Here is a 144,179-nt window from a genome sequence, read left to right on the forward strand (position 1 = left end):
ACTGTACGGTCTTCCTCAACGGCATGTTTAGGTCTATTATTCTTAATTATATATATATATATATATATATATATATATATATATATATATATATATATATATTATATATATATATATATATATATATATATATATATACATCGAAGTATACGCTTCATTTAAGAAAACATTTTATTTTTATTTGACTCGACGTTTCGATCGGAGGACCGATCCTTTTCAAGAGTGGCAATACAGTGCATGGGCGCGTGTTCTTATAGCATGGGACTTGACACACAGAAGGCTTAAAAAGAAAAGAAATAAGGAAAAGTAAAGAAAAAAGGGGGAGGGGGCGGCCGGGAGAACGGAACACAACTGACACCGATGGCATATTAGGGAAGCAAAGGGGGCGCGTCGCGTACCCGTGAACTCACTGCACACACACACACACACGCACACACGAAGCGAAAGAGGGAGGCCGGGCTGGGTGCGCACGCGGCTACTGCGACAAGAAAAAAGGAAAAAAAGAAAAGAGAGAGAGAGAGAGAAGCAAAAGCAGAGAAAAAGGGGAAAGCAAAGAAGAAACGTGGTGGGGCTTAACAAAAGAAGGGATGGGTCCGCCAATTGTGGGTTTCGGTATGCCTCTGTCCGCGTATGTGCGGCCCCGAGCGGCTCCGAAAGATGGCCCGGACGAGGCGGAACAGGTTGAGACCGCCCAAAGTGGCTCCACATGGTGACACGCGAGCCGCTAAAACCAGATGAGCTTCCCATAGGAGGACCAGATGGAAAGGCTTGTTGATAGGAATGCAAAAAAAACAACAAGAGATATAGCACAGAGAAATTTTAAAAAAATATATATATATAAAAATATATAATGACCAGAAAAGAAGAAAGAGATGTGGAGATATGGCCCTCGCGGGACCAAAGAATGAGTTGAACGGCAGATGGAAACAAGCCGAAACTGACATGCAACAGGGGTATGACCTCAGACGACTCAGTCAGTGGTGGTACTTTGTCTATTAGGGTTGAAATTTTCTTTGGTTTCTGCCATCGAAAGAGACGATAGGGTGCCATGGTTTTCGTTGATGCCCTTTTGCACTGTGTTAAATTTGAAAATAAAGTATGATTCGCGTTGTTCGCGCTCCCGGGTGTTTTTAAAGCTACTCTGCAATATCGTTACTTTAAGTTTGTCAAACTCGTGGCCTTTTTCGCGGAGGTGTCTCGATAGTGGGAGGCCAGGGAGAGATTGAGTATATGAGCGGTGGTTATTGAATCTTAATCGGAAGGAATTGTCTGTTTGGCCAATGTACTGCGTCTGACATTCGCCACACTCGAGCATGTAAACAACATTACTGGAATCGCAGTTTAAGTCCTCTCGGATAACATGTTTGAAATGTGAATGCGTACCTTTAGTCAGTGCTGTGGTTTGCATGTGTTTGCAAACTTGGAATCTGCTCTTTCCGCAAGGTGTGCAACCCACCGGCCTCGGTTTATTAACCATTGAGTGCACAAGGTGATTTTGTAAACTTTTTGGCCTTCTGTATGTTACCCGGGGGACCAATGGAAAATGTTTTGAGAGCCGCTCACTTTGTCCTATGATATTGAAGTGTTTTTGAAGGATTTTGTTAATATTCGGTAGGTTGTCTGTGAATGTCAGCACTAGATTAGAGCGATGCGGTGTTGGCGGGGATTCCGCAGGGATGTGATTAAGGTTAGGAACTTTCACCCTTTTAATGGCATCGTCGATGATTGAAGGCGGGTAGCGCTGTTTCTTTAGAATTTCGCCCATGTGTTTAGCATTTTTTTGAAAATCTTCTGCTCGAGAGCAAATGCGTTTGAATCGGATAGCCTGTGAGTACGGAATTGAAGTTTTGCAATGGCGTGGGGGGCAACTGTTGAAATGAAGATACTGTTGTCTGTCTGCGGGTTTTTTATAAACGCTAGCGATTAATGCAACCCTGTCAACACGAACAAGCACATCAAGGAAGTTAATGCTATTAGTTGAGTACGTGTGTGTGAAAGAGATATTTGGATGTATGTTGCTGAATGAGGTGATAAACTGAATTAGTTTTTCCTCTGTCTCTGCCCAAATTATGAATATGTCATCAAGAAAACGCTTGTAAAAAGCCGGTTTGGTTGGATAGAAGGAAAGGAAGTCTGATTCAATTTTGTTCATAAATATGTTGGCGTAATTTGGTGCCATTTTTGTGCCCATAGCCGTACCACTCGTTTGAAGATAATATGAGTTAATGAATTCGAAAGTGTTAAGTTTAAGGACCAAATTTACAAGCGTTTTGATGGCACTTGGACTGGGAGAGTCTAGGATTCTGTGTTCTTTATAGGTTCCCACCATGGCCTGTATTCCGTCGTCATGGGGTATATTAGTGTAAAGTGACACCACGTCCATGGTAACTAGGAAAGCGCCATGAGGGAAGGTGACATCGGATAATTCTCTCAGGAAGGGGCTAGTATCTCGTATGTAAGATGGATGTTTCGGAGGTATATGTTTGATGAGGGAATCGATGTAATCGATACTAAACACATGGGCGAAATTCTAAAGAAACAGCGCTACCCGCCTTCAATCATCGACGATGCCATTAAAAGGGCGGAAGTTACTAACCGTGATCACATCCCTGCGGAATCCCCACCAACACCGCATCGCTCTAATCTACTACTGTCATTCACAGACAACCTACCGAATATTAACAAAATCCTTCAAAAACACTTCAGTATCATAGAACAAAGTGAGTGGCTCTCAAAAACTTTCCATTGGTCCCCCAGGTAACATACAGAAGGCCAAAAAATTTACAAAACCACCTTGTACACTCAACGGTTAATAAACCGAGGCCGGTGGGTTGCACACCTTCCAGAAAGAGCAGATGCCAAGTTTGCAAACACATGCAAACCACAGCACTGACTAAAAGTACCCACTCAGATTGCAAACATATTATCCGAGAGGACTTAAACTCTAATTCCAGTAATGTTGTTTACATGCTCGAGAGTGGCGAATGTCAGATGCAGTACATTCGCCAAACAGACAATTCCTTCCGATTAAGATTTAATAACCACCGCTCACATATTCAATCTCTCCCTGGCCTCCCGCTATCGAGACACTTCCGCGAAAAAGGCCACGAGTTTGACAAACTTAAAGTAACGATATTGCAGAGTAGCTTTAAAAACACCCGGGAGCGCGAACAACGCGAATCATACTTTATTTTCAAATTTAACACAGTGCAAAAGGGCATCAACGAAAACCATGGCACCCTATCGTCTCTTTCGATGGCAGAAACCAAAGAAAATTTCAACCCTAATAGACAAAGTACCACCACTGACTGAGTCGTCTGAGGTCATACCCCTGTTGCATGTCAGTTTCGGCTTGTTTCCATCTGCCGTTCAACTCATTCTTTGGTCCCGCGAGGGCCATATCTCCACATCTCTTTCTTCTTTTCTGGTCATTATATATTTTTATATATATATATATTTTTTTAAAATTTCTCTGTGCTATATCTCTTGTTGTTTTTTTTGCATTCCTATCAACAAGCCTTTCCATCTGGTCCTCCTATGGGAAGCTCATCTGGTTTTAGCGGCTCGCGTGTCACCATGTGGAGCCACTTTGGGCGGTCTCAACCTGTTCCGCCTCGTCCGGGCCATCTTTCGGAGCCGCTCGGGGCCGCACATACGCGGACAGAGGCATACCGAAACCCACAATTGGCGGACCCATCCCTTCTTTTGTTAAGCCCCACCACGTTTCTTCTTTGCTTTCCCCTTTTTCTCTGCTTTTGCTTCTCTCTCTCTCTCTCTTTTCTTTTTTTCCTTTTTTCTTGTCGCAGTAGCCGCGTGCGCACCCAGCCCGGCCTCCCTCTTTCGCTTCGTGTGTGCGTGTGTGTGTGTGTGCAGTGAGTTCACGGGTACGCGACGCGCCCCCTTTGCTTCCCTAATATGCCATCGGTGTCAGTTGTGTTCCGTTCTCCCGGCCGCCCCCTCCCCCTTTTTTCTTTACTTTTCCTTATTTCTTTTCTTTTTAAGCCTTCTGTGTGTCAAGTCCCATGCTATAAGAACACGCGCCCATGCACTGTATTGCCACTCTTGAAAAGGATCGGTCCTCCGATCGAAACGTCGAGTCAAATAAAAATGTTTCCTTAAATGAAGCGTATACTTCGATGTATATTATTTTAAGCAGTCAAGTACCTCATGTTTTCACAGCTATATATATATATATATATATATATATATATATATATATTATTGACATATCAGCCATTCCAAGAACTCCTACACTAATTTTGTGCGCAGATGATACCAGTGTGTTTTTTTCGGTCTGCATCTTAATGATATGAGTACTGACACTATCCCTTGGCTACAACAGTTATCATTATGGTATAGTGTAAATAATCTAGAATGAAACGTCAGTAAAATAAAGGTTAGTGTATTTAAAGCACGCAACAAGCCTGATGATTCTGAAATTCAACTTGCCTTTGAAAGCAGACCCGCCGCGGTGGCTCACTGGTTAGGGCGCTCGGCTACTGATCCAGAGTTCCCGGGTTCGAAGCCGACCGCGGCGGCTGCGTTTCGATGGAGGCGAAACGCTAAGGCGCCCGTGTGCTGGTGCGATGTCAGTGCACGTTAAAGATCCCCAGGTGGTCGAAATTATTCCGGAGCCCTCCACTACGGCACCTCTTTCTTCCTTCCTTCTTTCACTCCCTCCTTTATCTCTTCCCTTACGGCGCAGTTCAGGTGTCCAATGATATATGAGACAGATACTGCGCAATTTCCTTTCCCCAAAGAACCAATTTCATTTCAAATTCTTTGAAAGCACAATAATTTAAAGTGTTTTACTCTAGAAATTTCAGGTGTCCTCTTTGAAAAACAATTGATTTGGTCCCTGCATATCAATAAGATTCATGCGAACATGTTACTGTGTGTGGTATCAAATTAGAAATCTTGTTCCCAAACGGCTGAAGTGGCAGTTATATTACACCCTAATTCATTCACATCTTCTTTATTGCTTTCTGATCTGGGCTCTACAACAAAAACTAATCTGGTGACTGTGATAAAGTTAGAGTAAAATGCGACACGTTATGTTCAAAATTTATCATACAATGCTTCCTCAAGTTTGCATTTTAATGCGATAGTCTTAAAGGCTCCGTTTGCAAGGTCGGCGTTCTGGGCATCGGCGTTTTGAGCGAAAAATCACGAGCATGGCTCTGGCAGGTAATGCCCAGAGAGCAACCTAGGAGACAGATGGGCCACCTAGGTCACGTAACTTTGCGGAGTCATGAGAAGCGGCCCACTGGATAGTGAGCAAACTGCCCGCCATGGCAAGTGTCAGTTGAATTAATGATTGGTCGCTCGGGAAGAGCAACCTGGGCCGCATAAGGCCCACCGCTGGGAGCACCTGGCATCGCAGGAGAGTGGCGCACCTCTTAATCGCTGCACCACTGCGCCAGGAGCAGTATGAGGACTTACAGGGATCTATGAATACAAAGGGAATAATGACCTTCTGCATGTATGGGAATTAACCCATTACGATTTCGTGTCATAGCTTCAAGGTGGACCTTAAGTGCCGTCTGCAAATTCTTTTTAGAGCACTACGTCCTAAAAGTGAATCAGGTATTTAAGTTGAAACTGCTTTTTATGCCTTTAACGAATTCAAAGTTAATCCTTTTAGATATCTTCAATTGCACTCAAGCAGGAATATAGTTTATAAATTAAGGCACGACTACTACAGAGTTCCATTCGTGCCTACCAGCTAAAGAATCCAAATGCTTTCATACTTAATCGCCCACCTTCTCAACAAACGTACGTAGGCCATAGAAATTAAGAAATATGTGTCCCAGAACTGTTTTAAAAATAGCCTAAAGCTTGCATCCTTACTTGTCCTAATAGTTATTTCATTGCGTGTACAGAAGTTGCTTAAGCTCCTGAAATTTTCATGTATGTGAATTTTCCTGTATTGCTCATTCTTTGTGTACCATGTAATTATTACGTGTATTAATGTGTCAAGGCAAAAGTGGGCACTTCGCTCATTTGTTTACGGCGTATAACAATGAGTTCTGTATGTGACAATATGTGCGATGTTCTGGTTTGCTTTGCTGCATGCTAGCAATGCATCGGTTGCTGGGGCCCGTCTTGCAGAGCACATCTGTCTTTGGCCCAGTATCAAAGACCTTGCTGTCTGAATAAAAGGATATCTGTCTGTCTGTATGTGTGCCCCGTCCGTCCGTCCGTCCGTCCGTCCGTCCGTCCGTCCGTCCATCCATTCATCCATCCATTCATTCATACATCCATCCATCCATCCATCCATCTATCCATCCATCCATCCATCCATCCATCCAACCGTCCGTCCATCCGTCCGTCCGTCCATCCGTCCGTCCGTCCATGCATCCATCCATCCATCCATCCATCCATCCATCCATCCATCCATCCATCCATCCATCCATCCGTCCGTCCGTCCGTCCGTCCGTCCGTCCGTCCGTCCATCCATCCATCCATCCATCCATCCATCCATCCATCCATCCATCCATCCATCCATCCATACATCTATCCATCCATCCATCCATCCAACCGTCCGTCCGTCCGTCCGTCCGTCCGTCCGTCCGTCCGTCCATCCATCCATCCATCCATCCATCCATCCATCCATCCATCCATCTATCCATCCAACCGTCCGTCCGTCCGTCCGTCCGTCCATGCATCCATCCATCCATCCATCCATCCATCCATCCATCCATCCATCCATCCATCCATCCATCCATCCATCCATCCATCCATCCATCCATCCGTCCGTCCGTCCGTCCGTCCGTCCGTCCGTCCGTCCATCCATCCATCCATCCATCCATCCATCCATCCATCCATCCATCCATCCATCCATCCATCCATCCAAAGTCTGTTTAACAATATTTCACGACTGTCTAATGAAATCCAGTGTTCAAAAGCGCTGTTACTTCTTTTCCGTCAACATTTGCCAACCAGCCCGTATTATCCCTCTTTTGCCATTCATCCGTGCGTCCGTCCGTTCGTCCATCCATCAGTCCATCTGTTCATCTATCCGTCCGTCTATCTATCGATCCGTCCGTCCGTCTGTCTGTCCGTCTAATCTGTCCGTCCGTTCGTCCGTCCGTCCGTCCTTCTGCCTGTCTGTCTGTCGGTCGGTCGGTCAGTCGGTCTCTGTCTAATGAAGGTTTTCGCAGGGCAATGACGCTGCCTGTTTCGGAGCCGTACACACGCTCTTTCACTGTGCTCCGCACATTGCAGAAAATGACCGCGAGGAGCAACTCACCTGAGGAGCCATTAACGTCGGACGACCAGCCCCTGCATTCAGAAGTATACCTTGTTATTGAGGACAACGTGGTGAAGACCTGCGTCAAGAACGCAATCGTGCCCGACGTCAATTTCGTAACGTTCTTCACAAACATGTGGCAAAAGCATGAAGATAAAGTGGCGCTGGTGAGTGAGACGCACGTTTTCCAGGAATCATAAAACTCGTATCCTGTGAACTTGTGGATATAGTTTTGTGAATGATTTCGGTGCTTATCATTCAGCCACCATAACGCTAATCACAAATTCATTTATTGTGGAAGTATTTGGGAAGGGCACTAGAAGGGAATACTAAGTAAGCTTATACTTAAGGGCTACCGTTACGTGATAGCCAATATATATGAAGATAGCCAACAATCATCGGAACTACAGACAGCATAAGGGAACTGATAGTTTATGTTTATCTGACAAATCATGGTAATAATCTCATGGGAGATTATTGCACGAAGGACACACAAAGGAGCAAAAAATCGGGGTTACAGCACTTCAAAAAAAAAGAAAGTCGATAAACATGAACAAATCTTAGCAAATCTGTGCCAAAACACCAGCAATATAAGATATGAACAGTAAAATACCCGCTAGGAACTTTCAGATTACAAGGCATTTCAAAATGGCAATAAAGATTTCAAACAATAAAAGATGCAAGACTGCATCTACAAACAAGGAAAGTGGGAGGCGATCAGCAGTGAATATTAGACACTCAGTAATATTAACCCTTGAGGTACTGTAAACAAATTCCATGGACAAAATTCAACTCAATGTAATAATTAAGAAGCTCAGTAAACTACAGGCAGTCAGTCGTATCACTTTCTCGGCACAATATTGTCACGTAGTGGTGACGGCAGTCGAAGCAGCGATGAAGACGGACGAAAGGGTCTTCTAAAAGAACTGTTTATTGGGCTGACTTGCACCCAAAATGGACTGAATCACTCGGCGGCGGCGAAGCGACAAGCGTGCTCGGCGGTCGTCGAACAGAATGCCCGCCGCTGTCGGCCGTGCTCAATTTAAAGCTGATAGCGAACATTCGAAATAAAGGGCGCAAAGTTACTAGAACATTCCGGAACAACGTAGAATCAGCTTTGCCTGGCTGCGATCAATCGAGATAAATCTAGTCGCGTCTTGCGTCGCAAACAAAGTGATAAGGTGGTGTCGCGGCAGATTTGAAAAACGAATAAACACTGCAAATATTCGCGGCATTACTCCCCTCTCAAAGAAGCATCGACCCGATGCATTAAAACAAATAATGCGAGTAGTAAGGGAAAAAAAACGGATCTTGCGAAAATAGAGCATGGAAATGCAGCGGCCTTTAGCGCGCATAATACGGCTTCAGACGGACTACATGGACAACTTCTGGTCGTACGCGGCGTCGCTGGGATGCAGTCATTGCGTCAGGGATGACTTCATAATCCAGTTCACCCAGCCGACGAAGAACCTTGTACGGGCCGAAATAGCGGCGCAAAAGCTTTTCACTCAATCCACGGCGGCGAATGGGCGTCCACACCCAGACTTGGTCTCCTGGCTTGTATTCCGCGTTGCGTCTTCGTAGGTTGTAGCGTCTGGCGTCGGACCGCTGCTGATCTTTGATCCGTAATCGGGCAAGCCTTCGAGCTTCTTCTGCGCGTTGAAGGTAGGCGGCAACGTCGACGTTCTCTTCTTCTGTAACGTTGGGCAGCATGGCGTCTAGCGTGGTCGTGGCATCCCTGCCATGGACGAGCCTAAAAGGCGTCATCTGTGTGGTCTCCTGCACTGCGGTGTTGTAGGCGAAGACGACGTAAGGCAGGATGACATCCCAGGTTTTATGTTCGGCATCGACATACATAGCGAGCATATCGGCGATGGTTTTGTTCAGGCGCTCGGTCAGTCCGTTGGTCTGCGGGTGGTATGCAGTTGTCCTCCGGTGGCTGGTTTGGCTGTAGCGCAGGATGGCTTGCGTGAGTTCCGCCGTAAATGCTGTTCCTCTGTCCGTGATGAGCACATCGGGGGCGCCGTGTCGAAGAAGAATGCACTCCACGAAAAATTTGGCCACTTCTGCTGCTGTTCCGTTCGGTAGGGCTTTCGCCTCGGCGTAGCGGGTCAGGTAGTCGGTCGCTATGATGATCCACTTATTTCCAGATGTTGACGTTGGAAAAGGGCCAAGCAAGTCCATGCCAATCTGCTGAAAGGGTCTTGAGGGAGGTTCAATGGGGTTCAGAAATCCTGCTGGTCGTGTGGGAGGAGTCTTTCGTCGCTGACAATCTCGGCATGTTTTCACATAGTGTGCGACATCGGCAGACAGTCGGGGCCAGTAATACTTGTCTTGAATGCGGCGGAGGGTGCGAGTAAACCCGAGATGTCCAGCTGTCGGCTCGTCGTGTGAAGCCTGTAGAACTTCTTCGCGGAGACAAGTAGGTACAACAAGGAGGTAGGCTGTTTTGTTCGCTGTAAAGTTCTTCTTCACAAGGACCTCATTCTGCACACAGAAAGAAGACAGTCCTCGCTTGAATGAAGCGGGAGGTGAAGAAACCTTGCCTTCCAGGTACTCGATGAGGCCTCTTAGGTTGGGGTCCGAGCGTTGCTGCTGAGCAAAAGAGCTTGCGCTGATGGGTCCCAGGAAGGCGTCCTCATCGTCGTCCAGCGGCGGTGCATCTACAGGGGCTCGTGAGAGGCAATCGGCGTCAGTGTGCTTGCGTCCGGACTTGTAAACGACGGTGACGTCAAACTCCTGGAGACGCAGACTCCATCGAGCGAGTCGGCCAGAGGGATCCTTCAAATTGGCAAGCCAGCAGAGCGCGTGGTGGTCGCTGACCACCTTGAACGGCCGTCCGTAGAGGTAGGGGCGGAATTTCGACGTAGCCCAGATGATGGCAAGGCACTCCTTCTCAGTGGTCGAATAGTTAGCCTCGGCCTTGGAAAGGGAACGGCTAGCGTATGCGATGGCCTTCTCCAGCCCGTCACTTTTTTGAACGAGAACGGCGCCTAGTCCCACGCTGCTTGCGTCGGTATGAACTTCAGTATCGGCGTTTTCATCAAAATGCGCAAGGATCGGTGGGGACTGTAAACGACGCTGAAGTTCCTTGAAGGCTTCTGCTTGCGGCGCTTCCCATTTAAACGGCACGTCTGCCTTCGTCAGTTGGGTCAGGGGCTCGGCGATGCGCGAAAAGTTTTTCACAAATCGTCGGTAATATGCGCATAGTCCGAGAAATCTGCGCACTGCTTTCTTATCGGCCGGCGGTTGAAACTGTTCAATAGCGGCTGTTTTCTGCGGGTCTGGGCGTACTCCTTCCTTGCTAACGATGTGGCCTAGAAACAGCAGCTCTTCGTAGGCAAAGTGGCATTTCTCTGCTTTCAAGGTTAGGCCAGACGACTTGATTGCGTCTAGTACTGTTCGAAGTCTTTTGAGGTGCTCTTCAAAGTTCGAGGCGAAGACAACGACGTCATCTAAATATACCAGACAAATCTGCCACTTCAGGCCTGCCAGCACTGTATCCATTACTCGCTGAAACGTCGCTGGTGCGGAACAGAGACCAAATGGCATCACCTTGAACTCAAACAGCCCATCCGGAGTTATGAATGCTGTCTTCTCGCGATCTCTTTCGTCGACCTCAATTTGCCAGTAGCCGCTCTTGAGGTCCATCGATGAGAAATATTTGGCGTTGCAGAGGCGGTCCAGTGTGTCGTCGATGCGGGGGAGGGGGTAGACGTCCTTCTTTGTTATGTTGTTCAAGCGGCGGTAATCCACGCAGAATCGAAGTGCGCCGTCTTTCTTTCTCACTAGAACAACCGGTGCCGCCCATGGGCTGTTTGAAGGCTGGATGACGTCGTCGCGAAGCATTTCTTCGACTTGGTCCCGGATGGCTTGTCGTTCTCGCGGAGACACACGGTAGGGGCTTTGACGGAGAGGTCGGACGTGTTGATCCGTTATAATGCGATGCTTGGCAATTGGCGTCTGTCGCACCTTCGGCGATGTCGAAAAGCACTCACTGTAGTTTTGAAGCAGATTGCGGATCTGGTCTTGTCTGTTCCGGTGCAGGGCTGGGTTGATGTCGAAAGTGGGCGAGTTCTCTTGGTCAGGCGGATCTTCTGCGGAGGGGTCGGAGAGGGCGAAGGAATCTCGTACGTCAGATATTTCGTCGTAGAAAGCAATCGTCGTTCCTCTGTTAATATGCCGGTATTCTTCGCTGAAGTTAGTCAGCAGTACTTCGGCCTGGCCATTACGGAAATGTGCGATGCCTCTTGCGATGCTGATTCCTCGGTCTAGTAGCAACTGCATGTTCCCCTCGATGATGGCTTCAGTGTTTATGGCTTTCGTGGCGCCTACGGTCACGATAACGCTTGAACGGGGTGGGACGCTCACTTCTTCCTCCAGGATACTTAGGACAACGTGATTTTCCCGAGTTTTCATCGAAGTGATGGCTTCGTCCGTCGAAAGCGTGATCAGCTTGGATCGCAGGTCGATGATCGCCTGATGCTCATTAAGGAAATCCATACCCAAGATCACTTCGCGGGAGCATTGCGGTAGCACAACAAAGGTCGCAGGATAGGTATGTCCTTTGACAGTCACTCGTGCTGTGCATCGTCCTGATGGCGTAATGAGGTGGCCCCCAGCGGTGCGAATTTGTGGGCCGTCCCAAGCCGTTGTGACTTTTCTGAGCTGCGCAGCGAATGTTCCATTCATCACCGAGTAATCGGCTCCTGTGTCGACTAGAGCGGTAACTTTCCGGCCGTCGATAGTCACTTCTAGGTCGGAGGTCCTGGCTCTTGCATTGCATGTCGCTCTCGGCGTCGGGTCACGGCTTCGTCGCGTATGCGAGTCACGGGTTGGGCGTGTGGTCGAAGCTCCTCTGGGTGGCGGCGTCGATTTCAAGGTAGCTTGCGTCGTGGTCGAGGTTCTCATTGTGTGCGGCGTCGGTGCAGCGAGTGTCGGTTCTTCATGCTGCGTCGCGGGTGCAGCGTCTTCATGGGGCGTGGTCGGTGGAGGATCTTCGGCGTTTAGCTCGTGAGCAATCTCACCTCCAGAGGTTGCTGCCTTTAGTTTCCCCTACGGGGGCTGGGCGACCTTCCTCGTACCGCGGCTGCGTAGCTGCGGCGTGGCGACGCAAAGCGCGAGGTTGACGGCGATGGTGAGCGCGAAAAGCGGTTCGGCGTGTACTCTTCTCGACGCAGGTACTCGTCGATTTCGTGCGGACGTTGTCCGAAGCATGGTCGTGGGGCGTTAACGGCAAATCCTCGAAGACCGATACGTCGGTACGGGCAGTGACGGAGAATATGGCCGGCCTCACCGCAATGGAAGCACAACGGCCGGTTGTCGGAAGTCCTCCAGGCGTCGCATTTCCTGGGGCTTGAGCGTCGGTCATAGGCTGGGCGGGTGGGGGCTGGGAGGCGGCGTTGTGGAACGATTGGCTCATCTCGGGGAGGACGTGGGGGTTGTCGCTGGGGCAGAGCAGTACTTCCTGCAGCGGCGTAGGTCATGGCCTGGGGTTCTGTGGCCGTCGGGGTGCCAAGTGCCTGTTGCACTTCTTCCCGTACCACATCCATCAGAGTCGCTGCTTGTGGCTGTGAGGAAGATGGCAGTAATCGGCGTAGCTCCTCTCGGACGATTTCGCGGATAACTTCCCGCAAGCTGTCGCTGGTGGTGGCCGGCGTGTCCGAACGGATTGCACAGGCAGAGGAAGGGCGATTGTACTGCCGAGCTCGAACGTCGAGGGTATTCTCAATCGTGCAGGCTTCTTGCATAAACTCCTCGACTGTTTTTGGCGGCTGGCGGACGAGGCTTGCAAAGAGTTGTTCTTTTACGCCGCGCATTAAAAACTGAACTTTCTTTTCCTCGGTCATCCCGTGATCGGCGCGGCGAAATAGGCGCTTCATCTCCTCGACGTAACTGCGGACGGGCTCATTCGGAAGCTGGATCCTGGACTCGAGGAGTCGTTCGGCTCTTTCTTTCCTCACGACACTGGTGAATACCTTCAATAGTTCTCTCTTGAATAGCTCCCATGTCGTAAGGGACGACTCGTAGTTTTCGTACCACGTGCGTGCGGAGCCATCCAATGAGAAAAAAACGTGTCCAATCTTTGCCGCATCATCCCACTTGTTGAATGACGCCACGCGCTCAAATTGTTCCAACCATTCTTCAGGGTCTTCGCCTAGGGATCCACTGAAAGTTGGCGGCACCCGAGGTTGGCGAGGTTGCAGTGCTGGTAGCAGCGTCTTTTCGCTGTCTGGTGCGGTCCGGCAGTTTCCCGAACTCAGGCTCCTCCCCCTGGAGACGTCGGCTGGCTCGCTGAGCTGCTTGTTCGTCCTCGGGTGTGAAGCGCTTAGGGCTGGGTTCACGACTTGAAGGGGGCGTCCGGAACATGGAAGTTACCCAGCACCTCCACCAGATGTCACGTAGTGGTGACGGCAGTCGAAGCAGCGATGAAGACGGACGAAAGGGTCTTCTAAAAGAACTGTTTATTGGGCTGACTTGCACCCAAAATGGACTGAATCACTCGGCGGCGGCGAAGCGACAAGCGTGCTCGGCGGTCGTCGAACAGAATGCCCGCCGCTGTCGGCCGTGCTCAATTTAAAGCTGATAGCGAACATTCGAGATAAAGGGCGCAAAGTTACTAGAACATTCCGGAACAACGTAGAATCAGCTTTGCCTGGCTGCGATCAATCGAGATAAATCTAGTCGCGTCTTGCGTCGCAAACAAAGTGATAAGGTGGTGTCGCGGCAGATTTGAAAAACGAATAAACACTGCAAATATTCGCGGCAATATCAGCTTAGTTAATAATCGTAAGAACTGTGATGTGAGTCATTCGTTTACTTCTAGTGCGACAAAATTGCTTAGTGATGTAATGTTAGTGATTGAAGGACCATGTTTATTTCCAGCCTCTATTTATTAGTGAAAAGTGAGAATACTTCACACAATTTGTGCTGTGAGTACTCAAAGAGTGTGTGCAGGTGTTTATGGCGCCTGGGTGTAGCGCTTGGTAATGAGATGTAGTTTGTTTACTTCATCGTTGATTAGCTGTAACTAAAATTTTAAGCGCGTTACCTACATCGGTTTTGTAGAGTTAGCATCCCGAGATCGTTAAGCAATTTTCTAGGCGAGTCAGTCATTTGGTAAAGACGAACCCTACTGCCTTATGCAGTGTAGCTTCTACCTTTGTTCAGTTGTTTGCTATGAGGAAATCATGTAGTAAAATCATGCATGTGGTCATTATCTTATTTGTGGTTGGTCGGCCAGTAGTTTTGTTGCAAGAGGTGCGACACGCAACTCTCCTGTTAGCAAAAATAGTCTTTTCAGTGTGTTTGAAATAATACCCTTAATATAAACTTTCTAACAGAGGTCATTAACTATTGTTAAGCAGAATTATTTATGCTGAGAACTATGTCGGATTATGTTAGGCATGTAACCTATGCCAGGGGCCTTTTTTGTGTATATAGTTAACGGAAGGTTAGATATGCCGGTTTCGGGTATATTATTTGATTCTATAGGCCTGCAAGTGCACGCGTCAATGTCAAGAAGGTTTCCATTATCAAGAACAGTTCAGTATACTCAGAGTTAGTGAGCTATATAGGTTTAGGTTATCACGAGAATATTATATTAGTGAAAAGCGCGGAAGCAGTAGCCCTACCGAGATTACCAGACTATGCTTAGCCGATTCAGTATACACCACCAGGTCTGCTCCATTTTGGAAAATGTCTACCTGCCGGACTAATTACGGTCGACAAATGCTGCATTATCTGTTACCACGTATGTTAAATGACTATATAAATCAAGATATCGACATTTCTAAACTGCAACTTTCTGACCTCATCGCCATGTTCATCCGCTGATACTTTATTTTGTGTAGCATGTGATATGCGCTCAATTTGTGCCGTGTGATGTAGTTTATTTTGATAAGTTGAATATTTGTACTACTTGCTACAGTTTTATTTTTTTGCTGTATATTTTGCTTTATACTTACTGGGCTAGCTCCGTCCTTGAACATTGCTTTTTGTGCTGTTCTCGCTGCTGCCACTGCCTGTTAAGTGGGGCCAAGGGCAACTCAAGCCGTGCTTGAACGGCTTTTCCCTTGGCTCCTTTTTTTTCACTGTATAGTGATAAAAATGAATGGTTGATAGATTGATTGATTGATTGATTGATTGATTGATTGATTGATTGACATTACTAATTTCAAATTGATCAGCATAAAAATAAAAATTATTGTAAAAACACAATTCCCCATGCTTTCCTTGGTTTCCGTGTCTGCTGGCTTCCATGATAGCAATTATATATGAAAAAAGCTACAGCGAAAATTCGGCCGGCAACACGAACTGCAGCAGGAGAGTTTTATCATATTTCACTTTACTACACTCTTAATCTGGTTCTACTTCATTTCCAGTTACTAAGGGGAACTTGGTGGAACTTAAAAAAAAACTTCCGCTTATATAAGTGGTACCCATGTCTCAGATGGAAAACTAAGGAAATATGTGAATCAACGTTCCAGTTAAATAGGGAAAGTTTTAAGGGGAACACAAAATACCACACACATGTATCTGGAACACATGTTCCACATACAGACAGCTCACGAGTACCGACCTAATTGACAGCTTCACTGCTGATGTCGCTACACGATTGGGACGCCCATCTCCGCTGCTTGTTCAACGTTCTCACAGTGCGTGTTTTGGACACTATGGACACTTATCCGTGGCATGTTCAGGCATCAGTGTACTGGATCAAAAGAGCCGATTGTAGGAAGCGTGCATTTCCGTGAATGACATTGCTTGGTCATACATATTCTGAGCAATTTCAGGGGTAAAATATAATGCTATTTTATGAAACGGAGCTGCGCTGTTTACATTACCATACATTTGCTTAAATTTTCGTACAGTGTTATCTGTGATTTTCATTAGGGAAGAAATAGAATTGTACGGAATTTCACCCTGAGCTGCTGAAGCCCTAACAAAAACCACGAGGGAAAAACTGTAGGGCTTAGATTAGTTACCATATGGAATCAATTAGCATTCTATTTTTTACGAGCGTTATGGAGAATCCAGATCAGGAAAAAAATGAAGAAATATTAGAAAATAAGCATTCTTTGACTCAATTATTCTCCAGGCAACACCTGTCTAAAAATAATGGCTGAGTGTGCTAAAGTTATGGTTGTTGAAATGCAAAAAGACACAACTATCATGGCTTTTCAATTTCTTTTTTATTTTTTATTTCAAAAAATAAGTACACACGCAGCTGGTCGTGCCCATAGTTATTATGTCTAGTGAAGGGCCGAAATGCAAAACAAAAAAAGCAGATAGGGCAGACCTTATGACAATGAAAAAACCCGTATATCGTAACAGTGCCAATTCCATTCATGCTAATTACAAAATATATATCAACAACTGCAAAAAAAACAGATAGCAAAAATGTTCATGAGCCGCACGAATTGCAGAAGAGACACTCAAAGTAAACAGGCGACGTGAAGAATAAACCTCCTACACGGTTTTTTTAGCACAGAACTGTTTGTGTTAACATAATGTATAAAAAATTTGAATCCTTCATTTGTGCTATCATGGCTGCATCATGCAGTTCCCTTTATATCAAGTGCCTTTCGCGATGTCAATGTATGTGAATGTATATTGTTTATAAGGCTCAAGTACATACAATAACCGCAGCATGCTCAGTAGTGTCAATTTCTCTTAGCCAAATAAAGGCAAAAATGTTCAGCGGCATGTTCACGAACAGCTCGCTCGGACCGTCATCAAGTGTTAAAAATAGTGACCTCCACTTTCTGACCAACAAAACAAAAAAGAGCGCTAAAAATTTTCACTTGATGTCGCTTCGCAATAAGGGCACAATGAAGCCGAAGTAATTCTAAACATTCGAAATCTTTTTTGACTATCGAGTGGGGCGTTTTCTCGCCACTACAATTGTGCTCAGGCACATACCCACTGGCCAAAACCAATCGGTAAAAATGAGTACAAGCCTCCCCCCGCACGACGCCCGACTTTCATCAGGGGTGCCTGCTTGGAAGAATCTCCGTAAACCTCGATGCGGCCCCTCGCGGGCCAAGCCAAGTTTCGAACGACCTCGCAGCCTGTTAAAGGTGGTACCCCTTCGGCCAACGCGGTTCGAACGCGAGCAAAGCGTCGATGTGCTTTCACTGGGCGCGCGCACGCCCTAGCGGAACGGCCTCTTCTCCTCCGCGAGCAGAAGTTGTTTGCTGTGTACTTTTGCGTCGGACAAGGGACATGTCGAAATGGCCACTGGTTACACCGCTGCACCTCACCTTTTACAATTTATTTATTAAATATAGATACCTCAAGGGCCCTTGAGGGCTTTACATGAAGGGTGGGCTAACAACTTGGTGTTAATAGAACATAGTTTCGATGGCTTTCTTGAAATGGTCCGGGTTTGTAAGAAGGATGGTACTGGTGGGAAGACTGTTCCAGTCACGCGCTGTTTGGATGAAGAAGGAATGAAGATGGGTCACGGTGCGAGCAGGAGGTGGGTAAACGGCCTTGTGGTGACTTGTGCGGGCTGAAGAACGATGAGCAGGTTGGATAGGACAGTTGTGAGTAAAGTTATGATATATTTTGTGATACAAGCATAGCCTTGCAACAATACGGCGTTGCTTGAGGTTAGGTAGGCATGCATTATTTTTCAGGGAGGTACTTTCATTCAGGTGTGCACGACTCCAGCGCGCTATAGACGACGTTCACGGAGCCCTACTGCTAAGGCATTTTAGACTGTGTAGCAAATTTACCGTTACAAATAATAGCAATCCTCCGTGAGAACAAAGAAGCCCTTCCGCACCCGCCGAGAAGGTGGCGACCGCAGCGTCAGGGTCCAGCTGCCCTCAGCGCTATGGTGTCTCCGCGACGCCACCTCCACCTCTCGCGAGGCGCTCACACCGTCGCTTGCAGTTCTTTCGACAGAACCCACAACTCTCACCGAGCCATGAACCGCTGGCACAGAGCAGTATCAGCAGCAGTCATAAAATATGGTCAAAATGGGCTTTACAGCACAGGGTAGATTTCAGTTCCTGGCGATTAGATTTTTCATACAGGGAGGGATAAGTTGACCAAAGGCCATTTTGCAAGAATTTTACCCCAGAATATCCAAAGCAACAGACTTGCGGAAATCTTGTGTCCATTCGAAAACCAGTGGGTAACCAGCGGCACTGGAGATCGAACCCAGCACTTCCCGAATACGAGGCGGATTCTGTACGTGAATGCCACCGTTTCGGGCAATTGTAGATAGTCGCAACTGGGCACGGAAGGCTTCTAGAAGGCTTCTAGCCGCTTGGATGAAAGCTTGATTCACCGGCGCCGGCCAATGAATTTCGTCCATTGAGCTCTCAACCATTTTTACATTTTTCTTGCGCTTTCCCACAAGCACTCTCGTAGTTCTGCCTGCCCCGTTAAACGGTAGCCTGTAGCAACAGCGTGCGAATAAGAAATTTGAGCGCTGCTTTCAACTCTCGTAAATCGGACCACTTTTGGTTACAGTTGTTCTACTTTTGCCCCTTCGGCTATGCATGTCTTTTTTTCTTCACAACCCCTGTTTTGGATTGAGTGCATATGTATATACTTTCAGACACTTCCGCACGCCTTTAAATTTGTTCATAGAGCAGTTAATGCCTTATTAAGCGTTTTCTATAAAGTAGCAAATTATGCTAATTAACAAAGATTCCTCTTGTTTTCATTGCTTTTATCTAGATAGCTTCGAAGTTAATTTGTGTATTTACAGAACTAAAATGCTCTGCTGGCCTGTGCTGACTATATAAATAAGTAAATAAATAAATTTTAAATTAATGATAGCTTATGCTGAGCGCTCTTTTCCTGTGATGTTCTATTGCGCACAGCAGTAAGAAGCAGCACAACGGTGGCTCACATACCAAGATTCATGTTTTCATTACTTGAAATTCACTCACAATGGGAGCAGTACCTAACCTTTAATTCACAGGATTTGTTAATCTGAACCATTCCATGAAAATGTCAAATGATATAGGCAATTTCTCAGTATAGTAGAGAGTTCACGAGGGAAAGCAATATAGACACGGTTTTCAAAAATTGTCAAGAATTCACGAGAAAAAGAAATATATAATGCAGTGTTTCAGTACAGTAGACATTTGAGGAGAGAATGCGATGACATGCACACGCCTGCCTGAGAAGTACTCCCGCTTTTTTGTGCCGCCTAAGGTGGACGTCAAGTCCGGCGCCCAGTACACCTTCGGTGAGCTGCTCGATGCTTCCCGCCGAGTCGCCGCTGGGCTGCGGCAGCTGGGCCTGCGCACGGGCGACGTGGTCGGTTTTCACTGCGCCAACGGAACGGAACTCATAGTCGCCCTCTGCGGGACTTTTTTCGCCGGAGGCATCGCCGCCTTTGTCAAAACTAACCTGACTCAAGGTACGTGGCAGCCGTTACTGACAGCACTTTCTTAAAGAGCCCATCTGTGCGGTGTGCATGTTTAGTCGCTCTGAATAACAGACAGCACCCATAGTTAAAATAGCCTGCTTTGGTTGATTCGGTTAGCTGCAACAAAAATGTAGTGTAGTAGATGTAAAGTGAGTAGCTGGCCTATTTTGGCAAAAAGTTTAACTCCATAACTATGTAGTTTGAATAACTACACAGACATAGAGCACATGGTAAATTTTGCATACGCTGCAGGAACAATAATAGCCATTACTATGCTACACAACGCACAGATTCCTACATTATATGTAATCGTGTGGATCGTGGCAAAAATCTTACTGGCTACCGATAGCAACGAGAAATTAAAAGTACAATTCGTATCTGTTTAGCTTGATGATGTTTAGCGCACACCGCAAGCCCAGCATTGGATCTACTGAAAAAGAAAAAGGCCCACGCACTGAATTAAAGGCCCGTAATCATTCTAAATATGCCAGTGATACCACAAGCAATACGTTACTGATGGTTTCGGCACGTTTCAAGGAACTCTTCCAGGCACTGCCCCCTCACGATTTCATTCCAGCAATTATTTTACGCTAACCTCGTCAATTCAGCCCAACCTGTAAATCTGAATATAATCTGCACTAAAAACTCGGGGCAAACAAAATCGCCAAATGGAAGTCGGTTGCATCAAGTGGTAAGGCTCAGCACTGACATCATGGCACTTGCAGAAAGGCTGCCAAAAGTCCGGGTACGATGAAACGTTCGTACTGTTCGTAAATGCAAATGTGCTGACCACGTCTCCCTTCATTCACAACAAATAAACTCAATTTCAACTAATTTCTATTTCCTCACCGCGGCCAGCGCCACTGCTTCCGCTTTCACCAATGTCGTGGAACGGCCCATGCATTTGTTAAGGGCCGTTTAGAATATTTCATCAGAACAAATAACACAGACTGCTTGTGTCACGATAGTTGTGAATATTCTGCATATTACAAATGCCGAATCGACAGGTGAGTGCCAATGGATGCAATATATGTGCTCTTCATAATGTGGCATAATAAGTATCGGTCCATTTGAACTATGCTATACAACAGTGCCAGGTACTCAGATTCTTCGAACATAAAAGCTGTGCACCACAGCATTTCCCCTTGTGTATACCCAAAACTGCTGACAGCAACTATTCTGCCAAATAGGCGACAGGCTATTATCAACACGCATGACGATGGCAAGCCGAGCCCGACGTGAGACAGGAACCGACCTAGCAAGCAAGAAAACTGAGTATTGAACCCGGAAAAAACCGTATTAGCCTATACTGACGCAGCAAAGGCCATCAATGCCTGCGTCATTATATGGCCATATTTCAACACACAAAATCTCGACTCATCCCAAGAGGACCCTGACAATGCAACCAACAACGCCTAGTTACGCTCGTAACTGAATACGCTAAAATGCACAGCGTGAGCCCCCGGCTGCCCTCCTGTAAATCCATGCTTTGTGTTCCTGGCGGTAGCACTGACAATTACATTTGCCGATGCATTCGGCCTGTCTTGCCAGACACCAAATAACAATGCAGCGTCTCTCAGCAGCCAAAGGGACCGTGGAAGCGAACACCTGTCGTTGATGCCTCTGCAGCTGTCTATATGCCAACTGCCCTCTTTACACAGCCCACTCTTAGGGCTACCAAATAAAAACTTTGTGGTGCACACATTGTAAGTACCCGCAATTCTTCTCCATACCTGACGTATGCATCGAAGTTTCACGCACATCTGCGTAGGCCTGAAGCTGCGGGACAGCGAGTTCAAACTAACAAGTTACTTTATACCGCTACAGCTTCCCTCTTGGAGCTTCAGTGCATGACAAGTTACCACCATATGGACTACCAAATCAACCCAGTGCTTATTAATGTTCGCACAGCACATCAACATCGATGCGTCTTCATTGCATTTATAAACTTTCCGAGCAGCAGCCAGCCAAGCCTCAGAAAACGCATCGTGCCTTACAGCATATAGGAGTGGGTTTCTCGAGCATGCATCAAGACCGACAAGAGCATTGCGGTGTGGCCAGCGTTCTTGATCCAACTCAAATGCTACTCGCAAACAGGCCATTTCTTTGCGGGAAGGTTGGCCTCTTGACTCTTTTCTGTGCTCTATCCGGAGGACACTGCATATCTAGTGTCGGACAGAATTTCTGCTGCTGGAAGGCGCACGCCCACCCGTGAGTTGCGAGATTAAGGGGAAACAAACGAAAATTCAACAAGGCTGACAGCTTCGGCTGCTATTTTTTCCTCACATTCCTATTCTTCATTCCCTGCTATATCTCAGCAGGACTGAAGATGTTCGGATGATAGCTAGACTAGTTTAAACTTGAGCCACGTATGAATAACTCTGGCAGAGTATCTCATGTCATCTCAAGGTGTCATTTCTGGCTCAGTGCTCGAAAGCGAATATCTATTGAGATGAGGCGAATTACCCCGGTGCCCTAAAACACAACACATTTATCTCTCGCTGTGCCTAGTTATTTCTGTCCGCATGCTCCAGAGAGGCGCATGTGTTTAGTTTCTTCTGTGAAAATCACAGCTAGAATGTAGTACCAGTGTTTTGCCCCACACGCTTATCTGGCGGCCAAATGGCAACAGCGTCATATTTCATCATCTCAGACGACCTGCGCGTCCAGCCTTGCACTGAGCCAGGCCGACTGTGCCTGTCCATCTCCGGCCCACATCGGGGCTGCTGGAAGCAGATTTACCAGGAACCGCGCTCAAGCACTGCAGCCTCGCCGACTTGTATAAATGTGCTCTACGCAAGGCTGCAAAACACACCTGACTCTACGCGCATCATCGATTTAAAGTAAATGGAACTTTTCCACCTGGTCTAGATGAGCGGGGATGGAGTCGGCGAAGTACAGACAGTGGGGTCAGTTTCTGTACAGTGAATGAGGCTTTCATAGCTTCATCTTACAGCTGGTCGGTTCCACAAAATGCTACGTGGCGGCCTATCCTTTTTAGTCTTTTCCTCCATGATCCGTGAGTTACGCCATAATTTGTCCTCCTGCCGCGTACGCATCATAGGGTGGCCAGCAATGAAGATATATTGCTGGCCTTGGTGTATCTATGCGAGGAAGTCCCGCTGCGGTAAATATACAAAATCCAGCTAGCTGCGGGTCCGCGGCTTCAGGCCTGGGAACCGCAGACGGGCGTAAAGGTGTAAACTGCAACGTGCCCGGCAGCGTTGTACACTTAGTCAATTCTGACATCAATTAATTCTATTTGGCGTAGCACGGGGAAAAAGAAAATGAAAACTACTGAGGAATTTGTACAGAATCACCTTAATATTATGTCAAACCGAATGGCCCATGACCTTATTTCCTTCCATTAATTACATAACAGAAATTGCTATGCCTGCGGAGTGTACGCCTGTTGTTACCCACCCCCACCCGCCTGCGGTGCCTTTTTGGCCTTGGACCAGTTTGAAGATCAACTGGCCCTGGTGGAACAAGCTCATTCCATCCTCGACGACTAAAAGTCAAATGAAGTGCTGTCGCTGTTTCTCTCCGCCAGCAATGCGTCCCTTGTATCCAGGACACAAAAGTGTTTGTGCAAAGAGTTTTCAAAATTTTCTAACACGACGCAAATGGAGGAGAAGCGTAAATGATGTTGACTTTGCGAGAAAGTAAAAAAAAGTGATCGTATACTAGACCGACCCAAGCAGAAGTCGACAAGCTGGCATTTTAAGCGTAAGAAGAAACTGAAAGCTACCTTTTGCTTGTTTTTCGGAGGAATTCAGTATTTCATTTTCTTGAATAAGCCCGACACCAATGAACTATTGAGTGAAACTTTTATGAAAATCTCCTGCATAACCACCATTGTATCCAATGCTCATGAGTTTCTTTTAAACGAACTATTTGGAAGCCACGCCAAAGGATTAGTGGTTATGGTGCTCGGCTGCTCACACGAAAGACACGGGTTCGATACCAGCCACGGCAGTCGCGTTTCGATGGAGGCGAAATGCTAGAGGCCTGTGTACTGTGCGATGTCAGCGCACGTTACAGAAACCCCGGTGGCCGAAATTATCCGGAGCCCTCTATTACGGCATCCCTCATTACCTGAGACGCTTTGGGTCATTAAATCCTATTAACCAAACTAAACCAACCAACCCCATTTGCAAAGTACCGAAATCATTCCTCTTTGTTGGAATCAATCCTTTCATCAGACATGCAACAATTTTAGCTCGCGAAAGTGCGGCGACTGCGATTACAAAACTGCAAGCGTATGAGCGTTCGCAGTGCCATACATTCGCTTGCGAAACTGTGGGATGCCGTAACTAGTTTTGGCGGAAAATCTTCAAGCGCCGTCCAATCGTTAAAAAGGGAGATGACGTTTCGGCCCCGGCTTACGGGGGCCTTGTTCCCAATGAAAGAAAGACAGGAGTGAAGGTAAGTTATATAGGTTTCATGATATGACGCAAGCTGATATGACGCAAGCTGATATGACGCAGCTTGCGTCATATCATGAAACCTATATAACTTACCTTCACTCCTGTCTTTCTTTCATTGTGAACAAGGCCCCCGTAAGCCGGGGCCGAAACGTCATCTCCCTTTTTAACGATTGGTTGGCGCTTGAAGATTTTCTTCCATGAACATACCCGACCAGAGGGTTTTCCGTCGAACCCTGGATTTCATTTCGTAACTAGTTTTGCGTGTAGCAGCATAGAACTTTAAAAAACAACAGTTAGTAACGCTGGCCACGGTCCACGGCATTCTGTATTATTCTTCTAGCCAATTGCAACATTGACCAAAATCAGCTGTGTAGAATTTGTATCAAACAAGCCAGAGGCATCAAAATTCTTGAACTAAAAATTTCGTCTCGCCATTAGCTTCTTGTTTATGCGACAAGCAAAACTTTTACAATGCTCTACATCATGCGAATTCGCTTTGCAAACTGCCCTATGATTCAGCTGTGGTGTGTGTAAGGTGAATTGTGCATCTTGACATAACTTCTTGCTGTCTCCAAAGAAGATTATACTAACTTGGCACATGATTCTTGAATTCTGCAGCAATGAATTTATTTGTCATGTCTTTTGTCTTCATTTCCAGGAGAAGCTCGTCACCAACTCCGCGATGTCGAACCAACGTTTGTTGTGTGTGACATAGAAGACATTAAAAAAATTAAGGATGCTTGTGATGGCCTTGCATCTGTACAGGTAAGATACTGCAGTCCAGAGTGCACATGAGTAAAGAACAGAAAAGGCTGCCCAGTTCGCAGAATGAATGTAATAATTTGTTAGCCATTATGACTTGGTGTAAACATAAACGAAAGAAGCCCATTCACCCATAATCTTGATAACGCGTTTATTATAATTAACCTGCATTTGTTTCTAATCAAGGACACACACCAAACGATAACGGAGAGTTTGCTCCTTGTCCTGAACCAACTCTTGCCCATCCTACGAAAAAATGCAGCGTGTTGTTTGCTTGATCGCGTGCGCCTAATAGTGTAGGAATTATGGGGTAGTGAAATTTATGCGCTTACGACATACGTCGAGGATTATGAAGAGACCAGCTTCATTCTTTCCTTCTTCCTTCCCGTATGCGAGGTACCAGGTGGCTTCCTCGGCTACGATGTTTCTCCCCTTTTCATGAAAGCGTCTCTCAAGCGACATGGTCGGGGCTGACGGAACAAACAATGGAATTGTAGGCGAGCACTCAACCGCTGCATCTGAGGAAAGATCGCCCCCCTTTTTTTGTTCCACCTTGTAATGTCTACGCACTGCCGTCCTGAGATCAGCCGCATATGGCGCTTGCGGGCAAGAGCTACCTTATATTATATATGGTGCCGTGTATATATGATATTCATATATCTGTACCAGGACACATAGAAAGAATGTGTTGATATTAAATGTTTTCGGCAAATTCCCTTCCATGAACTTCTGACTGCGTATATACGCGGCCTTCGGAGGCCAATGAAGACCATCTATAACAGCGCAGTGGTCAGTTATGAACGCAACGAACTACCTCTATTTTAGTTACTTGGACTGTGAGTGGTATTGTTCCTCAATCTTGAATACAGCGTGAACAAATTTACCAACCCCTCTAGGGCATGACCCCTTCTCTTCTTAGCGTCGTGACTTGCTTCAGGCACAGCAAGTGTGCAGCGCTAAGTTTTATTTCATAGCAGTTGCCATATTGATTATGAATAATAGGCATCTGAGCTTTCAAACTTTTCTACACCTCTCTTTCTTTTGTCAGGCATTTGCAGTTAGGACAAACAGCGACCGTACACAGTAATGCGATTTAACCGTTATGCTGCCGTTTCGACCAACAAGGCAAATAAATATTTTCTCGAGTGGTGGTCCCTAGCAGTCAAGTTAGAATGGCGGACCAGGAGAGGAATCAAGCGGGTAGCTGACCGAACGTATTGCATTCAACCTTCTCGCAAGAATAAACTTCGTTGGAAAAATTTTAGCCTATTTCGAGTAAGCCCGAACCAATCACATTTAAACCACTCTATACTTTAGAGCTCTTACTCACAGTACTTATAATTTATCGGGGATTTTTTTCGACTATGTCAAATTTTCCCGCTCTCAGCTCACATTCGCAATTTCCGTACGTGAGCGCCCGAGAATGCGAGCCCAGCACGGCGCCTTGGTGATATCGCCTCCTTCCGTTCGATGTGTACGCGTTTCTCATATTTTATGTTCGATGTACCAGTGCCTGCGGTAGGGTGCTCAGCTTTCACAGCGATCAGAGCGAATGGCTCATCTCGCCAAATTCTGCAGTACGCTGAGGTACAAAGACGCAGTGGTCAAACGACTTACCACTTTTCAGTAGGGTTGAAATAACATGTAAACAGCACCGAAAACGGTGGTCAGACTGGGCTTCCTCGCTGTAAATCTTTACCTTCTCGAGTCGCATGCTACTGAGAATTGGCAGACACCGTTGGCTTGAATAGAATGTTATTTTAATAGTTATTTTAATATTTATATTTTAAAGGAGCAAGACGTCCAGGGTGTATAAGGACAGTACACCGTCACGCTGCAGTCAGAACTTGGGATCTGAGTAAAAATCGTCCATTGAAACACCCCCATCGGTTTCGCAGCACAAGAAAACTTCCTCCGAATGGCCGATTACAATGCGCCCTAAATGTCGGCTTTTGATGCTTCTGAAGAATACCATGTCATACTCAATCTACAATTCCATGTGGGCAGTTTTAATGTCTTAAAGTGAGCTGAATCCGATGCAAAAAGAAAAAAAATGGTGTAGTTACGACGCCGCGCATGGCATCGGAACCTCAAGACCAGAATCACTACGAAGCAGTTGTTCAGCACTTAGGACGATTGATCTGCTGGGGCCACAGACGTGCTCCAGCACTACGTCGGGGCTACTCGTTTTGCCAAAAACATTGGTTCCCTGGACCCTGTCATATATGCACGGTAAAAGAAAGGACGGGGGAAAAGGCAACGAAGACATGAACCCGATGACGAAGAAAGCAATGAACCTGGAGCATGCTGGAATGCGCGAACACAGCTGGCGGTAAGCAGCATGCGCTGATTGCAGGTGGTCACGGGCGATAGAGACTTGAGTAAGAATTGCAAACCGGGAAAGTTGGTTGGTTCGTCATTTCCTTAGTTCTTTTGTTTTTCGAGCTGTTCACCACCCAAGCGGCGGCTCCACACTGCAGTGGTGTGATCCGTTTTTATGGTTGCTGCCGCGCGATTGCGGCTTTGCCCGTTGCGACGCGCTGCTTCATCCTGCTTCTGAGGCTGGGAAAGGTCGCCTTATCGGACTCTTGGAATCAACTGTTTCACGAGCGCATGCATTTGAATTACCGGATGGTCAGATTAGAGCATCTCTATTTTAACCTCGATAGATCTCTCAGATTCTAATTCTTATTTTCACTTGTAACACGGTGGCTTACAATAGCTCTTTATCATAGGCTGTTCTATAAGGTGCTGCTATATTTTATTTGGGAATACTAGCAACAGTAATAATTACCTGAGGATCATAAATGTACAGGAAAGAGTGCTTCGGCTATATATAGCTTATACAATGAGCACCGACAAGATGTACCCCCTGGACCACTCGTTACTAAATACTCTTTAGTTGGAGCTAATTCAGTTTATTCTTTGAAACCATTGCAGTACAAGTGCGTCCACACGAAATAAACGTTTTCTCTCATGTCTATCGGAGAGTAAAGTCCTGAAGAGATGTGAGCGGAAACCAAAGCGCATCACTTTATTTCCGGCCTCTGGTTCTATACCCCCCTGCGGCGTTGAAAGTTAGCTTTGAGTAATGTAATGTACTGAAATCCGTCGATAGTTCCTACGATATCTATCGCTTCATCAAGGTCGCCAGTCGCGCATCCGCATCCTGAAAACTTTTGCTCGTGATCATGTATAAATATTTAGCTTTGCACTTGCATAGCAGTTATCTCCAATGTGTGCGTATGTGTACAATTATGCGTGTATATATATATATATATCTTAGTCTGTGCAACAGATATCCCTGTGTTTCACGACACCCGCCTTGCCCCCGATGTCTTCCTCGCGATTCATAGCAATGCTTGGCGGAACTGCGTGAGAAAAAAAAGCCATTTTCAGACTCGAAGTATCTAGTTTAAACTTCGTTTTTTTTCGCTTTCATCACAACGGACAGACATTGTAAGAAGAAACGATCTCAAATGAAGAAATTAGAATTTTCAATTCAATGGCAACTGCCCCAAGCAGAAGGACTGGTGGCCTTGAGCTTCCCGTCAACCAGATTCAATTGATTTCTAGTATCGGTTGAGCGTTGAGTCACAATGTTTAGACACTGTTAGGGCCACTAACATCATTGCTGTTACAGGTGAAGCTTCCAAAATTACTATCATCACTCTCTGAATGTTGTGTAAATTTTCCAGCTTTTAATCGTTACGACCGGAACTTGTGATGAAGCCCTCAGCCTGTCGGAGCTGAAGCGATCTCATCCCGAACAAATTGCAGCTCCTCTCAATCTGAACGCAGACAGTGTCTTGGCCATATTGTACTCGAGTGGCTCCACGGGACTGCCGAAAGGCGTGCAGCTAAATCACCGCAACCTCATTTCCCAAGTAATCTCTCATGGGTAAGGAAAGACTCAAATTTGTTTCCTTGCGTATCTCAGAGCTTTCTTGGTGCTACGGAAAAGAGCAATTGTTCAGCATTACTACCCTATTTTTTGTTAATACCTGTTCACTTAGGCTAGGATTTACGCGCCGGTCCTGCCTTTCTGTCAAGTACTATAGACATTTTCTCGAACTGCGAAGAAACTCTTTGCTTGAATGCAGTCGTTTTACTGCGATAACGGATATACAATCGCGATAAAAAAATAATGCGAACAGAGTGGCGCCTACATGCTGCGCTTTTCGAATTTCTTTTCACCTTGCTTGTACTGAATGGTAAAAAACAACGCTGGTGGCGTCCTTCATCGTATCACAAACCACTCTACCGCCTTTTTGTTATCATTCAGGTGCAAGCGCGATGAACAGAAATTCGAAAAGCGGAGGATGTAGGCGCCACTCTGTTCGCATCATTTTTCTTCCCTGTAATATTGAAGATAAAATCCGCCAGGTGCAGGTCAAGCGAATAGCGATGCAAACACATTGGGGCTTTGTCTGCCAACGATTACCTCCTTTCTGACTAACCCACTTCCCCATTTAAGACACCCTAGTATTACTTTTTCCTCCACAAGGGTGGCCTGGGATCACCGGCTAATAACACAACTATCGGCTTGGTTTGGTGCCTACACGTCCTAAAGATTTTCCCCGAGATAGTAACTGCTACGTGAGTTGCGAGATAGTAACTGCTTCGTGATTTCCATTACCGAAAACTACAAGAGGTCAGCGGTTGTAACCATGCAGTTGAAGATACGGAACCTCTCAGGTCGCAGATTCTCAATTTTTGAATAATATTTATGGCCAAAAACATGGTCTCAATGGGCCAATAGCAGACCCGGAAGACAGGAAAAATAGTAAGTGGGCCAATAACGGCGGCAGCTCAGAAGAATGGAGCTATCTTCGCAATGTACAGGGACTTTTGACAAATGGCTTCGTGTTGCAGTCTCATCAGGATACGTGAGACAACCTCCTCTTCCCGTGATCCCTTCTCATACGCATAGCTATGCCGGTTGCACGACAGTCTGCTGCCCTAGCGGACGCCGGAGGAACGGGTTCAATTTTTATACCTGCGAAGCCGTGCTATTTTCGTTTTTTTTTTGCACAGCTACTCACATCATAGGTGACGAGGTGTTGCATTTCTGCCAGATATACAAAATAGCCTTAGGGAACAAAGCAAATAACTCATCCTGTGATAAAATAAGATCAGCTCCATCCCACTGTCGCTCAGGTAGATGCGAAGGATAAACTGGCTCAAACAGCCGCGTTCTCTTCTCCTCCTCCTTCTCTTCAGTCGTCTTACGTCGAGGAATTTCGAACTAGGCGACTGAGGACAGCAAGACGCAAGCGCGACAAGTAACGCACGCGACTCATACCCAGAAACTCTGGAAAAGCGCATTTTTCAACGGCAAATAATTTATGCACAGAATTCTTGCACGTATTCTAAGATTTCACTATAGCAATCAATGTTCCCTTGGAAAGCTTGCATTTTCTGGCTATTAACGTTTTTGCTATCGTGGCAAACGATCGCCATTGATTTTCTATGGCAGACTTAACTACTCGATGTGGGTCATGGACAAACTTTGAATAAAAAGACTTTGCTATACATTGGAGGAATGGATCATTACCTCGAATATTTTCATTAGAGTACCTTACAATATTCCACAGTTGCGTGACATTTAAAATTAGTGTCCAAGAATCCCGGACTTGGTAGACAACCAGAACAGAAGGACAGAGTCGCGCTTGTACGGTCGGTGCGGATGTGACTTGTTTCGCCCATTAAAACAAAATGCTCAGAGTCATCAGACTAACCTGTGTTTTCCCCCCTGCAGATACCTCGACCCGTCGGTGTTCGAAAGCAGCGACGTTTACATCGCCGTGGCCCCAATCATGCACGTCGGTGGCTTCTGGCTAATTTTTTCCTACTTGGGCCAAGGCTGCAAAGTGATTGCGGTTCACACTACGGACTTCGACGTGGTTTTGCCCGCCATCGAAAGGCACAGGGTAAATAGAAAGAGTGCAGAACATTCAATTACCTCTGCATCAGCTGTTCAAAACACAACGTCCTTTTTGTCCTCTGCCGCATATATCCCGAGTTCATGTATATTGGACCAGGATCCGTGAGCGACATTGAGATCTGTGCAGAATGGCTAGAGATGAAATCGCGATGAAAATCTTTTTTCCGCACTTTTAAAGTGCTTTATTTTTCTAGGCTGGCTGCTTGAGAATGAAATACCATCGGGAAAAAATGGCATTATAGACAATATTTTCCTTTCCGCTGCGGTAAACAGAAAGAATATCACGAATTTATAGAGTACATTGTTTTAGCGTAGCCCCGCGCTCTACTATGATGATTCGCTTACGCGAGGACCCGACTGCACCTGCGTTGTGGCAGGTGCACTCCTGCCCCTGGGCCCTCGAAGGTATTTGCGCATGCGCGCTTGGCGCCTCTTGGAAGCGGTTAGCGGTAGCGCATCACGGATCGCAACTTGCTATAAAACTCTAATGTCAGGCCCTCAAGACACATAGCCGCCACAGAGCTCCTGTACGCCTCGGAGTTTAAAAGCAACCAAATTGGTGTTAACTTACAGCGCGCAGGAACGCGTACGGAACGACGACAATACTTATGGGACAGCTAGAGAATAACTCAACCATAAAAACAGTAAAACAGCTAAAAATGACTTAATAAAAAAAGCAGGCTTCGAGTTTCACTTATTACCTTTCGTGAAAACTGCCACAGAGTGACCTAAAATAGAAAGGAGCTAATTTTCTTTCCAAACAGTATCTAGCTGATATGTGCATCATAATTCAACTTTAATGGCAGTGTTTTCTTAGAAAATGCCAATGCATGCTTGAACAACTAGCATGCACCCGTGATGGAAGAAAACTGCACTGTGCTTCGGCTTAATACACCTCTACAAAAACTGGCGGCCTTCCACGTGGTATACGTAAGGTGCTCTACAGCCGCAGCTCCGAAAACGGGACATGCGCCCGTTCTTCGGCTGGCGTTTCTAGCACCATATTCGAGGCCACGTCGTGGGTGCTGCCAGCCGCAGTCTTTCACTCAAAGTAAGATGTTAGAACGGCGTTCGCCTTAATTTCTCGCTCCAGCCAGGATGCGTAAAGCTCGATGTGTAAAAAAAAATCGAAAATTCGCGCCAAAATCACTTCAACTAACGAAAATTCGAACTACCTGCTATATGCCCGGTTTGCCCGTGGAGGCATTCGCTTTCCCAGAATAGCGGTAAATGGCGCGAAAGAAGACTTCCGTTCAATGTCTTGACTTCGGGTGACCTCCAGAGCGCGAATAACGCCAGAATCCGAATTTCGTGCCATTTGCTGTTCGGTTTGCCGCTTACCAGTCTATATAACCAGCGTGCTTGAGGCGGGCCGCACATGACTGTCGCAGGCGTGGAAGCTGCCCTGAGTTTCCGTCGTCGATCTCCAATTGTCTCTATTTCTCGCCTTCCTGCTGCATTCTTACGTGTCGACTGCTTTTAAGTGCGCTCGTCGCGGTGACAGCGCAGAATTGTCAAGAAAGCAGGAGCAACGCGGAAGTGGATCAACGTCCCTACAGGCTGCTGCTGAAATTGTGTTTTGCGATTTAGCCTTCGTGAAAATGGGTTGCATGTTAGAATTGGGGGGGGGGGGGGGCGTGTTAAAATATCAAAATTACGTCGCCTAAAATTCATAGTAACAAATGAACATGTTCCGTGTGCATCACGAAGCAATTACTGATAATAATAATAATAAGCCCTAAATTTTATGAAGCGAACTTAAGGCATATTATATGTAATTTATCATCAAAAAGGGGTTCGTCTACAATTAAGCTGGGCCAGCCTGAAGCAGCGCCAGATGCCGGTAGAGCGAATGCATCGGTGCACAGTATTCTAGAAGCTGTCCATTTGAACATGGCCATTTCGCGTCCGTCTGGTCCTCTGTCACTGGTCGTTCAGATACACCCGCGGCTTTCAAGCGTCTGCGCAAAGCGACCCGGCCATTGCGTGACTGGTAACCAAACTCATAACTGGTTGGCATTGATTACGATATGCAGCCACTGGCGAAGTGCATCGCAGCGCTCGATCAACATCCGGTGACCGGACCTGCCCGCTGGCGGCCATTTGCTGCGATATGCAGCCAACGGTGTGTTCCGGTCGCCTTCTAACTAATGTCTGGGTCGCTATCCACGGAGGCTTGAAAGCCGCGTGTATATTTGAGTAACCAATGCACAGAAGACCAGACGGACGCGAAATGCCAAATTTAAAACGAACAGCTCGTGTAATACGGCCCCTGGATATGCGTTATCATTGGCGCTATCTTCATTAATGTTAACTATGTACCAGATGCTTTGCCTTTGACCTGTGGCCCACTGCTAAGACTTACGCCGAGGAAAAAAGAGTAAAGCAACTTTCACCCAAAGTGAAGATGAACACGAGACACCGATCACCGTAGATTGTTGATGACGTTTCGGTTCCCACCCGAGGGCCTTGTTCGCCTTGTCTAAATGTATAAACGGGGCTCCCGAGTGTTCTTCACGTCAACAACAATCTTCAGTGGTAGGTGTTTCACCTTCATCTTCATGTCCATCCCCCCAACCGATGGGTTTCCGGCAAGCCCTCGAGTTCACTCAAAGTGATACGCGTTTTAGCATCACGTGGTACTATTCAATGTTATACCAAGGTAGGGTTATGCATGTGCGACCATTGAAACTTGTATAATTTTATTCACTTTTGCTGTAAGTTTCACTTTCTCACTTAGGATGCACACATACTGACAATCATGCTTCTAGTTTTTTTGTTTTTTGTTATTGGTTCGTAGCAGGCGTAGCCATGTATTGTCATTAAGAAAACTAAGCCCATACAGGTGCTCCTGACGATTATGGGGCTGTGCATATCGGTACTGAAAATGAAGCTTAGTCAATGGCATGCTTTGAAAGGCTGGGACAAGCTAAGCTTGTCAAGGTAGATAAACGCACTACGGTTCCTTTTACAACCTTTCCACGCTTCTTTGTCCCACTGCACGCCCTCTGGCGTGCAACCATCGGTCTAGAAAGGTGTCAACGGGGAGAAGAGGATCGCGCCGATGCAAGAGGAAATGCATAGAAGCTTGCTGCTTCTTCTGCCAGCTGCACCGCCCAGGCGATCAAGGCAGCTAAGAGAGAAGGCGGTGGGGTTCCAATGCTTGAACCGTCGTCATCGTCCTTACTGGTCTCCTGAAATGTCGCACGTTTTTCATGACAGCTTTTGCGGCACAACGCAATTGACGGCGATCGTCCCTATAGCAACCGATGCAGCAAAGTGCGACAAGCCTCACTACAACCTCCAGCACTGTTCACCGAGCTGAGCCTTCGCCGCCTTCACTTTCGAGCATAATGACTCGCGGAGCTAACTAGTCCTGAGAAACAGACATCTTGTAGTGTTGAGTGTAGTGTACAGGCAAGATAAGTCCTTTAGATTGAGCAGATTTCTTGATCCCGTCCTCTGTCATCGGCCTGGGTACGACCAAGCGGGGTCATACCGAATAAGTGCATACCCGATTCAAACCACCCTGAATTTGTCGAGAAGGCTATGAAGGTTTTTGCGCCTTTCTGTCGAGGAGGCGAAGGGAGTTCACGGCGTAGCCACATGCCAGCCACGAATGGTTTCGAATCATGACGCCAGAGGGCTGTGGGTCTGTGGGTCACCTGGAGGTATGACAGTGACAATCGAGAATACAGCAAATATCGTCAAGTCGCCCTGCGCTCATTTTGACTGAATGGCCTTAGCAGCGAAGTCTTCTACGGTTGGTATAGCAGTTTCTTTGCGCAGCCCACAGCACTGTTGAATGCTTGCTGTATTTTCTGCTGATTCGTAAGAATCGTGACACATCTGGGAAAACAGACGTCACATTCATAGACTTCTCCAGTGATGTAACTTTGCTCCCACACGACAACCTGCACTCACGGACGAACGAAGCATCATTCTCAAGTCTATGGCCACTTGACTGAACCTGCATTACCGTCGTTACTCTATCGGAGCTCTCAGAAAAAGTTCTTAGTTTTAGAAGTGCACCATTTTATGCGTGTTCACAAAGCGTGGTCAACATGCTCCCATGGCGAAAACGATGGCCTTCATCTGAGTGTTGTCTACGGAACATTATTTCGGCCTTCCTGACGTAAAATACATTCTAAAATCAGTTCTTTTGCTGCTTCGCTAAACTTTCCGCACCCTAATATATTTAACCGAACGAATGCAAATTCTCTCGAATAAAAACAAATAATTCCTAGGTAAACAATTAGAATTTAACAAACAAACGATCGATTTTATATTTACCAATGCAGCCATCGTCTGTTGGTAATGAGATTTTTTTTCTTCCGCATTTCACATAACAAACTCGTGGCTCAAGATACGCACAGGAATCTCCGTCTCAGACTTGCCGTAATCACCCACCGTGGGTGCCAAGTATGCGGCACTGCCCGGATTTCGTTTATGTCGACAGGGAAATGCGAATAATGTTTCGTCTTGGCTCGTCGTAATTGTGTCCCATAAAATTTGTGCTATGACAAGGAATGCACCCCTGCGGCATCATAATGTAAACTTCACCTCATGCGCTTGCGTTGGTGGCGTAGCATTCTCTTCAACAGTGCCGTTAAACGTAGGGGTAATCGCATGATAACTATGCCGCTTATAGTGCTTTCTAAGCATCAGCATAACGGAAAACCAAAATTCTCCGCCTCAAATTGTCGAACGCGTCTCGTGCACCCGTTGCTTTGACACTGTACATAACGCAGATCATGAGCACAGGCGTTATTGCGTGAAACTACTCCAGAGGTAACCGTATTCCTCAGCGCTCTTACGGAGTATTGCGGGCATCTCTCTTTGTTTACTCAACAGCCGACAATGACAGCCCTGTTTCCTACATTATTGCTCAAACTGGATCAACATCCGCTTCTCGGTAAAGTGGACACAAGCAGCATGAAAAAACTGTTCGTTGGCGGCACCACAGTGAGTTCTTCCCTGCTACAAAGCGTGGTCAGGAAGCTCGGCCTGAAGGGAGTCACGCAAGGTAAGCAGTAAGATGGCAGGTTGGGCTAGTAGGGTGAAGTTCGTTATTTGTGTACTTCTTATTCTTCTTCCTGCGTCCTTATACGCGTTGTTTTTTTTTCATCTAAGGCAAGCAGGCACATTTTGCAAACAGCGCAGTGAACAGCGCTATGAAAATGAAATGAGGGTGCGGAGAAAGGCAAGGTCCTAAACACGACACCTTTCTCAGGAGTAAAACACAGAAGGGGGAGTAGAGTTAAGATGGCAGCTTATTTATTAACTAGCATGAGCGAGTGCGCAGTTAACTGCGTCCTAAGCAAGCTCATAACGATGCGTAAGAAGGAAAAAATTTTTTCGTCAGTCGTAACTTTAGTGATGCTGCCTTTTGCCTGTATAGTTGTGAACCAGACCCATATGCAGACTAAGAACTAAAGCTTAGTATCCTGCACAGCGATAGCACAATGCCAGAAGACACGGATGGACCCTTCCAGAGCAGCTAGTGAGACACAAAATTTCCGGCCAAATGCACCTTCGACAATCTGTTCTTGGCTTCAGTGAAAGCGCAGGCTCGTAGCCGTATGAAGTGGGTCACGTCTGAGTGGGCATAAGAGACAGTTACAATTAAGGAGCGAATATATATCCCTTTTTCACCTCGTGCTTTTGTCCTCAAGTAGAACATTTACTTTATGGGCACTTGATAAGGCGTTTATACCGCTTACCTTGGCAAGGAAATTCCCTTTCACCCGAGGAATAGTGTGTTCCCGCGTCTCTTATCCTGAATGAGTTGCTTGGTTTGGATTATGTGGGTTTAACGTCTCAAAGCGACTAAGGCTATGAGAGCCGTAGTGAAGGGCTCCGGAAATTTCGACCAACTGGGGTTCTTTAACGTGCACTGACATCGCACAGTAAACAGGCCTCTAGAATTTTTCCTCCATCGAAATTCGACCGCGGCGGTCGGGATCAAACCCGCGTCTATCGGGCCAACAGCTGAGCGCCATAACCACTCAGCCACTGCGGCGGCATGAGTGAAATGTTATAACAAGAAATTTTTCACGCCTGCCTCAATTTTGGAGATGCATTGAAATCAACTGAACCTTGAAACACATTCTTCAGCATCTGTTCAGAATAAATGCGACCGTAGGCCAGAAAACAACGCGAGTGTGCTGGGCGACGGCATGAAAGATAAGTGCAACGAAACTAGTGCATAGGTTTGTTTACTGACGATGCTCGGTGTCCATTTACGGTAACAAAACACGTCACAGCAAGCATATATTCCTGCAGTGGATATTTCAGGCGTAGCATTGACTGCAGCGCATATTTTCACAGCTTGTGCTGTATCCCTTGCGATATATGAGGAGTCTTCTGGTAAAAACTTCGACGGGGCCACTGAAGCCAGTCCGGCGCCAGAGGGCAAGACATGTTCATTGATTCCGCTGCGCCGGTGGTCTACCTCTCTTGGGTGTTCGCACCGTGGGAGCACTCCGAAACCTCCCGCGCCTCCCACGACGAAGTGATCGGGTGATAGCAACTGCGTGGCTGCGGAAGCATCTCGATCGGCGTGCCCCTTTTTGTCCGCCGCCTCCGGACCTAGAAGGCGGCCGGAGAACGGGGAAGTACCACCTGCGAAGAAGCGCCACAGTTATTGGTGGTGCGTTTTTTTTTCTGCTGGCAGTTATGGTGGAGAGGCGGCAGCCGGTCGCACTGGGGGCTTCAAATCCACGGATGGAGACCATATCCCTGGCCGCGTGGACAGTCGTGCCGCGCTGCATGCGGTACGGCTGCTTCGTTGCTGCGAGCCCTTTTCGCCGAGGACGGCTTGCGGGAAAGAGAGCAAAGCCACCGCCGCCTGCGTTCTCGGTCAAGCTGCGTACAAACATGAGGCGTCCTTTCTGAAGCCTTCTACCACTCCGATCTATCACCGCTAATGCCAATCAGCTCTCTCCAATGAATGCTCTAAGCAGCTAATATTTACTATACTGAGTTTTCTCGTTCATTTTTTTTACTTCTAAAGCGTTCTGCTCCTGTTAGTTTTTCTAGGCCTACATTAATAGGTCCTTTATTGCAGCATATGGCATGACGGAGCTGACGGGCTGCATCACATTCTCGACTCCACTAGACGGCGACTTCAGAAGCGTTGGCAGGCCTGCTCCTTTCGTGGAACTAAAAGTGAGTGGCGAATTTCAGTTAACTTGATATATTTTAGAAACAACCGAAGAATGTGCATACAAATCATACAAGTAAATGTCTTAGACAGGAAATAATTTATCAGAAATCAAAAGAAAACACTCGTACATTACTGGAACAACTACTCTACGGAGCCGGCTATCTGGCATTCTACTTTCCAATATCTTTACGTAACCTGTAGCCTGACCTTGAAGTATTCTCAAGCGCCAAACCCGAGCATAGCGTCAGGCTCGACAGCCCTGTTATGCCAAAGTTCCACGTGGACCGTACTTTAATTGGGGGAAAGGTGTGCTTGTAAGAACCCCCTTGTACTAACAATGCCAGGACTGAGAACGTCGATTTGTTGCGGTGCTGGTGAACTCTGATCTTTAGGCTACACGAAAGAAAATACGTTCGAAAGTTGGATGGAAGACAACTGCGGCGGTAGATAATTTGGAAGAGCACTGTGGAGCGACGAACTGGGATCCTGCAGGTGGCATGAAGTTAACTTTTCTGCTGGTCTCTTCTTTTCTTGTGGAGTCGGTAGCTCCACTGCTTGCTACGGCGAAAAAGCGTGTTCGATTATTATCTCCCGTCGCCAGGCCTTCCCCGTTCATTTTTGTATTTGCCTTTTTCCATGTGGTCATGATTTCCCTGACGTCAGATCTCCCTGGGGAAGCAAGCGTATTAATGAAATTCACAACACGCCACAAGCGCCATATAGTGGTACAGCGCATAGCTTCAGTACTGCAAGCCGAAGCAGGTGGCGATAAGCCAGAAAATTTTGAAAACTGTTCATTTAGTTTCTTTTCTGCATGCAAGGAAGCAGCAGCCACCAAAAGCGGCAGTTCGCGGTTGCTTGACGAGGTGGCTGCTCCAACAAATGATGGCAGCAGGAGGAGGAGGAGGAGAGACTTTAATGAATACGGAGAGGTCAGTGCTTGGTTTTTAGCCCAGCATGCTACCTTGAAGTCCAGATGCAGTTAAAAACAAACATATTTACAGCCTTTGCAAAAATATACTATGCACGAGGTTTCCTCATAAGCCCTGGAAGGACTGAGGACAATACACATAAGTATTAGAGAAAGCAACAGAGCGTCATTGAGCAAAAGAGAAAAGTCGAAAATGGCAAACAAAAAGCCAGAAGAAACAAGCCCTAAAACGCGATCATATTCAAATCAATATATTTCGAATGCCTTTCTGCGACATACAATTAGTGTTGCTGCACTGTTGACACTCTACCGGCGCCACTTTGTGACCAAATCTTAAATCTTAGCGCGTGACCAAGCGTCTTCTTTGTTTCGAATGAGCGTGACTGTTCAGCGATCCTCGCCCCAGTAAATGGCTGTGCTGTCCTGCTGCCTGCTACGTTTGTCGGTGACATTTGGGGGAGGTACTGGGAACATCCCAGTTACGCTGACCACCACCATATTCCTGACGATGCTCCCCGACGCGCAGACACCACACCCGTCCACAAGCGAGCCTTCGGCTGCGGGGGCTGTCACCTCAGTTTATGCCATTGACCACGCCCGTGCGAGCTATGACGTCCACCGCTGGCCAGACCGGTCAGTACTCTGGCAAGATTCCGCCATTAGTCCTTCTGGCACCTCGGCTGCCCCCATCCCTCCACGGCAACAAGTTAGAGGATGGAGAAGATTGGTTGCCTAATTTTGAGCTTGTGGCCGCATTCAACCAACGGGAAGATTCGCGGAAGCTGATGAATGCGTATTTCACACTGCAAGACTCGGCGAAGACGTGGTTCGAGAACCACGCGGCGTCTATCTCCAAATGGGCAGCTTTCCACCGTGAGTTGCTCGCTACACTCAGCTCGAGCGAGCGAAAGGGAAACGCTGAAATTCCCCTTCGCTTAAGGTCACAGCAGATCAACAAGAGCGTGGCTATGTTTACAGAGGACATGACACGCCTCTTCAGTCGGGCTGTCCTAGCCACGCCCGAGGCTACAAGGGTGTGGCACCTTATGCGTGGTGTGAAGGAGCAGCTGTTTGCTGGCCTCGTTCGCGACTCTCCGAGAACCGTCGCCGCCTTCGCCAAGGAAGCCACGAGCATGAAACGCTCATTACAGGAACCGAGTGCCCAGTATGGCCGTCAGGCAAATGTAGCGACCACTCACTAGTGCGCGTCCGTGCCTGACCCTGGGAACGAGACGCTGCGAGAACTTGTGCGAAGAACTGCGATACCTCCGCTTGGATGCTCCGTCGGCAAGCATAGCTTCTACAGGGGACGTCCTCAGTGATGAAATCCGCCGAACAGTGCCGCCACCACCCGCACCATGACCGGAGACGCATGTAATGTCCGATAGCGATCCCTACGCTGACCTGCCCCGCGCCCCAAACCTTCCACCCCGTTGCCGGACTACCCCATCGTTACCTGCACCCCGTTGAGCAGCAGCTGGACCTGCGCCCTTCTATCATCAAAGCGCACGTGTTGCGCACGTCCAACAATCGCCCGCTCTCCTACCACTGCGGGGAGCCCGGCCATAGTTTGCGGAATTGCCCGTACCGGAAGATGGGTTTGAGAGCATTCCCTCCGGACGGGCCTCGGCCCCGCTATTGTGAAAGACTGCAGGACACTGAGGAATACCTGGCCGCTCACGTGCTTCTCCCGACCTCACAGCAGCGCCTATCCCAATCATCATCCCCGAGGCGCTTTGCTTCACGCAGTCGGCCCTCATCCTAGCTATGGTTAATTCAGAGGCACGTCCTCTCACCGGGAAAAGTGCAGACGCGTCCTCCGGGGGCAGGGCCACCTCTACTGCAGTCAACAGTCTTCACCCGACGATTTCACGCGACGCCCCGATCCGACAACCTGACCGACGTGTTGCGAACGACTGTTGCCGCAGAAATTTTAGTAACCGCCGACAGTTATGAAGTTACCGCACTCGTCTATACCGGCGTTGGTTTTTCTGTGATGAGCAGTTAGCTAGCCACGATTCTCCGTAAGGTTATGACGCCTTGGTCTGGACCCATGATACACACCGCCAGTGGCCATGTAGTGGCGCCGATCGGCGTCTGTACCTGCCCCATCCAGACACGCGGTCTGACTTTCACTGGCACCTTTGCCGTACTACGCGACTACTCAAAAGATTGATTTTCGGCATGGATTTCATTCAGAGTATGGTGCAGCCAACTACATTCGGGAGCCTATATCTTTTTCTGCCCAGCGAGCCGTTGAAACCGACACCGAGCTCCGCACAGTAATGTTGTACGTATGTGACGACCACATAACGATCCCTCTATGAGCGTGCAAGTTCGTCACAGGCGAGTGTAAGAAAATCTGAAGAGAGCATGTCGCTACTACTCGCGCGGCAACTTCGTGCAGCTCGAGGCCTTGTAGAACTTGCCAACGGTCGCACTTACATCTTAGTGACAAACTTTATGTGTGAACCACAAGATTTGACGAAGAAATTGTTGGTCACTTATTTTTCAGAACTTCGCGGATCTTCCAGACAGTGCTCTTTGTCCACCACATCGGACCTCGACGAGGCGACGGCTACAACCATTACGACCGACGTGACCCTTCACCTCTTGGCTAGTCAGAAACGCTGCGTGCAAAGCCTTATCTATTTCTTCCACGACTCTTCTGCGTCAACTTCCAAGGTCCGACAGATGCCGCTCACCAAGCACCAAATTATAGTTGGCGACGACCACGCCCACAATGTCAGCGCCCTTATCAAGTGTCTTCAAAAGAACGTGACGCCATCCGCCGCCAATTTACACGAATGCTCCAGGACGACGTCATACAACCGTCCGCGAGCCCCTGGGCATCGCCTGTTGTCCTCGTCACGAAGAAACATGGCACCCTAAGGTTCTGCGGGGATTATAGACGCCTCAACAACGTCACGAGAAACGTCACCAACATCACACATTATATACACGAACCTAATGGCACATATTGAATGTAACGACTTCTAGTATCCACATCAGCATGGTTTTAGGAAACACCTTTCATGTGAAACCCATTCATACACGATTAGTTCGAATCCATGTATGACAACTTTCAAATAGATGCTATATTCCTCGATTACTCCAAAGCTTTTGATCGGTTCCCCCACAGTCATTTACTTCAAAAGCTTTCATCACTAGGAATTCCCGTCAACCTAATCTGTTGGATCGAAAATTTTCTTTCAGGGCATAAGCAGTTCCCTTCTACAAATGATAACCACTCTCCTCTTTCCAGTGTAACATCGGGAGTCTCTCAGGGCGCCGGCCAGTCACCACTATTATTCCTAATTTACTATAATGACCTCCCTTGCAATATAAAATCGAAATTGCGGCTTTTTGCTGATGATTTCGTCATTTACAAAGCGATTAGGTCGACCAACGATTCATCTTTGCTTCAGTCCGATCTTGATACACTCTCCTGTTGGTGTGATAAATCCCTCCTCTCCTTAGATATTAACAAATGCAAATTCGTCATTCACCAGGAAATGCACCGTTAATCAGCATCAATACATTATTGGCTCATTTTCCATCGACCCCGCATTATCCTACAGATATCTTGGCCTCCATCTTACACCATCGGTATCATTCATGGGTAACTCACCTTCAAAACATCTGCGCCGAAGCCTCACGCACACTCGGATACCTGCGCCGTAAACTGAAGGCCGCATCCCCTGACATCCCCTGTTTTTCAGATAATTTGGCGATATTTAAAATCCTAGGCCTAACTAAATGCAGTGTTTTCCTCGTAGCAACGACACCTGGCGAAGCGGTTTTCTAGCTTTTAGTCAGTTGTTACATTTTCTTCGGTTTGCATAGTTTTTCTTCTTGGAACAAAAAAAGGCTCGCAATACACTTACCGTAGTTATCAGTAATCACGGATGAAATTTTCTTCAACCGAGCGTTGATGTGTTTTGACGTCTTGTCACTAGATGGCGCTACTGTTTACGCGTGTGCCTGAGGGACGCTACGGCACACCCAACTAAAACTATACTTCGGAGCGGACAGCGTAACGCACGCAGCGCCGTAGCACTTTGCGTACGCAAGCATTTGCACACGCACAACAAAAACTGTCTAATGGCTACTTTTTTTCGTTGAATTGAAGAGCTAAGTCCCTGGGCATATACTGGGGGCAGGTTTCCTTTTGTGCGGTTGATGTTGTTCGGGGTGGTTTGGATATGCCAGTATTCCAGAAGGAGCCTTTTGTGGTAATTTGTTTCTGTTCCGAAGATGCGGGTTTCTTCGAAGTTAATTCTGTGGTCTGAGTCCTCGGAATGTTCGGCTACAGGATTGCGCTGTCTTGCGAAGTCGCGGACGTCGTTTTTATGTTGCCGAATTCTTTTTTTGAGATTTTTAGTTTCACCGATGCGACGCAAGCTACATCGCGAAACCCAAAATCTCAAAATAAAAATTCGGCAACATAAAAACGACGTTCGCAACTTCGCAAGAAAGCGCAATCCAGTAGCCGAACATTCCGAGGTCTAAGACCATAGAATCAACTTCGAAGAAACCCGCATCCTCGGAACCGAAACAAATTACCACAAAAGGCTCCTTCTGGAATCCTGGCACATCCAAACCACCCCGAACAGCATCAACCGCACAAAAGGAAACCTGCCCCCAGTATATGCCCAGGGACTTCGCTCTTCAACTCAACGAAAAAAGTCGCCACTGACCGCCTCCCCGCAATGCGACAACGTAACAGCCTTACCACCCCTCTTCCTCCCCTATACCTTTCGCATCGCAGCTTTCGTTCCTTTGACCTCCTCCTCCACTCCATACTTAAAGACGCTATACTGCCCTTAGTCACCCCTGATGAAGGAGCCGTGTCGGCTTCGAAACGTTGGGTTAAAATTAAAGTTTTTGTTGGAGATGAGCAGTTTATTATAAGTCTTTAAACCCAACCAGACAGGCAAATCTGTCAAAATGTTTAGTTTTCACTTTGTCCGTACTTGTATGTCCGCCCGTTTAGGGTCGTGAGCTATCTTAATTTACTATGTCGGCTGGCGAACCTGAAAGATGGCGGCTTGCTCTATAGAGCCTTTGGTTACAAGAATTTGATGTCACCATCGCGCACTAGTCCGGCCAGAAACACAGCGATGCTGACTATCTATCCCGCGTTCCTATTCCCTGCCCCATGAACGAGTCCGACGAATATTCTGCTTTCCTCGGTGCTGTCACCACGTCCACCCTCGCCGCGTTCCTATTCCCTGCGCCATGAACGAGTCCGACGAATATTCTGCTTTCCTCGGTGCTGTCACCACGTCCACCCTCGCCCGCCGACTTCGAACTGCTGCCCCTCATCGAGTACCTCGAAGGAGCCGCTCCATCTTCACCTCGACTCCTCAAGCGCGGACTGTCATTTTTTTGGTTGCGCGATGGTGTCCTCTACAAAAATAACTACGGCTCACCGGACACTGTCTATCTGCTTGAAGTGCCTACAACGCTTCGTGACGAAGTTCTACGTGCGTGCCACGACGACCTTCCTTCGGGCTATTTTGGGTTTTCCGGCATGTTGGCGCGGATATGCGAAATAGTACTATTGGCCCAGGCTTGCAGCTGTTGTCCAACTCTACGTACGAACCTGCCGTTAGTTGCAGCGCCAGAGTACGCCTCCAACTAAACTAGCAGGCCTCCTGCAGCCTATCGATCCCCCGCGCCTCCCAGTTGGACACGTCGGCATGGACTTAATTTCTCGGCACATTTCAGGCGTCCTCAATTGGTAACCGGTATATTGCTATTGCTACTGACTATTAGCGACCACTGTGAGACCATTCACAACATTGTGTTTCGTCCCGGTGCCCTAAGAGTCGTAATAAATGATAAGGGAACCGTGTTTACCTCGGCACTTACAAGTGAGGTACTTCGACTCACTGGCACCAGCCATCGAAAGACTAAAGCCTGCCAACCTCAAACAAATGCACTGACCAAGCGGGTTAACAAGACCATTCTCTATAGGATATCGATGTATGTCGACGATGACCAAGGGAACTGGGACTGGATACTGTCTTACAACACGTTCGCGTACAACTCTGCGCTCCACGAAACGACGCGCTTCACTCGGTTTCACTCCGTGCATGGTCGCGAAGCCTTCACCATGCTGGACGCTATGCTTCTTCAGGATCCTGCTCACTCTTCTGTCGTGGGCGTGACTACTTTGTTCGTGACGCAGAAGCCACTCGCCACCTTGCTCGACAGCGATACCGGCACCAGCAAGAACGCGACGTCGAGCGCTACAACCTCCGCCGCAGGGAGGTGATTTACACGCCTGGCAACCAAGTCTGGGTGTGGAGCCTGATCCGTTTGCGAGGGCGCTCTGAGAAGCTAATTCGCCGTTACTCTGGTCCATACGAGGTGTTACGACGTCTCAGCGAGGTAGACTAAGATGTTCTTTCTCAAAGAACTGTCCGCTCCTCCAGACAGCCCACATCCGAAGTAGACCATGTGGCGAGAATGAAGCCGTATTGCACCCATTAGCGCCTCCGGGGCCGAAGACACTGGCACCGTTAACTTGCCGTCTTACCTATTGTTTTTCCCGCACGTGCGGCATCGAGTCGATGCCTCATGGAAGGGAGGGGGAAATGCCACACAGCTGACACTCTGCCGGCGCCACCTTCTGGTCGAACCTTATACCTTTGCGCGTGGCCGAGCGTCGTCTTTGTCCCGAATGGGCGCGGCTGCTCAGTGATCCTCGCCCCAGCAAACGGCTATGCTCTCCTGCTCCGTGCTACGTTTGTCGGTGACAACATCAATTATTGAGCCGGAAGTTAATTGGCACTGATGGAAGCGTAAGTTAAGGACTGCAAAGGGTAATGTTTACGGGGTGTAGGAATGCGCCAGTACTCGCGATTGCGAATACTATAAAGCCATGGATCAGCAAACAGGGAAATATCTCCTTTAGCGGCACCACGGTATGAGTCAACTAGAGAGTATTGACGATATACTGTCCGTATAGACACAATAACTGCAACTCAACTGGAGTTTTTCATCTCATTAGGCGGCCGTAAACGTCTCGCTGTCTATTATGCTAGCTTTAGAGCGCTTGTTTCACCGATTCTTTTTTGTTACAGCTCCGTTGTGTTTCCGATATGCTCCTTTGCGATCATTATTTTGCTTCATTTTAGTGTGAACATTATTAATTTTTACTGTCTGAAACTATAAAGTGTGTCTTGTAGTTGACTTTTTGTATTCTATTAACACCCTCATACGAGAACGCTCTGTTTTTCACCATGCCAATTTACCATGTTTTGTATATATCATGTTTATTTTCTCAATCCGCACTTTCTATTATAATCTCGTGTGATGACCGCCCATAATGCGCAGGTCCACACGGGACGGAGAGGCAAAGAGACACCCTATGGCTCAGTTTAAACAAACAGATATATTCAATAATTACACATGATTAAGATTATACATCAGAGGCTGGGGCGTCCGAGCTTACGTGCCGACGACTTCATGGGGACGATGGAGGGGCTCCGGAGTTGAGCTCGAACGGTTGCTGGCAGAAGCTGCATGCCGTCGGGCTTCGGCGCTGAAGGCCCCCTTGGCGAACGATGTCGTCCTGAGCGTCTTCTTCGGTACTCCTTGTCGATTTTTATATCCTCTTATCCCCACACTCCCTAGGGTGAGGACGCCCACGCCGGAGTGGGGGGGGGGGCTAGGGCTTTCACTTGGGCGCACAAACACCCCACCGCACTTATGGTCTCGCCCCCCTCACGTGTTGAGTCTGAGGGAAAGAAGGTTGTCTTCGAGGTAGCGCATAGCGTCGGCTGTGGTAAGGCGCGCTCTGGCCCGCTGTCGGTTCCCGCAGGTCACCGGCCTCCCTTCTCCATCAAATGACACTCGCCCCTCAAGGCCGGAACGCGAGGTCACTAAAAGGCCGGGAAAGTGGTCCCTTTCCTGGGATGTGCTCGGGAGGCTTGATTGATGATGCCCGCCGTCTTGCCACGGGGCCAGGCCCGCCGAATCGAGGCCTCCCCTGGAACGGCCACGGCAATTGGGGAAGAAACGCCCGTCTCCCCGCGGCGGCGGCGGCGGCGGCGTTCGTCTCGTGCCGACACTATGGAAAGGGGGTCCGGTTGGGCTTAAACCCCTTCGTTCTGGTCGTCACTCTCAACGAGTATGGCTAGGTAATTGATGATGCCGCTGTCATCTGGGTCGTCTCCGTGCGGTCCACGGCGGCAGGCCCAAAAGCAATCTCACTCAAGTTGCTTGCAGCCATATACAGTAGAAACATGAAAGGGGGTCCGGTTGTGCTTTCGCCGCCACTGGGGGCTACGTCTATGCCGCGCCGTCGAACGCGGAACCTCGTAGCACACACAAGGAACGTCACACTCGCTCACCCACCAGAAGAATGTTCTCCGAACATTTGAGTCGATGCAGCTCCCCTTGTCTTTCTGAATCGCCTCGCACAGTGCGTCCGACAAAACACTTTTCGCTGCACTCAACACCACTGCACAACACCATATGCCTCCGCTGTCAAAACTGGCGTCTCCAGGGGCAGAACTGATCTTCTTTTACAGATAAACATGAAACTCAGTACCCAAGCCTCTCCTTTCTAGTCCAAACTGGACGAAATAAATTTACCACAGTTACAAAGGAGCTCCCACTTCTAGCACGATCACGGCAGAGACAAAAATATAGATAACGAAAGGAAGTAGGGCAGATTCTGCATGCGCTCCGCATGCTCTCCTGTGAAGGTGTTACTTAATGACAGAAAGGTTTAACTACCAACTCCGATAACTTAACGCATAAGCACATAGCAATGTTATCAGCTGCGGCATTACACAATTCTAACCAGTTCACAACTCCGCTCTGTTTACGCCATTAGTCCGACTTAGCTTTCCGATTTCGCAGCGGATATCGGCCTTCATGAGTCATACTATGTAAGTCTGTGACCCTTTGTCTGCTTTGGGACTCGCGACGGCTCGTGGCAGGAGCCTCTCCTGGCGTTATCTGCGCGGCAACCTCGCGCGCTTCTTCTTCTAGCAATGCATGAAGTAAATCCGGTGGCATTCCGGCCGTCACCTCTGGCGCCTGCCGAACAAATGCAGGAGAGGGCGTTTCTTGCGAACTATCTGCGCGCTCCGCTTCACTTCTGTCCCCATCAAAATCCGCGCTTTCCCTTTCCTCATTTCGTGAATACTGAACCGGTGCCGACTTGAGGCGATTTGCGTGTATCTTTATCAAGCGCCGGTTCACGTCTCGGACTCTGAAGTTTACCGGAGAAAGCTTCTCGACAACCTTGCACGTTCCTCTCCACTTCGTCTGGAACTTACGAGCTAGCCCAATCTGCCTTTGGCAGTTTTCAATTTACAAGCTGTCCCCCACATCAAACGGCGCGTCTCTAGCACTGCGATCGTGCACCTCCTTCCTGCGCTTCGCCGCTTTCTTTAAGGCCTCCTTTGCGATGTCCCTCGCCACTTGCAAGCGCGATTCTAGCTCAACCTTATAGTCGTCCAGTGAAGCGTATGGGACACGACGGGGGCCCTCTGGCACTTCACTAGGCTGGTCCGGGTCTCGGCCGTAGAGAAGAAAGAATGGCGATTCGCCCGTGCTCTCGTGTGCTGCGGAATTGTAGGCAAACATTGCATACGGGAGCCACAAGTCCCAGTCCCGCTGGTCGCGCGAAACAAAATGCGACAGGAACCCGGCCACGGTTTGGTTCAGTCGCTCCACCGCGCCGTTGCAAGCCGGATGGTACGGTGTTGTCTGCTTCTTAGCGATCTTAAGCAGCTCGCAAACTCTCCTCATTAGCTGCGACACGAAGTTCGTTCCCCGATCTGTCAAGAGTTGCCTCGGGGGTCCATGTCGGAGCACGATCTGTTCGACAAATGCTCTTGCAACCGTGTCTGCCTTCTGATCTGGGAGTGCTACCGCTTCCGCGTATTTTGAAAGGTGATCGACAAATACTAAAATGTACTTGTTTCCGGAAGTGGTCGTGGGCAATGGGCCCATTATGTCCATACCTGTCCGCTTGAAGGGAGCCGAAACCTCAGAGAACGGCTGAATTGGAGCTGGTCTTCGTCCCTTGGGTGTTTTTCTTTCGAGACAGGAATGACACTTCGCACAGTAGTCTCTAACATCCTGTCGCATGCCACTCCAAAAGTACAAACGCTCCACACGCCTGCGTGTCTTAGCTACGAAAAAATGACCGGCGCATGGCGCATCGTGAAACGCGCGAAGTACCCTTTCTGTCCACGACCGAGGTATGACGACTCTCTCCCAAGCGGTTTTCTCTGGTCTCCCTTTCCTGGTTGGCCTCGTGCGCCGACACAGGGTGCCGTCTTTGCCAATGAAATAACCTAGCTGTTCGGGGTGAGACGGTGCGCCCTCTAAGTTTTCGATTATTCGCTTCAGGTCAGGATCTTTGCACTGCTCTGTGCGTAATTCGGCGGGGTCGACTACGGGGACAAACTCACCTATAGCTGCCACGGCAGCTGTGCGGCTGAGTGCATCAGCATTCAGATGTGTCTTTCCTGACTTGTGCTCAACTTCAAAGCAGTATTCCTGCAGGTGTAGATTCCATCTAGCGAGTCGCGAGCTAGGGTCCCTGACACTCATCACCCATTTCAGAGGATGGCAGTCTGTGACTAGCTTGAATTTGCGGCCGTAAAGGTAGCATCTGAAGTGCTTTACTGCCCAGACAACGGCGAGGCACTCCCTTTCCGTAGCTCCGTACTTTTGCTCTGTGGGGCTCAGCTGTCGGCTAGCAAAAGCAACGGGATGTTCTTTGCCCTCGATAACCTGAGATAGCACGGCACCAACTGCGAACTTTGACGCATCTGTGGCCATAACGAAGGGCAAATTAAAATCCGGGTGGCGCAACAGCGGTGCACTCATTAGCTTCCTTTTCAGGGCCCAAAAAACATCCTCCGCGTTTTCGTCCCAGCGAAAGGCGACATTTTTGGCTGTTAAGGCGGTGAGCGGCTTAGCGAACTTGACGAACTCCTCTATGTGCCTTCGGTAGTAACCGATCAGGCCGAGAAACTCCCGGACCTGGCGGACGCTAGTCGGGGATGGAAAATCCGAGACACACCTTAGTTTGTCAGGGTCCGGTCGCACGCCGTCAGCTGAAACAACGTGCCCGAGGTATTTCACCTCGTTTTTGAGGAATTGGCACTTAGAGGGCTTCAGCTTGAGATCCGCTCCTCTTAGTCTCACCACAACCTGCTCAATATTGCGCAAATGGTTCTCAAAACTGTCACTGTATATGATTATGTCATCCATATACACGAAGCACAGCCTCCCCAGAAGACCTGCCAGGATAACATCAGCGGTTCTCTGCTAGGCAGCAGGGCTGTTGGCCAGACCCATCGGCATTCTTTTCCATTCATAGTGCCCTGAGGGCGTGTTGAATGCCGTTTTCTCAGCATCTGCCGGATCCATTGCTATCTGCCAGAATCCCGCCGCCATGTCCACTACCGTGAAGTACCTGGCAGAGCCCAGCTGAGAAAGCGTCTCCTGTATATTGGGGATGGGGTATGGATCGATGCGAGTTCCGGCATTTAGTTTGCGGTAGTCCACTACCAATCGATACGAGCCATCTGGCTTTTCCACCAATAGTGCTGGTGCTCCCCAGGGTGACTTTGAGTGTTCGACAATGCCGCGATCAATCAGGTCCTGCACCTGCCGCTCCATCTCCTCACGTTGAGAGTAAGGAATCCTGTACGCACGCTGGTAAACGGGCGATGAAGTGCCGGTTTCTATCCTGTGCTTTATAACGCCACAGCAGCCCAAATCCAGGTTGGACGCGGCGAATACCTCCGAGTAGTCGTTCAGCAAACCAGCCAGAGCCTCCCTCTCCCTGGATTTTACGTGAGAAAGATCGAACGACACCTTTGGAGCAGCCGAAGGACTAGCATGCTCTACAGTTGCGAGTACCGTATCGGTGGGCTCATGTTTCTCTATCGCAGAGGTGAAGAAAGCCAATGTTTTTGTTCTTGGGAAGGCTCAGTGGCTGCTGGCTACAGTTAACCACCCGTAGGGGCACTCTGTGGGCGTCATTTACTGTCACGAGGCACGCGGCTGCCTTCAGGCCATTGCTGAGAGAGTCGACCGGCTCAAGCACTCCCACGGCGCCGCTCTCTACATCTGAAGGCACAAACGCGTACAAAATGTGCTCCGACCAAGGAAAGACGACCGCCTCATCGACCAGCCTGACGGCAACCCGCGAATATACCTTCTCCAATGATCAAACTGTTTGACGGGTGTCAATATCGGTAATGCGAATCTCAGCCCCTCTCCTGTTCAAAAACGGAACTTTTGAGCCGCCCGCATTAACCTCTGCCTCAGAGAATGAGACTACTACCTTCCCTTTTCTCAAAAAATCCTGCCCTAATATACCTGACACTCCGTTTGGCAGAGACACCGTGTCCGGGCATACGTAGCAGGGGTGCTCAATGCAATTCCGCCGAGAGAGAAGTGTAGCCGGTAGAGTCCACTTATGCCAAGAGGATCCCCCGTTATGCCTACAAATTTGGTTGCCATACCACCAGACGCTTCCAACACCTCGCAGTCCCCCTTCCTTCGAAGCGTGTTAAAACTGCTCTCCTTAAGCAATGTCACCTTTGACCCCGTATCTATCAACAATTCCATGCAACAACCATTTAACTTGCAACGCACAACAGGGCATGCCTCGTCGGCCACACAAACTACCACCACCTCATCATCCACTGCTCCCTCCCCATGCTCCTCAGGATGGGGAGGACTATCTAGTTTTTGTCTCGGTATCTGGAGCCCCGCTGTAGGCTTGCTTAGGGCGTGTCTCGCCTGCTTCTCTTTGTGGCTCCCCACGGCGCACGTTTTGGCAGAACCTGGCGATGTGTCCGCGACCCTGGCAAGCGAAGCATACGATTTCTTCAAAATCTCGTATACCGCGCCTGTAGCTTTGTGGCGGTCTCCGGTTTCCAGCGAATGGGCGCTGTTGAGCGCGCGCTTCAACCTGGCGTTCCACCTGCTGAGAGAGCAGCTGTTCTAAGCGATCTAACCGCTCTGTCAAGAGAGCAACCTCAGGGTGGAGCACCGCTCTCTCTATGACGCGTACTCTCGCTGCGGCTGTCGTTAACGCCTCATTTCGTTCCTCATCCAATGCGGCCGCCACGGCTTGGTCGAAATTGCTCGGCTTGCGCGAGAGCACGAACCGGCGCACGGGGTCTTGCAGACCAGCCACGAACAAAGCGGTCATTTCCTCTTTAAGTAGATCCTCCGCGTATTTCTTCCTTAGCTGGTCCCCTTCCTCCTCCCTGCTTAACGTATCGCGTGCTAGGCGCTGAAGCCGCGACGCAAACGTTCGCACGTCCTCCCCTACCATCTGTCCGGCGTCACAGAACCTCTGTACCCGCACGTGACGTGTTTCAGTGTCGAAATGCTCAAACGCGAGCTTCTTGAATTCCGCAAATGATTTTGTGGATTTTACTTTTTCGTCTCGCCATGCAAAATCATGAGCAGCTCCTGCCATCTTACACCTCGCCATTCCCAGCATTTGAGCATCGGACCATCCCCCCATTTTCCCAATCTCTTCTAGCATAGAAAAGAAATCGCAGATTGGAACCCCTGTCTTATCTCCTGTAAACGTCGGAATGACGCTTCCTAATGCCAGCATGCTTGCTCCGAGCGACGGCTGTGGAGTGGGAGCTCCCTCAGATACAGACATTTTTTTCCAAGCCCTCCGGTGCCTTAAGCCTCTCAAATGGGGGTAAATGTCCCACAATCAGTCCCGTGATTCCCTTTTGATTACAATTTTGAAGTCATGAATGTCGCAGCATTCAGAGGACATTTGCTTTTGAGACCCCACTTCTGACACTAGTGTGATGACCGCCCATAATGCGCAGGTCCACACGGGACGGAGAGGCAAAGAGACACCGTATGGCTCAGTTCAAACAAACAGATATATTCAATAATTACACATGATTATGATTATACATCAGAGGCTGGGGCGTCCGAGCTTACATGCCGACGACTTCATGGGGACGATGGAGGGGCTCCGGAGTTGAGCTCGAACGGTTGCTGGCAGAAGCTGCACGCCGTCGGGCTTCGGCGCTGAAGGCCCCCTTGGCGAACGATGTCGTCCTGAGCGTCTTCTTCGGTACTCCTTGTCGATTTTTATATCCTCTTATCCCCACACTCCCTAGGGTGAGGACGCCCACGCCGGAGTGGTGGGGGGGGCCTAGGGCTTTCACTTGGGCGCACAAACACCCCACCGTACTTATGGTCTAGCCCCCCTCACGTGTTGAGTCCGAGGGAAAGAAGGTTGTCTTCGAGGTAGCGCATAGCGTCGGCTGTGGTAAGGCGTGCTCTGGCCCGCTGTTGGTTCCCGCGGGTCACCGGCCTCCGTTCTCCATCAAATGACACTCGCCCCTCAAGGCCGGAACGCGAGGTCACTAAAAGGCCGGGAAAGTGGTCCCTTGTCCTGGGATGTGCTCGGGAGGGTTGATTGATGATGCCCGCAGTCTTGCCACGGGGCCAGGCCCGCCGAAACGAGGCCTCCCCTGGAACGGCCACGGCAATTGGGGAAGTTAACGCCCGTCTCCCCGCGGCGGCGGCGGCGGCGGCGTAGGCGTTCGTCTCGTGCCGACACTATGGAAAGGAGGTCCGGTTGGGCTTAAACCCCTTCGTTCTAGTCGTCACTCTCAACGAGTATGGCTGGGTAATTGATGATGCCGCTGTCATCTGGGTCGTCTCCGTGCGGTCCACGGCGGCAGGCCCAAAAGCAATCTCACTCAAGTTGCTTGCAGCCATATACAGTAGAAACATGAAAGGGGGTCCGGTTGTGCTTTCGCCGCCACTGGGGGCTCCGTCTACGCCGCGCCGTCGAACGCGGAACCTCGTAACACACACAAGGAACGTCACACTCGCAAGGATGTACAGTATGCGTAATAAAATAAGTAAAAAGCATATTTTCAGGACAGCCTAAGGGCTTGATCCCCTACACGACAGCTGTGCGGCATCGAAATTTAAAGACATTCTTACCAGCCCGGGACAGGTCCTGCATTAACCGTGGGGGCTCTTGGAAGATAATACCCCCTTTCAGGGGCAGTCCTATTGCTTGTCATGGACGTTCTTTTTTCACATTTGAGTATAAGACCTGTAACATAGGTGGCTTGACGCACGGCTATTCCTGTGTCGTCATCTTTGGTGCGGGTGAGAGTGCAAAGTTTCGAAATTTTTTCTTATTCTAACCGCTTTAGGTGCCATGCCAGGAGCACCTACAAAAACATCAATGCGTATAAAACAATTTAATTGCCTTCGACATCACCGATTACGTTTTGTTTATTTTGTGCAGGTGGCAGACGTGTGCACAAGGAAGGCTCTGGGACCAAATAAGCAGGGGGAAATCTGTGTGAAGGGTGCCTGTACGTTTAAAGCCTACCTGAGGAAACCAAAGGAAACGGATGATATCTACGAAGATGGCTTTATTTGCACTGGTGTGATGCGCCTATTATTGCATATTTTTTTACTTTCCTTGTTATGGATTGTCCTGTTCAATCTGTTTCAATTCATCCTTTCTATCCGAGGTCGCTTGTATGATTATAATCGCGGCCTGCGAAATTTATTATTCTAGTGGGCTACACGCTGTCCCTAAGGCGTTATTTCACGGGCTCGGGCAAGCCCGAAATCCCGAGCCCGAGTTAAAAGTTGGAAGCCCGTGCTGGAGTCGGGCCCGGGCCGGGGTCCGACCCCAACATATAGGGGCTGTGTGTGGCTTGTGTTTCATTATTACAAGGTGAACTACACGTCTAGCGTTCTAGCAACGACACGGATTTAGAGGAGTCATGGTGTAGGCTGAGAGATAACAACAACGTTTATTTACTTATTTTTCATGTATCCTATAGTTGGATTGTTTCCACGCGAGAATAATTGAAATAAATACCATTTTTTTTCACTGTTCTCGGAAAGTCTCACAAATTAACGAATCGTGGCGATAAAATCATCTCGGTTGTTTTTAAACCACTAGCACTTCTTTTTTATTAACGCGGGATGAGAGGCAGCTCATTTGAGGACCGAGTTTAATCAGCGTCACTCACAGTGTTGTCGAAGTAACTTTGGGCGAGAACGCCTGGCCGCGTTGAACGACGTCAAAGAATTTAGAAAAGGTGCTAATTCCATTAGCGGGATGCGCTACCGAGGCATTCTTAGTGGAGCCTTGTAACGCCTGCGCACGGCTCATTTGCACGAGTGCATTCTCCTAGTATAATGCACAGCACCGCTGGTTTACGCTGTTTCACCTATCAGCAAGCACACGTCGTCGGATCAACGAGAAGGCGCTCCGCATGTGCTCTGTTTTCTCTTACCGCTTCTGACTAGGCATTTTATTTCTCATAAAAGAATGGCCCTTATTCGATTGCTTGACGGTTAGCCGTATGTTTCAAGATAGTATTTGATTGTCTGTCTGCCTCCCCAAAGCATCTGCAGGCTAGAAGAAACGCTATTGCAGAAGAGCATATATCAGAACCACTTCGGGTCTTCAAGCAAAATCCCCGCAATAAAAAAGAGTATTCGCTTTTCGTCTCAGACCATCCCAACAGAGGCTTTATTCATTTCATTCCCTAAAAACAAGGCCTCGGCAGCAGCGAATTAAGCCTGTGAAATCGTGCTCATTAAATACATTAAGAAATGTAATTGCTGTGGCTTCGATGATTTTATATGCATTTAGATATCGCGGGCCTTAAGAATAGGTTGATTAAAAATCCAGAGGTAATCCAGAGTTAGTTGCGCGCATATGCAACCCTTTTCGTTTGACCGTCGGAACTTCGGGGCTATTCACGGACAGCTGTTCAGAAAGCCGAACGCGCGACCAGCCTTGCATTGTCTTCTTTTTGTGTTTACCAAAAGAAATTTTTCAAACGTTATTGTGACATCAGCACCTCGTCTGGCAACATCTTCTGAAGAAGCAGACTGCTTGAACACAGCACTTTACCTCTTGAGCAGCTTCGGGAACGTGCTTGGATCCGGGCTAAGTGCGGCATTAGTAGAGTGATAATGTAGCGGGCCCCAGCCGGGTCCTGGCTCGAAGCAGCGGGCCTGGACCGGGTCCGGGCGCGGAGTCTCGGACATGAACGGGGCTCGAGCCTTAGAATGCTCCTCATGCACTGCTCAGATTGTAACAGATATTTGGACGTAGCACTTGGGAGCCAAGAGACGCGCATGAATTCCTTCGGCACACGTTAGGTCGTCTTTTGTCTTCCTAGGCGACGTGGGCTACTATGTTCCCGACGGACGCTTCTTTGTGTGTGGCCGGCTGAAGGAGCTGATCAAGTGCATGGACCAGCAGGTGGCCCCGGCCGAGCTGGAAGATCTGCTGGCCGCCGACTGGGGGGTGCGCCACGTGGTCGTAGCCGGGGTTCCGCACGCCGAGTACGGAGAGACGGCGCGAGCATTCGTGGTGTCCCGACAACGCCTCCGACCGGGAAGCATCGAGGAGCAGAGGGAGGTGCAAAGGCTACAGGAACTCGTGGCGGGTACGGCTGCACTTCAGCCTTCAGTCTTCGCTATCATAACACACTCCCCTCATATGTACACCTCTGACCCCCTCAACTTCTTGGAGAGTCGTTGGCTAGGCCATTCGCGCATAAAAGCACATACGTTTATTGGGCTGATTCGTGCGGTCGTGTGCTTTCAATCGCCCCTGTCTGAATGTGCGATAGAAACTTTTATTCATTTTATCGCTGCATGTCGGCAATTACAACTCTTCTGCTAGACATGCTAAGGTGGTTGCTAAACTAAGGCTATTTTGATTTCATAAGTGTCGGCTTGAGCCAATATATACGAAAGGATATGTAATAATCCCTTGTCGAAAAAGCTCTCGGCCTTCTTTTAGCCCCCTCATTGGCAAAGGAGTGAAAGCGAGTAGTGAACCTCTACGGCATGCTCCTTTTCCACAGAGGGGCCACACTGACGCTTATGAACCTGAATCTTATAAAAGTGTGATTTCATATTTCATGAGTGTGGTTATGATTGATTTTTTCTTGCGCCAAATGTACTGGAATGATCATGAAGGCGGTGTACACTTCGGTGGCAGAACCTCAACATAGCAGAACGAGATCATCAGCCGAGAGGGTTCCTTCGTTAATTCCTCTTTTAGGGCTAGTTGGTGCATACCTGAATTAGAGAAAAACTAGCGCCAAACCATGCACACCACAAGAAAAGAATGAAGACGAAACACAAGCGCTAACTCACCACAGAATTTTATTGAAGCCAGGAAGCACCTCATATATGGTGAAGTTTCAAAGAGAAAGAATGGTGGCATGGAGGAAAAGGTGAACAAATTAAGGCAACCACCTTGGAACGCAAAAACAGGCAGCTAGCCAAAAATCACAAAAAACAACAGTTACTACAGAGCTGAATCTAAATAGTTCAACTTGGACGCTAAAAGTGATAAAAATGGAGTGCTGACACATCTACAGCCAAACTTCTTTAAGTAAAAAGCCTCCAGACTAACACGTGCCGTTTTATCTGCTCTTTCCACGAAACTTCGTCTCATTTAACCGCACCTCACAACCGTCGCAGCTCATTACGTGCGCAACCAAATGTGCGTACTTATCTTTCAAATCTGATAAATTTCGGGCATGGTCCCCTAAGCGGTAATTGATGCAGCGGCCAATATGGGTGACATAAAACTTCCCACACGTTAAGAGGATAGCGTGGACCACTCCTACGGAACACTTGGTAAAAGGAGTATCGTGCTTCCATGGCAACCCGTTTTCTTGAGTTACAGATTCGCGGGCACAACTTTTCCAGCTTGTTAGGAGCCGAAAAAAAGACGGCACTCACGCCATACCTGTTGGCCACTTTCCTCAAGTTGTACGAGGTTTTGTGTAAGTAAGGAACAACCAGCGGCTTCTGTGTCCTGCGACGATCCGCTCCGGTATTTCTTCGTGTTCCGTGCTGAAGTTTTTGAAAGAGGGTCTCGCAAACAGCAACCAAGACAAAGCGGGGTAACCCAGCCGCCGAATGTCGTGCCCACATCAGTTGCAAGATAGCCTTCAAAATCATATGAGCCGACTTTCGGCGGCTGGGTTCCCCTGCTCTGCCTTGGTTGCTGTTTGCGAGACCCTCCTTCAGAAACTTAAGCACGGAACACGAAGAAAAACCGGAGAGGATCATCGCAGGACACAGAAGCCGCTGGTTGTGCCTTACGTACACAAAACCTCGCACAACTTGAGGAAAGTGGCCAACAGGTATGGCGTGAGTGTCGTCTTTTCAGCTCCTAACAAGCTGGAAAAGTTGTGTCCGCGAATCTGCAACTCAAGAAAGCGGGCTGCCAGGTGAAGCACGATACTCGGCTTACCAAATGTTCCGTAGGGGTGGTCTACGCTATCCTCTTAACGTGTGGGAAGTTTTATGCCGGCCAGACTCTCCGCTGCATCAACGAGTGTTTGGGGGACCATGCGCGAAATTTATCAGACTGCAAAGATAACTACGCACATTTGGTTCCACACGTAATAAGCTGCGACGGTTGCGAGGTGCGGTTATGTGAGACGAGGAGACTTGGCCAGAGCACAGATAAAACTGCACGTGTTAGTCTGGAGGCTTTTTATATAAAGAAATTCGGCTGTAGCTGTGTCAGCACTCCATTTCTACCCCTTTTTGCCTCCGAATTCAAATATTTGCATTCAGCTATCAAGTAACTGTTCTTTTTCTTTTGTGATTTATGGCTGCCTGTTTCTGCGTTCCCAGATGGTTGCCTTTGTTCAACTTCTCCTCCATGCCACCCTTCTTTCCCCTTGAAACTTCACCTTAGATATGGAGCTTTCTGGCTTCAATAAAATTCTGTGGTGAGTTAGCGCTTCTGTCTCGTATTCGTTCTTTTCTTGTGCTGTACATGGTTTGGCGCTATTTTTTCTCTAATTCAAGAGAGTTCCTTCTTTAAGATCATTCTGTTCGGACTCCTCTTGCCGAACACGTTATTTATCATCATCATCAGCCTTATTACACCCACTGCAGGGCAAAGGTCTCTCCCATGTCTCTCCAATTAACCCTATCCTTTGCCAGCTGCATCCACCCTTTGCCTGGAAACTTCTTAATCTCATCCGCCCACCTAATCTTCTCCCGCCCCCTGCTACGCTTGCCTTCTCTTGTAATCCACTCCGTTACCCTTAAGGACCAGCGGTTATCTTGCCTTCGCATTGCATGCCCTGCCCAAGCCCATTTCTTCCTCATGATTTCGACTAGGATGTCATTAACCCGTGTTCCCTCACCCACTCTGCCCGCTTCAGATCTCTTAACGTTACACCTATCATTTTTCTTTCCATGGCTCGCTGCGTTGTCCTTAACTTAAGCTGAACTCTTTTCGTTAGCCTCCACGTTTCTGCCCCGTAGGTGAGTACCGGTAAGATTATGCTGTTGTACACTTTCCTCTTCAGGGAAATTGGTAAACTGCCACTCATGATCTGCGAGAATTTGCCATATGCGCTCCACACCATTCTTATCCTTCTTGTTATCTCCCTCTCATGATCCGGATCAGCTGTCACTACCTGCCCTAAGTAGACGTATTCCGTCACAATTTCTAGGCTCTCGCTGCCAATTGTGAACTGTTGTTCTCTTGCTAGGCTGTTGAACATTACCTTGGTTTTCTGCATGTTAATTTTTAGACCCATCGATCTGCTCTGCCTGTCTAACTCATTGATCATGATTTGCAGTTCACCTCCTGAGTGACTCAGCAAGGGAATGTCATCAGCAAATCGCAGATTATTTAGGTATTCTCCATTTATTCTTATTCCCGACTGTTCCCAATTCAGGGCTCGAAATACCTGCTGTAAACATGCGGTGAACAGCATTCGCGAGATCGTGTTTCCTTGCCTGACGCCCTTCCTAATTGGAATTTTATTGCTGGCTTTATGGAGGACTATAGCAGCTGTGCAGTTGCTATATATATCTTCCAGTATTTTGACATAAGGCTCTTCTACCCCCTGATTACGCAATGCCTGTATGACTGCTGAGGTTTCCACTGAGTCGAATGCCTTCTCGTAATCAATGAAAGCTATATATAGAGGTTGGTTATATTCTGCGCATTTCTCTATCACCTGATTGATAGTGTGAATATGATCTATTGTGGAATATCCTTTACGAAAACCTGCCTGATCATTTGGTTGATTAAAGTCTAACGTTGCCCTGACTCTATTAACGATTACCTTAGTAAATACTTTGTAGGCAACGGATAGTAAGCTGATCGGCCTGTAATTTTTCAAGTCCTTGGCGTCTCCCTTCTTATGAATTAAGATAATGTTTGCATTCTTCCAAGCTTCTGGTACAGTCGAGGTCATAAGGAATTGCGTATAAAGGGTGGCTAGTTTTTCTAGCACGATGTGCGCTCCATCCTTCAACAGATCAGCTGTTACCTGATCCTCTCCAGCTGCTTTTCCCCTTTTCATTGCCTCTAAGGCTTTCTTTACTTCATCTTTCGTTACTGGCGGGATGACGCATTGCTGTGTACTTCTGTCTTTCTCATTAACGCTCTGATTACATTGGCTAATGTGCAGGTCTGTGTAGAACTCTTCGGCTACGTTAACTATCTTATCCATATTGCTAATGACATTGCCCTGCTTGTCTCTTAATGCATACATGTGGTTTTTACCTATGCCTAGTTTCCTCTTCACTGTTTTTAGGCTACCTCCGTTCTTTATAGCATGCTCGATTCTCTCCATATTAAACTTCCTTATGTCGGCTACCTTGCGCTTATTTATTAACTTTGATAGCTCCATTAGTTCTATTCTATCGGTAGGGTTAGATGCCCTCATGTTTTGGCGCTTCTTAATCAGATCTTTCGTCACCTGAGATAGCTTCCCGGTATCCTTTCGAACTGTCCTACCGCCTACTTCTACTGCACACTCCGTAATTATTGATGTCAGATTATCGTGCACTGAATGAACATCAATATCATCTTCCTCAGTTAAAGCCGAATATCTGTTTTTCAGCGCTATCCTAAACTGCTGTGCTTTCCCTCTTACGGCTAACTCGTTAATGGTCTTCTTCTTCACTACCTTCTTCCGTTCCCTCTTCAAGTCTAAGCTAATTCTAGACCTTACCATTCTGTGGTCGCTACAACGCACCTTTCCGATGACGGCCACATCCTGAATGATGCCAGGTTTAGCGCATAGTATGAAGTCGATTTCATTTTTAATCTCACCATTGGGGCTCTTCCAGGTCCACTTCCTGTTTTGTCGTTTGCGGAAGAAGGTATTCATGATCCGTAAATCATTTCTATCCGCGAATTCGACTAATAACTCTCCCCTGCTATTTCTACAGCGTATCCCATAGTCACCTACCGCGTGGTCGTCAACCTGCTTCTTGCCCACCTTCGCATTGAAGTCGCCCATCAGTACAGTGTACTGCGATTTTACTTTATTCATTGCTGATTCTACGTCCTCATAGAAACTTTCAACGGTCTGGTCATCATGGCTGGATGTGGGTGCGTAGGCCTGCACCACTTTCAGCTTGTACCTCCTATTCAGCCTAATTACTATAGCTGCTAACCTCTCGTTAATACTGTAGAGCTCCTCTACATTGCCAGCTATATCCTTATTAATGAGGAATCCCACACCTAGTTCTCATCTATCCTCTAACCCGCGATAGCACAGTATGTGTCCGTCCTTTAGTACTGTATACGCCTCACCTGTCCTCCTAACTTCGCTAAGCCCTATCACAACCCATTTAATTCCCGCTAGTTCCTCAAACAGCACTGCTAGGCTAGCCTCACTAGCTAAAGTTCTGGCGTTAAACGTTGCCAGGTTCCGATTCCAATGGCGGCCTGTCCGGAGCCAGAGATTCTTAGCACCCTCCGCTGCGTCACAGGTCTGACCGCCGCCGTGGTCAGTTGCTCTGCAGCCGCTGGGGACTGAAGGCCGAGGGTTAATTGGTTTGATCATAGAAGGTTGTGGCCAAGTACTACACCAGGGTGGCCAAATCCTGCTCTGGTGAGAGAGTGCGTTGTCGGTTCTGGTCACCGAGATCAGGCCGCACTCCAGGCCTGGTTATGCAATTCCAACGACCGCGGATTTTTTTTTAAACCCGGTGGAGAATTGCGCGGCACCAGGATTTGAACCCCGGTCCTCTTGAACGCGAGGCGGATGTTCTACCTCTACGCCACCGCTGCATTTTACGTTATTTACGTTATTTATAAGTAGACTAAATGCTTGCCAAGCGTAACACCCACTTGGGCATTATACACAGATATAGAAAGCCGCTTTAAAAGACGCTTTATAGGAAGCAATGTAGGCGGTTTCCAGTTCTTGGAATATTTGTCAGTTTCTCGAAAGGCTTTGAAATGCCTGCTCGACGCCATAAACAGACAGAGTGCGTTCAGCACATGGCTATCAGACCTTCACTTTAGTCATGCACACTTATGCGTCGTGCGGAGCTAACGAACACATATATTTTGGCAGTTTCAATGTCACGATCTGGAACTTGGAGTAACCGCCCCAGGGACGCTTTAGCCAGCAACCTTAATCCTCCATCGACAGCTACAGTGTAGAGTTACTCTTGGTGCTTCCTACAGGAGTTAAGTTTCGCCTTGGTCCACCATAATCCTCTCCAAAGCAGTCAGTTTCGGAGGGAAGCCACTATTCTAAAGCGAGAGAGCCATTGCTCTTAGTAGCAGTGGCACTATATACTGTTTAAATCCGCATGTTTTCGCCTGCATACATTGCTTTAGTGCAGGCTAAATAATGTTTATTAAAGTAAAGAAGCTGCTTACTGCTGAATCATTTGTCGACTATAGCACAATCTGCTTGCTCCACGGCCTAAGTCAGCGGGCAAATAATCTCGTCTAGTAATTTCTAATTAGCTTTTCTCCGCTTATTCACGGCTGAGAGTCAGACCTCACCTAAGCCCCCCTCCCCACCCTCCTATTATTGCCAGCGCACCGGAGCGCATGCCGACTACGGCGGGCAATGCGCTTGGGAACAAAGGAATAACACGGGTTGAAGGAAGAGTTTTTTTGGTGCTGCAAGTATAAGGCCAGCCAGCCGCAAAATACGTTAAGGCATCGAGGTTGTCCGACCCACCAGCAGGGTTACGAGCGAATGTTCGTTCACGCAAGGACAGGGGAGAAGGCCGGACGGCTCAAGCTCGCAGAATATGGATATGTTCCCAAGAGTGGAGCCGTGCCGACACGATCGATCACGAAGAGGTCACTACGCCTTGCGAGTCCCCACAAAATATTGTCGCACCTTTTCCTGGAAAAAACATAAGTGGCTAGAAGTGTCCTCCTGGCGAAAAATATGACTGAATATTAAACTTTCGATGCCTCAGTAGAACTGTCCGTTTTTCGGAAACTGCGCTAGAGAAAGAAAGGACGCCGGCGAATTACAATGAAGAGAAATCAACAGGCTTCCGCCAAAATCTAGCCCCAAGCGGCGCCCAGGCGTCGGTATCTCTGCCGATGTATGGGCTCTTTGAGTCTAAGTGACCGCTCTTGTACAATAGATGTGCGTTCAACCGTGAAATTTTCTTCCCGCGAATACCATGCAATTTTTTTAGTCAAACCGCATTCATGCGTCTTCAATTTCAGCTTTTAAATGAATAACGCCTCACAAAACAGAAAACCTATTATGCCTTAATAATTCTTAGTGAAAGCCGAGAACCGCGCCCTCCGTTTAGGGGCCGCTAAGCGCTGCGATAAACAGAGTTTCTTGAAGAAAGCAGCTCTTTACTGTGTGATGAGTCATTAGGAGAGATGATTCAGTTGGGGAAAAGTGAGGCAAGTCATTGGAAAAACGAACGTCGCAATCTATTGCGGATGAATGCATCTTAACCCCTTCGGAGTCGACCTGAAGCGGGCAGCTCTCGCTGCGAAGAAAACCACCATGTTCTCGGGCTTAAAAAAAAAAATAATAACCCACGTACTACCACAATGCGCTCATAGCGTCCTACTCATGTGATCACAAACTCGTCTGAACACGGGCACTCAGTGCCGCGTCCAAAAGATAAACGCTAGAAAAAACAACGGCTCTAAGGTTATACGATTAATGTCCTGCCATACCCGTTTACGAGACCAACGTATCCGAAAGATTTCGCGGACACAGAAAATGACGTCTGCAAAGGTAAATATGAACAAGTGGGGCTAGTTAACGTAACACTCCAAACAAAAACATGCTAATGATGATGGTTAATCAGGATATGATAACAGTTGCGTGTTTGTGGGAGGGGGTGTAATAGGGGGAAAATACATTCTGCCACGCTTAATCGCGGATGAGACAATTCAAAACCGCTGGACCCCACCCCATGATCGCGCACGCTACTGAGCGAACGCAGACTACAGCGGGCCTTGCTCTGGGGGAAATAAAGGAACGACACTCTGGCTGACACAGACAGGCATTTATTGCTGTAACAACAATAACGTGTGCTAGCAACAAAATGCGCTAATAAATCGAGGTCGTCCGACTCACCAGCGCAGTTACGAGCGAATGTTCACCCACACTAGGGCAGGGGAGATACTCCACGGCCGGACGGGACGAGATGCAGAAGAACGTTCTCCACCACGGCCTTGCCTTGGTGGCGAAGAGCGGAGCGTGCGCCGAACAGTCCGTGAGCGCCGAATTCCCGAGCCCAAGGGAAAGTCGTATTCACCGCGCGCGCAGCATTCACGCCGTCCGTGCGCTCGTGTCGCTGCGACGCCGGTGCCCTGCCTTGTTAGTTAAGGTAGCTAACTAGCAGAAACGCATCGCGGGGAACCAAACCGAAGGGGACCAGTCCCCACATCCCCCAACCATAATAGACCCACGCGCCTGAATGTATATGCTATGGAAGAACAAGTCTACTAATTTTCAAGTCCTTGAGGCAGGTCTTGCAGCAGAGGTCCCGCCGACAGCGTCTACGCAGACTTCCGTGGTGTTCCGAAGGTGGCGTGAAGATCTCCGATGGGACTACTCGCATGGCCCATGAACTCCGTGTCCGCAGGCCCACGAAGAGAAAGCCGTTTGAAAACTGCAGGACAGGATTTTGCTGTAGTCCCTAGGCTAGCAGCAGCCGGGAGTGACTGCTGACTGGTCTCGCCACAGCTGCCCCGGATGGATGCGCCGAACAGGATGCTGGCAGCCCCGTCGCAGCAGGCGGGAGCGAGATGATGTGCACAGGACAGCAAGCATGGGTGGCTCCACTGGAGCTGCAAGATTGCCTAAACGCGCTCCGCGTGCCTTTAACGTAGGTCCCTGGAGGGAAAACGGCGTCGGCAAGGGCCTTGTGGCGCAATGCTTAACTCGCTAGCAAAACGTATCGGGCGGCTGTGCAAACGCAAACTTCGAGTGAGCAAAGCCGCACGAGACTGCCGTGCGAGGTTACAAAATAGGTGCGCAGGAATTTTCTGCCCCTCTCAACACCACGGTCCGGTGGTCGTGTATCTTGATATGGTGCAGGCAGCCGCGAAAATCCTTAATCCTAGCTGCCACTGACAACGATCTTGACCAAAACAAATACCCAAAAAGGGTTACGTGTGCGCAGCCACGAGGAGACATAAGCTTTGTGGGGCGGTCCTACCCCGCTCACTGCGCGAAGCAGTTCCTGAGTGATCGGCACCCACCGCATGGGTCGATGTCGGAGCGCCCGGTGCCGAACTGCAATACTCGGGAGCTCATAGCGGCACCCGTGGCCCAAGGCCACCGGGCTTCCGCAGCCGCGACTCCCAGAGTCGAAACAGAGACAGCAGAGAAAAAAATACGTGCAGAAAGCTCGGACCACTCACGCGACTTCCGTACTCACGCGCTTTAGGCTTAACAACTCTGTGGTGGGTAAGCGTCGCGCTCCCTCGATGCGGACCAAGTTGTCCTCCAGCTGAAGTTACTCCAGAGAAAACGAGCATGTCGAAAAGTTCAAACATGCCGCAGCGCAATACACCTCGTACTCAGGAGAGCACGCCGCAGGTCGTAATGATCAAACTTCGCGCTAGGCCTAGCACTTGCCTAGTCCGGACAAAGAGCGTTCCTCGAACCGAGCAGACCGTCGTCCAATGTTCCAAGATAATTTCATTTTAATGATGCAAGTTCTGCTTGGGAAAAGAGGGGTATTGGTAACGTGTTATTGGCTTCTATGAGGTATGGTTAACACACCTATTTCCCGAGCACTAGAGCCCTGAGAAGCCAGAGAAGCACAGAGAACAAAAAAACTGAGTTTTCTTCGGGAGCCTTTTGTGTATTTTCTTCAAAGAGGTGCCTTGAACTGCAACTCCCTCAAAGCAGGTACTCTCACATGTGTGCGTCCAGGCAAACCGAAGTATAATTTTGTCGTGTGCAGCAACTGCCGACTATACGGCATTCTCGCCTCAAAAAATAGCTGCACCTAGAGTACTAGAAATAATATTTTGATAATTGTTCGTCTGTTAATGAAAATATAACCGTTCTAACCGATAATGGCAGTCGGCCAACCTAAACTGAATATGATATAAGCAACGCCCACGTTAAGGAACCTTTACGTAAAGGGGCCTGCAGGCACAGATTCACCACTGGAAAACTTTTGCTTTCAGCTGAACTGGCGTATCACAAGCACTTACACGGTGGAGTGGAGTTCCTGGACAGCATTCCCCTCACGGAAACCGGGAAATACCAGCGCAGAGCTCTGAGAGACGCCTACATTCAGCGACAAGGCCTGAGAACAAAGGAACCTGTGCTGAACTGAATAGACGAAAGGCCGCTTTTAGCGGTCGCTGCAGATTGTTTACTACGGTAGACCCTGTCGTCCTTATACATGGGTGTTGCACCTAAGACTAATTAATCTTTAAAAATAGGCTTTTTCAGTTACAAGAGCACTTTTTTCGGCGTACTGCCAGTGGTGCAGTACATAATAATACACCTCAGGGATGCTAACTAGAAGGCTGGTTAACTAATATTGAAAGGTTAACTTTTTGACTATTACTGTTAGACTTCTCAATTACTGAGAGGCGTGTAGCCCACAGTAAGTAATATCCATATCAGTTTTCAAAATTTCGAAAACGCGGTTGCTCTCGGGGCTGTAGCCCAACAAATTCAACCTACTTCGCACCAAAATGTATTCGCTTTCGAGAAGCTTTCAGGCAAATGAACCCCTACAGCGCACGTAACTTGTCGAAATAGCCAAGATATGTTGGGACGCAGCGCAGAGGGTAATCGCGTTTTCAAAATTATAAAAGCTGATATGGATAGTACTTACGGTGTACTTCACGCCTCTCGGTAATTAAAGAACCTAACAGTAATAGTTAAAAAGTCAACTATTTAATATTAGTTTACCAGCCTGCTAGTTAGCATTTCTTAGCCGTATTCTGTTGTGCTTCACCGCTGACAATGCTATGCCAAAAATAATGCTGTTCTAACTCAGAGCGCCTATTTTTAAAAAATGTGTAAAGTCTGAGGGCGTATACAAGATGATGGCACACCAAAGAACACGCTTTGTACCGGGCTACCAGAAATGCTAAAAATTTTCCCTTTTGCAAAGTCTCAGGTGAAACGCCTTGTATACAAGTTGATGTCACACCACAGAACACGCTTTGTAACGAGCAAGCAGAAATGCTAAAATTTTTCACTAAAATAAACGTTTGTTATCTCTACTACCCTCTACACAACTATCGCTCTGATGTAGGTAAGGTTTTTGATTAATTTCACTAAAGGCGACCGTCGAGGTTCACTGAAATCTCACTATATATAACTGAAAAAGGCGGAAGCCAATAATACTAAATGCACATCACCAGGAATAGACAAAATTACAATCAAGCTCATTAAAGAACTGGTCTAAGAAGCTAGGAAACGTTGTTAAAAGCGTTTGAAACAGTCATAACAAATAAGCAAGTTCCGCAGTGCTAGGACAAAGAAAAATGAATTTGATTTAGAATGAGAACAGGAAGAGAATGCATAGAAAATCGTTCAGACCTATTATGATAACACCTGTTATATATAGGCTGGCAACGCAGGAACACAAAAGATTAAGACCAGGTTCTCTATCACCGCTACAGTTCATGCTTTATACTATAAATATGGAAGGAAGCTACAAGGATATATTCTAGGTTATAATCTATCGTTCAGATTAGGCGGAAAGATCGGTGAGCAACGGCTCCCAGGTTTAATGTATGCGGAAGATATTTTACTGCTATTAGATAGCCAGGAAGATTTGCAAACTCTGGTTAATTGCTGAGGAGACGAAGGAGGCGCTCTAGGTCTAATTTTTAGCGCATGTAGGTCAGGTCCGATGTTTTCAACGATGCGACTTATCAGGTGCTTAAAATTTAAGGCCATGCAATACCCAGAGCGGCTGAATACAAATATCTCAAGGTATGAATAAACGAAGCACAAGTATACACGGAAAGGCACAAAGAGCCAGCTAGGGCAAAAGGCTTAAGAGATGCCTGGATACTAAAACATAGGGCATCATGGAGGCACAACTAATATGAAGTACTGAGAGCTATCTGGAAAGGAATAATGGTGCCGGGGCATACTTTCTGTAATGTGGTTCTGTGCTCGAAGGTAGAATTTCACACGAGATCAGAAGTAAATCAGCGCCCTGTTGGGATAGTAACACTAGGTTTCCACAGCAAAATCAGAAACGTAGCATACAGGGGGATATGGGCGCGGCATTGTTCGAAGCGCGGGAATGTCACAGTGAAATATTTTGTAAAGAAGGCCCTACGAAATTGGACGATAACAGGTGGGCAGCTAAGGTGTTTCAATACTTAAACAGAAAGATTATTGACTCACAATGGCGAAAAAGGACAAGGAAACTAACCAGTAAGTAAGCACGACCAAAGCACGGAGAAGTAAAGAGCTTTAAACGTCAGGTAAAAACGCAAAAGGCAAACGCTGGATTAGTCCAATGGAAAAGAAGCCGATGTGTAGAGCTATATTGAAAATAGAAAAGGTAGATCAGGAAGGAATCTTGTTAGGGGAAGTAAAGAGCCAGTGTGCTACTCTTTGACGCTAGGTCACGGTTTCTTAGAACACACAGCTACCAAAGGAAATATAACAAAGGAGATGATAGATGTGCGGTGTATGATAAAACAATTCAACATTTTGCACTTGATTGTCATAGTATTAAGCTGAATGTCGATGCAGGCACAGTCGCTCTCCTTCAGGGCCTAGGGTTGAGAGGTAACAATGGGCATGCGAATGAATTTGCAGTGAAAGTTAGCAAAAAGAGATTGGAAAATTGGTGGCTTAAAAGCAGAGGTGACATAGGCTTAGAAGTGTAGGATTAAAAATGTGTTTAAAAGAAATGGCGAACTTATAGACCAATTTTTAACACCGTTAAAGAAATATAGAGAAGAAATTAAAATATTTCCCAAAAGAAAAATCTCAGTCTGCTTATGCAATAAAGCATCAGGCTGCATATTACGAGCCCACCATACCCCCGCAGGTCCCCAACTTCCTAAACATCAAAATTCTTGTAGGCACAGCCCTGCATCTAGATAGGGAAGCCAGGTAGGCGGCTCTTCCAGGGCAGCATACCCAGCACCAACGCACTGTGTACGAAAAAAAATTTGATGACCGCGGCGGTGCATCATGCGGCTTTTCCAGAGACTAAATAGTCCCATCAGCATAACTAGATCGTATTTTTTTCTGAAAAGCCAAGAACAGGTGCTGTAGGGTATGATTTCAATGTATTTCTTAAGTGTTCGCGGTAATATCTCCGAGAAGAACATAGGACCACCACACAGAATAAATCTACGGTCAGTGACCTCTGGCGTGTTGCAGAGGCGCCAATTTACCGTCCATGATACTAACGTCTCTGTACCATGAAGCCAAGCTTTGACAGGCAGCGTCGATGTCTGCTGTTTAAAGAACGTTTTTGCAGCAGATGAAGTGCACATTCGCTTAACACGCTTTAAAACGCAGGTGCCAGGAAACTCTAGCAAATGTTGCCGATACAACGTTAAAAGCCACAAATACTTAATACATGAGTAGTCTGCCTTCTGAAGAGTCTACGCACTTATCCAAAAGAGAAGCACGCAGCGAGAAAATTGACGATGTCAGCAACTTCCTCAAGGAATCCCCATAAATGTCCTTCACGAGTATGTCCAGTCGGTGCGAATAGGAAAGGCAAATGAGCACTAAGATAGCTAATAAGCGCACCTACTAAAAACGGGTGGTTCGCCGATTTCAGAAATAGAAAACGCGAAAGAAGCTATGAGCGAATAAGTGAACAAGGAATACTCTACCGAACTCTAGAGAAAGAAACAGGTTGTCACGACGCGTGGATTCCCATTGGGAGCGCCATATGAAGGCAATGAGTATTATGTGCATCACCTGCCATTTCTTCCTCGCACAACTGAGAAACTGCGGGACATGGGCAAGTTTTTCAAATAAAGAAATTATTGCAGACTTCAGCCCGATCGAACACTGACAGTTCCCTACCCATTCAAGCCTGGGCTTGTCGCCTCATGGGCATTATCTCTGAGTTCCCGTTAGCTCAACTGTTGCGAACTTGGTGCAAACAAACCTCTAGGCACTGAAGGACGCCGCAGTTGCAGCTTATGATATCAAAATGAGTTGGCCTGACACCACAATGACCCAATCAAATAATCTTTGGATTTACCTAAATTAATAGCCGCACCTGATACCTCACAAAATGGTCCAGTCCAATGTAACGCCTCAAGTACTCTTTTTGTCAGAACAAAACAAGGCGCCATCATCAGCATAAGCTAAAAAGTTAATTTCACATTGCGCCAGGAAAAAACAACGGATAGTTGCGCTGTTAATAATGCTGATGCAAAGAAGCTCAAGATATAGGGCAAATAACAAAGGCGATAATAGATAGCCTTGGTGATAATGGAAAGCCTTGGTGACAACGGACAGCCTTGCCGAGATGATTTCAGTGGTATAGATTTTCTTAGGTTTTGGTTAACAATTAGCCTTGTATAGGACCCTCTTCAGCGCAGTTGTTATGCCCCTGAGCAAAACGAAAGATGAAGAAGTCAGAGAGCTGTCCGGCTGTGCCCGCTCGTCTCCGCCACTCTTTGTGAAGGATTTCTCATCAGTGCTGAAAATTTATGTTCAGATAACCTGCGCTGCTATATCCTGGCATGATTCCTGGTATGAACCTGACTGTTCACTGGCATTCCTTCAGGCCTAACTCAGCAGGCCATACCTGCCGTACAAGCCCTACCTTCTGCCTCAAACCTGGTGTCTTCTAATCACTCTTCTGCTACAGCTGCATCAGGACTAGGATTTCCAGATCTTCATGGACAACGCACCCCTGATGCGTACAACTCAAGCCGAGATCTTCCACTAAGTTTAGGTCAGGACGATTTTTCTGATTGGTCAGATTCTTCCACTATCAACTACATGAGCACTACTGCGAAGTCCGGAGAAGTGTCTGAAATATTTATTCACGTGCCTTCAAAGCGCCGTCGCTGCTAAAAGCGGTCACTAATGAGTGCAGATATTCCGAACGTACCTCAAACGCATAAGCACAACCTTACGGTTGTCATCAAGCCACTTGATTCCGTGTACCGCATTACCTGCATTAATCCCCTATCATTGAGACAAGGTTTAGAATCTGTGGCTCCAGACGACGTTCCTCAAGTTCGTCCCAACGAGCGCCTAAACCTTGCGGGAGTTGACACCCGTACAGCGCACGCAACTGAACTCTTCTTGCAAATAACAAGTATAGCTGGAGTTGCAGTTCAAGCCTACGAGCCTCGCCCCAGCAACTGCGGCGTGGGTGTCATTAAGGGTGTCCCCCTGGAACTTTCTCAATCAGATATCTACTCAGCGCTGCTACAGAGAGCTCCGATTAAATCCGCCCGCCAACTTGGAAACTCACAAAATATCCGCATTCTATTCGCGACAGAATCTGCTCTGCAATACGTTATTCTCGAATATACAAGGTACCGTGTGTACGAGTGCATTCATAAACCACCGCAATGTGCTAGATGTCAACGCTTCTGCTATGTGGCTAGCGCTTGCCGACTTTCCTTGCGCTGCTCTCGTTGAGTGGGCAGCCATGACCGACATGAATGTGCAAGTGATAACCCCCTTTGTACTAACTGCGGTAAGCAGCATGAGGCGACGTTTCTTCGCAGCAGTGCCTACCAAAATAAGAAAACCATCTACAAGATCAAGAACTCAAACAACACAGACTATAAGTCAGTGAAAACTGCTCTACATGAGCAAACCAAATCCGGGGAAGTCGCTGCAGGAAAAATAAATCGCCGGGGGAGAAAGCTTCCCAATCGCCGGACAATGATAAAGCCAGTCACCTGCGCATTGACGACGTGGCTCAGTTTCCTCTTCTTCCACCGCGCCAAAATGTTGAGACACCTCCCGTAGCGAGTACAAAAGTGAACACTCCACGGAAGCCGCAGTATGCTGCCTGGAACCACCCGCGGGAAGGATCTATTCGCCAAAATTCTGATAGTATCAGCTCCCTACTGCGCTCGCTTGTTGAGGCCATCCGCGCTTTCCTTACACCACACTCCTCGCTGGTGGCGAAGGCCATCCTAACAATCTTTGATTTCATTGCACCTCTTCTTGCACAATGGCTGTAGCTGTGAATGGACCAGCTACTCTCTCTAGCGTGATAAGCATCTGTAACAAGGCCACCATCTTCCAATGCAATGCCTGCAGCGTTCGTCCTGGACTGTCTGATTTCCGACAATTTGTTTCGAAGCACCGTTTCCCGATCATCGCCATCGCAGAATCCCGACTGCGTACTACTATCCGTCTTTCAAGCTATACTGTTCTGAACTCGACAACAGGTGCTGAAATCACCAAAGTTCTTTTAGCTATTCGGAAAGATGTCACTTCCATTCCACAACCCATATCTGCCGACTCACGGAATGAATATATTGCAGATACCGTCAAGATCATGAGCCTGTCCTTCACAGTGATCGTCGGGTACATACCCCCGCGTGTCAACTTTGACGTCAACCGCCTTCAGGATATCGTACGCAGTACCCCGCGCCGCACATCATAACGAGAGATTTCAACGCATATCACCCTGCTTGGGGAGGCGTCAGATCAACTGTACAACAATTTCACTTTCCTCAACAACGGCCAGGCAACTTTTCATCAAGAGACAACATCCAGTGCCCTTGACAATTAGATGATTTCTGATCATCTGTTGTCTTCAACAACCTCGAGTGTTGACATAGAGTCTCATGGCAGCGATCATCTACCTATGTACATAGAGGTTGGTGGTACTTAAGTTCACAGCGGCGTGTGGTACGCTACACGAATTTGGAAGCTTTCGCTGACACAGTTGAAAAAGTGGACCTCTTAAACCTCAATTAGGAAAGCTTCATCGCTGCTGTAGCACGTGCTAAAACGTCCAGCACTAAGGTTACAACTCTATCAAAAGTGCACTCAACTGCAGATGCTGAATATGAGTGACTTCGAGCAATTCGTCGCCGCGCAGAGAGACCAGCACGCGCAGCGTGAGTGAGTGAATAAACTTTATTGGTCTAATAAAGGAGTCTTGCTGCTCGCCCGAAGATTGCCGATGTCTTCCAGGCTGAGCGTGGTTGGTGCCCCTAGTCCAAGGCACCACTGTCCCTGGCCATCCGGCGTGCGTGGCTCACTAGGTCTCTTTGGACCTTGAGCTGGCTGCTGGTTAGCCGGTCCTCCCACTGCTCCGCATTTGGCTCTTTGTTACCCCGGAAAGCTACATTGTGTATGCATTCCCATGTGATATGATACAGCGTGGGGGTTGCCCCGCACCATGGACATATATCCCTTTACTGCTCCGGATACATCTTATGTAGAATGTGAAGGTTGTGGAAGGCTCCTGTTTGGAGTCTTCTCCAACATGTCGCTTCATATTGAGCACGCAGAACAAATTATAGAGAAGACAATAGGGTTGCTAGGCGCGCATAGAAACATGTTCAACGTCATTTGGACAAGCTGGCAAGACGGGAATGGCGATCCTTTTGTACGAAGCTTCATTCCAGGAAGCCTCTTTCTAAGGTACGAAGCATTGTACGCAGCTTCAGTAGTGAACCCGCTCCACTAAATCCTTGTGACTGCGTAGCTGTAAATGCGAATATTTCTCATCTCGATGCAGCGGAGGCTTTCTGTTGTAAGATCACTGCTCGATTAACGGTCATATCGGTGCCATTGCCTCTCCGAAGTTTTACCCCTTCGCCTAATACTGCCCTCCTTGATGAACCGTTCACTATGGAAGAAGTTCATGCGGCTTTGACAGCTACCAATAAAACATCGTGCCCAGGACCGGGTGGCTTAAGTTACACTGCCCTTTCTCACCTGAGAAGTAAGGCCATGTTTCAGCTCCTCGTAGTTTATAGCACCTCCTGGGAGACCGGCAGCCTTGAAACGTGTTGGAAACGTGCGCAAGTGATACCTATCCTCAAGTCTGGACAACCGTAAATTGACATAAACGCTTACCGTCCCATTGCGCTCCTAAGCTGCGTCGGAAAAGTTATGAAGAAAATGGTGCATTCCCGCCTTACCTGGGACCTTACGAACGTGGGAAATAACCCTTCGGTCATGTCTGGTTTTCGAAAAGGACGACGCAGCAGCATTGACAACGTTATTGCTCTCACAAATTGTCAAACTCAGCAAAAAAGAGCGATCTAGGATGACTGCTGTGTTTTTTGACGTGAAGCGAGCCTTTGACAACGTCACACATGAAGCAATTCACTCATCCTTACAATCAATTGGCATTGGTCGACGGATGTGTAACTGGCTGTTCGATTATCTGCAAGAAAGATCGATTTTCACGTCCACAAGTGAAGGTGACACAGCTCTGCATCAAATATCCCGCGGAGTGCCTCAGAGGGGGAGGGGTGGCATTCTAAGTCCCCCCATTTTCAATATCTCACTTGTTGGCTTGGAAAAAATGCTTGCCTCCTACAGTTGAAATCTCCCTCTACGCCGATGATATCTGTATATGGTGTTCCGGACGCAATAGGCGCATTGTGCATGCCGATTAAAGAGGGAAATAGTCTGCATTGAGACACGACCTTTCACGCTACGTGCTGAAAGTTGCTGGTACCACAATGCCATAGGTCACAAGCCACAAATTTCTAGGGGGGACATTTGACAGGTCACTGTCATTGTCCCAACATGTACAACAGTTTAAAATCAAGCTCTGCTCTTACGCCTCTATCTTTCGTATGCTCTCCACCACCAGAAAAGGCTGCTCTACAGCTTTATTACTACGGCTCTATGGTGCGCTCTGTGAAGACCTCCTACGCTACAGTCTCCCAGCTCTTCAGGGTATCTCACAAACAAATATCACACTCTTTGAAGCTTTGCAAGCAGGCTAAAAAAAGAACACCTCCACAGTGGGTACTCTAGCAGAGAGCAGACGTCTATATGCATCAGTACTGCTAACCCAGGGGTTGCTTCGTGCCCAGATGCGGTTTGTGGCTCGTGTACCTGGCCATCCACTCGCAGCACACTGCATAGAGAAAGTTTCCGCATTCTCCCACCACACTACCAGCGCCCTGCCACGACCTCTTCGCCACCTTGGAGGTACACAACATGGCAAATAAAGACAAACGTTCCTGGCATCAAAAGAAAAACACCACCGGTCCTGCACTTAAATATTTTGCTCTTGAACAAATTTATGGATGCTACAGTGCACACCATCACATCTGCACTGATGGCTCTTCCAAATTCGCCTCATCAGCGATTGGTGTCTGAGTTCCGTCAACGCACACCACAATTTCGGCGTTACTCAGTCACCGCACCTCGGCTACTGCTACCGAGCTGGCTGCACTGTGAGCCGCATTTACTTTCATTCTCCAACAATCGCCAACAACATGGGTTATTTTCAGTGACTCTCGGTCAGCATTATAGTCTATAAAGTCATCAGGAGGCCTTCAGGAGCCGATCGTCCATGACTTAGATTCCACTCTGAAGAATGTGAGCTTGGCCACCATGTTGTGCTGTAGTGGTTACCCGCTCACTGTGGCCTTGCATGCAACAATCACGCTGACGGTGCAGTGAGGTCGACGCATGGCGACACCACCTTGCTCCTACCTATACCATTTTCTTGCAGTGATGGCGCCAGCCTTCTAACTACAAAATCCTGGCAGACGCATTGCTATTTGTGGTGTTATCTGCAGCATCAATATAGACCCCTTCTACGTATCGACCCTACTTATGACTTCCGCATGCCACGCAATATCAATAGACGTGATCAAATTTGCCTCCACTGAATTCGCCTGGACGTTGAATTCACTAAATCCTATTCAAATAAAATTGGAGCACCAATTAGCCCTCTGTGCCCCACATCTCGTGTGCCCGAGCATCTTCCACGTTTGATCTCCAGCTGCCAATTCTTTAACAAGCATCGCAAAGCACTTTTAAGTGTTTTAGGACTCCGACAGGATAGCCCCATGCACCTGGAGCATGTCCTTGGACCCTGGAGGACGCGGTTTCGGGTGTGCGCGGGACAAAAGCATTTTTAGTGTTTTAAGAGACAGGGGATTGGTGGACATTCTTTAACAATTGTGTGTGTGTGTGCGTGTGTGTGTGTGATTTCATCACTTACCCTTTCTTGTTTCTCTTTTTCCTTTTTTCCCTATCAGCTTCTCTACTTTTCGTTCACTCTCACCTGGAGTAGCATGCCAGGCCGACAACGAGGCAGACCTCTCCTGTTCCATTAAAGTCCTTCTCCTCCTCCTCCTGAGCAAAACATCTTCAACATTTGCATCTTCTTAAACAGCAAGCAATAAATCGCAACAAGCTTTATCAAATGTCTTTGCTAAGTCCATCTGAGTAAGGGGTACTTGGCCGCTCTCATCTGATACTGTCTCCAATACCGAACAAGCAATATGAATTTGGCTTTAGATACTGCGGCCCCTGATACCGCAGATTTGATCGGAGCCTACTAAGATAGCGATAACTAGCTGCAGGCAGCCACAAGAAACCTTAGCAAGAAGTTTTCAATCTACATTACAGAGTGAAATGAGCCGATACCCTTCAAGTGTTTTTAAGCGATTGGTGTCTGCACATTTTATAATTAATATAGTATGCCCGTAATAGAAAGCCGGAGGCCAAAAACTATGATCACAAGATGCCTCAAAAACCTCCATCAAAACAGGTGTAAGGCAAAGGGAAAATGTTTTATAGAACTCGCTAGCAATATTATCTGAGATTTCTAAGCCTGCAGGTCAGAAATGGCAGGTTTAATTTCGTCCAAAGTTGTAGGTCCCTCCACAACAACATGCTGCTCTTCGTCAAGGCGAGGAAAGGTTTCAGTAAGCAAGTGTATTATGTTCTTTAATTTTTGCCCCACTACCCCTTCACCCAAATAGCTACCGTTAATACTCGAAGAAAGCGTCAAGAGTACCAGGAGCATTGCTGCAAGCGCAACCTCAATATTGATTTTCCAATATTTCTCTAGCAAAGCAGTCCGCCTTTCATCACTCGGGGCCAGACGCGATGGGTGCTCATCCATAAATCCATGGGACCTAGGCCTTATCAAAGCCCCTTGAATCTTTCGGTTTCAAATTGTTTAAGCTCTGCTTTTACGGTAACGATATCTTCTACGTAGGCACCTGGGCTAATCCTCTCTAACTCACATAGCTCAACTAAAGTACGCCCGAGCTAACGAAGGTATTGTCTCTCCAGAAAGGCGATTGTTGCTGAGGCTGCAGTAGCCAAGTAGCCAAGAGCAGACCGTTACTTAACTTCCACAGCTCCCAACGACGTTAGAGAATGCGCCGACTGAATCTCCAAAACGTTGGCTAACGCCTCTGCTGAAGCGTAAATCTTGCAGCACTACAGTAGCAATTAAAGTGAGTAAATTGAATATTGTCGCCCTTATATTGTCCAACATCCACAAGTTTGTATTCATGTGCCAAATCAGTAAGTAAAATAGCACTAGGGTCCTAAAGCCCACTTAACCCCGCTCGGTATTCATACCAATCAATACAAACAACATTGAAATCACCCAAAAGTATAATTTTAGAATCCATGCACAAATTTTCAGCTAATGATTGAAAAAATCGCCTTTTATCTCGCTGTTTTACAGGGGCATAAACACAAATAATTCGGCACTATACAACCAAAATTTCGAGGTCACAGCAGATACGTCGCCCGTCATCATCTGTGCGATACGACACGGCAGTGATCGCCAGTGTGTTGGGCAGGAATAGCATGCACCCACCTATAATTCATCTCGAGCAGCAAACGATAACCTTGAATACTGGCAAAAATGGCCCGATAGCAGCATCAGTCTCCTCATTAGGGGGCAGCCTGGCTTTCTGGATCGCTGCCACACTCACACTCCATTTCTTTAAAGGATGCCGTAACTGATGTTGTCTTCGAGGATTACGCAAACCCCCAACGTTAAGGGTAGTGACCCGAAATGCTTCGATGCTCTCTATTCTTAGTGTCTGTCTTATTGAACGCCATGCCCTGGAATGTGGTGGGCCACCTGCAATTCGGTGGCCTTTAAGGCAAACATCAACCTTCGTTTTGAGGCGGCGGAGGAAGAGGAAAGGTAGGGACGTTAACCGGAAGAATAACCGGTTGTACAGTGCAAAGGGAGCAGGGGATAAAAAGATGAGGAGAAAAGAGAGTAGCAGGAAAATGAACTCACTATGAAAAGTCAGCAAGCGTTCGGTAAAGTCACAGCCATTTGTTTGGAAGTTACCCTTAGCAATGCCACCATACGGGACGCCTTCTGGTCATCGGTACCGACACGCACCTCATCATCAGTAGGACGTTTCAGAAGTGCGTTCTTGTTCATGGGCTATTTCAAGACAGCCAAGGCTTCGCCCCATGAAACCGTGCAGACCACGTCGCTCACAGCCACGCTGACAGCCAACGGAGCACAAAACAGGCTAGAGGCTGACACCTCAATCGGCACACTGCTGCACTCCGGTGACAAAAGGGCATCACCGGTTGAGCAGGCTTATCGCACATTCATTGGCTGTAGCGCCTCCACTGATTCTATAGGAAGGGTACCCAGCTGTCGTGATCCCTGTATGGCAGATGGCTCCTGGGTAGTAAGCATAGGATTCAGAGTGGCAAGCTCGGGCAGACCTGGGTCCGGTGGCTTTGGGTATGCAAACGGCGATCCAAGATAGCCCGTACTTGCAGGCTGTCCCTTGGCGCTGTTTGGTGCAGAAGGCTTCGATCCCAATTTAGCTGGGATCTCATGCCTCAGCTCACCAAACGTGTCCATAACAAAGGACAAATTCATAATGTGTTCAGACACCACTTCAACGTCTTGTGACCAGTTGCCCTGACGCAACCTGTCAGCATTGCTCATGACACAGTTCTCTGCTGTATGCGCAAAGCGTCGGTACCAGAGATGGGCATCCTCAGGAGGGGGAACCCTCATGAGGGCGTCCTCACCCTCACCTCATGAGGATTTCACTCGGTGAGGTGAGGGTGGCAGGATGGGAGGTTGAAAATACGTGAGGATGACGGGAAGGGAGGAAAGACATGGTGAGGTAATGACGGGCTCTGGAAAGTTTGATCACCTGGGGTTCTTTTACGTGTACTGACATCGCACATTACACGAGCCTCTAGAATTTTGCCTCCAGTCAAATTCGACCGCCGCGGCCGGGATCGAACCCGCGTCTTTCGGGAAAGCAGCCGAGAACTATAACCACTGAGCCACCGCGGCGACTGGGCCTAAGTGTCTTAGCCACGAAGGTAAAAACATGGAATCGGCATGCATCCTTGTGAGTTTTTGCGCCGTGGTGGCATATTTATCGGGCAGTTTCTCAAAAATTATGTGAGACCCACCCTTAAAAATCACTTGTCAGTGGAAAAGAACTTCTCGGATTCGAATACGATAAAATTAAAAAATCTATATTTTCGCGAATTTTTGACTCTCTATATCTGTGGCATAGTCTCTTCATAGTCTTGTGACATCCTCTACTCAGTATCCATTAAACATTATCCCTTTGGTGCCTGTTTACAACATTGTGGCTTATCGCAAGCGTCTCTGTTAACGCATACCTATCAGCATGTACAAGGCTGAAGGGGTCTCTCGTATTGCAGTTATGAACTATACCCTGCATTATAAGGAAACTTCACCAGTGTCCCTAACAGTGCAGAGAGAGAGCATCTCCCCTCCCCTCGTCTGGGGCACCATTGTAGCCCCGCTGCCCCACCACCACCCTATTCTCAGGGGTCCGTGTCGGAACAGTCATGTTTTGAGCCAGACAGATAATTCCATCATCAGAGCCATCGCTTATTGTTAGTCATGTGCGAATATTTGATTATTTTGATTATTCAGTCAAATAGTGAAGTGTTTGATATTTGATTCGATCCGAATGTTTGGTACATATTTGAAATCTCAAAATATTTGTCTCTAGTGAGTAACATTTCGGAACTCTTGCTGCGTGTGGTTTTGGTTCAGCATACCTCCTCCACGATGGCATTGCTGAGCTCAGCAGCCAAAGACCCGACTCCGTGCTGCGTGCCTGCGCTCTCGTGTGTATGCCGTAGCCGGTCTACACAGGCTTGCGGCAACAGATGCGAGCAGTCGGAAGCTCAGCGCCCAAATTGTACCTGCCAGTTGTTTGCAGCCGGACTACTCACGGTGTGTACGTGCTGTAACCGCCATTGTGGTGTGCATCAATAGAGAGATTTAGCATAATTGATCCGTTTGCGCACGTCGCCAGTGTGCACATGCAAACAGCAGGACAGCGTCTGGGACCTTGTGGCGTCCTCGGGGCAATCTGCGCATGCACAGTGGCACCCTGTCGAAGCAGCTTGCGCTATGCTAAATCTCTAAAATCGGAGGATGCGTGGCTTCCTTGGCTTCCACAGAACGAGTGACAGCAGTTCCCATAGCCGCTCTTCTCCGCATGAAATTCACTAAACAAGCTCGATGTCATTAGCACGAAGAGCAGCTAGCGTGAAACTCGCGATGGGTGCCCCTTTTGATGCCTGTTGGAGGGTGGTGCTGGGCGTGCGGTGCGCATGCCTAGCAGGTGTCATTCATGGAGTCACTGCTTAAAAGCAGCAGCTGCGCAGTGACACATTCACAATTAAAAGCAGCAGTTGGAGGCCCCAGATATAGGTCTCACACCCCAAATATACATTGGCACCACATGTAGGCTGGCTCCCACAAGTTGCAATGCTCATTTTTTCAGAAAGTTGACACAGCTTCAGTGAGTGTGACAAAGCTTTAATGCATTCTCTCCTTTTTTTGTTTGAAAAATACATTATTTTGAAAATGCCTGATGTGCTGATCAACATTTTTTGTGTGCCAGAAGGATTTGAAATATTCGCTTCGAACAAAAAAAACATTTTCGCACATGCCTACTTATTGTTGTCACATGACTCAGCTTCTCCGCAGCAAAGTAGCTCCTCAGTGTAGGCTGGCCGCAGGAAACTTGTTTTCAGCTGTGTGTCGTGGCCACAGTTGCCACGTTGCTGGCTGACCAGCATCGCTGCATAGAGTGATTTGGCCCCATCTCGTTGCATTGTCGTGTTATTTGTGCTGTCATGATCATGGGCTCCCCACATCTAGTGCTTCCCAGGTGACATCACTCTCCTCAGTCCATCTCATGTGAGGGCGAAGAGCCGAGTGTTGACTGCCCCTGGCGACGACACTTGTGAAGAGCTCTTTTCAGCAGTTTTGCAGTGCTGTGGAGATTGTCAACTTTTGCATGTTTAGAGACAAAGACAGTGCCGTTGAGATTTCCCCAGCATGGTCCAGTAGTGACAGCGTTGTCTCTTATACCGGCGAAATGTCATCCTGTGCAAGCGATGCCGACGAGGAAGCTGAAGATAGCCCAGGCCCGTACCATTGGAGAAAATGCATGCTTTCTCGACATTCTTCGTGTATTTGCTCAAATATGGTGTCTGATAGAGCAGATGTGACCCGGTTTAAGTGCCTTTGAGGCTGCACTAGTAGATGCGAGGCCACCCTGGGGACAAACATAATGGATTTCTATGGTCATGTGTGAATAAACGCAGCACATCACAGCCAGTTTAGTTCCACTATCCGAGGGCTGCTTCTGAGCAGTAGTCGTGTAAGCCGCTGCCGGCCAGCTTCAGAGAGGAAGATCAGATGATACCTTAACGCGGCATGGCTGCTATTTTATGGAACGCTTGTGTTGCGCCAAAAAAAATTACAGAACTTGAGGGCACTTCGAACTGCGTCTGCATTGGCAGAAGGGCTGGAGGCAAACCTTCGGTCTCCCCAGGCGATCATATTCGCTTTTTTGGTGCCCCCTAGAGTCACTTGATAACGTTCTCGCACCTCGAAGAGCATGGCTTTTGTAAACAGAGCATGTGAGAGGCATGGTGCTGGCATCGCTCAAAGCGGATGTGCAAGGCCTGAGCATGTGAGTGCACAGAAAGAGAGCAGTGTGCACAGCGCCGAGGCTGTGCACGCTCCAAAATTTTTTTCTAGACTAAACCAAAAAAAGAGTGTGGTACAAATAGCTGACCAGAATTACAATAAAACGGGCTGTTAGAAGAATAGAATTTTTCATTTTTAAAGCGAGTAGCTTACTATAATATTTTCGTCTGAATACCATATTTTCACCGACAGATGGTTGAAGCACACAGAACAGGTTTTAATTGGAAGTGCTGGGTGTGCAAGACAGCAGGGAGCTCGAGCGAGGAAGATGACAAACCTATAGCACCTAGAATGCTCAAGGCATGGCATATCCCAGCTAAAAACAGTGCGGCTGCGGCACGGCGCCACAAGATGGGTTCGCACTGTGGCATTACTCCCCCTCTCTGAAGGGCACCGACTTGGTGCCGCAGCAATGAGAAGCAGGAAGAGAGGGGAGGTCGCATGTGTCTGACGTCTGGTGTAGACACGCCTAAAGCGCTAGCGGGCGTGGTACAGCTTCATCCGTGCGATGTGGGCGACTTCGGAGGTCGGCCGTCTAGAGGAGAGGATTGGGCTCCAAACCCAGACTTGTTCGCCGGGCTGGTAACTAACAGCTCTGTGGCGGAGGTTATCCCCTTCAGGCGCTCGGCCCACATATGTGGACGTGACCTAAGCCTCCTCATATTTTCGTGCGCAAGCTTTGAATACCGCGCTCTTACCATCTGACCCTTCCTGTCAAGTCTTTGGTGCCATCTCTTGCAGCTACATCGAAATGCGTTTGTAAAAAGAAGAAAATATGTGCAGCACGTCGTTTTTTTTTCGGGACGAGATAATAGTTTTTCTTTTTGCATTTTGTCTTTACAAATGGTCATGAATGATAGAATTTAGGGCTTGGAATATGTCGATAGGTTAATGCAAAAACAACACACCATTTTTCATCGTCATAGACGAAGAAAAAGTGCTACGGTGGACGTTCCGAGTGGCGTGTCCACATACGTGGACATGGCGCCTTAATGCCGAAAGTATCAAAGTGGCGCTTTCTCCCCATAACGCACCATTTTTTTTGTAGATGTATGGTACAAAATTGGCTTACTGCTTACGGGCGTTGAAAACTATGCTTGTAAAAAGAGAATGCTGTACGACTCCAAAGCTGAAGTGTTTTTCATGAAAATAGCCGATGGAGAAGCACCTCTAAACAAATTCGGCCGACCAAGCAATGAAGACCCGCAGATGGTCGCAAAAGAACCGCCACTTAGCTGAGCCGCTGCCAACAAATACATCGCGCTATGCCCAGTGCCTAAAGTCAGCGAGGTCTAGGAGGGTCTAAGGTCCCTGCCAATATTCAACAAAGGATCAGAGACCACCTGTGCTAGATTGTAGAACGCATAAATCCGAAGGAAGCAACCGTTTTCAGGGGCGGAGAACATTTTTTCTCTATCGTTTTGAAAATTTCACTGCGGTTTCAAGCAAGAGTCATTACATTTTGCATGAAACCCGAGACGGAGAAAAATACAAATTGGCGGCACTACACAAGGGGGGATGAAAAAGGTGAAGCCGTGCCCTCACTCCGTGGTCAGTTCAGAGCTGGCCGCTCAGCTGCAAGGCTACAAAACAACAATCAGCACATAGGTAGAGCGAGGGGACCGTTTGTTTCAGGTCTCTGATATATATTGAGCAAACGACCTTGAAAAATGATTTCTCATTTTTTCAAAAACTATGTGAAAAACAGGCCGCAAGATGATCTCTCTCTCCCTTTCCACCTGTGCTCAGATCATTCGAGACCCCTTCGGTGCAGCCGGACTTTAAGCATTACTTATGATAGAAGCAACCATGGGCCTCAACTTCTGAACACGTTAATTACAGAACGGTGCCGATGTGAAGGCTCCCCATCTAAAAGCCACATTCGGTGCTCGAAATACCGAATTTTCAGCTGCCTGTCGTCACATAATGACTGCTTTTACCACTTTTATAAGTCATGAACTACAGAATAATTGCCTGAAGCGTACATTCTCAAAGCTAAATATTTATCCATGTCAAAAAATCAATTAGAAAAGGCAAGCAAAGGAAGTAGCGTTTACGTTGATGTATCAGCTTTAAGGCACTATGTCCAAAAATGTTTACGCGAATAAAATATGCCTAAATATGTATATTTTTGTACATCACTTCTGCTTAGTCTGCTGATCGTCAGTTATGTAAAAAAAGACTTTTTTCCTTTCAGCAGATTTAATTGGCTCCTGAAGAGGACATAGTGGCGAGCGTCGTGGGCTTGCTGGTACTCGGATGCGCTGTGAAGCGAATCGGCGGGCAGCCTCGGCGTGACTAACGAATTGAGCAGCACCCATAACAGATGAGGTAGTACTAGTCAGAAGCAGCATTACGTCCAGTATTGTTGTGGCTTCGCGACCATGCACTAAACGAAATGGACTGAAGTGCTTCTTTCCTTGTAAAGCAGTATTATACGCAAATGTGACGTAAGAGAGCATGACGTCCTAGTTCCAGTGGTATGCGTCAACATACATAGAAATCATGTCGGCGATCGCCTTCTTGAGCCGTTCGGTGAGTCCGTTCATTTCAGGGTGGTAAGCCGTTGTTTTGCAGTGACTTGTGCCGATAAGGCGCATAACCTCCTGCGTAAGCGCCAAGGTGAACGCCATTCCCCGGTGAGTTACAATGATGATGGGCGCCCCGTGACGAAGCACTCTTTTGAACGAAAAAGTTTGCAATCTCGTCAGCGCTACCACTGGGGAGAGCTTTAGTTTCACAGTACCGGGTGAGGTAGTTGGCGGCGACCACAATGTAGCGGTTACCCAGCGAGGACTCCAGAAATGGGCCGAGTAAGTCCATGCCGACTTGGTGGAAGAGGACTTGTGGCGGATCAATAGGCTGCAGTAGTCCGGCTGGCTTAGTCGGCGGCGTCTTGCGACGTTGGCACTCGCGGCAAGTTCTGACGTAACGCTGGACAACTGCAGCAACCCTGGGCCAGTAGTACTTTTGGCGTATCCGCGCCAAAGTGCGGGAAAAACCCAAGTGACCAGAAGATGGGTCCTGCCTGCAGGACTTCGTTGCACAAGGCCGCAGGTACGACAAGCAGATAGACAGCTTCCGTCGGGCTGTAGTTTTTCTTATACAGAATGCCATCACGTAAACAGAATGATGACAGTCCACGCGAGAGGAATCGCGGGAGTGACTCAGCGCGCCCTTAAAGATACTCAGAGGCCGTAGTTCATTGTCGTCTCTTTGGTGTTGAGTGAGGACGGACGTGGAGATAGCGCCGAGAAAAACAGAATCGTCGTCGGGATCACCTCGGTTGTCCTCGATAGGAGCACGAGACAGACAGTCGGCATCACTGTGCTTCCTACCGGACTTTTAGACGATAGTGACATTGAATTCTTGACGGCGAAGGCTCCAGCGTGCAAGCCGTCCCAAGGAATTTTTGAGGGTCACCACCCAACACAGCGAACGGTGATTACTGACGACGATTTCAGCCTTCTCTTTTCTTTCGTTGGTAGTAAATGTCGCTAGCAGCTCTCGATGAAAAACCCCCCAGTTTGTAAAGGAAGCTTCGTGGTTCTCAAACCACGTTTTGGCCAAGTCCTGCAGCGCAAAATAGATGTTGCGCAATTTGCGCTCGCCATCCCACTCATTGAAACCCGCCACTCGATCAAAGCTCGCCAACCAGTCTTCAACGTCCTCGAACCTGTCCCTGTGGAGCGGTGGCGCTGACCGAGGTGCGTGAAGGATGAATGGTGGGGAATTCCCGGAATGCTGAGTTGTCTGGCTAGCCGTGGTGGACGTCAGGATGCCATGGCCCTTACCGGTGCCGTCAGTTGGTTGAACTCCGGTTGTAGGCCTCGCAGACAGTGGCTGGCCTTGTGGACGGGTGTTGAGTCCAGCGTTGAGAACAGGCGTCAAGAGTGTCCTCGTAGACAGCGTACATGGGACGCTACCCAGCACCTCCACCAAATATGTCACCGACAAACGGTTGAAGCACGCAGAACAGGTTTTAATTAGACGTGCTGGGCGTGCAAGACAGCAGGAAGCTCGAGCGAGGAAGATGACAAACCTCTAGCCTCTAGAATACCTAAGGCATGGCAAGATCCAGCTAAAACAGTTCGGCCACGGTACAGCGCCACTGGATGGATTCGTACTGTGGCAATATTTATACGATTGTAAGTCGACTCGAATGTAGGCTGACCCTCATATCACATTTCAGGAAACAAAAAAACTTGGAGGTCGTCTAAGCTTGGCCTTTATTAATAGAATGCGATGGCATTATTCTGTGGCCGCCGCTTATAGCCAGCCGCTATCAGCTGCCGCGCACGGGCGTGCCCGTGGGCACATTCCACAACGAAAATGTATTACAATCAAACCTCGATATATTGAACAGCGGAGTCATCACAACATAGTTCAATATAGCCAGAATTCTATATATAAAATCACATAAAAAACATGTCTAAAACTACCGTATTTACACGATTGTAACTCTACCCTTTTTTGAAATTTAAAATTCCGATGTGAGGAGGTCGACTTACAATCGAAACGAAACCTTGAACTGCCAATAAAAGCAAGAAAAACAATCTATCAGGGACGCTACTGCGATGTTAGAAGTTTTTGTTTGCTCTACGGCTCCAAGCGTAGCATTCAGGTATTCCGCGGGCTTTTTAGCCAGGATTTCTCATTTTTTATTTTTACTGCCCACACCGTTACCCACCGCGATGGTTCAGTGCTACTGAACAGGATACGCGGGTTAGAACCCGACCGCGGCGGCAGCGTTTCGATGGAAGCGAAACGCAAAGGCGCCCGTGTGCTGTGCGATGTCAGTACAGCAGGTTAAAGATCCCCAGGTGGTCGAAATTATTCGGGAGCCCTTCACTACGGCACCTCGTTCTTCCTTTCTTCTTTCACTCCCTCCTTTATCTCTTCCCTTACAACTGGGTTTCCGCCGATATTTGAGACAAATACTGCGCCACTTCCTTTCCCCCAAAACCAATTTCATTTCATTTCACTCGCGGGAAGGGCCGCTGTCCCGCTGTTCCAATCGCGGAGTCTGCGCCAGCGCCCGGGAGTGTTGCTAGCTGATGGAAGAGCCGCTATTTCAGTTGGTTGCGCAATACATAACAGCGGCGCTTCTGTGGAATGCCGATGTTTGCTGGAAGAGCTGACGCCCCGACATCGATCACTCTGTTTGGTGGTGCTTGGAGTTGGTGCTTTTGACTCGACTGCCGGCCGCGTGCTTCGCCATGAGCTCTCCAGGTTCGAAAAGCATTCGGCGCTCATTCACTGCAGCGTTCAAGAGGGAGGCCATCATTTACGCCGAAGAAACAAACAACTGCACGGCGGGCCGCAAGTTCGACGTTTCTGAACGGTTGGTGCGGGAGTGGCGAGACAAAATTTTCGATTGCGACTCCAAGCGAAGAGGTTTCCGCGGGCCGAAGTCTGTACGCTCTCTGGAGCTGGAGGTCAAGCTTGGAGCGTATGTCACCGAAATACGTGATCGGTTCCTTCCAGCGACATGCGAAATGATCACGCAACAAGCCCGGGTCTTTGCTGCGGAAGCTGGAATACTCCGAACAGACTTCAAACCTAGCAGGGCTTGAGATTCGAAATTTATGAAGAGGGCTGGCTTCTCCCTTCTTCGCAGTACTAGTGTATGCCAGGAGCTGCCTGCTGCTTACGAGGAGAAAGTTCTCGCCTTCCATAGGCACTACCTCAAGCTCCGCGACTCGCGGCGATACCTGCTCGGCCAAATCGGCAATGCGGACCAGACTCCCGTCTACTTCGACATGACGAGCAACACAACAGTGAGCGTGAGAGGAGCTCGCGAGGTTAAGCTTCTCACGACAGGAAACGAGAAACTTCGGTTCACTGTTATGCTATCATGCTTGGCAGATGGCACAAAGCTCCGACCGTACATCGTCTTCAAAAGAAAAACTATGCCAAAGGAAATGTTCCCGAAAGGTGTGATTGTGCGAGTGAACGAAAAAGGCTTTATGACGGACGACTTAGTTATTGGGCCTCTTCGATTTTCTACGCTCGGGCAGCCCGCTGGCTGCCAGCAAGTTAGCTCCTGACAGGAAAACGCGTCATGGTCACGTGAGCTGGCAGCCACCGGAAACCGTAAGGAAAGTTTCGAGCAGCCGGATCGCGCGTCGGCGTCGTCTGCTGCGTCGTCTGCTGATCACTTTCATCATGTCGAGCGAAGAGGTAGCTGCACTTGCTGCGCTCACCGATTCTGTTGACCGGAGTGAGACCGTTGACTGCAGCGAAGATGACGACGGTGACGAGTGCGTCGTGCTTGTCTTGGCGGCTCACGTAGAGAGGCAGGACCGCCACAGGGTCCCACTCTATGTGGAGCGAGTCGTTCCCACATATTTAGAATTTGAATTCCGGAAGCTCTTTCGTATTTCGCGAAGCTTGTGCGCAGATATCACTGGCGAATTTGAGGCATCGGCCTTCTACCCGGAAGGATGTCGAGGACGGCGCCAGGTGTCTGCTCACAAGACAATGCTAATCGCCCTGACCTACATCGGAACTCAAACAACGATGTACCAGATCGCCGACAAATTTTATGTCAGTCAGTCGAAGGTACACGCGGCAATAAGCCGCATCTTGGATTTCTTGTTTTCGATAAGCAAGAGGGAGATATGCTGGCCGGACCCCGACGAGCGACAGCGCAGCAAGGCAGCTTTCTGCCAGATCGGCCGTCGCGGACGAGTGCTGCCGGACGTCATCGGGGCCATCGACGGATGCCATGTCCGCATTGCTCGACCCTCGGAGTCGGAGGAAAGCTAATATAATAGAAAAAAGTTTCATTCGATCATACTCCAGGGGGTCTGCAATGCTGACATGGTCTTCATTGACGTCTTCGTCGGCTTCCCCGGCAGCGCGCACGACTCCAGGGTTCTCCGCGAGAGCTTCCTTTTCAAAGACGGAGAGTCTAAATGCGAAGGTGAGTTAAAGAACTTCTTATTGTTACATCACTAATGCGTGTTTAATACATGCATTATGCGCGGAAGAGAGTTCAGAAAACTGAAAGCGGCGCGCGCATATATGCAAGAGATCGATCAATCGTCTCGATCGTTCCCGCTTGCTTAATTAATTTAACCAAGCTGAACTGTGAGCAACAGCTATAGATATATTGATGCTCGGAATTACGAGTTTGCAGATATCTACATATGCTACGGTCGGTCATATACGCCGGAGGTTCTCGTTAATTTTTATTTCTTACGTACATATAATATATGTGAATTAATTCGCGCAGGAGGATACCTTTTGGGCGACGCTGCTTATCCGTTGCTGCCGTGGCTGCTGCCGCCGTACCGCCAGTCCACGACCAACTGGCAGCCTTGGATGACGGCATTTAACAATGCGCACAGTCGGCAGCGCGTTGTTGTGGAGGGCAGCTTCGGCCTGCTGAAGGCGCGGTTTCAGCGGCTCCTTTACATCGACGTCGCAAGGATAAGCCAGGCGGTGCACATTGTGCTGGCAGCTTGCGTGCTGCACAACAAGGCAAGAAGGCGCGGCGACGCGATGGAAATGCTGGAAGAGGTGGTCAGCGGAACCAATGTGTCGCCAACCGAGCCTGCCGACGACGACGAAGAGTGTGCTGTCTCGGCAGGAACTTTGCGCGACAGCGTGGCTCAGAGACTGTAATCGTAAAGTATATATGCCTCCTGTGTATGCCTTCCTTCATTTGTTTTTTCATTGCTTGAGTTTATATTATAATGCATGCATTGTGAGCTTCCATCACTCTTTTACATTTAAAGATAAAATTAAGGCTGAAAGCATAGAAATTGAATTATTTGCTTTCAGCAAAAATATATATTAGCGTTATGTATATATATGTTGCCTGTTGGGACTATAAATGAAGCAACGCAATTGGCAGTGTGATGATTGACTTGCAGCCTTTCAATCTTTTCTTTATATGTAATGGAGTGGTCTTCCTAGATTTTTTTGCCAAGAGTATTACATTTTTGTCCTTTTCATTTCTGTACTTTTGTATTTGCATACCATTTCTGTTTTTTTTACATTGAAATATTTTTAATATACACTGCAGATAGATGATGTGGTGAAGAATGGCGTATTGTTAATTGCAACTGCGCTTTAATTAAACGGCTGTGACCGTTCTTTCCTACTTTATATCAAAAGATATGGTTTTACCTCATCACAGTAATATCCCAGGTGTTGATTTGCTAATGGGAATTGCTTTTTCTGTGGTTTTATTTGTCTCAGAAGGAACAGTTTTTTTTAGTGTATATATGGTCCTAATAGGGCATCAGCTGATTTTGTGCTGGGCTCATCTTCTGGTCCGTACTGCGAACTTCTGGCTGAAGTGGGATTTGCTAGCTCCTGCTCAGAACTTTTTGTTGTTGAATTGGCAGCCTTTTCTGTCGTTGATGTTCCTGAACCGTGCACTAACAAAATTTTTTAGCTGAATCTCATGATTTTTCATGCAATAAATTGCATAAATAGTACTTAATTTGAAAAAAAAAACTTTGCTTATTTATTAACCATACTCCACTAACACCTGTGGCCTGCCCTTAATGAGGGAGTATATCATGAGCCCATGGTAAATGAATGTGAGCTGTATAAGTTTCTGATATATGTTGTGTGTATTGCAACGCTTTGTTGTTGGTGGACCTAAGTTTGAAGCTCTGTGTTCTCACTATAGGCAAATCTAGCTGTGTGGCCCTGCAGGATGACACATTTTAGTGTAGGTTAATTTCTTCTGTTCTCTTCAGTTCTTGGAGTATGCTACTGCCTGCCACCTGCTTAATGTAGCAAGAAATGTTGGTACACAAAATGATGTTCATGTGTGATGCTTGTGAAATAAATTTTCGTGCGTAAATCATGCAGAGTAGCCTTTCAGTTTTGTCTCCATATATGCTTGCATTCTTCCCCCTGGACAGTAAATGACAAGAGGCAGTGTGTAAGCTAAACTGCTGGAATATGAGACCGGTGTGCGACAGAGAAATTTTAGACAGTTATGCTCTACAAGTAATCAGAATGTATATTCAACTAAACACCGAGATCTTATTACATATGGTTGCAAAAGATGAAGCATTAGGATTATTTAAAGTACACACATATTGAAATTCAATATAATTGAGGAGAAAAGACTAATTTACAAGTGTGCGTATACACGTGCACTTGCAGCCAATTATTGGAAATATATGGAACCATACAGGTTGAAGCATGCATACAAAAGCAATTAATGAAAGTTATAAAAAATGTCTACTGCTTACTAGACGAAATAAAAGAAAAACTATGCATTAGTTAGGTGGCTTGGAGAATGATGGGAGGAAGAGGTTCATCGCTCAATTGCTCCAACCACCCCATTATGTGCTGCACTCCCCTAGTGAGCAGCAATCTTTCTTCAATGGCCATCCACTGCTTTGTGTGTTAGCTTCGGGCACCGTAAGATGGCTGACAACATGTTCATCAAATGTGCATTGTGTCCTCTGAACAGTAAATGACAACAATAATGAGAGCTAAACTGCTGGAAAGATGGTGTGTGCTAGAGAAATTTAGACAAGTATGCTCTGGAAATTTTGTTGCCATCCAATTTATTATCAGTACACACAGAAACAAGTGATCAGAATGTCATTGCATGAAACACGCATGCAGATCTTATTAGAGGGTTGTAAAATTTATTAAAGTATGTACACAATATGAAGTGCAACCACGAACGAGATGAATATACGTGTGTCTAAGTGTACACACGCACACACACATACTACCTCAATGAAAAGAAAGGCGAACAACCCGGCGCCAACACGCCCCACTGTTGGAATTTCTTTTCATCGCGCTTTTACCTGGGTGGTACGAAAAAGACGTTAGAGTTGTCCTAGAATGTATCATGAACAAGTCTAATGTGTTTTTGCTATCACCGAAGTAAAACCGCAGTGAAAAGAAATTGAAACAGCGGGGCGTATTTGCGCTGGGTTCGCGTTTCTTTCCATCGAGGTAGTGCATAGCAACTTAGCGGAAATATACGGAACTGAACACAAACATATAACAGCAATTATCAATGAAAATTAAATATAAAAAGCGCAGACTAGACAAAAAACGAAACATTAAAACTAAGCATTATAGTAAGGAGGGCTTGGAGAGCGGACTGGAGAACGGATTGGGGAATGAATTGGGGAATGAGTTGGGGAATGAGCTGGGGCATGTATCGGAGAACAGACTGAGACAAGCTCGCGCCGTTCAAGTGCTGCAGCCACCCGCTCAAGAGCTGCAGTCCTCCTCTCTACAGCAGCAACCTTCCTCCCTTCAAGAGCCATGCGCTCCCTGTGCCGCTGCTGTCTGTTAGCTTCGGCCACCTCAAGATGGGCGACGGCACTCTCGAGCACTGCACGAGAGGTGTCTGTCCTGGGCCTCTTCCTGGCTGGGCCTGGTTGCTGTTGCAGGGGGCTAGGCTCCGCGGATGGGCTTGGGGGCTGCGAGTCGCCAGCAGTAGTGCTGCCCCTGCTCGTGCTTGGTTGCGAGCTGTCGGGAATTGGGCTCGCTGTGGCAGTTACCCTGCTGGGGACAGGCTGGGTGCTGGCTGCAGGTTCAGCCTGGCTGCTGGTGGCAAAACAATGCGACATCATTATGCACTCCTTGCACTAAAGAACAGAGACTTTGTAGTGCATATGTGTTATCCCTACACAAAGGGCACTGTCATTCATTTTGTAGTCATTTAATTTCGTACATAATTCTGCTGGCAGCAAAAGTCAGCTGAGAAACTTTGGTTTGGAGCCTCTTTCACACCATTTACGAAACAGGAATTAAAATTCTATCAAAGGCTTTTCAATTTCAGTTTAGCCAAATAAATTATTTAGCAGTGCAGATTGTTTTGTCATTTTGTTCAAAAAGGTCTACCCTATGAAATTAATCTGTCAAATTTATTGTTGTGGTCTAAAGAGCCATTAAAAAAAATATAGAAGGAACTTTGTAATGCTTACACCATAGTTACATTTACAAATAAGCTAGAGCACAGAATTTTTCAAGAAGTGCAAAGTAATTTCAACAGCTCAATGTCATTTCAAACGTATCAAGGTCCATTTTCAAAAAAATTACAGCATTTTATTCCCAGTAATTCTCGATTGCCGTCAGGGATGGCACAATATCGCTCAAAACATGAAGCCTTATATATGCGGTGCCATAATGTTCGTAATGTATTGGGCCACTATTTCACATGTTGGCCACATTAATCAAGAAAAACCACTCATTTGTAGACAAAGTAAAATTTTTCAACGCATGTGACCTTCCATGTGCCCTTAAACCAGCTGTTTATTGCCTGCCATATCATTCTGTGCGAGGTTCAGTGGCTTCCCTACACACACCCTTGTTTCTCTGAAGGCCCTTCCTTAATTTGTAGTGAATTTTTTTCATACCTAACTGGTGGATGTAACTGCTAGGAATGTGGCTGAGAATGTGCCATATATTTGTGGCAGTCCAGTCATTTTATTACTAGGAAACACACAGATATATAAGTTTTTAATTGTGTCTTCAAGTGGCATGTAGGACTAGAAAGGCCCATGACTGCAACACTCATGACAAAGAGTGCCAACAATTGCTTCCCTTTAGACAAGGATACAAGTCATATATCAAGAGACAAAGGTAAGGAACAAGGACTGCATGAAATGTGTCCAGAAACGGCGCAGTAGCTCGGAATACTAATAAACCTTACAAGAAGAAATATCGCTGTCAGTCGCCTATCAAAGACTTGTTAAACTCTGCAAAACACGCATCTTTGCTCTGAACATAACAGATAGAGTCAGTAATTAAACACACACACCAAAAGTCATGTGCATGCTCAACACTACGCACACGTGGAAGGTGCACATCAGAGCTTTGATATCAGCCGTGATGATTTCTTGATTGCTTTATAATTATTGAGTGAATAGTCGGACAATGCGAAGAGCCTGTGCTTGTACATATTTAACCAACTGTGTGTAGCAGCCATGAATTTTGCTACCTAGATGTTTCAGTGTCATGCAAATCATCACGGCTGATATTAAAGCTCTGATGTACACCTTCCACATGTGCGTAGTGTTCAGCATGCACATGACTTTTGGTGTGTGTGTTTAATTACTGACTCTATCTGTTATGTTCAGAGCAAAGATGCGTGTTTTGCCGAGTTTAACAAGTCTTTGATAGGCGACTGACAGCGATATTTCTTCTTGTAAGGTTTATTAGTAGTCCGAGCTACTGCGCCGTTTCTGGACACATTTCATGCAGTCCTTGTTCCTTACTTTTGTCTCTTGATATATGACTTGTATCCTTGTCTAAAGCGAAGCAATTGTTGGCACTCTTTGACATGAGTGTTGCAGTCATGAGCCTTTCTAGTCCTACGTGCCACATCAAGACACAATTAAAAACTGAAAAATGACTACCGCTACTCCCCTAGCTTCAACATTCCTCTGATTTTATACTTGGGGAAACCCCTGGTAGTGTTTGATTTCAAATATGTTTTGCACGACATGCACTGTCTTTTTCAAAAGCAACCAAGCAACTGGATTGGTTCTTTCGGCATGTAATGGAGCACATTGCACCCTTTAAACTTTAAATCTTTAAGGAAAACATTCCTCACTATCTGAGGCCATTTGCTGTGTAGTGGTGCCATAAGGATTCCGCTATATGGCTAGGAGGCAAACCCAATTTACTAGTTCTTATTTCGGCAATGCCTGTGCTACAGTGCATGTAAATTCCCTGTCGCACTTGTCGTGTGCAGAAAAAAAAAATGACTCACTCTTGGACGCTCCGGACGAGTCCTGGCCCCAGCAGGTAGGGTGGGTTGATGCTGTGAGCTTTTTCAAAAATTTCAGCGAGCTCCCTGAGGACAAAAAAAAATTATGATCCATTTGACACATATATATGACATCACTTAATATGTGTACAAACACATTATTTCATGCATAAAGCTTGACATATCTACTCAGCGACGCAAGACACATGTATAGCTAGCTTATAACCATGGCCGGCATGCATAATGCCCGATAGTTGCCCAGCAGCAAAGCTGTTGACATGAGCACAAAGTCCGGGTTCATGCCTCTCAGCAGCTGTATGCAATTGACAAAAAGACAGTCAATTTATCTGCCCAAATGTTGCTGTGTAATCTATAACACCCTAAAATTACAACAGGAATTACATTATTTAGACAAAAGATGTCCAAAATTGGTAGAGTTAATTATTCTGTCACAAAATCTACCTGCACCAAAAAAGTAAAAAATGCTGCAACATACTTAATTCACAGGTTTGTGGAATGACTAAACTGCTTCCGGGGCAAAAGTCACGTATGTAGAATCAGGAAAACAAAGTTTTCCATTCAGTAGAAGTTAATTATCTCTACTGAGATCATGTTCTACGTATACTTACTCTTCAAACTCGCATGTTCTCCGGTCCGCCCCTGACTGGCTATTATGCTGTCGCACCGTTTTATATTTTCTCTCTAGATTTCTCCACTTGTTCTCAATTTGCGAATGGGTCAAATGGCAACCGAATTTGGAATTCACTAAATCTGCCAAATTTTCCCAGGGTTGTCTTTTAGTTTTTAGGCGTTTAGAAGGGTCTGATTTGAAATGTTTATATTCTTGAATCAGGAAAAGAACTTTGGCCCGAGGCCACAACTCCTCGGGCTCGATGGTATGTGGGACGGGGGCTGCCGGCGCATTCAGCCAAACCTGCACGTTGTCTGCAACCAAAGGAGAGCATATATATGTTGCGCATTAAGTACTGATCAAATATTGCATATACATACAAGCGAGAAAGGTACACGTACGTACGTACCTGCTGTCGCATAAAGGCGCTGGTTTCTGTGGACAATGGGTGCACCGGTGTCGTCGACTGCCTCAAAAATTTCTCTCTCCACACCTTCCAAGATGATTCTCAGCGGCGCGGCCATCTCCTCCGAAATGAACGTATGAAGTGAAAGCGTTGGAAGGGAGGTGACGTATAAATAAGGGCCGAAGAAGATGCAAAAGATAGCATGCAAAACGAATGACTCCTGCTAGACATACGTAAACCGCCAAAGAAACAGAATAAGATACTACCCGTAAGCTTACACGCGCACGCATGCATGTCGGCACCAAAGTGATGCCGCACGGGTGCCGAGCAGAGCTGGATGCCGAAGTGCTGTCCGAAACAGAACGATATCGCTCAACCTCTGCAAGAGACGAACCAAATTTAAGATATGTTGATACCAGAAGAGAGATATCGATATCGTAGACGCCACAAACTAAGAATTAGATACCACTTAAGCCAGCAGCAAAAAGCGCTACAACGCATGCACGCCGGCACATATGCTTGCATGCACATCAGAGGAGCGCGCCGACACGCGCGTATGTACATGTGCTGCAATAAAACAAGACCGGAAACCAACCGCGTGGAGTTCACGAGATAACGGGTGCATACCGTATATGAGACGCCTGTGTCTCATATATACGATGCATCCGTTAATTATCTCGTGAACCGCGTCTCACGCGTGTGTACGGGACGCTCGGAGCGCGCATGCCAATACGATCGAGCCGAAACCCAGAGGTGCGAACGAAACAGGCGTCGTTAGCGGTCGCTGAGCCTGCAAGAGAAAAAAAAAGCAAATAAATATATACAATACAGCTGTACCCGCCGCGCAAACGAAAAGATATAAGCGCGCTAACGAGTTTGAGAGAGATAACGGCGCGCCCGTTTGAGACGCCACGCAGAACTGCCGAAATTTGCGATATGATATCCGAAGCGCGGCCATCGTCGTTCGAAAAACAAATCGGGAGCGTCCGCTGAACCTGCAAGACACGCAACAAAGATAAATACGGCTGATTCAAGAATAGGTATATCGTAGACGCCGCAAGAAGAGAAGGTTACCAGCTGCAAGCCAGCGTACAAGAGCACTCATGCATGCATGCAGTTTAGAGAGATGCCGACGTGAACATAGTAAAATAAAATACGACCGGAAACCAACCTATCTTCTCAAGTAATCAAGAGAGGAAACAACGCTTCGCGCGGCCGAAATAGGAAGCGTCAGTTGAAACGAGTAAACAGGATACGGCTCGGAGATTCCACTCGAAATAAGACACGGTTAGGAAAACAGCACAGATACGAACGCGAACGCCGTTTCTGCGCCCTAGCTATTAACCACCCAAGCTGTCGCGAATGCGCCTGCCTCCATTTTGTCGTCTGCTAGCCGCCAGAGCGGAGAGCTGTGGAACTAGCAGACGACGCTGCCAGCACAAAATCGTCCTGGCGAGTCTGGCTGCCAGCTGGCAGCCCGAAACCGCCCAGCCAGAGAAAATCGAACGCGTTCTGGGTAGCCACCGGAAGTGGGCGGAGCAGCCCGAGAAAATCGAGCGCCTGGCGGCGCGCTCTGGTAGCCCGCGGGCTGCCTGCGGGCTGCCAGAGGTGGATAATCGAAGAGGCCCACTCTCAAGCCATGGCGCCAGCATGCAGCTACACGACCTCACGTGACGCCGTCCAACTAGTTATATGATCGTATTTGTGGCGGTTTCTTGCCACTGGACAGTGATAAAAAAACTGTAAAGGTAAAAAGTTTATTAACAAACGTTTCGGTTTCGGAAGGTAGGTGGTAAGTGGGTTTCGGCCCAATCAGCATGCCGCATTTTAAAACGAGGGGTAGCACGGTGGCAATCGCGACCAATGCCTCCTGAAGAACATGCCTGAAGCGTCAGCTCGATTTCAATGGGCGCCGAGATCGCCACGACATTGCGCAGACTGGCCACGAGGCGGCGCGAAAAGATGACCCTCAATTTTGGTTTCAATGGCTGGGAGACTGTGACACGTGGATCCCGATGATGCTGTTTCATCTTTTTTTTTTTTGGGGGGGGGGGGGGCTTTTAGCAACAACACTCAATTCGTTAGCGGCAAAAACATGTTTTTGGATGTCTCAGCATGCAGCAAATGCTTAAAAATTATAAGCTGACCTCCACATAATACTGAAAGAAGATCATCAGTTTCGATTTCGAAATCTAAAAACATGTTGTGCTCCCCGTTCTATCACGCCATTACGACCTTTCTTCTGCTGCATAACCAGTAACTTTGGGACCGTTTACAACAAAAAGAACATGTTCGAAACATCCATATTGCAGCAGGTGCTTGAATTAAGTGGCTAGAAATGCCGCAAAATAAGTATTTACACTGCATGATGCATGGTCGCATATATTGTACTGTTGCCAATTGTAAGAAATAAACTACTTTGGACAAGCAAAAAGGGAAAATAATCCATGAGATAGAACAAGGACAGGAGGAAGTCCTGAATTACTTGAGCTCTCAAATGTAGCCAAGTGAACCGTGGCCATGGAGCAAGACTATATATAGGAAGTGAAACTCCCGACAGCGCGAGAGAGCGCAGACGACCAGATAAAGTCGCAATTGTCGCTCTTCTCTATTCTTTTCGCTAGAAACACAGCTCACTAGGTTCCTGTGTGATGCACACGCGCACAGTGACGTCGGGAGTAACACACAGGCTGCCTGGCTGACCGGATTTCTCCAAATGACAAGCACATGCGTTGATGAAATGACAACTGGAACAAGGAGAGTATCAATCATGGCTAGCAGCGTGTGAATATTAAAAAAAATACTGCGCTTGAAGGCACAGACACGTGCGCGCTTATAAGAAAAAATGGCATGCGTCGGTGCGATGAAGGCGGCGGAACTCGTTTCTTAATGCAGTGTCAAGAATTCTCGGGAAAGAGGTTTCTTGTTGTACATCTTCGCAACTGTGTTCTTGTCTGTTGTGTCAAATGCATGGCTTGTTAGCAACGGTTTGATGAACTTCTTGCATATAATATGCCGCCATCGTTGTTCGCACAGGTCAGGACAGGCAAACCCGCGATTTTATTCACACTGTAGCGCAAGCATGTGTCCAGTGGCTTCTGAAGACGCGTTCGGTCTTTGAACTTCTTGAGGCCATGTAACACTCTTCGGAACGCTGACGTCGGTTAAAAGAGTACACCTCTGTCTTGGTGGGCAGTCAAACTGTCTACACTAGCATTTCCGTCTGTGGCTGGAAATGCAAGCTACAAACTGCAGAATAATTTGATGTTGTGTTTGGCTGCCAGTTCTTTCTTCGAATTACATTGAGCCGTCTTTCCCGGAGTTATAAGTCGGCACGAATTTCCTAGAACGAAACGCGGGGTTCTTGTTTCGCTGACGGGACATGCAAAACGGAACGCAACAGCAAGGCATTTTCGTTCGCTACTCCCTCCAGCAACTGCAGTCATCGACGCGTCACTTGCCAAACGGTAACACTAAACACACCACGCTAATCATATAAAAAACAGCGCACCAGAAGGCATACTTTCTGCTGCAATGGCAATCACAAGAAAATTCTCTGCTGCCTGCGTGTCGTCTGCTAGAGGGTTATCTGACAGCGCCGCCATACGACGGACGCACGCTCTACGGCGGGCAGAAAAACCGCTGACGCTTCAGGCATGTTCTTCTGGAGGCATTGGGCAAATGGCGTGGCTGCGCGCGAAACTTGTAGACATGCTTGCAATGGTGAATTGTGTAGTCGGTGCGAACAGTTGGAAGTTAATCGACTGAAATTGCTCAAGGAAAGTCAGCGGCACTACATTTTTATTGTTTCTGTGCATCGCGAGTGACTTTGGCGGCAGCCACACGGCATCGTCTCCGGTTTGACGAACTTGTGTGAAGGTGAGCATATTCTAAAATTTTGAAAGCGGTTTTTGTTTGTATTATATCCCTGCTACTCGCCGCTTGTTATGTTCACGATAACATCAGTACAACGTGAATGCGCTTTCTGTCTCTATTTGAAGTAACATTGGTCGATCAGCATAAACTTTTGGATTCAATTAAACACAAACTGCCCACGTTGGTACTGCGTGTCGAATGTGTCTTTGGATGATTCTGCGCACGAGATGTTCTGGTAATTGGTTTACTGCCAGATATAGTTTAGAGATTTGGACCCATTCATCCCACTGAAGCAACGTTGGAAAGCTGTTTTGTGTTCATGCATCTGCTGTCCTTAAACTCAACTTTTCGGTAATCATTCGCATGGTTCCTTTGGATCTGGACAATCGGCTACTGTTGCTAGGGGCGCCTGGTAACAGAGCCTCTGGGGACGCCCAGTGGTCAGCTGTTTGTCCAGGTGCCAAGTACCAAAGGTACCATTCCTGACTTTTTTTCCCAGTCCATGAACCTCATACCTTGCAAAGATTACAGTATGTAATCAGGTTGTAAAAAAATTGGTAACTTGTACATATTTCAGAACAGTTCAGAGAAATGCACATGCAGCATCAGTATTCTCTTGGTATACTTTCTGAGACCTGGATTCATTTCTTCTAGGACAGTGGCAAGCAGTAGGTCAACTGTACACAAATTTATTTTCCCCTGGTGCAAAGTAAAGAATGCAAACATCATAAGACAAGTCTCTAGTCTGTTTCATTCTCACTGCATTTGATCAAAGCATAATATGAAATTCTGTATTTCTTATGCCCTAGTTTTCTTTACTTTGAGCAGTAGATATTGACAATGAACAGCAAGGTAACTCCACTCGCTGACGATTTTTCCTTCGGCAGCAAAACAGGGAATAGCTTACCCAATGTGTTTTCTCGACAGACTCAAAACTTCGATGGACAGCTGCGTCCACAGCTGCAATCACCTCTCAGGTGCATGCACTCGTAAGACACATAAGGGTCATTCAGTTTATAAATTCCTGTTCTTTGTCCAGTGAATCCTCTTACGTCATTTTCAAGCCACTGAGTCATGGCTCCTTTCACTCGGCCACTCCGGGCCAATACTACAGTGCTTCTCATTATCATCATTAGCAGCAGCCTGACTACATTCACTGCAGGACAAAGGCATCTCCCATACCTCTCCGGTTGTTCCTGTCCTGTGCCAGCTGTGGCCACCTTATCCCCACAGACTTCTTTATCTTATCCACTTAGTTATCATGCTTTCTTTCAAGATGTAGCACACCATGAGGAACTTCATGTACAGTACAGGTATTGACTGATATTTAATGTGTCCAGGAACCTCGAAGTGCCAGGGGATAGTTAGATGGCAAACAAGTGCAACATCATGCTGGATGCTGTGAGTTACTTCTTAGTACTTTGACATGGAAGGGAATTGAGGGCTGATCACAGTTTAGAGTGGAGCCACCAGTCAGTCTAATGCCAGCGAGAAGGGAGCTAGAATAACTTCCTCCCTTTTAGTTACTCAAAGTATAGACATTAAACCTTAAAGCCATAGCTAATTTAAGCAGCATTGGCTGTAATTGCTTGTTCTTTTGATAGAAAAATGAAAAATGCAGTGATTTTTTCTGTAGCCGCACATGATACTCTTCATGATGATATTTCGAGCATTCATCTCAGTCCGAAAGAAGTATTGTAGAGCCACCGCGGTGGCTCAGTGGTTATGGCGCTCGGCTGCTGACCAGAAAGACGCGGGTTCAATCCTGACCGTGGTGGTCGATTTTCGATGGAGGAGAAATTCTAGAGGCCCGTGTACTGTGCGATGTCAGTGCACGTTAAAGAACCCCAGGCGGTCGAAATTTCCCAAGCCCTTCAAGACGGCAACCCTCATAGCCCGAGTCGCTTTGGGATGTTAAACACCTACAAACCATAAATGAATTCTGTAGCCTTCTGAGAACAAAACACGTGCTTTTTTAAAGTTTTCATTCTGTTCTCAACCAGTTTTAACACCCATCTTTCTTGGTGACTAATGCCTTGATGTTTGTGCACAGGCAGTGGCCAGGAAAGGTCACTGTACAAAATAAATATCAGGTGAATGGAATGAGCAAGAAGCATGAACTGTCAGGAATTGTGAAAATCACTCAACTGACCCAATATCACAGCATGGCAAATAAAATTTTAATGATAACCTGATGTCTTATCATAAAGTACTGAAAGGACTATAGATACCTAATTTTAATGCGCATTTTATTCTGGCAACAAACGATGCGTTAGACGTTAGAATACATGGGTTACTGGGTGGTATTTGCCTACAACCGCTAAATAACTTATGATTGAATTTCTTCTCTTCTGCTATTTCGATTTCCTCAACTGGACGACTGTGACGTCAAGTTGATGTTTTGGTCACGTCATGCACTAGAAAAACTAATTTAATCGCTAATACATAGTTTTAATTCACTATGACATTTAAACCAGCCTCTTCCAATACCTGGAATTACAAAAACTGATGTGTCAGCAATTATATAGCCCAGTTTTTGTGCCCCATGCAACCTAAAGACCAACTACGCGTCACAGTCATCGTTCGACTGATTACACCGAAACAGTATTCGGACGAAATTCAATTATAAATTATTTAGCGGTCGTACACGAATACCACAGAGTACTCCATGTATATAAATGTCTAACGCATCGTTTGAAAGAAGAAAACACACGAGCAAAAATTTAGTGTCTATAGTCCCTGAAGAAGTGAAACAATGTAACTGTCAAACTTGTCCTATTTTACTTCACATGATTGCTATTGGTTGAAAGATTCAGGCTACTTCTAGCACTGCCTTGGTACTGGGTATAGTGCGGGACTTGCAGGGGTAAAGCTATTCTGCTTCAGGTATGATTGGTACAGTATCATTTTGTTTCTAAAGTAATGGTGGCCATTCCACTCAGATCCCAGGCAAGGTCTCAATTGAATTGCACTTATTTCTGATTTTCTGCAACTCTGGATTGCCATTTACATTGCATTGCTCATCCCAGTTGCCGATCAGCACCTCATACATAACTTGTACTATTGAAATCTAAAGTCTGACGAAAACTCGTCTGGTCGGGTAGAAGATTCATGTATAAAGAAAGGAACGCCGACCAAAGGTTGTTAAAACGAAGACGTTTCGGCTTCCATACGGAAGCCTTGATCACTGGGTGTAAAGCCCAAAGCACCAAGCTTAAGTGCGCCGCAGTAATCGCCCCAAGCATCTTGCGTACGTAGACGGGAGATTTTCTGCATTGTGGTTAGGGTTTTTTCTGTTGTTTGGATTATAAGCGATTCCAGGTGTCGACGTGACAGCCAATTCTTTTCTCTTGCGATGATTGATGCTTCTTCCCAGGCTATATTGTGCGTCATGGCTTCCACATGTTCCACGATTGCATTAGATGCAATCTTCTTGTTGCTTACGTCGTTCTGGTGGTCCCTCAATCGCCTTTCGAAATTCCCGCTCTTGCCGAGTAGTCGCAGTCTGCGCAGGGAATCTTATAGACGACGCCAGGAAACTTCTCTTTCTTTATCTTGTCTTTGACGGCCACCAGTTCGTGCCTCAGCTTGCACGTGGGAACGTGAGCAATGTTCACACCGTAAATCCACAGCACGCGAGCCAAAGACTCGCTCACGCCCGGCACATAAGGGATAGCGACTTGGGCTTGGCAAGGAGGACCAAATGGTTCAGACGGGCGTGATGACCGTTGAAAAACGGAATCCACGAAGTGCTTGGGGTAGCCACATTCACACAGTTCTCGGCGCACTTGGCGTAGGTCAGCCGCTCGATCTTCTGGCCTTCGGCAGATGTTTTTGGCACGTTGGACGAGGGAAGCCACGACGGAGCGTTTGTGGCAAACCGGGTGAACAGAATTAAAACGAAGGTACCGGCCTGTGTGGGTTCCCTTTCTATAAACTTTGAAATCGAGGCGGTTGCCACGGCGTTCAACCAAACCGTCAAGGAAAGGAAGACAGCGGGTAGTCTCCTCCTCTACAGTGAATTGAATGGAATCTTCCATGCTATTGATGTGACCTGTGAAAGTGCCTAACGCGTCTTTTTTGATAACACAGAAGCATTCATCGACATAATGTACACAAAGCTTCTATTGCTTCCATGGTAAGGTTTGCGGTTGTCACCGTTGAGAAAATGACTGACCTTCTGCAGGACGACAGTACGTACTTGCCGTTGAAACGGGACCCTACGCGTAAGGTAGAAAGAAACTTGCAGATTCTTTTGACTGACGTCTTCCGATTTATTCCATCGGACCACAAGTCACTCTACTTCAAGCTCCTCTGCCACAATGGATCAGCTCCCGCCTTGTATGGTCTCCCGAAGATCCATAAGCCAAATGTGCCGATGCGACCAATAGTTGACTTTACACAGTCGCCCTTGTACCGCTTGTCGGGCTACTTCCACAAGGCTTTTCCACCACTTGTTGGAAAAGGCTCGACTTTCATACGTGACTCCTTCGATTTTATTGAAAAATTATGTGATGTCACGGTGGAGGACGACGAGATGGTGGTGTCCATTGATGTGAAGCCGCTGTTCACCAGCGTAACCGTGGATCTGGCTGTGAAGATGTGCCACTCAGCGTTGCAGAATGATGACGGATTGTGTGAAAGAACCCCTATTGAAGCATCGGATCTTCTGAAGTTGTTGCAGTTTTTCCTTGAAAACACTTATATTGTTTTCTGGGGTGCAGTCTACAGACAAGTTAAAGCCACCGCTATGGGCGCATCTATATCGGTGACATCCGCAAACCTTACCATGGAAGCAATAGAACCCCGCGCACTGGCTACCTTCGAACAACACCCAAAGGTTTTTGTACGTTACGTTGATGATCGCTTCTGTATTATCAAAAAAGACGTGTTAGGTGCTTTCGCAGATCACATCAATAGCATGGAAGATTCCATTCAATTCACTGTAGAGGAGGAGACTGTCCGCTGTCTTCTTTTCCTGGACGTTTTGGTTGAATGCCGTGGCAACCGCCTCTCTTTCAAAGTTTATAGAAAGGAAACCCACACAGGCCGGTATCTTTGTTTTAATTCTGTTCACCCGGTTTGCCACAAATGCTCTGTCGTGGCTTCCCTCGTCCGACGTGCCAAAAACATCAGCCCAAGGCCAGAAGATCGGGCGGCTGACCTACACCAATTGCGCGGAGAACTGAGTGAATGCGGCTACCCCAGGCACTTTGTGGATTCCGTTCTTCAACGTTCGTCACGCCCGTCTGAACCAGTTGGTCCTCCTTGCCGAGCCCGAGCCGCTGTCTCTTAAGTGCCGTGCGTGGGCGAGTCTTTGGCTCGCGTTCTGCGCATTTACGATGTGCACGTTGCTCACGTTTCTGCGTGCAAGCTGAGGCACGAACTAGTGGCCGTCAAAGACAAGATGAAAGATAAGTTTCCTGGAAGCCGGGCTATACGTCGCACCGGAATATAGGTCGACCCCCTAACTAACCAATTCTAAAAATGGAAAAAATTTTTTTCAATGGAAAAAGTACTGAAAGGCACCCTTACCTTGAAACAAATACGACTCGACAGGTTGCACAACGGTGACAGTATTTATTTTCATTTAAATGCTGATCGTATGTACACCCAGCAAATTTTTTAACAATATCGAGCACCCATCGACCCGCTTGTTTGTTTTTGGCACACGCAAGTACGGCGCCGTAGAGCAAAGCCCTTCCTCTTCATGAATCGGCACACCCAGGATGGCGAGCCTTGGAATTGCGCCCTCGTGAGTCTAGAGGCATGCGTGATCTCTACCGCTTTCATGCAGATGCATTCGGCAGTCACAGTCATCTTGCATGCAGCACAACCTTTCCTTCCAATTCTGCTGGATACACGGCAGTCCACCCACGAAATGTTGTTTTCTTCTGGTTGCTGCAAGTTGTAATACGCAGCTTCTGCCTCCGCCAGTACTGAATGCTCTTTTCGGATACTCCAAATTCGCGCTGTGCCGCCAGGTTCCCATGAGCTTCCGCATACTCAATTGCGTTTTTCTTGAAGGCGACGGTAAGTTGCCGTCAGCTTCCGCTTTGCACCCACGAAAACGCAAAATGGCGGTACTGCTGCTGATGGGGTTAGTGATGGAGGCTATTGACTTCAGCTGCCCATAGTTGCAAGACTTCCGTAGTTTTTCCACCAATGACCGGTATATAAAACGGGGGTCGACTTTTCACCATGGTCTTTTGAAAAAAAGTTCGACCTATATTCTGGCTTTTACGGTAATTTGGCACTGCATGCGATGCCTCCGCTCGCCACTTCGCTGTAAGCGGGTCAAGCTCTTCGTGCACTTCGAGTAATGCTGCTTAAAATACTTGCGTTTGTGTCGGGACCAGAAGAAATTTTGAATAAAGTGATATTTCAAGTAAAGCGATTTCGTTATAACGAGGGATTACTGTAGTTAGATTTTTGCACAATGAAATTCTATTCGGAAAGGTGAAACCCGTTAAATTGTGCATTTTGTGTGCAAGGGTGCTGATCCTTGCGTGCAACTGAAAACATTCGTTCATGATATCTGGCTAGCTTCCTTCTTCCTTGCGCCAGATTTTTTTATATAACACTGCCAGATTTATTTCAATCAGAATTTCTAAAAACATAATAATTACACCAAATTTCATCATCATCATCAGCCTTACTACACCCACTGCAAGGCAAAGGCCTCTCCCATTTCTCTCCATTAACCCTGTCCTTTTCCAGCTGCATCCACCCTTTGCCTGCAAACTTCTTAATCTCATTCGCCCACCTTACCTTCTGCCGCCCCCTGCTACGCTTACTTTCTCTTGGAATCCACTCCGTTACCCTTAAAGGGACTATGCAATGAATAAAAAGTCGCTTGTAAATGTTTTCAATGCTTAGAAATGATGCTAACAAGCATCCACAATAAGTATGGGCCTTCGGAACTGAGCCGAAAATTTATTATGAATTTCTAAAAAACGTGTTTTTTAAAATCCGCGGGCTGATTGGTGTGCTCGTAGTGACCGATTTTGAAACTAAAATCGTGAAATAAGACGTCACTATACCCATGACGTGAGCAGGCCACCACACGCTGTCATTCGCTGGAGCCACGGCAGCCACGACGTCACGGGCACATTTCCGGTAGCCGTGAAAATCGTCTGCTTATGCCGCTGCGCAACCCTCTCGGGCAAGCGCGAGCCAGGGCATTGCCTTCGCGCATATGGTTTCAATTTTTTCCTGCCGCCTCCTTCTGTCGGGAATTCCGGAGCTACTCGCAGTGTGTTTTCGTCCACCCGAGATGAATACGCCTTGATGTGTCGGCTGCCAACCCGATGACTGGCGAGGTGTTGAACTCGGGGCATGTCATTCCTAGAGACGCTGCTGCTGGGGCACTGGGTGCGACAACCGGAAGTTGCAAACCGAACGTCAGCGGATGACGTATTAATGGGCGTATTAATGGGCGGGTCCCAGTCCTAGACCTGTTTTCTTTATTTTTTTCTGGTGCCCCACGTGTACGAGTTGAGGGGGGAAAGGAGGAGTGTAATTTTTAATCATCTATGTCTTGGTTGTTATTGATGCTAGCGCAAAAATTCTCACGCTGGGGCGACGAGTGGTGAGATGCCTATCTCTCATCTGCTTTACGTAATCTCAATTAATTTATTGCATAGTCCCTTTAAGGACCACTGGTTATCTTGTTTTCGCATTACATGCCCTGCCCAAGCCCATTTCTTCCTCTTAATTTCGACTAGGATGTCATTAACCCACGTTTGTTCCCCACACATTGCCTGCTTCCGGTCTCTTAACGTTACGCCTATTATTTTTCTTTCCATGGCTAGCTGCGTTGTCTTTAACTTAAGCTGAACTCTTTTTGTTAGCCTCCATGTTTCTACCCCGTAGGTGAGTACCGGTAAGATAAAGCTGTTGTACACTTTTCTCTTGAGGGATATTGCTAACATGCTATTCATGATCTGCGAGAACCTGCCATACACGCTCCACCCCATTCTTGTCCTTCTAGTTATTTGCCTCTCATAATCCGGATCAGCTGTCGCTACCTACCCTAAGGAGACGTATTCCTTTACCACTTCCAGCACCTCGCTTTCAATTGTGAACTGCTGTTTTCTTGCTAGACTGTTGAACATTGGCTTGGTTTTCTGGATGTTAATTCTTAAGCCCAGCGTTCTGCTCTGCCTGGCTAACTCATTGATCAGGATTTGCAGTTTACCTCCTGAGTGACTCAGCAAGGCAATGTCATCAGCGAATCGCAGATTATTTAGGTATTCCTCATTTGCTCTTATTCCCAACTGTTCCCAATTCAGCCTCGGAATACTTCCTGTAAACAGGTGGTGAATAGCATTCGCACCAAATTTGGTGATCATATATGATAAAATTCAGTGTTACGATCATTGGTATTGTTTAGTCTGGGGCAGTACAATGAGAAGTACATAGTATATAGTAAAATTAAATATGACCAGTCTAACATAAGCAAAACTACTTTTTTTTTACAGGAAAGTTTTACTACCGAAGTTCTGAATGGCATAGCACGATGAAGACGTGGACAGTGTGCATTTAAAAGTACCTGTATTCTTGATGGCATGGGAACTTGCAGACTGTGCTTCAATCAATCGGTGAGTGCATTGGTACTGTGCTTCTGCTTATGTAGCCAAATTATGTTATTAATCTAAAGAGAGTGTGTATCTGAAAATTTGAGCAAAAATTGAGTAGCATTTAGATATTCTTGTACGAGATACCACTCTGAGAATTGGTTATTAAGGATGTGTCTCACATGTACACTTGTCTGCTGAATATAATAGTAAGCATGCCTTGCGAGCTGAGTGACCCCGATGTATGAAAAAAAATGGCCAGGTTACTGCATGACATGTGGAGCAGCGCCGTGTAGCACATTCAGGCTTCATAGAGTGGAGAATGAAGGCAGTAATTATTTTAAAAATAGAGAATGCAGCACAAACCACAGGACCAGGAAGCTGACAGAACACACTGACCTTGAACACACTGCGCATGAAGGGCGTTATGGAGTTGCCTGTCATGTAATGAAGATGGAGGTCGCTCAGGACGGGTGTTAAACACGAGTCGATGCAGACGCCTGTCATCGCATCATACCCACTGCAGAACTGAACAAGCAAGAAGCAAAGGTAACAACAGAGCATGGTCAGACTCATGCTTTCCTCCACAAGCAGTCTGGAAGCGCACTTTGAAATCTTGTATGCTTTCGCTCGACATATACATCATTGCAGCCTGTGGCGAGGAAAAGTACATACCCTTGATGTCAAGTGACAGTGCACTCGCAGGGCCCGTTAACAGCTCACTGAGGTGTTCTGATACATCTACAGGGCACCTCATAAGAAATTCTTAGGCTTCAGAACACGGAGCCCTTGCAGAAATTGTCTCAAAGTTTGTTGCCACATGGACCTCTTCGTAATGATGACCCTCAAAGGCGAGCCTTCCTTTAGTGTCACAGGAAAGGCCTATGACATGGGTCTTTTTGCTTCTCCATTAGTGCCAAAATGTTTGCGAGGGAGATCTTTCACAGATATGGAGTGATTTCAGAAAATGTCAAAAAGGAGACTGAAGCTGTGTGAAGCAGTACCAGTAACAAACGTATCACAGCTGTTGAAGAAGCAGGAAGACCCATGCCTTCATTCTTTTTTTGCACCAGACACGTGAGGATACTTCGTATTTCTGGGTCATCATTTTGAAAAGGTGCACATGGCAACAGGCTTTGGTTAAACTTCTGCAAAGAGCCGTTTCTGGAAACTTCAGCATCCATTTCTCGTGAGGCACACTGCAGAGATAATGGAATACCTTAATGACCTGCAACCGGTACCTGTGACTGCATTTTCACTGACATCAGAGATTAGTACATTTTCTAGCACATGCTGAGATAATGGAAACTGTGAGTGAAAGCATAAGGTTTGGTGGAAGTGCACTTCCTGATTGGTTGTGGGCAAGTGCCGGGTACCCACCAGTGATAGTCGAGCGTGCTTATAACGAACATGAGCGTCACATGGCATCCGTTCGTTATATCCCAAAGTTCGTAGTAAGTGGACAATAGTTTTAAAAACAGTTGCTTGTCAAAACACAAATTTTTTTCTTTGCAAAAAAGTCAATGATGCACGTCTGCTTTCGCAGCGCAAATCCGATGGGGGAGGTTTGCAGTTCATTTAAAGCAGAAGCGTGCTCTTCGCCGAGGCCCTTGGCGTAGACCAATTGACTGAGGCTCTCAATGTAGCCCGTTGCTACAGGCGTGCCTATGGGTGCTGGCTCCAATGTTTCATCCTGATTCCTCTGCGTCACTCTCGTCCCGCACTTCAGAAATGGTGCCCTCATCCGTGCGCGGTTCTGCGGTGTCGACGTCATCGACAGAAATAAAATCATTACAACCAATGTCATCACCCCTCATGTTGGATTCGACGACGCGCTGCCACAAGTCGCCACCGGGCTGGTCATCTTCCGAAGCATCAGGCTTGGCATCAGACACTGTCGACGAAGCCGGCCTTGCGGAAAGAGTTCCGCACGCAAGTGGCCGTCACCTCTGCCCAGGCCGCTTTCATCACCTCTACTGCTGAATACAATGGAAATGTGCACTGTGTTCTCGTCCGCCATCCCGAATTGCAACCAGGGCCCGAGATTTAAAAAAAGCCAATGAAGCGTCTGCACCTCAACAAGTGACAAAAGCATGCGATGGGGCAGACATGAAAGGTGCCCAGGCGGAAACAAGCTAAAGATACAGACGCACAGCGCCAGCGGAGAGACCCAAGAGGGCCATCCGTGAGCATCATTGTAGCCACCTTTTGGCTCGCATGGAAGGCCTGCTTCACGGAGCGGGGCCTCCGCGATTGGCATCGGCAGCGGCGCGGTTGATCGTGGAGGCCACGCGCAGATTTGCAAGAGAGTGATAGGAGTGGAGTTGCGCGGAGGGGTGGGATGGCGATCTTGGAAGGCGCGTCGGCGGGGAAAGGGTAGCTCGCTTGAGAGCGGCACGAAACGGGGCGGGCAGTTCGCCTGCCATGAGGCTCGGGAAAAACATGCCACGTGCTAGGCGCACAAAGGGGTCGGATGCAGGTTATCTCGCATCACGGCGCCGGGTTTACGCCGTGCATGCGCTGTAACCGATCAGCAGGGCTTAATGGCGTTCGTTATACGTGTGATTTTGTGCCATTGAAACAATGTATATTTTGACGGTCGTGCAGGTCTCGTTCGTTATAAGCGAAAGTTCGTCTTAAGTGGGGCCGTTATATGTGGGTTTGACTGTACAATGGGTACAAGCTTTCCCCTGGCCTGCTGCTTGGCTTCTTTAGGGTGAAATGCTTAGGAAATGGGTCTTCGGCCCCACGTTGATATGAAGAAAATACCTTGTGCCATGGCGTTCTTTGGCCTCATGTGCCCTTGCGCCATAAAAAATCACAATCATCATGCTTTTCGCCACAATCGCCAGCTTTTCGAGCCGTCAGCGGGGCAGCAAGTTTGGCCTTGAATGTATCTAGAGGTTGCTGTAGCCGGATGTTTTGCCTTGAATGTAGGTAGAGGTGAAACCAAGAACGTAACTGGGGGTAGTCAGGTTTGACACACGACGTCAGCTACAGCAGCGACACCAGCGGCTGTTACACCAACTATCTCGACTTTTGACCTTCGTTAAAGCAGTAAAGCGTCTTCCGGCATCGCATGCACAGGTCATGAAAGTGGTTTCTTTATAAAACCCCCCGCAGTGGCTCAGTGGTTAGGGCGCTCGGCTACTGATCCGGAGTTCCAGGGTTCGAACCCTACCACGGCGGCTGCGTTTTTATGGAGGCATAACGCTAAGGCGCCCGTGTGCTGTCCGATGTCGGTGCACGTTAAAGGTCCCCAGGTGGTCGAAATTATTCCGGAGTCCTCCTCTAGGGCAGCTCTTTCTTCCTTTCTTCTTTCAATCCCTCCTTTATCCCTTTCCTTATGGCAGATTTCAGGTGTCTGCCGATATACGAGACAGATACTGCGCCATTTCCTTTCCCCAAAAGACGAAGCATAAGATGGGGATGCCCTTTGGTGCGTTCAGCGGAGCGCTAGGTGTGACCGATGCGAGGCATGCCGGGGAAACCACATGGCTACCAACCTGACGAGCACCGCTAATATTAAGCAACGCTAACATCAGCGGTCTCGCTAACATCAGCGGTCTCACGTATCTTGGACACCTGAATCGTGCCGTAGGGGACAGAAAGTGAAATTAGAGTTGGTTCTTCGGGGAAGGAAATTATGCCTGTCTCACATATCTCGGTGGGCACCCGAAATGCGCAGTAGGCGAATACTGACCCTTGGTTTCAAGAAAAGGAAATGATGCCTGTATCACATTGCACCATTTCCTTTCCCCCCAAAAAACGAATTCTGTTTTCAATTTTCGCTTTTTGAAATTATCTGCAGGGTTTGCACGTCGTTTGGAACTGGATTTGATTCCATATCTCCGCGTTACGAAGAACAATAATACAGTTGCAAATATCACCTAACCCATAATAAATATATAGTCTTGTGTGAGTACATTTATTGTTGTTTCGAAGAAAGTAAGATGTTTAACATATAAAAAATTGCTGATGGCCTAGCTCTGTTAGGCCAGGATATACATAGCGAAAGCGCTGCGACTTCTGTATCAGAAGAGTGCGTTCCCTCGATGCGTCTTTATTAATGGTTAAAGCTTGAGCCGTCGCAGCAATTTTTTTTTTCGTAAGGGATGTAACGGCTCAGCTGAGCAAGCATCTTGGGGGCTAAAATTGGCGGTGGTTTAGCTCTCGTTAACCCTGGAGTGACACAATAGCTACAGGTGGCTGAGCGGAATTTGATCAGTTGAATTGCAAAGTCAGTCTTTCGTCGCTACGTTTTGCTGGGCATTCCTTCTTCATCTTTTTCCCACTTGACACGGAGCATACGCACAGCTGTGGCAGCTCGGCTTCGCGGCGCGCCGCGCTGCCGGCAGCAGCTGCTGCTCCGCACCAATTGGCTAGTCACGTGACCAGCCAAGTGGCGAACCACGTGATCAGCCACGGCGCCGCACCACCGGCAGCTTCTCCGCACCACGTGACAGCGTGGCTGCGCTGCCACGGCTCTGCCACGCTGAAGGCACGAAATGCTACCTTAATGTAGCTATCGCTACAAAACATCGATTTGAAGCGATTACTCACCTATTTCAGGCTGCACATGACCTTGTGCATGTACACTGCCATTTCCAGGTTCTGTTCACCCTCCACGTTTTCCTCAGCACTCTTGTACCGGGCTTCTTTTCTCCACAAGCATGTCTGCCGCTCTCACAATGACCGAACGAGGGAAGCCAGCTAAAAGCTGTCTCCTCAGTTGGTGATTAAAACTTGCTTGTATCTCAAGGACACACGAATTCTGGAGAGTGGACTCTAATTTAGCCCATTGCCATGATGCTGAAAATCATCCAGTACACTTTTTAGTCTAACCTCATTGGAAGTGGAGCACTGTTTGTTCAGAACAATTAAAATGTCATCCATGTAATAAAAACACTTTAAAGACATTGTCAGTGTTAAAATTATGAAAACAACTTTGTTAAGAATCGTGGATGTGTCTCAAAAATATAATATTGCACAGACCGGGAGCGCATGACGCTATATATCATTGCATTTGCGGCAGTGAACTATAATAAAATTCTAGAAGCGCTAAAAAGCTCTCAGATTCTTGCCAATTGCACTGTGGAAATCATTCCCATTGTTTTCATCTTGCAGTCTTTTATTGCATTTTACACTTCATGATCGGGCATGGAGAAAAACTGTAACTGGCACCTTTTCAAAAATTTCAAGTTACGCCGTTCGTTTAATCGTAGATTGCAATGATATAGGTTACAATTTCTCTGCTGATGTCAAAGAGTTGTTTTGACAGTGCCTCAAGACCACATGGCATTGTTCTCGTCTCAGCGCATGGAATTTCGAGTGTTGATCCATCCAGACAAAACGCAATTCGCCATTGCAATCACACTACAGCACCGAACGGCAATAATATACAGTGCGGCATTAATTTCTAGACACCCTCAGCAGACGGCTCCCGGACTAAAATGAGTGACAGTGCATTTAAAAATGCGTAACAACATTGTGATCAACTTGGGATGGTGTGTTGCGTCTCGGTGAGTTTGAGACCGGGTGAGAATGAGAAAAAGGACGACAAAGGTGTCGTGCTGGCCCAGAGGACTGTAGCGCCACCTGGGAGCGCACCCTCACTGAAACTGCTCCATAGTCGCTGAATTGTCTTTTATTCAGCAGAATCATGGCAAACGGCTAGATGTCGTTTCAGATGCTTAGGGCAATGTAGACACATACCACTGTACATCCTGTGCAGTGGGTGCCTGTGGCGTTCATATTTGAATTTCAGAGCTCCTTCGAGCGGCCAGAGCACAGGTGCTACATAGTCCCGCCATCGACGAGTGCTGCCGTCTGCGGTGACGCGCCAAGAGATACCCTCAGCTGAAGCACTGGCCACATTCGGGGCACTGGTGTGGCTTCTGCCCCAAGTGCATCAGCATGTGCCTGGAAAGATTCCACCGCTGTGTGAAGCCCTTGCCGCACACCTCGCACACCAAAGGGCGGTCGCCTGTGTGGGTCCGCTCGTGTCTGGTGACATGGCTTCTGAGTGGGAGAAAGACGAATGAGGGAAGAGGGGTGGCATATAGTAAACATGATAAACTCGTTGACGGCTCACAGGAGAAAAAGTAAAATAATAGATACTTTTAGCATTCCGTGTACTGTGTTACCGTTACTGGAGTACCTGGAGCCCGCTTACCGTCGGTGAGGACACGCCGATTGTTCCCGGTGCTCCTGGTGGGTGCACTTCTGCCGTGTACATGGCGCCATCTGGCGCGGCCGAGGCGATATGCCCAAGCGCATTCGCTGCACGTGGGCTCCTGGTACTCCGGTACACGGTATGCTAAAGGTGTCTAATCATTGAATCATATAAACACCAAGTGAGGCCACTATCGTGAAGGGCGTTTATACATGTCTGTAGAAAAAGCGCGTTGGAAACAGCTGGGGTGACAGACCGTACGATAAACCTGTTTAACGAAGCTTTTATTAATGCTTAAACTTCATATTTTTCTTGTCATTAGACCTGCAAAAAAAGAAAACGTGAAGCACACTCATTAGGCTTATGTCATACATGTCTTGGTGGTTGCAAACTGCCTAAATAGGTCACGTGCGCACATTTTTTTCCAGACAGCGGGTTCGCGCAATGGAAAACGCACACTCGGGATCTGTACGAGCTACACCGCCAAAAAGCGTCAGTGGTGGGAGAATTGCCCGAGTCCCTTGCAGGCGCACCGACACCAGTGCTGCCACTCTATCGCAGCTAGAATTTAGAGCCCTGCTACATCACTTCCCCGTACGAGTTCACCGATTTCCGCTGCCTTTGACTGCTCGTGCGACTTTTTGCGTCTTAGCAGTGAAGTGAGCCGCTTACATGACACATTGGCTGTTTAAATGAGCCCGACAAAAGTCTGGTCGACTAGGCTGTCGGTTCGAGGTAAACGACAGTCGAGTTGGGCTGGGCCATCCCGACTACAGAGGGGGGGTTGACTAGCAGCCCGCTCCGCAAATTACACTTAATTCTCTTTCGCACCTGGGAAAAGCATTTTCTGCAGGGGAGAACAGAAGCGGGTGGAGGTTCACTACATGTGTGGTCGCGCCTGACAGGGCGCGCCGCGAGAGTAAAAATTTCGAAAATTGGTTTTTGGGACAGGAAATGGCATAGTATCTCTCTCACATCTCGGCTGACACCAGAACTGCGCCATAAGGGAAAGGATAAAGGAGGGACCTAAAGAAGACGGGAAGAAATAGGTGCCGAATAATTTTGACCACCTGGTGATCTTTAACGTGCACTGTCATCGCACAGCACATGGGCACCTTTGCGTTTCGCCTCCATTGAAAACGCGGCCGCCGTGGTAAGGTTCGATGGAGGCGAAATGTAAAGGCGCCCGTGTGCTGCGCGATGTGTCACGTTAAAGGTCCCCAAATGGTCGAAATTATTCCAGGGCCCGACTGACTAGTATCGACATGTAAACAGTCATCAAGTTGGGTTGATCTTGCTCAACTGGCCTGTCTCGCCCTGCCACTGTCGGGTTCATGTAAAGTCTTCAGGCGGGAGAGAAACTGGTGTCCCTGCTGCTTCGCCGCTGCAATGTAAACGCTGTTGTCACATCTTCGTACTGAAGGAAGACGGATGTTTCGTTGTGGATTGCCACGCCATACCATGCACTCTGCTGTAACTGCGCGTTTGCATCTTGAATTAACAGACTACCAAATTTTCTCCCATCTTCCCTTATTTACGCAAGCAAAAAGAGAGTAACTCCTGTGCACGCTGTGAAGGTGGTTGGACAGCAAAGCAGACAAACGACGCCAAATTATGTGCTGCGACGTCACTTGAAAATTCCCACACGTGTCTCTACAGAGTGAAACCAGAGACAAGCGAAAGGTACTTAAGCTGTAAGCTATATGCCTTATTCCCAAGGAGATATGCTGTTTCTATTCAATTCTTAGCCTGGCGCTTTTTGCTTACCACAACGACACGAATGCACAACCGTAATCTTTACCGGGAAACACATGCTAGTAGAAGGAACACGGTGATGGTGGTGGTAAAACTTTATTGGATGCACTGGGGCAAGTTTTAGAGGAGAGTGGAGGGTTTCACCGCTCCCTTGCCTTGGTGGTAGTCCTCATTCCGGCATACCATTGGCAGTAGCCTCTGCCCATGCTGTTTTGGACCAGAGCCCTCTGGGACTCCAGGTCCAAGCAGCCGGACAAGGTCGCCTTCCATCCCTCTCGCATTGGCTGATTTACTCTCTTTATTTGCGGATCTTTCTGGCAGGCTCAAACCATATGACATGTGTCTGCCCACATCTCACAAAATATATAGTACCTCGAAAAAGTTGGGTCTTTGTGTTTTAGAATCGCAGAACTTAGAAACAACCCCGTTTGCAGCCTTGTGAGATGTCGCTCCTAAGTTCTATCCAGGCCCTTAGCAGGCTCTGGGAACATCTGCCTACTGAGGCGCAGATATTTTGTAATGTCCGCATATGTGGGAAGCGGATTCGGTACAGGAGTCCTGACAGAGTCTGGGAATTGAGAGGAACTCCGTGGGAGAGACGCTCAGGCGGCTGTGTGAGCAGCCTCGTTCCTTTCTATTCCCTGGTGTCTGGGCACCCATACCAATTGTTTTGTTCCCTGTATTAAGCTATGCTGCGCGTTTGCTAAAATTCTGCTTTCAGGCGGCGCTATTCTTCCTCTTATGTAATTTTGACAGGCGTGTTGAGAATCAGAAATTATGTGCGTGGCGTCGGAGTGAGCGGCTGCCAGCGCTATCGCCAGTTTCTCGGCTAACGCAGCTTTACTAGTTTTCACCGAGAGTCCATCCACCAGCTTTCCCATGTGTATCACCGTGACGATGCAGATGCCCTTTTGCGTAGGGCCCACCACGTGTACATAATACCTGCCATTTTTACTGCCGTAATACTTCTCTATTGCTCTAGCTCTGGCGTCTCTCCTACCTTGATTGTGCTTGGGATGCATGTTTTTTTTATATTGGTTTAACTAGTAGTTTATCTCTCCAGTCCTTGGGAATGTCTCCTCTGTCTTCGGTTGTTGGTGGCAGCGCTATGTGCAGATCATCGAGGACTCGTCTACCAACTTTGGTCGTTGATAACCGCATTATTTGGCTTGTCTGGTTAGTTTCGAGTAGTCCTTCCAGCGTGTTATTCATTCCTAGGTATAGGAGGTGATCAGTGGACGTCTTGGAGGGGAATCCAAGCGCTTTCTTGATGGCCGCTCTGATTATTACGTCTAATTTCTTCTTGTCGCTCTGCCGCAGTTTGAGGTAGGGCACATCATATGTAACGTTATTCGGCTAATGACGAAAGCCTGCACCAGGCGTAACGTCTCCTTTTCCATGAATCCAACGTGCTTGCCAGATACCCTGCCAATCATCCTACTGATTTGCTCGCACGTGGACTTTAGTTGGTTAATCGCTATGGCATTATTACTTTTGTTGTATTTGTAGCCCTAACACGTGGATGTTTTCTACCTTCGAGACCTGGGTTCCATCTATGTGTATTTGAATTTTGCTTGCCAATTTTTTATCGCCCGTGATATCAAGGAGCTCTGATTTATTTGGTGCACACCTAAGGCCACGCTCTTTGACGTACTTACGTACCGCTAATGCTGCCTCCTGCAAGGTGTCCTCTATCTGTCCAACACTGCCACATGACTGCAGAGTGATGTCGTCCGCATAGATGGCGTGCCTCACGCCATCTATCGCGTTGAGCCTCCCGGGAAGGCCCATCATGGCTATGTTGCAAAGCAGTGGTGACATTACAGCCCCTTGAGGCGTGCCACGTGTTCCCATCTCTGTGGGTCCGAATTTACTGTTGTCTATCCTGATGTAGGTCTTCCTGTCCATGAGAAAGTACTTGTTGTACTGCTAAGTCCGCTTTCTGCAGTTCGTGGTGTTGAGATTTTCTAGCATCTTACTACCGCCGCTGCGATGGCTGAGTGGTTACGGCGCTCGGCTGCTTGCCCGAAAGGTGCTGGCTTGATTCCGGCTGCGGCGGTCGAATTTCGATGGAGGCGAAATTCTAGAGGCCCGTGTGCTGTGCGATGTCTGGGCACATAAAAGAACCCCAGGTGGTCGAAATTCCCAGAGTCCTTCACTGCGGCGTCCCTCATAGCCTGAGTCGCTTTGGGACGTTAAACCCCCATAAACCCAAACTCTAGTATCTTACTGTGTTTAACGTTGTCAAAGGCCCCCTTCAAATCCAAAGATAGCTCTGTCCCGTCGACTGCCGTGAAGGGGGCCTATGACTTCCGTGTTAGGTTGTACAAGCACGTCTTGGGCTGACAAGCATGCCTGGAAGCCGAACATAGTTGTAGGAAAAAGCTGCTGGTCCTCCATGTACTCAGATAGTCTTTTCCTGACCATCGTTTCCATACGGTTGCTTGCGCACGACGTAAGCGAAATGGGTCTTGATTTGTCCGTGTTGATTTTCTTACCCGGTTTGGGTATGAATGTCACTATTGATGTTTTCCACTCTTCTGGTATTTGTTCCCCTTCCCATATCTTAATGATGAAGTCTGAGAGGTCCTCAATAGCTTTGTCTTTGAGCTTTGCCAGTAAACTGACCATTATGCGATCATCTCCCGGTGCCGTGCCTTTCTTCATACTGGCTAGTGCCGCTTTGACCTCCTATGTAGTGAATTTCGCATCCAGCTGTTCATTTTCTTCCCCGGCGTATATCAGTGCGTCCGTGTATTGGTCTACCGTGGTGCATATGTACTTGTCTTCTAGCGCTCTAGCGAGTTCTTCATTTGTACCTTGAAATTCATTTAATGCTCGTCTTAAGTTTCTACTGTTCTGCCCCCTCGTTTGACTTGGTTCAGTGAGGCACCTCAGTAAGCTCCACGCGCTCTTCTAGCCGAGAGTGCCGCTCATGGAGTTATGCTTGGCTATACAATTATTTTTTGTGAGAGACGTCGCGTATGCCTCGGCCTGCTTGCTGAGATCCGCTATCCTAAGTTTCAATATCCGATTATGTTTTTGTCTACACCATCTCTTAGTGAGAGCCCTCCTGGCCTTCCACAGATGCATGAGGTGGTTGTCCACCGCCGATGTGTCCTCATTTGTTTGTACTGTGGTCGTATACGCTGTGGTCGTACTCTGCTGTCTATGACTGCTTCAGCCCAACATTGATACCCCCCTTCCTGACTGCTCTCTGGAATTCTCTAGTCCCTGAATTCGGTCCACTCAGTGAGTCGCGCTCGACCCCTCTTTTTCCCGAGTTTGTTTACCTGAATCGCTACCTTTAGGAGACAATGATCACTCCCTAGCGTCTCGTCAGTTTTACCCGTTTGTATCTTTTTGCGTTTTGCACTAAGGAGAGGTCTGGGCATGTGTCATGAGTCACGCTGTTTCCTATTCTGGTCGGATGAAGGGGATTTGTGAGAATGGTGAAACTCATGTCAGTAATAGCCTTTGCTAATTTCCTGCCTTTAATGTCTTCCTTGTGGTACCCCCATTGTTAGCTGCAGGCGTTAAAGTCCCCCACCACTAGGAACAGTGCCCTACCATCTATTCGAATGGTCTTGTGGAAGATGTCTGAGAAAGTGCCCTTACGTCTTTGAGGTCTACTAGTTGTGTTTAAAACAAAGGCTCGTTGCTGGAGACGCTTGTTCGGAAGGACTTGCACGAATGTGTGCTCAATTTATTGTTCTGATTGTAAATATACACTGTTGGCCATGCGATTTTTATGTACGAGGATACAGATGGATGGATCTGCTTAGTGGGTGTTACACAATCTAATTTTGACTTCTGTACCAGCATCTTGTATTGCAATGACTTCCGGCATCCTTTCTAAGTCTTCCAGATATTGATATAGCGTATCTTTTTTCTTTTTAAAACCCCTGCAATTCCAGTGTATAAATTGTAGCCTGTACTTATTTTTCTGAGATTTTGTTGCTATTTCTGTTTGCTTTCCTCTAGCTTGGTATTCGGCTTGCGCACCGTATACGGTACTGGTCTGTAGACCGGTACCCTATACATGTGTATAGAGCCGATACAGGCCCAGCTCAGTGCCTGGGAAGTCAAAATTAACAGGAAGCTGGGGAGAGTACCGACAGAAGGAACGTGCTTCACATTGTCTGCAGGCGCCGTTATCATACATTATGCTATTTGCACTTCACACGAGGGCATCGAATAACGTGAACCCCCTTTCGAAGCAGCTGCAAACTTAATGTTTACCAGAACGGGTAGTTGTAGTTGTGGGCACCACTTGTCTGAAATATTAAATATTCCTTCCCTTACGGCACAGCACGGTTTAGGTGTCCACTGAGGTATGTGAGACAGGCATCATTTCCTTTCCTTAAAATCAATTTTTATTTCATTTCCCTTGCTTTACAGTCCTGTTTGGGGGAGGAGGAGGAGGGAAAACATTTATTAAGAGCATAAATACTGGGTGGGTTCAGTGGGAGAACCCAATGGTTGTCATCGTAATCCTGTCCCTCTTAGCTTGCGATTCCTGGTCGAGGGGACTGTGGCTATGAAAGGTTGCCTCCCAGCGCTCATACGTCGGATCGTGATTGCTGTCCAAACCTTGGTTTCATGTCATTCGCAAACAGCGTGAAAGAGTGTGCCTACTGCACCACAGAAGGGGCAGGACGAGTCTTATGTGTCTAGATACCATTTACTCAACAAGTAGGGATTGGGCAGTGTATAAGTTTGTAGTCGCCTGATTATGTGCTCTTCAAGTTTGCTAAGGGTTTTGTGAGGAAGAGGATATTTCCTTATGATCTTATAGTATTCCGTAATTTCTGCGCAGCTTAGTAACAGTGAGGAGTTAACTGTGTCAGAGAGAGGCAGCGTGCCAGATGCTCGGAGGAGGAGAGCTCGAGCAGCTGTGTTGGCCGCCTCATTGCCAGTCGTTCAGAGGTGCCCTGGCATCCAGATGATCTCGACTTCGGAAAGATTAGACGTTTCCAACATATCCCAACATGAAGCGACAACGTGACCTCTGAGCTAGTTGCGTACCGCTGCTTGTGAGTCGGACGTAACCGTTGCCTTGCGGTTCTTTGATATCGCTAGTGCGATAACTGCTTTTTCAGCCGATGTGGTATCCACCACTTGGATAAGACTGCTTGCAATTATATCCCACCGGGGTGAAACTGCTGCAATTGCCGCGACCCCGTTAACGGGTCGAGCCACATCGACGTAGATCGTGTCCTTGCTTCCATCCCAGCGCTTAGAGAGACGTCTAGTTCTGGCTAGTCTGCGTCCTCTGTTGTATTCCTCATCCATGCGTCTTGATAAGGGGTGATTCGTGATGTGTGATCTCATCTGCATGGGCATGTCGATCTTGTTGGCGACTTCCTAGGATGGGTGGATTCTCAGCTTCTGAAATATTTTCCTGCCAGGCTTAGATGTTGAGAGCCTGACAATTTTGTTAACACGGTGGGCCTCTATTAGTTCCTCAATGATGTTATAGATCCCCAGCTGTAGTAAGTGCTCTGTGGATGTGCGTAAAGGGAGTCCCAGCGCTGTCTTAACTGCCTTTCGTACAATAACATCCAGTTGGTCTTTCTCCTTTTTTCTAAGCTGCAAGTACGGGATGGCATATGTTATCTTGGAGAGAATGAAAGCCTGAACTAATCTTAGGGCCTCCTTCTCTCTTAGCCCATTGCTTTTCTTGATTACCCGGTGTAGCATTGTAGAGACTTGCTCAGAATAGGCTTGGAGGTGTCCTATTGTTGCAACTTTAGTGTTGCAACTCGATATGATGGCTCCCAGGATCTTGATTTCTTTCTTGATCGGAATGCTAATATCCTGGACCGTAATAGCGATAGATTGAGTGGACGCCAAAATTGCCTTATTCTGCTTCTTGCCCCGGTAGATCAGAAGTAACTCAGATTTCTGGTGAGTATGTTGAACCATGCCTCGCCGCATGCTGGCACACGATGTTCGCTGCTTCCTGAAGCCGGTCTTTAATTTCCCCTTCATTACCGCTGCAACAACAGATCATATTGTCGTCGGTGTATATAGCGTGTTCAATGCGGCGGATGTGGTTTACCTTCGCTGGTAGCCCACGCATGGCCAAGTTTAAGAGAAGCGGAAACATGACCGCTCCCTGCCGAACCTAGATTAAACGGAGTGGAGGTCCGATCACTGATGCTTATGGATGGTTTGCTATTGTAGAGAAAGTCTATCACATATTTATATGTACGGTCGCCACAGTTAAATCTGTTAAGCTCCTCCAGTATTCTCTGGTGGTTGACATTGTCAAATGCCCCTTTTAAATCAAACGCAAGGATGGCCTTGATCTGACATCTGCCGGGGTCGTCCAGAATATCCTCTCTGATACGAAGGAGAATATCCTGTGTAGACAGCTTTCCCTTAACCCATACAGCGTGTCCGGGAAAATATCATTATTCCCCAGGAGTCTTCATTCGGGAGTTCACGACCCTCTCGGACAGTGTACCCAGACACGACGTCAGAGAGATCGGTTGTAAATGATCAATATCTCATGGCTTTTTGTGCTCTTGGGATTCAATCATACTAAAGCCACTTTCCAGGAGTCTGGGATCTGGCCCTAGTTCCAGCACTACGTGTTGAAGTAAAGGAGGTGTCATCCATGTTACAGAGCATATTGGTGTTTGATCTGGTCCGGTCCAGGAGCTGTGTTCTTACGCATGACTTCAAGCTTCTCCCTGATTTCCTCAACCATTACCTCTTGGTCCATCTCTTCATTTGGTGCGCTGGTGTATGCAGGGAGATGGTATAAGGATCCCAGATCGAGGAATTTCTGTGCAAGTTCTGTGATGACCACTTCATCATCGTCATCAGCCTGGCCACAACCACTGCAGGGCAAATGCCTCTCCCATGTCTCTCCAATTAACCCTGTTCTTTGCCAGCTGCATCCACCCTATGCCTGCTAACTTCTTAATCTCATCCGCCCACCTAATCTTCTGCCACCCCATGCTATGCTTACTTTCTCTTGGAATCCACTCTGTGACCCTTAAGGTCCAGCGGTTATCTTGCCTTCACATTACATGCCCTGCCCAAGCCCATTTTTTCCGCTTGATTCACTTTGAAATTACCGGCTATGACGAGGGGGTCCCTACCTGGCCTCTTAATAAAATTGTTTAATAGCGTGATTCTGACTATATGAGTCCCTGGGGCGAGTGAACACGTTAAGTATGTGCAAACTGTATTTTCCCCTGTTTTGGGGAAGAATTTTAACGTAAGCATGTTCATATTTTCCGCTAGCGGTTCTTGCAGCGTTGCGGTAAACTCATTGTGAACAAATATTCCTAGCCTATGCTCGTCTTGGAAAGTTTTGTACCCCTTCATGCTGATGACTGTATTTCCTTCTGGAAGTACTATTACAGCAGGTGTCGTCTCCGACGTGTCGATAATAAATTTTAGGCTTGCTTTTTTTTTTTGAATCCCCAACAATTCCATTGCCAAATTATTGTTTCCTGTCCCCCTATGCGCCATGTCCTTATTTGTCCTCTTCTGGAAGGGGGTTACTGTCTTTGTATTTGGATCTCCCATTTCGGGAATTGCACTCGTTGAGTTTAGATTTGAATTCGTCTCGGACTGTGGCAATGGCAGAGTTAATGTATTTTTTAGTGTTGGCGGACTCATTTGCGAGCTCGTTCTTGACCATCTGGATAACTTATAGGAACTTTTTATCCTGCTTCTCTCTGTCAGCCCTCAGCTTTGCAATGACGCGGTCAAAAACTGAATTTGACGGGGTTTCGCGTGTTTTGCCGTGAGTTGTGACTGCAGCCTGACCAATTTAAGTTCAGCTGTCAATGCTTCGTTCTGTTTTTTTAGCTGAATAATTTCTGCTTTCAGGTCGTTGAATTTCATAGATATCGTGCTTCCGGGGAAGGATCGAGGCAACCCAGCGTAGCCCACATTTAAGATGTTTTTTTAGTCTTCTTGCTTCTCAGCAGAAGGACCGCATTCCCGGGTGCGTGCCGTCTTCTCGACAAGGGGATCCCGCTGAGGTGCAAAGGAGACCGACCTGGTGGTCCCCTGCTCTTTATGATGTCTTGGCTCTCCCGTTCCGGATCGACCTGATGAGTTGCGACGCTGTCTAGACTTAGATCTTGACCTGGACGTAGAATTGGAGGCCGGTCTTCTGGATTCCTTCTTCTCGAACTGCTCTTTTTGGCTGGTGCGTACAGCTGCCGTGTTGCTATTGCTGACGCCACTGGTTGTCGCTTTCTCTTCCTGATCGCCGAGATGTTGATGCTTCTTAGGCTTACTGATGGGATCCAGGAACTTTGCTTTGATTTCCGTCGAGTAGGTGTGGTGATTCCCCTCGCATGCTGCACAAGTTGGGGTGCAATCGTGAGCTTCCCCGGGATTCAGCTTGCCGCACGAGTCACATTTGGGTTAAGCTGGGCTGGGGCAGACGTCCGGCCTGTCCTTCCCTGCCGCACAGCGTGCAAAATGGTCTAGTCTTCCTATAAAGATAACATTTATGTTACGGCTTTAAGGTTGTACTTTTTTCCTTCCAGGTTTATGTGATCAATCTTCGCAAGTACAGAGGCTTCTTCGAGATAGGAAGTTGCCGCGATAATGATGCTTTGCTCTTCGATAACTCTGATGTAAGGTTTGGCACGTAGCATCTTGCCACGTAAGCCTGACTTGATCGGCGGCGAACGGCCGCCCGGCAACTTGCATCCGGGCGCCGGCGGCTGGACGCCAGTTTTCCGCAAGAAAAACGCTCCATGAGGGTCGCACTTATTGCGTTTTCGAACGCGAGGTTAAGTGCGTGTACACTGTCGCCCCACATTTTTAGGTTCAAATGGTCTCTAGGCTTGATAATCAATTTAAATTCATGCTGTTCGAGGTCAGGCAGTCTCGGGGGCCTTTTGTGGCTCGTGGGATCTGCCGCTGGTGACTACTGGTCATATTCGTACGCCTCTGGAGTCGAGTGCCCTTTTGCACGCTGTCCTGCCCTGAGGTGTATCGTTTTCCATCTAGGTTCTGGCTGTGAATTATCAAATTTCATCTTGCCTTGCTTGCTGCTGCTCGATCGGAACACTTCCGATTCCTCCAGACTCGGGGTCGTAGCCAGGGGTGTGGTCTACATCCATCGTCGAAGTCATAGCGGAGTAGCTGCTCACCCGTCAGGCCGAACGCAGCGACGGACGCCCGGCCCGGTGCCAAAGTGCTTGCGAGGCTTAGCGATCCCAAATTTTGGCGTGAGCTTCGAAGTCTCGTATAATGTCAAAAAGGTCACTGCCTGCAATAAAAACGCATCCTCGAGTAGCTCTCGACGGAACAAATATGTGGATCTACGAATGGAACCTGAGCGCACTGGACAAGAATACCACGCAACCGCAGACAAGCTGCATCCGCTCAAAACAAGATTCCGCGTTCCTCCCGGCGCTGTTCGGTTGTCCACCAAAATATGTTTCTTTTCCTTAAACTGTCCAACCTAGCTCATCTCGACCCCTGACACGACTCTCCGCTGTCGTATTATGTCATCAAGTCTACAGGCGGGAGAAAAAACCGATCTCGCTACTGCTCCGCCTCAGGAATATGAACGCTGTTGTCACATTTTCCTAATGAAGGAAGACTGATGTTTCGTCGTGGATTTCCACGCCATACCATGCACCCTGCTGTAATTGCGCGTTTGCCTCTACAATTAAGGTACTACCAAATTATAGCCAACATTTTCTTATTTATGCAAGCAAAGAAAAACGAATACACTTCTAATTGTGGGTATATTTTTATGTAGCCTTTCCGTCTAAGAGCACCGTACGGTAAAATTCTGGCTTACTTTGAATCTCTGGAGAAGTCGTAGTATGCACAGCCGTGCCTTCCTTGTGGCCTTGGCGGGTGCATTCTAGACCGGTGCATTTCCAAGAGGTCTTGCACTGGGAACAGGGCGCCGCATGTGTCGCAGGAGAAGATCCTTGGCGAGGCGGCCGATCTCTTCCCATCAACGGTGGGCAAGGCTTCCATTATGCCTGCGCGTTTATCTTCACTGGCCCAACACGATTACACTGCTACTGCTGCTGTTGCTGACAGCAAGAGAGAAAAGGAAAGTGCACGGGCCTGCCTACTGGCTGAAGCCGAGCCAGGCTCGCTGCCGTGTGCTAAATGTAGGAGTTTTCAAGGACAGAATAGCAAAGATAGAAAGAAAAGGCGCGCGCTAATATGGCCCGGGCCGACCCGTGCCAGAGTGCTTCAAGCCAAGCACTCTGCCAATAAAAGCACTTCTAACCTGCAAACGCTACCTTCGCGGCCGTTTTATAAGCATGGGCGAGGGAGAGGAGGTTGCATAGAATGCCACCAGCAACGCGGCATGAAATGCGAGCGTTGCAACCGGCATACCCGCCGTGGTGGCTCAGTGGTTAGGGCGCTCAGTTACTGATCCGGCATTTCCTGGTTCGAACCCGACTGCGACGGCTGCATTTCAATGGAGGCGAAATGCTAAGGTGCCCATGTGCTGTGACGTCAGTGCGTGTTAAGATCCCCAGGTGACCGAAATTATTCCCAAGACCTCCACTACTGCACCTCTTTCTTATTTCACTCCCTTCTTTTTCTCTTTCCTTATGGCATGGTTGAGGTGTCAGCCGATATGCGAGACAGATGCTGTGCTATTTCCTTTCCTCAAAAAACAATTTTTAAAAATAGGGCGCCGCGGTGGCTGAGTGGTTCTGGCGCTCAGCTGCCGGCATGAAAGACATGGGTTCGGAGGCGAAATTCTAGAGGAGGCGAAATTCTAGAGGCCGGAGTGCTGTGCAAGGTCAGTGCACGTAAAAGAACCCTAGGTGGTCGAAATTTCTGGAGCCCTTCACTACGCCGTCCCTCATAGCCTGAGTCGCTTTGGGTAATTAAACCCAATAAAACCAAAAAAAAAAATTTAAAAGGCATATTGGTTTTGGGGGAAGGAAATGGCACAGTATCCGCCTCACATCTTGGTTGACACCTTAGCCGCCCATAAGAGAAGGGATGGAGGAGGGAGTGAATGAAAAAAGGAAGAACGAGGTGCCCTAGTGGAGGGCTCTGGAATAAGTTCGGCCTCCTGGAGATCTTTAACCTGCATGACCCTCTTTCTTCCAGAGTCCCTCCTTTGTCCCTGCCCTTCAGTTTTTCCCCCGCTGATATGTGAGACAGATACTGTGCCATTTTTTTCCCCCAAAAACCAATTTATCCTTATGGCCGCGGTTGCATGGATCACACCTCAGCAGAATGCATCAAAGTGCACCGGCATTTTATGAATAATAACAAAATAATAATAATAATATTCTTATTATTAATATTAATATTATTATTGGGGGAAAAGAAATGGTGCAGTATCTGTCTCACTGTATGCGCAGGCACCTGAACTGCACCATAAAGGAAGGGATAAAGGAGGGACTGAGAGAAGAAAGGAAGAAAGAGGTGCCATAGTGGAGGGCTCTGGAATAATTTCGACCACCTGGGGATCTTTAACCTGCACTGACCTCATACAGTGCTTTTCGCCTCCATCGAAACTTAGCCGTCGCGGTCGGGTTCGAACCTGGGTACTCCGGATCCTGTACAGAAAGGATTGAGCTTGTGTCTCTGAGAGAAAGCAACCAGTCTAAATACTGTGTAGGCAGCAATGAGACAACTGTGTGTTACTTTACCGATCATCGGGCAGTGATAATCTCTGTCAAAACAATTGAATAAATAAACAATATGTCTCACTGAATACTTCTTGAATGCTTAACATTTTAGTCACAACAACAAACTCGAAACATGCGTAACCAGCGGAGAACTACAGCTTGCTACATATGTCCTGGCATAACTGAGCTAAGCCACTGCCAATTTTTTGTGTCATGTCACTGGTCATCTTTGGCCTCAGCAAGGGCAATCGAGTCTGCATCTTCTCAAAAACAATGCGGCCGATGTCTTTCCGGGGACGTGTGTGGTGTTGTTCGATAACAAAAGAGAAAGTTGTCTATTCTGTGCTGCAAGGTTCTTGTGCTACCTTTTGTCTCTCCTCCAGCAACTGCTTAAACAGTGCAGTCTTGGTAGTCTGTACAACACGCTCTGCCATTCCGTTCAACTGTGGGTGTTACGGTGGGGTGCACATGTGTTTTACACCGTGCGCTTTCAGATAGCTTTCCAACTCAGCAGCACGGAATTGTGGCCCGGGTATCGGTTACCACTTCCAAAGGTAGACCATGTGCAGGAAACATAGATCTAACCATTGCCACTGCCATAGTGGCCGTCGTCGTGCAGCACACCTTCACTTATAATAAACTGTCATCTCCAACCAAAAATTTTAATTTGAGCCCGACTCGGCTCCTTCATCAGGGGTGACTAAGTATGGAGGGGAGAAGGGGTTCAAGGGAACGACAGGTTTGATGCGAAAGGCGTGGGGGAGGGGGGGTTAAGGCGGTTACTCACGTCGCAATGCAGGAAGGTGGTCAATGGCTACTTTTTTTCGTTGAGTTGAAGAGCGAAGTCCCTGGGCAAATACTGGGGGCAGGTTTCCTTTTGTGCAGTTGATGTTGTTCGGGGTGGTTTGGATGTACCAGGATTCCAGGAGGAGCCTTTTGTGGTAATTTGTTTCGGTTCCGAGGATGCGGGTTTCTTCGAAGTTGATTCTATGGTCGGATTGATTCTATGGTCGGATTGAGAAGTTGATTCTATGGTGGAATTCTTTCTTTGCAATTTGTGGTTTCACTGATGTAGCTTGTGTTGTAGTTGGCACAACGAATTTTGTAGACAATGCCTTGGGCTCTTTCTCTCCGCGGCCGGTCTTTGGGAACAGGTAGGCAAAGCGCAAAATTGTTTGTGGGCTTGTGCGCAACCTGGAGACCCGCTTTTTTCAGGATTCGGGCGATGGTTTTGCTGACACCTTCGACATAAGGTAAAGTGACGTATTTTGGTGGTGGCATTAGTCTTTGTGTGTTGATTTCTTGGCGAATGTTATGTTTTTGACGTCGAATGGTTTTTTGAATAAGTCTTTTGGGTAGCCGTTCATTATCAGTTCCTTGAGTATCGTGTGTTGTTCCTTTTTTCTGTCAAATTCTGTGCTGCAGTGTGTCTCAACTCTTCTGAACAGCGTCTTCACCACTGATGCTTTATGGACTGTCGGGTGGTTCGAAGAGAAGTGGAGATACCGGCCTGAGTGAGTTGTTTTCTGGTGGAATCTTCGGGAATGGGGAATCTTTGGTTTCGGGTGGAATGAATTGAGCGTTCGTTGTTCTGTGTTCCATGGTTAAATTGGCCATGACGACAGAGATGGATGCTCCCATTGGTGTTCCTTTCACTTGTCGGTATAATTGCTCGTTTGACGAGAAGTATGTGTTTGATAGGCTTTACTTCCAACCACTTGCTATGCACGAATAGTAAATGTCAGTCTGTCAGGTTCCAAGTCTGATACATGCATTTCGAGCAACAACCATATGCATCTCTCCTTAGAGCATCGATCAACTTATCATAATGTGTGTGCACGTGCATGTGTGTGTATGTGCGTGTTTTTCTTACTGCTTTTTTCCTCACCTCCTACCTGCTATGTTTTCTTTACCTTCTATGTTTGTTTAACCTCTTCCTTAGTGTAACGTATATGAACCAGCACAATACTCAGGCTATCACACAGTTTTGTGGCTTGCGACCTCAATAAAAATTTACTTTCCCGCTTATCATGTACGCAAACATTTGAGATCGTCTTAAAAGAACTCAGATACATGCCTGCCGGACAATGGTTCTTTAAGATTAAACCTCTGTTCACCGAAGTCAGTGTTTGACTATTTGTTCGAGAAGTTCATTCTGGGTGCATAAATTCTACTACTTCATCTGTGCCTCTCTCTCTATATATATATATATATGTGTATATATGTAAAGGAAGCCAAGGTGCATAGGGGAATGTTTTGTTATTATTATTTATAGTGCTTACTAGTGGGAGAATAATACTGCGATTAATCTGTTGCTTAAAGAAAACTCTTTACAAAGCAGAGAAAAAACAACCGTGCCGCCGGTGTGATCCGAACCCACGACCTCCGAATATCGCATCCGGTGCTGTACCAACTAAGTTACAGCGACGGCTGTCCAATCTGCTGCTCTCGTGGGTATTTTTGTTTATTACGTGCAAGGTTACCTTGAGTGTGTTCACCAGTTTGTCAAATGAGCCCCTCATTTCCCTTACCTTGTCTGCAAATATATATATATATATATATATATATATATATATATATATATATATATATATATATATATATATATATATGGGTACAATGCAATATACGTGGAGCAAAGAAAACATTAAAGTGGGATTGATGAAATGGTGCCTTGACTCGCCGCCCTCTCTGGTCCTACAATAGTGAACTCATCTGCAGGGCTCAGACGTGAGCAGGGTAGCGAATTGACTTGAATTTCAGGCTTCGGCAGCTTTATATGCTTATCCCGAGATTTTAAGTTGATTCTTGAACCCCTGCTATTGTTAATTTGTATTATTAAGCCAATCATCAATACAATTTTAAGCTATCAGAAAAGAAACGTTTGGCAACGATTTTCGTTCTCTAAAGTACGTGCCCACGTCAGTGCCAAGGACAAGACATAAAAAATTCCCGGGCCGCTGTTTTGCCTTAGACATTTGGTTACTCATCGGTAAACCATGTCACGCCGTAATTTAGGCATTTTGTTTTGTGCTAAACATTGCTCGCTCGTGCTTAGCCTTGCACGAAGCCAGATTAGACAACTGATAATTCGGTTATTTGTGTTACGAGAAAGTCTGTTTCTCGGGCTACTTTCATTCGCGTCTTCTATAAATGTCCAACATTCGGCTTGCACCTTTCTTGAAGTATCCGTCATTCTCTTTACCGCACTGCAAAGACTCTCGCACATTTCATTACGTTTCTCCCCAACAACTTTGCACTCTGGTGTGCATAAGTGCACTCTTCCTGAGCTGTGAGGAAGAATGTAGGCTATTCAAAACCTTCAGTTTAAAAACAGCGTCATCAATGGTCATGTGCGCTTGCTATGAAGACGATACAGCGTCCTTTCAAGGTTGGCCCGAAAGACGCGGGTTCGATCCCGGCTGCAGGGGTCGAATTTCGATGGAGGCGAAATTCTAGAGGTCCGTGTACTATGTGATGTCAGTGCACGTTAAAGAACCACAGTTGGTTGAAATTTCCGGAGCCCTTCACTACGGCGTCCCTCATAGCCTAAGTCGCTTTGGGACGTGAAACCCCCATAAACCAAACCTTTCAAGGTGTTACACTCAATCAGAGGAGGCCCCTAAATGAACAGGAAGGGAGGGGGGGGGGGGGGGGCAGTGATTGAGGTACACTCCACTTGCGAATGCAAACACATAAAACAACGAGTCGGAGGCGCTTATTGGTTCCAACCTCTTAAACCAATCCTTGAAAACTCGGTACGGCTCAACCTTTCGGCTACAGTATGCATATGGACAGTGAACAAAAGCGCATGACTTGTTGGGACGGGAAGAACACATGAATTTATACGTCCGCCTATAAACAAAAGCACTGGCGAGCCTCTTATTGCATTAGCATTGTAAATCAGGCAACCTGTAGTATCTGCCCGAAAGCGTTCTGCTCTGCTTACTTCGCCTCTATACAGCCAGTCGGCGCAGCTGAGCCGACTATAGATCCACTTCTGCTAAAAAGCTATTCGACTTGTGTGACTGCCAGCCCCCCTTGCCTGAGTAGCTTTGGGACGTTAAACCCCATAAACCATCTTAACGCACCCCTCTCAAAGCCTTGCCCAGCAACTTATTAATCTCTAACAAAAGGGCTGGGTTGTAGTACATTGCAGATATACAGGCAACTGTATATCTGCAGGAAAGCAAAAAGGTAGGAAAGCTGCAATTGATGTTCTGCCAGTCTATAAATCAGCTATGCCCATCTGTGCGCACGAGTCTGTCCTATACAAGCAAAATTTATCCGCCTCCTCCATGCCTTGCAAAGGTATTTGCATAGCGAGCGGCTAGCCGCCAACACTGTTCACTAAAGCTCTCCATTGACCATGTGTTCTCTTACGTCGTGTATCGCCGCATCTTATAATGAAGCATTACTAAGGCTCATAAAACGGGGGGCACCCGAGATGAAGTCGAAGCCTATGGGGATGATTTGTGGAGTTTCGGGAGAAAAGACGGGTTGGCACCAGGGAAAGAAGATTAGGCGGGAGAGGAGGAGATTGCTGCAATGGGGTTGGCTGTGGTGCGGCGCGACTGTATTGTTCGTTGGTTAGGAATCGAAGACAAACACGGAGACAGCCATAGGGAAGGGGGAGGGCTGTTTTGTGCCTTGACAAAGGGCCTGTATTCCTTCTGGGTATGGCGGCTAAGGCTTGCGTGCAATAACTGAGGGAAGAGGTCCAAAGGTCATCACTCCATCTGACTTGAGCGGCACTTGTTGCAGTGGCATCGGCGATATTTCTTTGGCACTGTTTTAAACGGTTGTATCCTGGACAATGGGAGTAAACTGCTAAACGGCTTCTCTATAACTTCACATAGCAAAAATAAACAACACTGAAGAAGGAACGTTTTTAAGCATGTAGCTTCAGCGCATGTATCGATGAAAAGAAACCGTAACCGAGAGAAGAAATAACAATTGTTCTTTCTTTTTCTTGCTTGAAATCAGTTGCTGGGTGAGTTGGTATTTCATGCTTTCATTCACAGCGCAGAGACGAACACGGACAAGAGGGGAGGCACCACAAAGTGCCGTCATGAAGTTGTCTGGCTCGATCGAAATTCGTCGGCCGCTTTGTGAGGGATCTTTCGACCGTCGCCACTTCGACCCCATTAAACTTGATTTATCTTTAAATCTATGTTTTGCGCTCCTTCCTAGTAAAAGTTCTTTTGGATGCTTTGTTGTTTTTTTTTCAGCGGTTGAACAACTTTGACGCGTTGACACCACGGGTGACTAGCCTGGATGGGGAATCTCTTTCAGCTTAAGTTCGTCGGCGTACAAGTTAGATCCGGCGCTCAGAGAGCCGGGTGGCATATGATTCCCGCCTTTGCTGCGGGGTGCACCGAATTTAACGCCACGTTTGGTACCAGTCCCGTGTTTCTGCTGTAGTATCGGTTTAAAGTTTATGCGTGCCCTCCATTCTCGAGTTTTCGGAAACGAACCAAATAAGATGTTTGATGTTTACTTTTATTGCTTTATTTTATCATCAGGTCTTACACACGGCATTTTGTAGGGAAGAGGGCAAAAGTGAAGAGAAAAATTCAGCTAAGAAAATTACAAAAAAAGCATAAGCTGAGAAAAGAACAAGAAAAATGTCAATTGTTTGGGGGAACCATTTGCGATGCGAAGCACGCGGAAGCGCATGTGAACTATTGTTGACCTGTGAACTCTTACAGTGCTATCAAAAAACACAATAGAAAAGTTTCGTCGCAATAGATTTTTGTAAAGTTTGTGCTACGAACTGATTTTTTTGTAGCAATAACAGAATTTGGTTTACTTATAACAGAAAACTACTACAGAACTATAGAAACGTACTACAGAAAAAACTAGAGTACTATAAAAAGACTACAAAACAAGAGAAAATTGTTTTTACGACAAAACTACCAAACATTTTTCGTATTTGTGACACGACTCTCCTGTATTTTTTTCGACTGGGATGCGTCGCACCTTTATTTAGGCCATGATCACTGAATCACCGATATATAATTTTTCTAATGGAGAAAAATCAACAGGAGGAGCCACTCGTTATAAAAGGACAAGATATTTCTTTCCTCGTTAGTCTATCATTGTGCCTACCGTTATGTGGCACAAAAAAGCACTCCGTGATGATTGAGTACATTTTCTATATTTCATGCAAGAAGGCATGCATGCAATTTACACTAAACAAGTAACTAAAAGGAAAAGCCCATCTTTTGACATCTAATACCAAGGCCTGTAGGGCGAATATAAGCTGTATTTGAATTTAGTTTCATTGTTCTTTCGTATCCGCTACACTGGTCCAGCGACAATACTGGTACGCTATTGAGCACAAGGCCGCGGTCCCAGCAGCGGCTTGAGCATCTTTATCAATTATTTTAATGTGGAGCATAGAGCGGTCCTTGAAGGCCTCAATTAGGCCGGAGTAGATATCATGTGCTTTAACTATGTCAAAAGATTCTTAAGCAATCGAGGGACCACTATAAGCTTTGTAGGGCTCTCCTCAAAGCAGATTGGGCTCGGCAATAAGGGGACCCCTCAAGGCTCAGTCCTCTCTCCAATGCTCTTTAATTTTGCCATGAGAGGACTGTCCCATAGGCTAAATAAAATTGAGGGGCTAAAGCACAACATTTATGCCGATGATATAACAATTTGGACAGCAGGGGGAATGAATGCTGACATCTCATACCTGCTGCAGGCAGCGGCAGAGGTAGTTGAAAACTAGGCTCTGGAAAGAAGGCTTTCTTGCTCCCCTCAAAAATCTGAGATCTTCTCGCTTAATACCAAAGACCAGATGAAGAAAAAGACTTGCTTCCCTCACCTATACGGCCCGATAGAGGTTGTCGTTGGGGGTAGGTTAGTACCTAGGGTTGACACTATAAGAGCCCTAGGATACTTTCTCCAGACCAATAAACGTAACACAACCACTATCAAGAGGCTTAGGACCTATGTCGCCTAAGTTATGGGTATCTTTAGGCAGATCTCCCTCAGAAACAAAGGCCTGTGAGATCACTGTCTCCTGAGATTAGTACAAGCATTCAAAGTGAGTAGGATTGCATACGCGACTCCATTTCTGAATCTTAGTCAGCAAGAGGAGGGGAAAATAGACAAGTTAATACGAAATGCATACAAAAGAGCTCTTGGCATCCCACCTAACTCCTCAACGAAGAAACTGCTTAGTGTGGGAGTCCACAATACCTGTGCGGAGATCACCAGGGCAGTAAGAGAAGCGTAAATTTGGAGGCTTAGCTCCTCAATAGCAGGCTGGCAGATCCTCAGTGACATAGGGGAGAGCGAGACGAAACCCCCGTATAGTGCAGAGCTAATCCCTTTAGACATACGGAAGCATCTCAAAATTGCCAATATACCTAAGAACATGCATCCGGAGCATGATAAAGAAAGAAGACAGAGCTCGAACAATAATGAACAATCTTGCCCGGGATCTGCCGGGTAACATAGCCTTCTACGACGCAGCCTGTGGGTCTGATGGCGCCTCCGTTATTGCCGCCGTTGATGGGAATGGGGAGAAAATGACTGTAGCATTGATTAACACTAGGAATGTGTTAGTGGCAGAGGAGGCTGCTATTGCCCTAGCGTGTGTCAGTACCAAAACCAAGATCATTTTGTCTGAGAGTAAGGCAGCTGTTAACAACTTTTGTAAGAACGTAACTGTTGAAGAACGGAATCCACGAAGTGCTTGGGGCAGCCACATTCACTCAGTTCTCGGTGCAGTTGGCGTAGGTCAGCCGCTCGATCTTCTGGCACTGGGCAGACGTTTTTGGCACGTTGGACGTGGAAAGCCATGACGGAGCATTTGTGGCAAACCAGGTGAACAGAATTAAAACGAAGGTACCGGCCTGTGTAGGTTTCCTTTCTATAAACTGAAAGTGAGGCGGTTGCCACAGTGTTCAACCAAAACGTTCAGGAAAAGAAGACAGCGGGTAGTCTCCTCCTCTTCAATGAATTGAATGGAATCTTCCATGCTGTTGATGTGATCTGTGAAAGCGCCTAACGCGTCTTTTTTGATAATACTGAAGCAATCATCGACGTAACGTACAAAAGCCTTTGGGTGCGGTTCGAAGGTAGCCAGTGCGTAAGCTTCTATTGCTTCCATGCTAAGGTTTGCGGTTGTCACCGTTGGGAAAATGACTGACCTTCTGCACGACGACAGTACGTACTTGCCGCTGAAGCGGCACCCTACGCTCAAGGTAGAAACTTGCAGATTATTTTGACTGACGTCTTCCGATTTATTCCACCGGACCACAAGTCACTACTTCAAGCTCCTCTGCCACAATGGATCAGCTCCTGCTCTGTATGGTCTCCCGAAGATCCATAAGCCAAACGTCCTGATGCGACCAATAGTTCACTTTACACGGTCGCCCTTGTGCCGCTTGTCGGGCTACTTGCATAAGGCTTTTGCACCACTTGTTAAAAAGGGCTCGACTTTCATACATGACTCTTTCGATTTTATTGAGAAAGTATGTGACGTCACGGTGGAGGACGACGAGATGATGGTGTCCATGTAAAGTCGCTGTTCACCAGCGTACCCGTGGATCTGGCTGTGGAGGTGTGCCACTCAGCGCTGCAGAATGACGACAGATTGTGTGAAAGAACCCCTATCGAAGCATCGGAGCTTCTGAAGCTGTTGCAGTTCTGCCTTGAAAACACTTATATTGTTTTCTGGGGTGCAGTCTACAGACAAGTTAAAGGCACTGCTATGGGCGCATCTATATCGGTGACAACCTCAAACCTTACCATGGATGCAATAGAAGCCCGCGCACTGCCTAACTTCAAACAACACCCAAAGGTTTTTGTACGTTACGTCGATGATTGCTTCTGTATTATCAAAAAAGACACGTTAGGTGCTTTCGCAGATCACATCAATAGTATGGAAGATTCCATTCAATTCGCTGTAGAGGAGGAGACTGCCCGCTGTCTTCCTTTCCTGGACGTTTTGGTTGAACGCCGTGGCAAGCAACCGCCTCTCTTTCAAAGTTTATAGAAAGAAAACCCACACAGGCTGGTACCTTTGCTTTAATTCTGTTCACCCGGTTGGCCACAAACGCTCCATTATGGCTTCCCTCGTTCGACGTGCCAAAAACATCTGCCCAAAGCCAGAAGATCGGGCGGCTGACCTACGCCAAGTACGCGGAGAACTGAGTGAATGCGGCTACCCCAGGCACTTCTCTCTGGCAGACTCTCAATGTAGCCTGTTGCTACAGTTGCTACAGGCGGGCTTATGGGTGCTGGCTCCAAGTTTCATCCTGATTCCTCTGTGTCACTCTCGTCCCGCACTTCAGGAACGGTTTTTCGTCCGTGCACGGTTCCGCGGTGTCAACGTTGTCATCGACAGAAATAAAGTCATTACAACCAATGTCATCACCCCTCATGTTGGAGTCGACGACGCGCTGCCACAAATCGCCGACGAGCTCGTCATCTTCCGAACCATCAGACTTGGCATCAGACACTGTCGACGAAGCCGGCCTTGTGGAAATAGTTCCGCATGCAAGTGCCCGTCACCTCCGCCCAGGCCGCTTTCATCATCTCTACCGCTGAATACAATGGAAATGTGCACTGTGCACTGTGTTCCTGTCCGCCATCCCGAATCGCAACCAGGGCCCGATATTTAAACAAAGCCAACGAAATGTCTGCACTTCAACATGTGACAAATGCGTGCGATGGGGCAGACATGAAAGGTGCCCAGGTGGCAATCAAGCTAAAGATACAGACACACAGCACCAGCGGAGAGACCCAAAAGGGGCGTCCGTGAGCATCATTGCAGCCACCTTTTGGCTCGCATGGAAGGCCTGCTTCAAGGAGCGTGGCCTCCGCGATTGGCATCGGCAGCGGTGCGGTTGATCGTGGAGGCCACGCGCAGATTTGCAAGAGAGTGATAGGAATGGAGTTGCGCGGACGGGTGGGATGGCGATCTTGGAAGGCGCGTCGGCGGGGAAAGGGTAGCTCGCTTGAGAGCAGCACGAAACGGGGCGGGCAGTTCGCCTGCCATGAGGCTCGGGAAAAACATGCCACGTGCTAGGCGCACAAAGGGGTCGGATGCAGGTTATCTCGCATCACGGCGCCGGGTTTACGCCGTGCATGCGCTGTAACCGATCTGCAGAGCTTAATGGCGTTCGTTATACGTGTGATTTTGTGCCATTGAAACAATGTATATTTTGACGGTCGTGCAGGTCTCGTTCGTTATAAGCGAAAGTTCGTCTTAAGTGGGGCCGTTATATGTGGGCTTGACTGTACAATGGGTACAAGCTTTACCCTGGCCTGCTGCTTGGCTTCTTTAGGGTGAAATGCTTAGGAAATGGGTCTTCGGCCCCACGTTGATATGAAGAAAATACCTTGTGCCATGGCGTTCTTTGGCCTCATGTGCCCTTGCGCCATAAAAAATCACAATCATCGTGCTTTTCGCCACAATCGCCAGCTTTTCGAGCCGTCAGCGGGGCAGCAAGTTTGGCCTTGAATGTATCTAGAGGTTGCCGTAGCCGGATGTTTCACCTTGATAGTAGATAGAGGTGAAACCAAGAACGTAACTGGGGGTAGTCAGGTTTGACACACGACGTCAGCTACAGCAGCGATACCTGCAGCTGTTACACCAACTATCTCGACTTTTGACCTTCGTTAAATCGGTAAAGCGTCTTCCGGCATCGCATGCACAGGTCATGAAAGTGGGTTCTTTGTAAAACCCGCCGGAGTGGCTCAGTGGTTAGGGCGCTCGGCTACTGATCCGGAGTTCCAGGGTTCGAACCCTACCACGGCGGCTGCGTTTTTATGGAGGCATAACGCTAAGGCGCCCATGTGTTGTCTGATATCGGTGCATGTTAAAGGTCCCCAGGTGGTCGAAATTATTCCGAGTCCTCCTCTAGGGCACCTCTTTCTTCCTTTCTTCTTTCAATTCCTCCTTTATCCCTTTCCTTATGGCAGAGTTCAGGTGTCTGCCAGATACTGCGCCATTTCCTTTCCCCAAAAGACGAAGCATAAGATGGCGATGCCCTTTGGTGCGTTCAGCGGAACGCTAGGTGTGACCGATGCGAGGCATGCCGGGGAAAGCACATGGCTATCAACCTGACGAGCACCGCTAATATTAAGCAACGCTAACGTCAGCGGTCTCACTTATCTCGGACACCCGAATCACGCCGTTGGGGACGAAAAGTGAAATTAAAGTTGGTTCTTCGGGGAAGGAAATTACGCCTGTCTCACATATCTCGGTGGGCACCCGAAATGCGCAGTAGGCGAATAATGAACCTTGGTTTCAAGAAAAGGAAATAATGCCTGTCTCACATTGCACCATTTCCTTTCCCCCCTAAAAAATGAATTCTGTTCTCAATTTTCGTTTTTTCAAATTGTCTGCAGGGTTTACGTGTCGTTTGGAACTAGATTTGATTCCATATCTCCGCGTTACGAAGTACAATAATACAGTTGCAAATATCACCTAACCCATAATAAATATATAGTCTTGTGTGAGTACATTTAATGTTGTTTCGAAGAATTAAGTTGTTTAACATATAAAAACTTGCTGATGGCCTAGCTCTGTTCAGCCAGGATATACATAGCGAAAGCGCTGCGACTTGTGTATCAGAAGAGTGCATTTTCTAGATGCGTCTTTATTAATGGTTAAAGCTTCAACCGTCGTAGCAATTTTTGTATTCGTAAGGGATGTCACGGCTCAGCTGAGCAAGCATCTTGGGGGCTGAATTTGGCAGTGGTTTAGCCCTCGTTAAACCTGGAGTGACACAATAGCTACAGGTGGCCGAACGGAACTTGATCAGTTGAATTGCAAAGTCAGTCTTTCGCCGCTACGTTTCACTGGGCATTCCTTCTTCATCTTTGTCCCACTTGACACGGAGCATACGCACAGCTGTGGCAGTTTGGCTTCGCGGCGCGCCGCGCCGCCGACGGCAGCACCTCCTGCTCCGCACCAATTGTCTAGTCACATGACCAGCGAAGTGGTGAACCACGTGATCAGCCATGGCGCCGCACCGCCGGCAGCTTCTCCGCACCACGTGACAGCGTTGCTGCGCAGCCACCCTGTGGCTCCGCCGCCACGGCTCTGCCACGCTGAAGGCACGAAATGCTACCTTAATGTAGCTGTCGCTACAAAACATCAATTTGAAGCGATTACTCACCTATTTCAGGCTGCACATGACCTTGTGCATGTACACTGCCAGTTCCAGGTTCTGTTCACCCTCCACGTTTTCCTCAGCACTCTTGTACCGGGCTTCTTTTCTTCACAAGCGTGTCTGCCGCTCCCACAATGACCGAACAAGGGAAGCCAGCTAAAAGCTGTCTCCTCAGTTGGTGATTAAAACTTGCTTGTATCTCAAGGACACACGAATTCTGGAGCTCGGACTCCAATTTAGCCCATTGGCGTGATGCTGAAAATCATCCGGTACACTTTTTAGTCTAACCTCATTGGAAGTGGAGCACTGTTTGTTCAGAACAAATAAGATGTCATCCATGTAATGAAACACTTTAAAGACATTGTCAGTGTTAAATTTATGAAAACAACTTTGTTAAGGACCGTGGATGAGTCTCAAAAATGTAATATTCCACAGACCGGGAGCGCATGACCCTATATATCATTGCATTTGCGGCAGTGAACTGTAATAAAATTCTAGAAGCACTAAAAAGCTCTCAGATTCTTGCCAATTGCACTGTGGAAATCATCCCCGTTGCTTTCATTTTTCAGCCTTTTATTGGATAAACTTCATCATCAGGCATGGAGAAAAACTGTAACTGACACCTTGTCAAAAATTTCAAGTGACGTGGTTCGTTTGATCGTAGATTGCAATGATATAGGTTAGGATTTCTCTGCTGATGTTAAAGAGTTGTTTTGGCAGTGCCTCAAGACCACATGGCATTGTTCTCGTCTCAGCTCATGGAATTTCGAGTATTGATCCAACCGGACACGACGCAGTTCGCCATTGCAATCACACTACAGCACCGAACGGCAATACTATACAATGCGGCATTAATTTCTAAAGACACCCTCAGCAGACGGCTCCCGGACTAAAATGAGCGACAGTGCATTTAAAAATGCGTAACAACATTGTGATCAACTTGCGATGGTGTGCTGCGTCACGGTGAGTTTGAGACCGGGTGAGAATGAGAAAAAGGACAACAAAGTGTCGTGCTGGCCCAGAGGACTGTAGCGCCGCCTGGGAGTGCACCCTCACTGAAACTGCTCCATAGTCGCTGAGTTCTCTTTTATTCACCAGAATCGTGGCAAGTGGTCAGATGGCATTTCAGATGCTTAGGGCAATGTGGACACTGTACATCCTGTGCAGTGGGCGCCTGTGGCATTCATGTTTGAATTTCTCTCAGAGCTCTTTCGAGCGGCCAGAGCACAGGTGCTACATAGTCCCGCCATCGGCGAGTGCTGCTGTCTGCGGTGACGTGCCAAGAGATATCCTCGGCTGAAGCGCTGACCACATTCGGGGCACTGGTGTGGCTTCTGCCCCAAGTGCATCAGCATGTGCCTAGAAAGATTCCACCGCCGTGTGAAGCCCTTGTCGCACACCTCGCACACGAAAGGCCGGTCGCCTGTGTGGGTCCGCCCGTGTCTGGTGTCATGGCTTCTGAGTGGGAGAAAGACGAATGAGGGAAGAGGGGTGGCATATAGTAAACATGATAACTCGTTGACGGATGACAGGAGAAAAAGTAAAATAATAGATACCTTTAGCATTCCGTGTACTGTGTTACCGTTACTGGAGTACCTGGAGCCCGCTTACCGTCGGTGAGGACACGCCGATTGGTCCCGATGCTCCTGGTGGGTGCACTTCTGCCGTGTACATGGCGCCATCTGGCGCCGCCGAGGCGATATGCCGCAAGCACATTCGCTGCACGTGGGCTCCCGGTACTCCGGTACACGGTATGCTAAAGGTGTCTAATCATTGATTCATATAAACAAGTGAGGCCACTATCGTGAAGGGCGTTTATACATGGGTTGGAAAAAGTGTGTTGGAAACAGCTGGCACGACAGACCGTACGATAAACCAGTTTAAAGAAGCTTTTATTAATGCTTAAACTTCATATTTTTCTTGTCATTAGACCTGCAAAAAAAGAAAACGTGAAGCACACTCATTAGGCTTATGTCATACATGTCTTGGTGGCTGCAAACTGCCTAAATAGGTCATGTGTGCACATTTTTTTCCAGACAGCGGGTTCGCGCAGTGGAAAACGCACACTCGAGATCTCTACGAGCTACACTGCCAAAAAGCATCAGTGGTTGCAGAATTGCCCGAGGCCCTTGCAGGCGCACCGACACCAGTGCCGCCACTCTATCGCAGCTAGAATTTAGAGCCCTGCTACATCACTTCACCTTCCGAGTTCACCGATTTCCGCTGCCTTTGACTGCTCGTGCGACTTTTTGCGTCTTAGCAGTGAAGTGAGCCGCTTACATGACACATTGGCTGTTTACATGAGCCCGACAAAAGTCTGGTCGAGTAGGCTGTCGGGCTGATGTAAAGAGAAGGGGTTCGAGGTAAGCGACAGTCGAGTTGGGCTGGGCCATCCCGACTTCAGAGGGGGGGTTGACTAGCAGCCCGCTCCACAAATTACACTTAATTCTCTTTCACGCCTGGGAAAATCATTTTCTGCTGGGGAGAACAGAAGCGGGCGCAGGTTCACTACTTGTGTGGTCGCGCCTGACAGGGCGCGCCGCGGGAGTAAAAATTGGAAATTTGGTTTTTGGGGACAGGAAATGGCATAGTATCTCTCATATCTCGGCGGACACCAGAACCCACCATGAGGGAAAGGATAATGGAGGGACTGAAAAAAGCGGGGAAGAAATATGTGCCGTAGTGGGGGGCTCCCGAATATTTTTGACCACCTGGGGATCTTTAACGTGCACTGACATCACACAGCACATGGGCACCTTTGCGTTTCGCCTCCATTGGAAACGCGGCCGCCGTGGTCAGGTTCGATGGAGGCGAAATGTAAAGGCACCCGTGTGCTGCGCGATGTGTCATGTTAAAGGTCCCCAGGTGTTCGAAATTATTCCGTGGCCCGAATGACTAGTATCGACATCATGTAAACAGTCAAGTTGGGTTGATCTTGCTCAACTCGCCTGTCTTGTCCTGCCGCTGTCAGGTTCATGTAAAGTCTACAGGCGGGAGAGAAACTGGTGTCCCTGCTGCTTCCCCGCAGCAATGTGAACGCTGTTGTCACATCTTCGTACTGAAGGAAGACGGATGTTTCGTTGTGGATTGCCACGCTTGTAACTGCGCATTTGCATCTTGAATTAACGGACTACCAAATTTTCGCCCATCTTCCCTTATTTACGCAAGCAAAAAGAGTAGCTCCAGTCCATGCTGTGAAGGTGGTTGGACAGCGAAGCAAACGACGCCCAATTATGTGCTGCGACGTCACTTGAAAATTCCCACACGTGGCTCTACAGAGTGAAACCAGAGACAAGTGAAAGGTACTTAAGCTGTATGCTATATGCCTTATTCTCAAGGAGATATGCTGTTTCTATTCAATTCTTAGCCTGGCACTTTTTGCTTACCACGACACGAAAACACAACTGTAATCTTTACCGGGAAACACATGCTGGTAGAAGTAACGGGGTGGTGGTGGTGGTAAAATTTTATTGGATGCACTGGAGCAAGTTTTAGAGGAGAGTGGAGGGTTTCACCGCTCCCTTGCCTGGGTGGTAGTCCTCATGCCGGCATACCATTGGCAGTAGCCTCTGCCCATGCTGTTTTGGACCAGAGCCCTCTGGGACTCCAGGTCCAAGCAGCCGGACAAGGTCGCCTTTCAGCCCTCTCGCATTGGCTGATTTACTCTCTTTATTTGCGGATCTTTCTGGCAGGCTCAAACCATATGACATGTGTCTGCCCACATCTCACAAAATATATAGTACCTCGAAAAAGTTGGGTCTTTGTGTTTTAGAATCGCAGAACTTAGAAACAACCCTGTTTGCAGCCTTGTGAGATGTCGCTCCTAAGTTCTATCCAGGCCCTTAGCAGGCTCTGGGAACATCTGCCTACTGAGGCGCAGATATTTTGTAATGTCCGCATATGTGGGAAGCGGATTCGGTACAGGAGTCCTGACAGAGTCTGGGAATTGAGAGGAACTCCGTGGGAGAGACGCTCAGGCGGCTGTGTGAGCAGCCTCGTTCCTTTCTATTCCCTGGTGTCTGGGCACCCATACCAATTGTTTTGTTCCCTGTATTAAGCTATGCTGCGCGTTTGCTAAAATTCTGCTTTCAGGCGGCGCTATTCTTCCTCTTATGTAATTTTGACAGGCGTGTTGAGAATCAGAAATTATGTGCGTGGCGTCGGAGTGAGCGGCTGCCAGCG

The 144,179-nt window shown here is 47.5% G+C and overlaps 3 protein-coding genes across 6 annotated transcripts in view; 1 reads left to right on the forward strand and 2 right to left on the reverse strand.

The window, feature by feature from the left end:
- The first annotated feature begins 7,230 nt into the window (after positions 1-7,230).
- Positions 7,231-66,517, forward strand: LOC144124624 (luciferin 4-monooxygenase-like). The gene is made up of 10 exons (XM_077657426.1): positions 7,231-7,419; positions 19,433-19,640; positions 24,738-24,844; positions 28,540-28,742; positions 30,603-30,774; positions 35,643-35,814; positions 37,858-37,958; positions 54,195-54,336; positions 56,101-56,370; positions 66,366-66,517. The coding sequence occupies exons 1-10, from the start codon at positions 7,231-7,233 to the stop codon at positions 66,515-66,517; spliced, it is 1,716 nt and encodes a 571-aa protein (XP_077513552.1).
- A 25,116-nt stretch (positions 66,518-91,633) lies between these two features.
- LOC144115839 (uncharacterized) lies at positions 91,634-97,483 on the reverse strand. Of its 4 annotated transcripts, none has more exons than XM_077650341.1 (5): positions 96,935-97,483; positions 95,864-96,855; positions 95,453-95,768; positions 94,827-94,910; positions 91,634-92,656 (listed from the first exon to the last, which is right to left on the reverse strand). In XM_077650341.1, exons 2-5 carry the CDS (start codon positions 95,976-95,978, stop codon positions 92,170-92,172), a joined length of 1,002 nt encoding a protein of 333 aa, XP_077506467.1. In that variant the 5' UTR covers positions 95,979-96,855; positions 96,935-97,483; the 3' UTR covers positions 91,634-92,169. The 4 variants fall into 4 exon arrangements, with proteins under 4 accessions (XP_077506467.1, XP_077506468.1, XP_077506469.1 ...); XM_077650342.1 differs by having other exon boundaries at positions 95,864-96,239; positions 96,327-97,483; XM_077650343.1 differs by having other exon boundaries at positions 91,634-92,653; positions 95,864-97,483.
- Positions 97,484-141,106: 43,623 nt separating this feature from the next.
- LOC144103356 (uncharacterized) overlaps positions 141,107-144,179 on the reverse strand; it is a 13,487-nt gene continuing 10,414 nt past the window's right edge. The window contains exon 2 of the mRNA XM_077636099.1: positions 141,107-141,455. Coding sequence (XP_077492225.1) covers positions 141,131-141,455 — 325 coding nt within the window. The 3' untranslated portion in view covers positions 141,107-141,130. The remainder of the gene's footprint in view (positions 141,456-144,179) is intronic.

Source organism: Amblyomma americanum, chromosome 1 (assembly GCF_052857255.1).
Source record: "Amblyomma americanum isolate KBUSLIRL-KWMA chromosome 1, ASM5285725v1, whole genome shotgun sequence".
Taxonomy (NCBI): Eukaryota; Metazoa; Arthropoda; class Arachnida; order Ixodida; family Ixodidae; genus Amblyomma; species Amblyomma americanum.

Coding starts and splice junctions, on each gene's coding strand:
- LOC144124624 (XM_077657426.1), top strand. CDS start 7,231: ATGACCGCGAGGAGCAACTCACCTGAGGAGCCATTAACGTCGGACGAC. Junction 19,641..24,737: donor CAAAACTAACCTGACTCAAG/GTACGTGGCAGC, acceptor CTTCATTTCCAG/GAGAAGCTCGTCACCAACTC. Junction 54,337..56,100: donor AGATGGCTTTATTTGCACTG/GTGTGATGCGCC, acceptor TTGTCTTCCTAG/GCGACGTGGGCTACTATGTT.
- LOC144115839 (XM_077650341.1), bottom strand. CDS start 95,978: ATGGCCGCGCCGCTGAGAATCATCTTGGAAGGTGTGGAGAGAGAAATT. Junction 95,769..95,863: donor GCGCCTTTATGCGACAGCAG/GTACGTACGTAC, acceptor CTTTGGTTGCAG/ACAACGTGCAGGTTTGGCTG. Junction 94,911..95,452: donor AGAACATGCGAGTTTGAAGA/GTAAGTATACGT, acceptor TTTTGTCCTCAG/GGAGCTCGCTGAAATTTTTG.